Below are 144,179 nucleotides of genomic sequence, written 5' to 3' on the forward strand. Positions count from 1 at the left end.
GCAGGGTTAGCTACCGCTCTTTTGTCATAGATGTAAGGATGTAGTCAACTAATGTGAATTCTAACACTTGCACAATGTTTAAACTCACATTTCCTCCCCGCTCCCAACCCCTTTGTGTGATTGTGAGCCTATACTTTTCCACGACAAAAATCTCATAAAACTAGAAAAATGCAGCAATTCTCTGGTGGTATTTTAATGATTGGTTGGGGCGGTGTTCAGCCCTTCAAAATGATCAACATATAGCCCACCACAGACTGCTTTTAATGCTCAGGGCTCAGGGCCAGATCCCACAGACTGATAGCTCAACTGCTTATCTATCTATCTATGGCATCTGCTCCTATTCTGAGAAATGGTATGCCATTGTTCAGTAGTGAAACTATTTTATTATAGAAATAGCACGCCAAGCGCTGATAAGTTTCTGTGAACGAGTCTATAGGTACATGTGCATGCACTGAGGAGAGAGCATGAGAAAGATTTTGCTTTTTATAAATATTAAAATGTAATCTCATTAAAAAATTGGGTAACACTTTAGAATACTGTCCCATCATTAATGAATTACTACACAGGAACAAATGATTAATACACTATTAACACTGTAATAACTACTATTACCTAACAAGAAACTCTGATTAATGATTTAGTAAGTAATAGCACTCAGTTGAAACTGGTCGTTCACTATTAGCTAATCAATACCTACTATTTTTTTTTTTCATATATCCTGCAGAACTCCTAAGAGCTACTGTATACAGGTTCATAATTCATGTGAGATCATGCATAATGAATAATTAATTCTAAAAAGAAGATCATGGTAAACCACTAGTAATGACTCAAGTATTACCAAATCCTTCTAAAGGAACTACTAATTACTTTGATCAGTATTATAAAGTGAAAATCATCATAACTCCCTAATATTGACTGACATCATTGTAAGCTTTTGAGATATATGTAAGGTTCTGGATAATAATGTAATGACTCAAGTGTTACTACATCCTTCTGAAGAGACTAATTGGATCAGTATTCTAAAGTGAAGATCACAGTAACCAACTAGTAATGATTTAAGTGTTACCAAATCTAGCAAAATGAATTACTAACCAGGACCTTACAAAAACCTCAAAAGTTTACAATGTTTTCAGTCATTACTAGGGAGCAGGGCTGTGCACAGTGGTGTGGCCCGGTGGCTAGAGCCACTGCCCCTTTGTCCTCATCGGCTGAGTTGCCCCTCTCACCAATCCCCCCATCACCCCAGCTCAAAGCTGTCTGTTCCCACTCCGCTAAACATCCGCTGATTCCGCTAATCCACTCCATGTTTCCCGCCCGCTCCACAGCATCACTCACAATCTGTGTGCCGCTCTCTGGAGAGTGCACAGTCCCCGAAGATCGTTGCATTAACAGGTAGATGCATTACGATCCACATCAGTCAGTGGTTGATCCGCTGAATTGGTAATTAGTTGGTAGTTTTTTTTTGTTTTGTTTATTTTTTTTGTCGGTAATGACTCGGCCTTCTAAAAGTGTTGAACAAAATATCCATGTTCTTAGAATAAGAATGTCTAATCAAATTATTGTCCCTGATCAGCTCTAATATAGATAACACAAAATTTGCTGTTGTTGGCACACTTTGAAGGCAAAAAAAAAAGCCTTCACAAAAAAAGAAGACAGAGAAAGCAAGAGCGAAGGATGGCTGCTAAAGACAGTTCAACATTGCAAACATGAATACAAAGCTCCAGGTAGCCAGCAGGTAAATCATCATATAGAATATTTAGCAGTTTGTCACACTTTAATTCTTGTAATTAAGTATATTTCCCATTATAATCACATGTCTTGATACTAGTAATCTATAACACATCATATTTTATTAAAACCATATTAATAGTAGGCCTATAAATAGTTACAAATATAGTTTAAATGTTCTAAATTAGTTGTTTATTAGTATATAATATAGATTTATGCTGTAAAATAGTTAAGTACAATGAAAGTATCTATCCTATCCTATACTATCCTATCCTATCCAAATGAAAGTATTCCTATCATTTTAAATTATCAGAATGTATCTACGACAAAAGGTTCTAAAAATATGGCTTCTTATAAAAAATAATTAAAAAAAAAAGTGTTCCCGGCTCAGTTTGCCCCGGGTTTGGGGAAAGTTTACACGAGTCGAGTCAGTGGGTAAGATGCACCATCTGGGTGTAAAATGACCATCTGACCAAATCTGATTCAAACCCATGTGAAATAAATAATAATTTAAAAACTAATTTAATAATTTCCTTTTACAGATAGTCGTATTTAAAGTTAACTTTAACAACATAAAACCAACCAAATTAAGTTTAAATTTCAATATTTAATTGCTTGCATTTCTGAAAAAAAGAATGTTGAACTCCAAAGATGTAGTCTTCCTAGAAACAGATTAAACAGAGAGTTTGTTGGCCATTAGTGACTACAGGTGGAAAGATGTTTTTATTTATTTTTATTTATTTTCATAGCAATATCTGGCAACACTGCCAGAACTTAAACTGACAGTAATCAAAAGAGCCCACAGACATGTTATTGCTGACAGGATACCACATTCAGTAAGGCAAACGCAAACACACACACACACACACACACACACACACACACACACACACACACACACACACAAACACACACACACACAAAAAAAACACCATGATATTATCTGTCAGAAACATTATCAACACTATCAAAACAGTAGCATATTACACTAGTGCAGAGATCTGGTATGTTACATCAATGCTATTTCCTATTATAGTTACATTTTCACAAAGTCGTGCCAACAACATTCATATGGGTACTAGACAAAGTTATAGCAATGGTTATTAATGAAAACTATAACAGTAATAGGCCTATGTAACACGGAATGAATGATAAACAACTGATAAAATTATATACCCCTAACCTAAAGTAATGGTGCAATGTGATATAATTTAACAATGCTCATCCCTCCAAAACAGAGAAAACGTCTTTCACAAACATCTACATATCTGTCTCTTTTATAGTGTTTAGTGAATATATTGAGTGGGGTTATTATAGCACAATTCCCACACAGACCACACTAATTTTCAAACCCTGGTTCCAAAATACATAATCAAATGACAGTAAAAGTGTACAGTTGCCAAGATGCAGGGAGTGGATCAAGTTACCCACTGGCTCAACTTACCCCCTCTCCCCTACTTCCATCGAAAATGAGACAGAAGCAGGCTCAGAGAGTGAGGGAGAGCCCACTCTTATCAAAACAGCTACAATAAAGTCAATTATTATATTATCAATAGAATTTGATAATACATGAGTCATTACTAGTGGTTTACCATGACCTTCACTTGAGAATTAATTATACATTATGTATTATTCATATTAATTATGAACCTATATACAGTAGTCCTTAGTAGTTCTTAGGGAGGTATGAAAAAATAATAGTTACTGATTAGCTAATAGTGAACTACCACATTCGACTGAGCACTATTACCTACTAATTCATTAATCAGAGTTTCTTGTTAGTTACTAGAGTGCTAATATTGTGTTACTCATGTGTTCTTGTGTAGTTATTCATTAATGATGGATCAGTATTCTAAAGTGTTACCAAAATTTGAAGTAATTTGTCATTTATATCCTGTTTGTCATATTTATTTGCTTGATCAGTGTCTTTTTGATTCTTTTGCTGTTGTAGGCTGCAAAGGCCTTTGAAAAAACTGAAATAAAATCATATACAAAAAAAAAAAACAGGATTTTTAGAAATCTACAGTATAACCTTTAATAATATGCACTTATTAAGTTTACTTATGCTCCATGTCTATTAGTCATCATGAATCCATGACATAAGAAGTAGGAGAGAGAAATCTGTCCTCATCTGAATGACATCCTGCATCAAAATAGATCTTGGCCTTTTAGGAAAGACTGTGCATTTGTTACAAACTGCAGATGTATTATGAACTGTACATTATTAAAGAACCAAAATGCATGCATACATGCTTCAATTTTTATCATCTAGACCATCTTCTCTCTGATGGTAGGACCGGAAGTATTAACAGGAACAATATCTTTTCATCACTGTGTTGCTCATTTTACCCAGTGTCTCCGCCCACCTTCAAACAATATTTATGCAGTGTTTTGTCAGTCAGAGCTCACTGATTGTCTTCATGATGACCATCATCTCTCTGCTCCTGCTGGTCTCTCTGCTGCCACACCTGACCTTCACTGGTAAGAGACTCATTATAAAACAGCATTAATTACGATTGGTATGTGCTGATTAAGCCAACTGACAGCAGTATCTCTCTTTTTTGCTCTCTCTCTCAGCTCATGTGAATGTGGGTATAGTGAATGGCAAAGAAGCAAAACCCCACTCCAGACCTTACATGGTTTCTATTCAATTGAATAAGAAACATGTCTGTGGTGGATTCCTCATTTCTGATGAGTTTGTGTTGACTGCTGCACATTGCTGGAACGGGTGAGGGGGTTTTATCTAGTTACAATCATTTTGGCTGGCATAGTAACTGCAGTGCATTGTATAATAAAACTGAGCATCATTACTTTCTCTTTCAACAGATATAAGGCTCTGACGGTTGTGGTTGGTGCTCATGACTTAAGGAAAAGTAAGAATTCAGATCGTATTGGAGTGAAGTCCTACATCCCACATCCAAGCTATATGGCTAATTTTTCTTGGAATGACATCATGCTTTTGAGGGTAACAACCTCTGATACATTTAGTTGATCTCAACTTCACAAATGGCAGTATAATCAACTGCAGTTAAGTCTTATAAAAGATACTTAAATTAAATCTGTTTGTTAATAATGGTTGTTTTTGAATTACAGTTATGGGAAAAAGTCAATATAAACAACTATGTTGAATGGATTTCATTACCAAAGAAAGGAGACCATGTTGAGGCAAACACTCTCTGTAGTGTTGCGGGTTGGGGAAGACTGAAGACTGAAGGCCCAGAGAGTGATCGTCTAATGGAGGCAAACGTGTATATAATGAATAAAAGTGAATGTCACGAGAGGTGGAGAGAGAAGTTCTTAGAATCACAGATGATGTGCACGCGTGGCCATGGTGGATCCTGCCTTGTACGTACAAAAGATGATTCACACACTTACATAAATTTATGAACTGAGTTTCAACTGATACAATGTATGTCATTGACTATTTCTGTTTTATCTTAACAGTTTGATTCTGGGGGTCCTTTGGTTTGTGGACACACTGCAATTGGTGTCACAGCTTTTGGATATAAATTACTCTGCAATTCACCTGAGAAACCTAATGTGTATATTAAGATTTCACCATATGTTCCATGGATTAATGGCATAATTAGAAATGTGAAGTAAGTTTTTGAATTTTTCTGCATGACCTCTTTCAATAAAAGCATCACTTGGCAATCATAAATCATGAAGTGTCTTTATTGTCACACACACACACACACACACACACACACACACACACACACACACACTATTTCATGGTGGAGTATAAAGATAAGAATTATTTGCACTCTTCTAACTGACGATTTTTCCATCACCATTTCCCCTCAAATGCTGAAACGACTGTTGATACAATGCACAATGTTTCCGTGGCTGTCCAAAGCACATGGATATGAGACACGTGATCGGGTGTCAGTAAGCCAATTTCACAAGAATAAGAAATTACGTCACCGCTGGTAATGTTAGTTCTGTTACAGGTATGTTGTTATTATATTAGTATGGTCTTTTCTCAAATATCACTTCTTATCTTTTCTTTTTTTTGACTGTTTTACAAGTTGCTGTTTGTTACATCCCAGAACGTATTTGTTTTTCTCTCTCCCTCTCGCTTCCTGTACTTGTAAGTTTTTTTTTGTTAACTCTGATCAGAGGATGAGAGGGAGCTGCAGAAATTAAAGCAGCATTTTCCTCACTGAACAGTGTGATTGTGTGTGGAGGCTGTATGGTTTCGTTTCCTCCCCTAGAAGGGCTCATTTGTTGTTCATGAACTATTCTTTGTTGATTGGGTTCTCTTTAGTGAGATTGTGTTAGTCCTCCTGCCACCTCTACAACAAGAAATCCTGTTTTCTGTTTGTAAGTTCAGAAGTTAATGTAAGTTCTTTACATAATTTGTATTGCTAATTTGGGACAGAGTTATTTGGGGGGGGAGGGGCATTTTCTTTTTGGACTTGTTTTCTCCTGTTTATGTTAGTGAGGGAGTTAGTATATTTTGTTGTATTTTTCTTTTCTTTTGGCAGCTAGTTAGTTTCCCTTTTATCGGGTAGATAGGTTATGTTTGTTGTTTTGGCTTGAGCTCCCTCTCGAAGACTTTGAACCCTCCTGCATTTGTAAATGAGAGTTATATTGTTCATGATTTAAGTTGTATAGTGGGTTTTCTTTTTGAGTTTTTGGGGTAAGTGTTGATCCTCACTGCTGACACACACACACACACACACATACATAGCATCACAGCTTTTGAACCCAGAATTAATTGTTAGCCCCAAGTAAATAATGAAAAGTGTGAAACAAGAAACCCCAGGATTGCATATCGCCAAAGTGAAAATTTTTTAAATAAATAAGTGAGTGAGTAAATAAATACATATATGTATACATAATACATACAAGTCAAATTATGAATATAATATGAATATAAATATATAATTTATACATGAATATAATGTTACAGGTTTGGTGTTCATAAAAAAGCCAATTTTGTTGAACTTCACGTTTTCTCATCGCCTTCTATTTTATCTGTGAGTTTTAAGGTGCAAAGCACATTTTCATCATTCATTTTCATGCTCATAGTACATGCTTAATTATTATCGTCCAAAACCTCTGTGCCTTAAATTTGAGACCACAAAGATTAACAAGAACAAAAGGCTTCCTCATGCCACAAAATTTTTTTTAGGTCTGGCAGCTCAATGTCTCCGCCCCCTTTAAAGTATATTTGTACAGTGTTTTGTCAGTGAGAGCTCACTGATCGTCTTCATGATGACCATCATCTCTCTGCTCCTGCTGGCCACTCTGCTGCCACACCTGACCTTCACTGGTGAGACTGACCGAAGTACTGAATTGATTAATCTGCTGAAAATTAGAACTAAACAGCACTCTCTTGTTCTCAGCTCATGTGGATGTGGGTATAGTGAATGGCAGGGAAGCAAAACCCCACTCCAGACCTTACATGGTTTCTATTCAATTGAATGGGCAACACATCTGCGGTGGATTCCTCATTTCTGATCAGTGGGTCTTGACTGCTGCACATTGCTGGGACGGGTAAAAGTTCTGATTACTTTTACCTGAAACATTAAGTTAAAATCACTTTTGAAAGACACCTGCAGTACAACAATAGAATGTCTCATATGTCATTAATGAGCATCATGACTTAATACTGTAAATCAATTTTTCCAATACACTCTTTCAACAGATATGACATTCTGACGGTTGTTGTTGCTGCTCATGACTTAAGCAAAAGTAAGACTTTGAACCACATCAGCATAAAGAACTACATCCTGCATCCAGGCTACAAAATCGGTTCTTTGCAGAATGACATCATGCTTTTGATGGTAACCAACTGTGCTCATATTACTTGTTCAAACAATATCTGGTCAGGAAACAGATTGTGAATAACATTCTGTATGACTTTCTTTAGAAATTTCTTGCTGAAAAAATACAAGGGACTTACTTTCTAACCTATGGAAAATAACAAGTGCCTCTTTGAGTCTATTTCCTACATTATTTATTTATTTATTGCCCATTGTAGCAACAAAAAATTGGCAGAACCTCGGAAAATATAAAAACATAATTGAGAAATTTCTTGTGGTTTTTATATAAAACTGTCAAAAATCAAAAGTACAGGACACATACTTTAAGAGGCACATTAAAACATTTTTAATTCACCCTGGCTTTTGGGGCTTCTGTCCTAACCACAAGTACAGCAGTAAAATCAGACTTTAAAAAGATTATGTTTATTATTAATGGTTGTGCTTTTGAATTACAGCTATATAAAAAAAGTCAGATTAAACAACCATGTTGGACTGATATCATTGCCAAATGACAGCAAAAACATCAATGTGGATCCTCTCTTGAATTCTTTCATGAACCTTCTTTCAATAAACATATCACATGGGAAGCATCAATCAGTCGTAGTGTCCTCATTGTCACCACACATAACTACAGTATTACAAGGGACACATGACCAAAGTCATTTCACATTAGTTCACTTAGTTTCCATCTTAGTAATACACTCAATTTCCAGTCAACATCAAAAGGAAAAGGAATCAAAAAGGTATCATAAATTGTACTTATTATTTATTAATTATTATTTTTTTTAAATAAAATAAAATCAGACAGATCAAAATGAAATAAAACAAAACAAAATAAGCCCAGAAAACCCTCCAGGATTTAATTTGTGTAAAAAAAAAAAAATAAAAAAAAAAACTTCAATATAAAAATAAAGAGGGAGGAGGCTAATTAGTTGACCTAGAAGAAAAAGAAAAAAAAAAAGAAAAAAATAACACCTTGATTTCCTTTAAAGGTAAAGTAAAACACTTTTTTAGTTTAGTTTTAACAAATCGTTTTTAAGTTAAATATACTGGAAATATAAATATACTTCTCAGTTGTATCAAACATGCAAACCACCTTAAAAAAGACCAAGTAAGTGTTTCTCCAGTTGAGTAAGTGCTACAGTTATCCAGCTCACCTGCATGTGCTAACATAACCAGAGAGACCACCACTGCATCAACAACTGCAATTATTACTGCTTTTTAAACAAACGATAAAATAGGCTTAACGTTTCTAGACCAATCTTCGACCAAACCACAGGCTCTGCGTTTCAGCACAATGCTAACACCCTCAAAATGCAGCGATAATTGAGACCCTTTTAAAACCAAACATAACAACATTAAAAATGAACAGATCACTCACTATATTAACCTTATTCAAAAAAAAAAAAAGCAAAGCATTCTGGGACCTAAAACTTGATAGAATGGTATACAAATAAAATCAGTTTTCTGAATAACAAAAGCATAGTACACAAATAGTACAGACTATCATTATTATTAAAATAGTACTAGATTATTTTGATTATAATCAATTAATTGTTGTACATTAAGTAAAGTAAACTAAAAGTGTGAGTTAGGATGTAGACCAATACCGAGATCCAACCAAGTACAGGACGTCACTTTTCAGACATTTCAAGACCTGACAATCGGTTTGGTGCAATCCAACATCCATCATGTTCAGTTGATGAAAACAAGCACCGTCCAATGCCAACAGGGGGCAACACACTAATCAGACAAAACACAAGGAACGTGTCTGTTACTCTTTTTCAGTGTCACTAAGTGAAGTGTGAATCAGCCTTTAGAGATCTAACCACATTGACACCATGATTCAGTTTTTCAATTTTACAAAAAACAATAGGTGTGGATTACATCATACATGGGGGAGAATAGTCTACTCCCATTAAGACCACAAACATAAGACCTATCTTTTCCACTATAGTGCAAAATGAAAGCCACATCAAGGTGTGATAGAGGAAGTACGATCTCTATTAGGTAGCTAAACCAGCCCATTTTGCATTAAATACCACCATCAACACTGAGGAGATCTTCAGCACTCCAGAGAAACCTTCCAAGAACAGCATCATGATCATCTCCGTGCTTTTACTAGTCACCATGCTACCATATCTGACTGTTCCAGGTAGAAAAATAATGAGAATTAACTGACTTCTATTGCATTATGTATTTTACATTTATTATAACTATACAATTTTAATGTTCATTTTACGCGCTGTTTGCTCTATAAATTGATCTGAAAGAACATTTAGTAAAGTCTACTTCTCATTTAACCAACCTATACAAATTTTTCTTTTTCATCTGTGCAAGTGGGTATAGTAAATTTCACAGAAGCTAAACCTCATTCAAGACCCTACATGGTTTCAGTTCAAAGTAATGACAAACACAAATGTGGTGTATTTGAACAGTTTGTCATGACAGCTGCGCACTGCTTTGAAGAGTAAGTGTTTTTTTGTTGTTGTTTTTTTAAGGGGTTGGATTTTCACTGTGAGTCAAAAAGAGACCCATACTGCTGCAAGGGTCTTCACGTTGGAAATGACACATTCTATAATAGTATGCAAACAAATGGGTCCACGACTCCAGAAACCTCTAAAAAAAAATAATAATAAAAAAAGGATCCTTATTGGCATTGATGAACAGATCTACTAAAGAAGAACCTATCCACCGGAGGGGCTTTCCAGAGTCAGCGTCAGAGCAGATCTACTGGAGGGGCATTGGATCATCGGCGGGGGGGCACTGTCGTTTGATAAATATTTTTTGACGCATTGGCAACATCATAGTAGCATGGAAATCCAGACCTAAATCTGAAAGATCTATATAGAATGACAATGAACGATTTAGACTTGGGTTTTTATCTAAAAGAGGAACAGAAGACAGCGCTGAAATTTGCTGTTTTGCCGACCGGATACGGCAAGAGTCAGTTAGCTCCAATGATCTATATAGAATGACATTCTACCCTAGAATGTTAGCTCCAATGATCTATCTATATAGAATTGTGACGAGTGGGGCGGGGCCGAGAGCCGTGGGAACCGAGCGAGGCCGGTGGAATGATTGGGAAATGAGCGACACCTGCTCCACTCACCGGTCTCGAGTCCCACGGAGGAGATTGGGAGGATACAAAAGAGGAGCGACGACAGTGAAGGACGAGAGAGGACCAGGCCTGGGCTTTATTTTGTGTTTGGTTTTTGTTTGTGCGCGGCAGTCGACCGTGAGGGGCTGTCGCGCTCTGTTCTATCTTTATTTGGTTATTAAAGTTTTATTTGAATGTTCGCCGGTTCCCGCCTCGGAGGTTCTTAACATTCTACTTGGAGGTTCTTAACATAGAATGTCATTGTATAATTTTTTTATTTTTATTTTTACCTGTCTTGATTCCTAATACACAACAGATGACGATTGTTAGTTAAAACGTTCAGAATACGATTCCATATAAGGTTAGTATAGCCTAGTTCAGCACTTTGCGAATGGACAGCGACTCAAGTAGCACGTAGTAGCCTATTCTCTCTCGCGTTCTACAAGTTCAGTAGCCTACATTTTTGGGAAACGCGCGAGGAATTGCGGCTAATGTTTATAACCTGGCACGTAGAGAGCGCTTTTAAGAGCTAAGATAGGCTAGGCTACATCGTTATCGGGAAACCCGGCCCAGAACAGATAGCCTAAACAACAGAACAGGACAGAAAATAATAATATAAATATAATATAGGCTAAATAAAAAACATAAAATAGGCCTACAATAAATAGCAATATATATTTTTATACTTAAATAATTAACAAATTACGACGACAAAAATAAAACACTGAATCAGTTTGAAGCTTTGAAACACCGGCAAAAAAATGTCCCCATCAGACAAAGTTTTTTCGTATAGATGTTTCTAAAAACTTAAGGTTTTTTTTCTTCATAAAACGAGTTGGACATCATCACACAAATGTCTGCGTATTAAATCTTTTGGCGGTTGCCCGGAGCTAGCATTTTGCAGAAGAAGCGCCAGCTCGGCTCTCATAGACCGTGGTACTGGTGGTCGTGGCCGGAGTATCTAAGTCTGCTGATTGACGAGGCTGCGAAGGTCTAAACCATTTTCGTAAATCCATTTTTTTTTTTTTTTAGAAATTTTTTAAATTAGCTGCTAACAACTGTCTATAATATAGACGGACAAACTGTTCTTCAACTTGAAATGGATTTTGCACGCGTGCTGCAAATCAAATGTAACAAGTTTACTCGGCGACCAATAAGCATTCACCATGACGAAGCCTAGTAACGTGCCATGAACAACCAAAATTATGCATTTTCCCCATTCTTTTTATTTTATTTAATTTAAGTTACAGTTTGAACATTGAATATTAAAATAATAACTAAAAGGGATATTTTTTTTGGGGCCACGCCATGGCCCTTTAGGAGGGGCATCAATGTCCGCTAGGGGGGGCACGGCCCTCGAATGCCCCACCACAGCGCCGGCGCTGAACATTTCCATTGCACAAAAGGTTCATTAGATTATTAAAGTCTTCATACTAAGAACTGTTCACTGATGGGTTCTTTGGGGAACCAAAAATGGTTGAGCTTTGAGCATGAGCTAAAGCTTGTGGCTTTGCAATGGAAGCATCATAGCAAAGTATGTAAATACATTAACATGGTTTCAGATGCATATTGTTTTAGGTTAAGCCTAAAATGCTGAAGTAAATTTTGAACAGTCTTCATTTACCAGTAAAACATGAATGCATGTTTTCTTCCTCATCTTGACAGAGGAGAGAAGCTGACAGTTGTGGTTGGAGCTCATGATCTCACTCATGGTTCTCGTCACATGGATGTGAAGTTCTACCACATCCACCCTGGGTATGAGTCCAAAAGTCTGCTAAATGACATCATGCTACTTCAGGTAAATGACTCAGCAAGGTTTTACAGAGCAAACTGCATTAAGACAATTGTTTTCTTAACTGTACGCTAAACAAAATGTAGAGGAACAGAAAAGTATCATGAATGTCCTACTCCCTTGGGCTTTGTTCACATTGCACACAATGCTGATCTGATAATAAGGACTGACTGGTCAGTTCATTTTGCAAGTGATGAAATACTTAAATTCATTCAGTGCTGTCAGTATCTGGTGTACATTGTCTCCCACACTAACAAAGTGATTCAAAAGCTACTTGAAACCTGATTTTACTGTTCAGACTGAGACGCATTGTGAAGGGTCAGTGCAGCCCATCCTGGAACAGGAGCCCATCCTGGGCTTAACTTCGGAACAGGCACTGGAGAATTGGAAGCCCCCTCAGGGCTGGATGAGGAAACCAAGGACAAAGGAGGGCTGGACAGGACCAGCGGAGACGTCGGAGAGAGAAGAGGGGGCAGTTCAACCTCCAGTTCAGATTCCCAGTCTATAGGATACTCCTCATTATGGCACTTTTGGCACTCCATAGTCCGCTCACCCTCAGCCGCGATGCAGGGTCAGAGCTCCATTCCGCCATCACACCGTCCACAGCTCTCTCCCTTGCGGTGGTCACTGCAGCCGGCTCTCGCACCGAAGAGGACCATCTTCGGACGACAACACGTCATCCAGGTAGCTGGTGATGTTAGCTAGCAGAAGGAACTGTCTCATATGGTCCTCGAGAGAACGTCCTTCCTGCTCCAGCAGGAGGAGGAGGAATTCGGGGCAAAGGAGGGGATTCATGGACACAACACTACGGGAAAAAAAGGACTGAGGAAAACTGGAAAACAAACAGAGGGGAGACACGCAATTTAAACTTTTTTGGTCAGGTCTTCTGTCACACTACTGTGCCGGAAGGAACACAGAGTCGAGAATAATCGAGAGAATCTTTATTAATCCAACACGGGGTAAATCCAACATGGATCACAGGAGGAAGCCACACATACTGACTTGTAACTGGTAGAGTTTGTATACATTTTGAAAATGATCAGCATTAATGATTGAATTACTTGCTGTAGCTATATGAAAAGGTCAGTAAGGGCAAGGACGTCAACTGGATCTCCATACCAAAGAAAAATAAGGACATCAAGACCAAGGTCAAATGCAGTGTTGCAGGATGGGGGAAAAAAAACCCAGCGAGTGCTAAGCTTATGGAGGTGGATATCACCATCATTGATGCAAAACAATGTAAGAAGTACTGTATGTGCAGGTGGCTGCGGAGGATTTTGCCAGGTACAAAGAATGTTCTGGACAAATCAAAAATAGTGTGACAGTTTCATTTCATTCAAGGCCTGTAACTTTCATAACTTTTCTCAGGGGGATTCTGGAGGACCCTTGGTGTGCAATAATGTCGCAGTCGGTGTTGTTTCATTCAACGAGCTAAACAACTGTAACTCACCTACACGACCAAATGTCTACACCAAGATTTCCAAATTTCTAAGTTGGATAAAAGCTATTCTTGAAGGTGTGAAGCAAGAACTTGATTAATAAACATTTTATTTAAACAATGTAGTCTGTTCATCATATGTGTCATTTCATTATGAATTTATAAAAAAAAAATATGACTGATTTGTCAGATGTGACACTTTCCTGTGGAAAGATGGTTTTGTCCCTTCTCGGCAGCCTTGGTTTCCTGTGGGGGCCGAGCTCATTGCATGTGGTCAGAGACCCTGTAAGAAACAGTCTAGTTTGCAAAGACATCTTAAAAAAGAGAGCTCTCTCAGGCAGCTCTGCCCAAACTCACACCATTGGTTGAACCACTGTTGCTATGTTTTGGACTGCACTGACTTTCATTGTATGAAGAAAAAAAATCAACAACAACAACAACACAGTTTTCAAAACTGTGAACTAGTACTAGTACTTCAAAACTGTGTTACTAGTACCTCCTAGATCTCTATGAGTGTCCTTGCATTATTTGTTTTGCACAAATTGTAGCTCTTATTTGTATTGAATTTGTATTGTGAGTTGTTACTACCTTGAATAGCAATAATCATTAATACTTGAAATAGGTTTTGTTTAAAATGAATGAACATGGATGTAAAAGCGCTTTAGGATATATTTATAGTTCACTATTATAAACATTTGGATCTGATACTTGATATATTATTGTCGTGCGACTGAATCTTCTTGAGAACATGATTTGAACCAGTTGATATAAAGTGAAATGTTATTGATTGGAGATAATTCATGAGATAGACAGAATATGAATGTAATGAGCTTTTGGATTTCCTCTGGCCAACCCATAGGTCAGTTTTTTTTTTTGCCAGATTCATTCCAGTGATGCACATGGATCGGAAGTCACGCCCGACCTGGAGTTGAAGCCTTCTGGTTGAATTGGGATTGAATGTTCGCACTCTGAACCCCCGAAAGATTCCCAGCGTACGTTGGGTGGCGAGCCACGGACCCACGAGCATAAGTCCCATGAACCCACGAGCATAAGTCTATGCGCAGTCTCACTTTCCCTCCTTCACGGATTGTGTGGTAGGATCCACGAGCACTGGCATACTGATACTGTCACGACACTGATTTAACCAAAAAGAAAAAAAGGGCCCCAACGAGCAATAAGACTATTTTTGATCTACATTACAGAGTTGAAAGCAATACCCAGTGCTTGGTTGCTGGATGGGGTTCGACTAAACAGCACAAAGATGTCAATGACCTTTTGGCCTTGAATGTATCAACTGTTGACATTCACAACTGCAAGAAAGCATGGGAGAAATACAAAGAAAGCATCACAAAACTTCCACCAAAGATCATCTGTGCTGGAGGATATAAACAGAATGGAGGAGTGTGCTTGGTAATAAACATACAGGAAAGACTGGGGCAAGTTGTCACAATTTCTTAAGTGCATAAACTATAAGAGGTTTTGAGAAAATTGAGAAAGATAAAGTGTGACAACTAGCTCCAGACTCATCTTCATATAGAAAGGTTTTTTGTTTTGTTTTGTTTTGTTTTTGTTTTTTATTATGGATGTTCCATTGTTCTACTATTAAACCCCATCTTCACATATATTCTTGCAGGGTGATTCTGGGTCCCCTGGTGTGCGATTCAATGGCAGTGGGCATTGTCTCCTTCAGCACAAAGGGGTGTAAATATCCTGTTTTCCCGAATATCTTCACTGATATTTCAAAATATGCACAAGCAATTATGAAGAAAAAAGAAACTTAAGAGTTTTGTGTTCATAGCACTTGCAAATTATGCTTAAACATACAATGCTGACCAAATAAAATTGTTATGCTGAAGACTTGTGTCTGTATTTTCACAATGACCATTTCTGTGCATGCAGATTGTTGTTTTTGAGAAAAACTACCTCAAAATGTCCATGATTTTGTGTATATTTTGGGTTACAATAATAGTGCATTTATACAAGGACACAATAAATCAGGGATGGATAGTATATAATATACCTGAATTTGTGAATTTTGGTTTGATATAAACATTTCAAATGACATTTTCCATCACTCGGGTACAAAATGAGTCATTTCTCTTCCAGCAAAAAGGTCTGTAAAAGGAGGTGTTTAACATTCAAAAAAGGTTGATTGGGAATTGATTTTTTGATGATACTAAAATCTGGGAATCCAAATACAATATAAAATTTCTAATACGAATTTCTAGTGTATATATATATACAGACCCTTTGCTCAGTATTTAGTAGAAGCACTCTTTTGATCTAATACAGCCATGAGTCTTTTTGGGAAATATGCAACAAGTTTTTCACACCTGGATTTGGGGATCCTCTGCCATTCTTCCTTGCAGATCCTCTCCAGTACTGTCAGGTTGGATGGTAAACGTTGGTGGACAGCCATTTTCAGGTCTCTCCAGAGATGCTCAATTGGGTTTAAGTCAGGCTGCAATATAACAAAGAGTGAAAAATTTAAGGGGGTCTGAATACTTTCCATACCCACTGTATATATACCCACTGTATATACTGTATATATATATATATATATATATATATATATATATATATATATATATATATATATATATATATATATATAAAACAGAGAAAAATAGCAAATTCTGCATCTTGCGTCATCACTGAATGTCAGGATGTGTCTTGTGGTAGAGAGCTATATAAATGACTGTGGTGGTCGTAACAGCAGCGCGTTATGAAGATGAGTGCAGCGTATGGCCTGTTGCTCTCAGTGGCTTTGACGAGCTTGATACTGACTGGTTAGTAAAATCATGCTTAACTGATTATAAAATGATAACTGAACCGATTTCTTGTTATCTCAGACGTGGATCTTTATTTGCTTAGGCACATTTGGAGCTGATATCATCAATGGCAAAAAAGCCAAGAAGAACTCCATGCTGTACATGGCATCAGTGCAGATTGATGGAAAACACAACTGTGGAGGATTCCTGATCAACCCGAGCTATGTGCTCACAGCCGCACACTGCGATGAAAGGTAAAGCCAACTGTTAACCTGGAATATGTTTGGTATTCAACAAAACGGTTTACTAATATGCAATTATGTTCATGCTATGAATAAAGTGGTAACATGACTGTGATCCTGGGCACCCACAACATCAGTCCACAAGGAGCAAATCTGAAAAGATATACTGTGCAAAATAAACATAAGCACCCATCCTACAAAAATCTCAAAACTGGGAATGACATCATGCTTCTGAAGGTACAGTATTCATCAATAGATTTAAATATATTATAAAATGAAACAATATTATTATTAAATATAAATGTATAATTAAATACTTAAAATTTAATTTAGAATTTAATAATAAAACATACATTTATATTTACAGCAATTAGCAATTAGATTAAACAAACCATTAATGGTAATCAGACCACACTTTTCATATGTGAAATTTTAGCTGTCCAAGAAGCTGAAAACCGGCAAAGGTGTGAAAACCATCAAAATCCCGAGCAAGGACAAACCGCTTAAGTCAAAGACCAAGTGCCAGGTTGCAGGATGGGGTAAAACTGAACAGGAAAATGGAGTGAACGATCTGCTGGTGACAGATGTGTCACCTATCAACTCCTCCACCTGCCAGACAATGTGGAAAAAAGTGAAAGTGAATCTCCCCAACAACGTCCTGTGTGCTGGGGGTTACGAGACCAAAAGTGGTGCTTGCAAGGTACATCTAAAGCAATATTTTGAAGAAAGTTCCTATTCTGTGAGTCTATATTCTTCTGAATTCGATAAAAATGTGTCTGGAATCAATCTCAAATGCATTGTCATTGCAGGGTGATTCGGGTGGGCCGTTGGTGTGCAGTGGGACAGCAGTGGGAATTGTCTCTTTCAACATGGGACGTTGTGACTACCCAAATGTTCCCAATGTTTACACTGAAATTTCAAAATTCAGAGGCTGGATCAAAGAGGTGATCAAAGGAGGTGCTTGATGCCTATGAAAATGCATTGTTTTGTTGTGCAGTATGTCAAGATCAGCTTTTATGGTGTCTTGTGAATGCTAGCTGTCAAACCTTTCAATAAAATGGAGAAATGAACAAAAAAACACAATAAGCAATGACTTTGCATTTTTTCTTTCTAAAGCGCCACTTCAGAGAGGGCGAAACCAGTTAGGGGGCTGTTTAATTCTCAACCACTGCTAAAGTTCACCACCACCACCACATCCTAAGTTACACAACAAAAATTAACGTAGCACTGGGAAAATAAATGAGAAGACGCTTACATGCTTTTAAAAAAAAATGTATATTTTAAGCTTCATTTAAAAAGGCCTTGAGACACAAGCAATTGATTTATTGTTGTTGCATGAAGCAGCCCAGGTTGGGGGAAAAAAGAAAGAAAAAGAAAGAAAAAGAAAGAAAGAAATTCCTCCAAAATGAGCATCTGCCATCACATCAGTTACTCTACAACAGAAATTCTCATCGGGGTGATGATTTTTTGATCTTTGACTTTTTGATTTCTTGATCGATCTTTAAGATGTCCACAACCTACTTTTCAAATGAATCATAGAGATTGTGATCTTTTATGTCCTATAAATGTGTCCTATTTATTTCTGTATCTAAATATATCTGTGCAGCTTTCAGTTGGCAAGACATTTTTAAGACAGCACAATCAAGAATCACAGATGAATGAGAAAATAAAGAGTTTCTTCTTTCTGTGCGCGAGCTCCAAGATGGAGTGGAACTCAGACAAAGTAAGTATATTTTGGGCTTCAGGTGCATGCGTAAATGGTCAAACACACAAGAAAATATTTTAAAATGTGTTTAAAATCAGTTATGTCTTCGTGAATGTAAACAGTTGGGAGAAAATAAGAGATGTGTCAGTATATTAGACACGTGCATTAGGTCTTAAAGTGACAGTAGCCTAATAACCCTGCTGTTGTCTATATCATTAATGTTAATCAGAGAAAAGAACAACAACAACAACAACAACAACAACAACAACAACAAAAAAAAAGAGGGAGAGAGAAAATTGCTCAGTGCTCTTGACTGTATAATTTTGGAGCTTTAATAGAATTCAGTGCATATTTCATTCATACCGATTTTTTTGTTTGTTTGTTTTGTTACATTTGATTTCTTTATTATTTTTTTGTGGAATTTCTTACCTGAATACTATTGTTAGATATCCTTATCTGAAAAATTTAAAGCAATGTTTATATTATTTGTATCTCTTGTATTGATTTGTTCTATTGCTTGTCATTTGTGTCTTTGTTTTAACTGTTTATTTCCCCTCAATAAGCTTGAGAACTTTTTACTTTTATTAGTTATGCTAGTAGGGTATACTAGTTTTTACTGCTCAGTAACTTGCAAAACTGTCTGCAAAACCAACAGGAAATGCACAAAACCCAAAAACCCAGTATATTTCCAAGCACATACATGTTCTTTAATCAGCATGTTCTGATAAGATGACACGTGCGGCCACTGCAAAACTTTAAAAAAGAGTCAAGACATGCAGAAAAGTGTTGGGGGATATCTTGACATGAAAGCAGCATTGCTCTGTGGTAAAGCTGAAAAGTGTTACTAAGTAATGCTTTCATGTGGTTAGACTGACTCCAAGCATTATCTAGTCTTAACAAGCTTTAAACAATTAGTAGTTGTTAGCAAACACATTCACAAAGAAGAACTACATCCCTCAAAATATTTGACATGATTTATTTTACATTAGACAGAGCAACATGAGATTCTAAACTTTTGTGCCTATATAAAAAGGGTGAATTTTGAATGGATCAAAGAGAATACCAATCCAGTCACAGAGTCACAGGCACGTCTCTCGGTTTCATTAATACACTCAGTTTCAGGACTTTTCAAATCTCAAAGCCAAAGTATGTACTTCACCCACTCCTCCACAGCAGGAGAAGCAAATGCTATAGGCTCATATGGATTAATCATTAAAAGATCACAACCTCCATTCAAACACATGCAATCTTATTGCTATGAGTTGATTCCACTATATTAAACATTTGAAATCACATTGGAATATTTAAACCTGCTTTCGTGCAGCCGCTGATCCAGAGAGTGCAGCCCTCATGTTTGAAACAGCTACTTGACACAGTAGGTTACATTTCTGTGTTGCAAACATTAAATACTAATAACGAAAGTATTGGGGTAAAAGTTTATACTCCTTATATAACTGATGTTGCGGCAGCCGCATTCAAAATGAGAAACTGACCTTTGGAACTAATGACGCTTCAAATAAAGATTGTAGGCCTATATGTTACATTATGCCAGTAGGTAGCGACCAGTGACTGTTAAAATACATTTGATGTCTAATTCATTCAATCAAGAGATTCGATCAAAAACGATTGAATCAAGTTCATTCATTTCAAATCTTTTTTTTTTTTTTTTTTTACATATTTTTATTTTTAATAGGGTCATTTATAACCTTTTATACTCATTTATAACAATAAATAAAACAATTTGTAAGAAAACATAAGTGAATAAGCCTATATATTATTTTGTTTTTGTCTAATGTTTTGTTTTCAGGATCATGGGAGTACCGTGATCTCTCTAAAAATCAATTATCCAGAGTCATAGTTTAATAAATAATATCTGGTATTTACTACTGGTATATTTATAATGCATTACAATGTAAATAATCATTTTGCATATATTTATTGTGTATTAACAGAGATTTCTGAGATTGTGATGAACTGAGATGTCTTATAGAGATTATAAATGCAGCGTTCTTTGCTGGCATAATTTGCGTGCTCACGAATTGTAGACAATTGTAGACATTATGAAATATTCATTATGCATTTATTGTGTCATGACAGAGATTTGTGAGATTGTGATGAACTGCGATGTCTTTGGCATTCTGCCATGCCAAACCATGCACGCAGCAGCTGTTAAAAAGTTAAAAATAACAGTGTTCTGTGAATGTTGATGCTTTAATAACAAATATTTATCAGGAGCGTGTATGCTGGGATTTCAGAAATTTCGGGAGAAAAAAAGTAATGTAACTAGTAATGTAACTAATTACTAATTGCTTTTGAAATAAAGTAATCAGAACAGTAACGTGATTACTTTTAAAAGGAGTAATTAGTAATTTGATTAAATTTTCAAATGCCATAGACTCAAGAGCGGAAGAAACAGAAGAAAAAATTGAAGAACAAGAATAATAACACCAACAGATTCAAAAGGTGCTTATGCACCTTCGGTGCTTGGCCCCTAAAAATGATTAGAACATTTTTGTTATACTCAGGATAACGATTTAAAAATGTAGAAAACAGACTCTTTGTTTAAGAGGTACTTCAAAACAATAATAAAAAAAACCTTGGCCTACAGGGCTTCTGTACTAACCTCAAGAATAGCAGTATAATCAACTGTTGTTCAGTCTCATAAAAGATATCAATTATAAATTTCCCTATTAATAATGGTTGTGTTTTTTAATTACCGCTACAGGAAAATTTCAAACTAAACAACAACGTTAAATGGATTTCTTTACCAAAGAATGGAGAAGATGTTGAGGCAAACACCCTCTGTAGTGTTGCGGACTGGGGAAGACTGTGGACTGATGGCCCATTCAGCAATCGTCTAATGGAGGCAAACATGTATATAATGAATAACACTGAATGTTACAAGAGGTGGCCAGAGATCAACTACTCAACTACTAGTCTCACAGTGTCAGGACTGGACCTGTTGTCGTGTGTCAGTTCCTGTTTTTCCTTATTTGGTCTGTTTCCTGTCCTTGTTTAGTTTGATTATTAATTGATTCCCCACACCTGTGTTTTCTCTTTATCCTGGCTTTATATATTTCCCACTCTTTCAGTTCATTTTTGTAGGGTCTACCAGTTACAGTATGTCTTCCTCCTGTTCTCCATATTGGATTTACCCCTGTGCTGGATTAATAAAGACTCTTTCGATTATCCACAGCTCTGTGTTCCTTCTGGCACAGTAGTGTGACAGAAGACCTGACCTAAAACGGTGTAAATTGCGTGTCTACCCTTAATTTATTTTCTGGTTTTCCTCAGTCCTTTTTTTTTTCTGTAGTGTTGTGTATGGAGCTCCTTCTTTGCCCTGAGTAGCTCATCCTCCTGCTGGAGCAGGGGAGCAGATATCTCCGAGACCACATGAGACCGTTCACGCTCGTAGCTCACACCACATCACCAGCTACCCGGATGACGCGCTCTGTGCTTTCTATAAGGCAAGCCTAAATTGCATGCAGAGCGCCATCATCTGAGGAAGGTCCCTGAGAGAATTTCACCACCTTTTGTGGAGTGGATTCTGGTGAGGAAACAGATTGCCACTCACCATCTGCCCTGTGAATAATCTTGCCAGGGCCACTCCTGACCCAGAGGCCAGCCTACCATGGAACACCAAAAGGGCAGAAATGAGGAGGAGGATCTTACTGATTGGGAATCGGAACTGGAGGCCTCCGAGGCCCGGACTCCGCCTCGGCCCTTAGTCCCAGCAGCTCCACCTCGGCTCCTAGCTCCCTCAACTCCAACCATCAATCCATCAGCTCCACCAGGCTCCCTCGTCCCTCCGGCTCCACCTTGGTCGGGCATCGACCCGCCATCTCTGGACTCCTCTCCACTGGCTGCGCCTAGTCACTCTGTCCCACCAGCTCTGTTGGGCTCCTTCCACCCGCCAGATCCACCTTGGTCCTCAGTCGCTCTGGCTCCGCTGCGGATCTCTGGATCTCCACCTCCGCCTCAGTCGCCAGAGCCCTCGGCTCCACCCTGGCCCCCCGGATCCTTGGCATCCCCCTGGCTCGTTGGCTCTCCGCCTCGGGCTCCTCCTTCACCTACTCTGCCGCCATTGGTTGGCCCCCTGGAGTCGGCGGCCATTCCTCTTCTATGGCCCCTCCCACCGTTGGATCCACCTTGGGCCGCTGTTATGGCTGTTGCCTGGGTCCAGCTGGACTCCTCCTGTCTCCTTCCTGGCTCCTCCCGGGTGGTCTTTGTCCTCCACTGGAGCCTCCTTCCAAGCTCCCACCTATGTCTCCTATTGTTGCCTACAGTGCGAGGACACACCTTCCGGGAGGGGGGCGAAATGTCAGGATTGGACCTGTTGTCATCTGTAAGTTCCAGTTTTTCCTTATTTGGTCTGTTTCCTGTCCTTGTTTAGTTTGATTAATTGTTTCCTCGTTATCCAGGCTTTATGCCCCAGTCTTTCAGTTCAGTTTTGTTGGGTCTACCAGTTATGTACGTGTGTCTTCCTCCTGTTCTCCATGTTGGATTTACCGCTGTGTTGGATTAATAGAGACTCTTTCGATTATCCACAGCTCCCTGTTCCTTCCGGCAACAAAAGTTTTTGAACACAAAATGTGATTTAACCAAAGCTAGAGATAACAAGCTCAAGTTGAGCTTTGAGCATGAGCTTTGAGCTTGTGGCTTTGCAACGGAAGCATCATAGCATAGTATGTATATGCATTAACATGGTTTCAAACGCATATTGTTTTAAGTCAAGCCTAAAATGCTTAAGTAAATTTTGAAACGCATGTTTTCTTTCTCATCTTGACATAGGAGAGAAGCTGACAGCTGTGGTTGGAGCTCATGGTTACACTTTTGGTTCTCGCCACATGGATGTGAAGTTCTACCACATCCACCCTGGGAATGAGTCTAAAAGTCTGCTAAATGACATCATGCTACTTCAGGTAAATGACTCAGATGTTTTTTTGGTTTTGCAGATTAAACTGCAATGAAACAATTGTTTTCTTATCTGTAGCCAAAACAAAATTTTGAGGAACAGAAAAGAATCATGAATGTCCTACTCCCTTGGGCTTTGTTCACATTGCACACAATGCTGATTTGGATTCACATCTGATAATAAGGACTGACAGGTCAGTTCATTTTGCAAGTGATAAAATACTTTAATTCATTCAGTGCTGTTAGTATCTGATGTACATTGTCTCCCACACTAACAAAGTGATTTAAAAGCTACTTGAAACCTGATTTGACTGTTCAGACTGAGACACATTGTGGATTTGAATTGGATTTCACAACACATATGTGACTTGGATTGGGAATTTGCTAATTAGAATCTTTTGTTCTAATTACAAGATTTAATATCGGATATGCCACAAAATCAGATTTTTGTGTCAACAAAACCTTTTTGATTACTATGAATAATTTAGTATTTTCATGTTTCATGTAATTGTTTTAAGTATACATATGTAACAATTACAAAAATACTAACAAACCTAGTAATCCCATTATCCTCATAAATACCAAAAAAAACAAAAAAACAAAAACAAACGTTGGTCATCCAATTTGTATGCATTTTAAAAAATGATCAGCATTAATAATTTAATTACTTGCTGTAGTTACATGAAAAGGTCAATAAAAGCAAGAACGTCAACTGGATCTCCATACCAAAGAAAAATAAGGACATCAAGACCAAGGTCAAATGGAGTGTTGCAGGATGGGGGAAGAAAACCACCAAAGGTGCAGTGAGTGCTAAGCTTATGGAGGTGGACGTCACCATCATTAATGCAAAACAATGTAAGAAGTACTGGGGAAAAAAAACTACTCCATCTCACGCATGGTGTGTGCAGGTGGCTGCGGAGGATTTTGCCAGGTACAAAGCAACAGATCATAAATAGTATGACCGTTTTATCTCATTCATGGCCTGTAACTTTCATAACTTTTCTCAAGGGTATTCTGGAGGACCCTTGGTGTGCAATAATGTCGCAGTCAGTGTTGTTTCATTCAAAGAGCGAAACAACTGTAACTCACCCAAACTACCAAATGTCTACACCAAGATTTGCAAATTTTTAAGCTGGATAAAAGCTATTCTTGAAGGTGTGAAGCAAGAACTTGATTAATAAACATTTTATTTAAACAATGTAGTCTGTTGATCATATGTGTCATTTCATTATGAATTTATTGAAAATATTATGAGTGATTTGTCAGATGTGACACTTTTCTATGGAAAGATGGTTCCCTTTCAGTCGGTCACTCTCGACGCCACGTCGGTGACCGACGAAAATGGGATATCGCTTCGATAGACCAATCTACTTTGAGTGTAAACTAAACGAGCCAATGCACATTGGCATGCAATTATTGCATCCAGCTGCCGCTGATCACAGCGTGAGTATAATAAGGCAGCAGGTGCAATGCATACCAGCTTGTCGCTTCGGAGCTGAGCATTAGTATCGTTCTGCTCAACTGTGTCTGCTGTGAACTACGAGTTCAGCACGGTCTCGGAATCTTCGTGTGTTGGCGAGATGGCGCTTCATTGGTGGTCGTTCCAGCGTCGAGTGGATTACACACTTCAGGCTGCACTACCCCCTGTCGTGTTGCAAGTGGCCAATCCCCCTGTGCGCCTCAGCACTAAAAGAGCATTTCCTTAAGAGCAAATTTATCTAAAAGAGCTTCATGGGTGCGTCTTTGTAAAGACGACAGATCATCCTTATAAGGATGCCATTTCACCCGTGCGTTTCTGGGTGCGGTCATTACCTGGCAACGGGTGATGGTCACGATTGCTGCCTCACGTGTCTGGGCAAACACGCTGAGGTAGCTTTTGTGGATGAGTCATCTTCCTTCTGCGAGAAGATGACCATCTCGGAGCTGCGAACCAGGCTCCGTTTCCTTCAAAAAAGGGGGCGGAGTCCCATTGCCGCTGCCCCGATCTGGGGCTCGTTCTGGCAGCTGAGAGACGAGAACCACTTCCAGCAGTAGCACGGGCGGTTTGAGGATTACAGTGGTGGCAAACCCTGCAGGGAACCAACCCTCTGGGGACCATCACTCCTCTTGCATCTCCGATCCAGAGGAGTAACCCACTGAATGCTCTGGGCCCTCTTCAAAGAGCGTACCAGTGGTATCCAGTGGGCCTCCCCCCAACCAGATGTCGATCTCAGCATCGGAGGGAGAGCTGTCAGATGAAGATTCATGCTGTGGCGTTACTGCAGGTGCACCAGGCCAAGGCACTGAAGGACCTGCACAAGGGTGGTCACGATCCAGAAGTTCTGAAAGAACTCAGAACCGCCACTGGCCTTGTGCTCCGAGTGATGAGGGTCACCGTGCATTCTCTGGGTCGTGCGATGTCCACGCTTGTGGTCCAGGAGCGCCATCTCTGGCTGAGAATGAGGGACGCCGACAAAGATCAGTTCCTTAATGCCTGTGTCCTAGACCGGCATCTTCGGAGACGTGGTCGAGAACCTGGCCCAGCAGTTCTCGGCTGCACGGGAGCAGATTGAGGGAGTCCAACCTTCTGCCCGGCGGGCAGCTGCTGCCTCCACCCATCCACCAGTTGCAGCGCCCCAGCCTGCTCGTCGCCGAGGGCGGCCCCCTGTGTCCACCCCGCTCCCGTGCCGCATCTGCAGCAGCCTCCAGCAAGTGGCGCCGTAGAGCTGGGCGTAGGCAGGCCGCCCCACCAGTCCTGGCCCCGTCAAACCTGGCGGTGAGCGGAAGAGCAAGAGGCCCCGGGACGGGTAGCCCAGAGAGAGGTAGCCGCTTTCTGGGGGTGGTGAAAGCACCTCTCCCTTCCCTGGAGGAGGGCCGGGGGAGAATCTGGAAATCTCGACGAGAGAGCGGTTTTCTCTGTCTCTTGGTCCCAGGACAGAGAACGGCCAAACACCGGACCTCACTCATCCTCCTCCTTCGCCAGATGGCAGCAGCGGGCGGTTCGAGAGCTTCAACAAAGGCCCTACTCACGCACCCTCTGCCAACCCGTGGAACCAGTTGAGCCCTGCACCCCACACACGCACCACACTCAGGCCTGCTCACAAGCCGCCCGAGATGGGTCCCTGTGTTCCACCTCGCTGCCCCACTGCGGGTACGGCTGTGGTTCCGCTGGTCCCACTTGTACGGTTTCTAAGCGCCTGGTAAGCGCTACCCAGCAAGTCTCGCTGGCTTCTGTGGACCATCAGCCTCGGCTATGCGATTCAGTTCGCCCGGCATCCCCCCAAGTTCAGCGGTATCCGCTTCACTACAGTGAAAGCGTCCGATACCCCTGTTCTGCGGGAAGAGATCGCAGTCCTACTGGCGAAGGACGCGATAGAGCCGGTCCCTACAGCCGATATGATTAAACCGTTCCACACACCTTACACCATTCAACACAATAAAGCAGAAACGCAACGACCGATCTTGGATCTGCGAGTTTTGAACCGGGCCCTTCATCGGCTACCGTTCAAGATGTTGACGCAGAAACGCATCTTCGTGTGCGTCCGTCCCCAAGATTGGTTTGCAGCGATCGACCTGAAGGGCGCGTACTTTCATGTGTCGATCCTTCTGCGCCACAGACCTTTTCTGCGGTTTGCGTTCGAAGGACAGGCATATCAGTACAAGGTCCTGCCCTTCTGGCTGTCCCTGCCTCCCCCGTGTCTTCACGAAAGTCGCGGAGGTGGCTCTTGTTCCCCTCAGAGAGCAGGGTGTTCGCATTCTCAACTATCTAGATGATTGGCTGATACTAGCACAATCTCGGGATCAGTTGTGTGAGCACAAGGACCTGGTGCACCGGCACCTCAGCCTGTTGGGCCTTCGGGTCAACTGGGAAAAGAGCAAACTCTCGCCAACGCAGAGGATCTCTTTTCTTGGTATGGAGTTGGATTCGGTCGAAAAGACAGCACGCCTCACAGAGGAACGTGCACGGTCAGTGCTAGCCTGCTTAAATACATTCAAGGGCAGGACAGCGGTCCCTGGGGCATATGGCGGCCGCAGCGGCACTTACACCGCTCGGCCTGTTACACATGCAATACATATTACATACAAGCATGTGCTGGTCCGAACGGACAACACGGTGACCGTTGCGTACATCAACCGACAAGGTGGTCTGCGCTCCCGTCGCATGTCACAACTCGCCCGACAACTCCTCCTTTTGGAGTCGGAAGGTTCTGAGGTCACTTTGTGCCGTTCACATTCTGGGCCTGCTCAACCGTACAGCCGACGAGCTGTCTCGAGCAATGCTCCCGGGAGAATGGCGACTCCATCCCTGATGGTCCAGCTGATTTGGAGACGGTTCGGAGCCGCTCAGGTAGACCTGTTTGCTTCTCCAGAGACCGCTCACTGCCAGTTGTTCTCGGCATGGACGCACTGGCACACAGCTGGCCGCGGGGCCTACACAAGTATGCATTCCCCCAGTGAGCCTTCTTGCACAGACACTGTGCAAAGGCGGGGTAGGACGAGGAAGGATCTCCTGACTCAGAGACGGGGCACCATTTGGCACCCGCGTCCAGACCTTTGGAAACTCCATGTCTGGTCCCTGGACGGAGGTTCTAGGTGACCTGACCCAGGAGGTAGTGAACACCATCACTTCAGCAAGAGCACCGTCTACGAGACACGCTTACGCCTTGAAGTGGAACCTGTTCGTCGAGTGGTGTTCTTCTCGCCGAGAAGACCCCTGAAGATGCCCGATTGCGGTCGTGCTTTCCTTTCTGCAGCAAGGGCTGGAGCGAAGGCTGTCTCCCTCCACTCTCAAAGTCCAGGTTGCCCCTATTGCTGCATACCATGACCCCGTGAATGGGAAGTCTTTAGGTAAGCATGACCTCGTCATCAGGTTCCTTAGAGGGGCCAGGAGGTTAAATCCCCCCCCCTCCATACCCTCTTGGGACCTGACTCTGGTGCTGAAATCACTACAGCAGGGCCCATTCGAGCCTTTGCATTCAGTCGAGCCAAAGTTTCTTTCATTGAAAACTCTGCTCCTGCTTGCACTGGCCTCCATCAAGGGAGTAAGGGACCTGCACGCATTTTCGGTTGACGATTCGTGCCTAGAGTTTGGCCCGGCTGACTCCCAGGTAATCCTGAGGCCCCGGCCCAGCTACGTGCCCAAGGTTCCCACTACACCCTTCAAAGACCAAGTGGTGAACCTGCAAGCGCTGCCCCTGGAGGAGGCAGACCCAGCCCTAGCTTTGCTCTGTCCCATCCAAGCATGGAGATGCTAAGACCAGACGCAAAGCTTCAGGACCTCAGATCAGCTCTTTGTCTGTTACGGAGGCCGGCAGAAGGGGAATGCCGTCTCTAAGCAGAGGATGGCTCACTGGATTGTGGATGCCATAGCCCTGGCTTATCAGGCACAGGGTGTGCCCTGCCCATTCAGGTTGCGAGCTCACTCAACTAGAAGTGTTGCATCCTCCTGGGCGCTGGCTCATGGTGCCTCGGTGACAGATATTTGTACAGCTGTGGGCTGGACGACCCCTAACACGTTTGCTGGGTTCTATAGCCTTCGTGTGGAGCCGGCGTCCTCCTGTGTTCTCACCTCAAACGGGTAGTGGCACCGAGAGGCCCCGGTTAGTGTCGGCTTGCTAAAACTGCTCCAGAGTGTCCGTACTGTAGAACCTGTTGAGATCCTCCATCACCCTAGGCAGCTGGACGCGGCGGAACGTCCGGCGCCAGGCATTCATGATGAATCCGTAAGAACCATGGGAGGCTGGCTTGCATATTGAGACCTAAGCAGTACTCGTATGCGTATAGTCCATGGTATAGCCTTAGAACCCGTGTTTCCCCGGCAGACTTCTGCCTTTCCAAGAGGGTTTGAATCACCTCAAATTTCTCCATATACACCTAAACGGATGCTACATGTGTATTTGCTCCTGAGACCTCCTTCGGGAAGGATGGGGCTTCCGCAGCGTCCCTGTTCCAAGTGGAACGGGTACGTTTTCCCAGTGTTATCCAATCTCACCCAGTGAGGTAGTGCTTTGACAATGGTGAGTGGAACTACTTGTTCCGAACCCCAGCCTACACCTAATAGGGGCGCAGGCGGCTCGCAAAACGTCTACGTAACCGAGACGTTTTGTCCCTTCTCGGCAGGCTTGGTTTCCTGTGGGGGCCGAGCTCATTGCATGTGGTCAGAGACCCTGTGAGAAACGGTCTGGTTTGCAGAGACATTTTAAATTAAATTCTGATGCATATGCAAGGTTATGAGATTCACCACAGCCTCTCTTCATGTCATTGGTCAGGCAGCTCTGCCCAAAGTCACACCATTGGTTGAACCACTGTTGCTATGCCAAGCTGGTCAGGGTTTTCAAATCAAGTGTCCAATGTTTTGACAAACAAAGCAAAAGTGTATGTACCTTTCAGGAAAATCCACCTAAAAATGTATCATTTATAGAAATGAATGGAAAATTCACCCAATAAATGTCATTTATTGACCTTCGTGACTTTTTCCTTCTGTGGAAATTGTCTATACAATGGGGGCAGTCATGGCCTAATGTTTAGAGAGCCGGACTTGTAACCCAAAGGTTGCTGGTCACTTGGACTGCACTGATTTTCATTGTATGAAAGTTGTAAAAAAAAAAAAAAAAAAAAAAAAAAAAAAACAGTTTTCAAAAAAAAACCTTTTTTGTTCCACAGAGGAAATAAAGTTATACAGGTTTGGAACAACTTGAGGGTTAGTGCAAGATGACCGTTGTAATTTTTGTGTGAATTACCAGGAAACCACGTTTTAACATAATAACGTTCACATTTTACATTTAATTAACAGAAGAAACATCCAGGAAATGCTGTGGTTTTCTCTGAAGGGAGGCCTGCTCTTTTACTTTTAGTTTAAAAGTCAGTGACACATCTTCAATGTTCCAGTAGCACAATGACACGCTTCACTGCGATTCTGCTCACCACAGCTGTGACCACACTGCACATCACAGGAAGCTTCTTTCATTAGTAATCCTTAATCTTTACCCTTTGCAATTGTTCCATTAAAGGGGGCTATTGTTTGAGTTTATAGTTATTTCTGTCTTGTTTTTCTTAATAGTTGTGGTTGGAATTGACATGGGGGAAAAGGTTTCAAAAAATGTATGGCAATACATGGTCTCAGTGTAGAGCAATAAAAAAAATATGAAAGTGGCTGTTTTCTGATATCTCCTCAATATGTTCTTACAGCTGCACACTGTGCAAGGTAAGTTGTTCATTTTTTTGGAGCCATATTCATCACTGAATGAAATATCTAAGCTCTTGTTCCACCAAAGGAAAAAAAGTCATATGATTTTGGAATGAATAAATAATGATTGATAATTGAACAATTCAGGAAAATGTGAGTTTGACTCTCCTCTGTTTTATTTGATTCCAGTAAAGAGATGACTGTTGTTCTTGGCGACCATAACATTTCTCCACAGAAAAACCTAAAAAGATATGATGTGATTCACAAATTTAGACCAAAAACATTTAAAAATGTTGTAATGACATCATGCTTCTAAAGGTAAAGCAACACCTGTTTGGTTCTGATTACATTTTCTGAATAAGAACAAGACCAAACAGTTGCACATTTAATAACTAAGTATTTGCATTTACAGATTTCTAGGAAAGCAGTTTTGGAAGAAAAGGTGAAGACGGTGAAAATCCCACAACCACATTACAACGTTGAAAGCAATACACAGTGCTTGGTTGCTGGATGGGGTTTGACTAAACAGCGCAAAGATGTCAATTACCTTTTGGCCTTGAATGTACTGTATCAACTGTTGACATCCACAACTGCAAGAAAGCATGGAAGAAAAAACTAAAACAAAACAAAAAAAGCATCACAAAACTTCCACCAAACATCATCTGTGCTGGAGGATATAAACAGAATGGAGGAGTGTGCTTGGTAATAAACGTACATAAACTTAATGACGTTTTGAGACAATTGAGAAAGATAAAGTGTGACAACTAGCTCCAGTCTCATCTTCATATAAACAGTTTTTTTGATTAGGGACGTTCCATTGTTCTACTATTAATCCTCATCTTCACATATATTCTTGCAGCGTGATTCTGAAGGTTCACTGGTGTGCAATTCAATGGCAGTGGGCATCATCTCTTTCTGCAGAAATGGGTGTAAATATCCTGATGTACTGAATATCTTCACTGATATTTCAAAATATGCACATTGGATCAAAGCAATTATGAAGAAAGAAACTTAAGAGATTTGTGTTTACAGCACTTGCAAATTATGCTTAAACATCCAATACTGACGAAATAAAATTGTTTTGCTGATGACTTGTATTTTCACAATGACCATTTCTGTGCATGCAGATAGTATATAAGATACCCGTGACTGAATTTTGGTTTGATATCAACATTTGAAATTACATATTCCATCAGTAGGGTACAAAATGAGTCATTTCTCTTCCAGCAAAAAGGTCCGTAAAAGGCGGTGTATAACATTCAGAAAATGTTGATTGTTAAAACATTTTTCCTAATTGATTTTTTGATGATACTAAAATCTGGAAATCCAAATACAATTTAAAAATAAATATAAATATTTGTGCCCTGTTCAAATTGTGAATAAAAACAGAATGCAATGAAATGGAAGTTTAAAATTTCAATATTTTATTCAGAATACAACATAGATGACATATCAAATGTTTAAACTGAGAAAATGTATCATTTTAAGGGAAAAATAAGTTGATTTTAAATTTCATGGCATCAACACATTTTAGAAAAGTTGGGACAAGGCCATGTTTACCACTGTGTGGCATTCCCTCTTCTTTTTATATCAGTCTGCAAACGTCTGGGGACTGAGGAGACAAGTTGCTCAAGTTTAGGAATAGGAATGTTGTCCCATTCTTGTCCAATACAGGCTTCTAGTTGCTCAACTATCTTAGGTCTTCTTCGTCGCATCTTCCTCTTTATGATGCGCCAAATGTTTTCTATGGGTAAAAGATCTGGACTGCAGGCTGGCCATTTCAGCACCCGGATCCTTCTTCTATGCAGCCATGATGTTGTAATTGATTAAGTATGTGGTCATTGTCATGTTGAAAAATGCAAGGTCTTCCCTGAAAGAGACGATGTCTGGATGGGAGCATATGTTGTTCTAGAACTTGGATATACCTTTCAGTATTGATGGTGCCTTTCCAGATGTGTAAGCTGCCCATGCCACACGCACTCATGCAACCCCATACCATCAGAGATGCAGGCTTCTGAACTGAGCGCTGATAACAACTTGGGTTGTCCTTGTCCTCTTTAGTCCGGATGACATGGCGTCCCAGTTTTCCAAAAAGAACTTCAAATTTTGATTCGTCTGACCACAGAACAGTTTTCCACTTTGCCACAGTCCATTTTAAATGAGCCTCGGCCCAGAGAAAACACCTGCGCTTCTGGATCATGTTTAGACATCGCTTCTTTTTTTACCTATAGAGTTTTAGCCGGCAACGGCGAATGGCACGGTGGATTGTGTTCACCGATAATGTTTTCTGTAAGTATTCCTGAGCCCATGTTGTGATTTCCATTACAGTAGCATTCCTGTATGTGATGCAGTGCCGTCTAAGGACCCGAAGATCAATGGCATCCAGTATGGTTTTCCGGCCTTGACCCTTATGCACAGAGATTGTCCCAGATTCACTCAATCTTTGGATGATATTATGCACTGTAGATGATGATAATTTCAAACTCTTTGCAATATTTCTCTGAGAAACTCCTTTCTGATATTGCTTCACTATTTTTCACCGCAGCATTGGGGGAATTAGTGATCCTCTGCCCGTCTTGACTTCTGAGAGACACTGCCACTCTGAGAGGCTCTTTTTATACCCAATCATGTTGCCAATTGACCTAATAAGCTGGAAATTGGTCCTCCAGCTGTTCCTCATACTGTATGTACATTTAACTTTTCCGGCCTCTTATTGCTACCTGTCCCAACTTTTTTGGAATGTGTAGCTCTCATGAAATCCAAAATCAGCCAATATTTGGCATGACATTTCAAAATGTCTCACTTTCAACATTTGATATGTTATCTATATTCTATTGTGAATAAAATATGTTTATGAGATTTGTAAACAATTCCATTCCTTTTTTACTTACAATTTGTACAGTGTCCCAACTTTTTAGAATAGAGTTTGTACAAAAATATATAGGCTATAGGCTCATATGGATTAATCATTAAAAGATCGCGATCTCCATTCAAACACACACAATCTTATTGCTATGATGATGATTCCATTGGTATATTAAACATTTGAAATCACATTGGAATATTTAAACCTGCTTTCGTGCAGCCGCTGATCCTGAGAGAGCAGCACTCATGTTTGAAACAGCTACTGTACTTGACACAGTAGGTTACATTTCTGTGATCCATGCTTGATAGGAGAATGCAGAGACTCATGTGTGTGGGATGCGGGAGAATAAAATGATTCATGGACTCCCGTAAAATAGAAATATCTAAACATAAAATATCTAAAACAAATACATTGTTATTCATCTATTGCACAAAACCAACATGAACTATGTAGAATTGTAGAAATGTAGAAAACAATTCTATCTCTCTCTCAGCTCATGTGAATGGGTATAGTGAATGGCAAAGAAGCAAAACCCCACTCCAGACCTTACATGGTTTCTCTTCAGAAGTACTTTAAACATGTCTGTGGTGGATTCCTCATTTCTGATGAGATTGTCTTGACTGCTACTTCATTGACCAATTTAAACATATTTTGTAAATATAAGCAAATTTTGATTCAGTTGGGACAGAGGCAAAATAAAAGTGAAAAGGTTCTAAATTATCCAAATTAAACTGTTTTGAAACAGTTCACAGTAAGCAGGTGAATTGGTAATAGGTCAAGGTATCATGTTTGGGTATGAAGCAACATCTCAGACTTTGCAAGCAAAGCTGGATCACGGGTCAGCACTTTGTGCCAAAGTTCATGAGAAAAGTGTCAAACAAATCAAAACTAATCAAAAACAACTAAAATCTCTACATGCAAGAGAAAATAGGAACATGTGTTTGGTGGCTTCAAGCTGCAAGCCTTTTACATCATACATAAAGGAATTTGTAGAAACTTAATAAACCACAAAAAAAAAAAAAAAAAAAAAAAAAAAAAAAAGTTTCTAACCGAAAACTATAGATGATACAGTATACAACTCCCCATTAGTAGTTTTATACTGCCACCTGCTGGTGCAGTTGTGTAATTAGAAAACAACTTTTGTTATGTCGAGATCACGAGAAAACAAGAGGGAAATAAATGCATGCCGCAGAAAATTGCGTATAATACAGTGCGCATCACCTGCCTCAAGATCTTTTACTGTTCGCACTCCAACTGAGGCACACAAACAAACAGATAGTGCGTATTTATTCGCCACCTATATAAATCTACACGTATTTACCTATTTGCCACAAATATCTTATTCCTATCTTATAATAGAGCAGCGCCTCTGAGTCTGTTTACGCTCCAATATTGATGCACATAACAAAACAGAAAATGATGCTACACTGTTAGCTGCTTTTGGGGTAAAAAAGACAGAAATATGTATTGTGCCAAGAAGGTTGTCTGTTCGTTCACACAGGCACAAACTGATTGGCAGAACTGCCTTTTAACCGATTACCTCCATTGATCAAAGCATTCGGCATGGTCGTCTGTGAGTGACGTCACCTCCTAAAACAAACACGCCCCATAGTATAGTCCCGCTCCCTCACATTGATTGACAGCTTTCCGTGTAGACATCGAAAATTCAAATGCAAAAGGAATAGCAATTCCATTTGAGTTTTGGCAGGTTATGCATGCACGACGCAGAGAGAGGGGAAAAAAGACAATGTGGTAATTAGTATTGCTATTTAAATATGACATGCTTATAACTCATAAGACATGGGAAATGCAGTTGCAAATGGACTTTGCTTTTTCATTTGAAATGTGGCAGGCACTGTGCGTTCACGAAAGCGAAAATGCAAACGGTAATGCAAGATTTGCAATTGCATTTGGATTATGTCACAATTTATGCATACACGTGGAAAACGCAACGAACATGTTTTGAAAATAGTACAAAATATCCTTTCATAGATTAGACTTATTTAATGTGAAAGTGACGTGCCAGGTGTCGAAGTACGGTGACCCATACTCGGAATTAGTGCTCTGCATTTATCCCTTCAGTGCACACACACACAGCAGTGAACAGTGGGCAGCCAGTTGGGGGTTCAGTGCCTTGCTCAAGGGCACCTCAGTCTGTTTAGCAGAAAACACATCAGGCTCAGGCAAGTATAACCTAATAATCCTATCCAAATATTTCAAATGAAAGTACAAATGATCCACCAAACTATACAAATGACCCATCTACAACCCCAATTTGAGAAAAGTTGGGACGTTTTGAAAAATGCAATAAAATCACGAATCTATGATTTGTTCATTCTCTTTCATTTGTATTTAATTGACAAAAGTACAAAGAAAAGTTTTCCAATGTTTTCACTGACCATCTTAAATGTATTTTGTAAATATAAGCAAATTTTGATTCTGATGGCTGCAACACACTCTAAAAAAGTCGGGGCATTCAGAGCAACACGCATGCATGCATATCTTACATCTTGTATATTGTGGTTTTATATAATAGTTGATGCAGATGACAAGAAGTAACACAAATCATATCTTCTTACTATCAGTGTTACTGTACTTGACACCTCAAGCTGAGAATAAAAGACTTACACGCAGCTTACTGTCTCAGTGTCTCAGATTGTCTTCATGATGACCATCATCTCTCTGCTCCTGCTGGCCTCTCTGCTGCCACACCTGACCTTCACTAGTGAGACTCATTATATAACTGTGCATTATACTAACTGATATGTACTGAATAAGCTGACTAATAGTTCTTAGTCAATGCGAAATCCCAAAGAATTTATGTCGTTCACTGACTACCATTACATAATATTGTGAAAATATTCAGGGAATCAGAGAAATCTCAGTCTGTTTAAGGCAAGGTATAGGAAACCAAGGTAGGTGAATGAGCATGACCTTTGAGCCCTCAGGTGGCATTGCATAAGAAACCGTCATGCTGTGGTGTTAAATATAGCCACATGGGTTCAGGAGTACTTTGGAAAACTGCTGTCACTTAAAACAGTCTGCCACTGCATCAATAAATGCAACTTAAATCTCTGTTACTCTAGGTCTAGGAGAAAGCTACAGTATACATCAGTTATATGCAGCGATGCTGCTGGGTTCTCTGGGCCCAAACTCATCTCAGATAGTTAACAATACAACGGAAATGTGTGCTGTGCTCAGATGTGTCCACATTTCAACTTGTTTCTGGGAAAAATGGACGCATTCTCAGTACTAAAGATTAAAGGGACCATCCAGACTTTTATCAGCAACAGATGCAAAAGCAAACATCTGTCATGGCACAGGGATGCAGCAGAACAAATGGCATGGGTGACTGGCATATGTGCAGAGGTACCACTGACATGGAGGCATATATTGGAATTGTACAGAGACATATAATGCCATCAAGATAGCATCTTTCATGGGAAGTCCATATTAGATCAAGACAATGTCGGGTCTCATTCTGCATTTACTTTTGCACTTTACTTCAGTTTCGCTGCACAACGTCAAGTTGGCACTTACAACCTCTCAGATCTGGCAGTAAATGTTCAAATCCTAGCGCTTTGACTTTTGCTACTCCTTTTGAGGTATTCCTGTTGCAAAACTCACTTATGCAGATGTGAGAGCGCAGAGCTGGGGGCGGGGTTTTGGTGCAAATGAAGACATTTTATTGGTCAATGCCTACCAATGAACAACACCAGCCATCGCGACTTGCCAAGAAAGAAATTTGTGTTTTATGCATATGTATCAATTATTTGTAAAACACTGCAAACTATTTTCACTGTATATCCTTAGCTTTTACAGGATTTTAAGACACTAGATTAATCTTATCATTCAGGTATTATCTGGTAGACAAATAATGCAACGTCGAAATCAGTTGCGAACCAAACCATGCATACTGTAGAATTTCCAGTTAATGATGCAAATATGTGGTTTTCAGATCAATTCCCGACTGGGCCGATTTCTTTTGGGAATTGTGAAGCAGGTAAAATAAATGTTGACTTTGGTGATCTCATCATTCAAGGGCTACAAGTGGAAGAAAGCAGAAAAACCAAAAAGCAAGTGAAAGGGGAGAAGCGTTGCCGAACAAAGAAGAAACCTGGAACATCAGTACCATATGGACTTCAAATTGAGAACTGTAATAAAATTGATGCAGAAATAGGAAACTCTGAATAAAAGAATAATGAAATTGATAAAAGAGATGTCTGACTATAACAGGATCAGTCTGGAGCTGCAAACGTTAACAGATGACTTAGAAATCATTACAAATTAAAGCTCCAGCTAAAAGAAGATAATAGTTTCAAATGTATGTTTTTTGCTCACACCTATTATACCCCCATAGCTATAGTTTTTTTTTTTTTTTTTTTTTTTTTTGTGGTTTGAAGTTGTTATGTGCTATGCTGTGCAGAAGATGAAAAAAGAAGGTGTGACCTGTGTGGTTAACACAGGGCAGGCCATCAGCTATGCTTGCAAGGTGCTATTGATGATTTTTGTACCAGTGATGTGTGTGGGGGAGGGGGGTTATATGTAGATTGTATGCAAGAGCTATAAAAGGCCCAAGAGTATAGAGTTCAGGGCCGTACCCCGTGGTGAAGACTTCCTCGCTGTTATTTTCATATTTTTGATTGCTTATGAGTTATTGTCTATTAATAAAGCGAAGCCATTACAAATGGTGATGCGTTAAAACTTTATTAAATGAAGAGTCTCAGAGTAATTTATATATATGAGTAACATATTCTTCTGTAACTGAATATACCTACTAAGCCTTAAGAGGCTCGACCCAGCTGAGCAGGAGGAATCCAGGTCCTTTGGTCGCATAACCGAATCTCAAAGGTAAGGGCAATGGTTTTACAACTGCTATTGGGAATGAGGAAGGTACATTAGACAATATAAGGATTTACCTTGACCTAAAAACACAACAATAGACAAAAAACAAAAACAAACAAACAACAACAACAAAAAACTTGCAAGCACAACCATGCACACATACACGTGCACACCATTCACTCACAAATATTAATAAATCACACTCACTCAAACCACCTCTCTCTCCTTCTCTCTCACACACACACACACAGATTAATAATGTACATTATAAACAGGTGCAAGGTTTGTGTGGTTTAATTATTAATCTTTTTTCTTGTTGGTGTTATTCTTTTGTTAAAAATGAAGAATATAACTTAAAGGGATACTCCACCCCAAAATTAAAATTCTCATTAATCACTTACCCCCACACAGAAGAGCATACGTAGTTTGAGTTCAGCTCAAATTCTCAAAAATTGTTCTACGGTTATGTGGAGAGACATAGAGAAGACGAATTGTTGAATAAAGTCGTTATTTTTGTTTTCATCATGTACAAAAATCATTCTCGTTACTTCATAACATTACAGTTGAATTAGTGATGGCAGATGGAGTATTCTGACGATGCTTTTCATACTTTTCTGGACCTTGATAATGTATTTTATTTGGCAGTCTATGGGACAGTCACAAGCCTCCCGGTTTTCATCCAAAATATCTTAAATTGTGTGCCAAAGATGAATGAAGATTTTATGGGTTTGCAATGACATGGGGATAATTGATTAATGACAAAATGTCATTTTGGGGTGGAGTATCCCCTTAATGATGTGTTCATGTCCCATAAACCCACATAGCAAATGGACTTAGCCCAAATGTGGCCTCAGGCTGGCACTGCTGGCCTCCTGTTAAGGTGATGCCTGTTTGAAGAATGCCATTTGGTGGCATATAAACCATCTTATAAGAATTGTTTAACACTTTTATGGTTTTCTTCCATGTTTGAGGCATATTGAAACAGCTGTACCTAAATACTTTTCATGCTTTTATGTTGGACTAATTTCAGTTACATTTAAATCTCAGCTATGTAGGTTTAATTTGTATTTATTTATTTATTTTAGATTTTTATTGTATAAGATAAATAAATAAATAAGTTAGCCAGTGAAAACACTGGAAATTATTTCTTAGTACTTTAGTCAATGAAATAAAGGTTAACGAGAATGAAAAAAATAACATTCTTGATTTTATGGCATTTCACAATTGGGGTACATTATGCTTTGTCAGACAGCGTCACGTGTCAGTCACATACGCCACAATCCTCCGGCCACCAGACGTACCTGTGCATAAGATGCAATGTCACTCACCTCTACTGAGGATCTGAGCAGACACTCTGTGCTTTGATGGTACCTGGGAGGCTCTATGTTTACACTTTTAGGGGAGATTTAGGGACGTTTTTCTTCAGCATGTACTTTGAAATTGGACAACCTCCTTATAACTGCATTTAGGAGCATTCTGATGAACTTCTTAGCTTTTCTTAAAGGTATAGTTCACCCAAAAATGAAAATTCCATCATCATTTACTAACCCTAATGTCCTTCCAAACCTGTATAAGTTGCTTTCTTATGTTGAGCATAAAAGAACAGTTGGTGGTTCCCATTGACTTCCATAGTATGTTTTTCCTACTATGGAAGTCAATGGGAACCACCAACTGTTTGATTACCAGCAATCTAGAAAAATATCTTCTTTTATGTTCAATATAAGAAAGCAACTCATACAGGTTTGGAACGACATGAGGGTGAGTAAATGATGACCGAAATGTCATTTTTGGGTGAAATATCTCTTTAAGATTTTAGTGAATCTCACCACTGTTCAGAGGGCAGTTGTGGTTATCAGCTCATCTGTGGTTCCAGTTGTTTGATTGTAATGATCCACATCCATCTTGAATATGAAACCGCTCTGCTTTTACAATACAAACTATAATTAATTAAGAAACAATTGTAATGCAAATAAAAATGTAGGCCTATTAAAAATAAAAAATAAATAATTGTGCATTTACATTCTGTAAATTCTGATCATCAGAACATTACACATAATATTTAAAAGTATGATCTATATTTAAAAGAATATTTTTGTTTCAGTACGTTTAGCTCAGTCAACAGCATAATGTTGATCACAACATCATTCATTTCCACTTCCAAAAATTGGGGCCTATTTGTAAATGTTAAAATATGCGCCCTTTCAATATAGCTACAAGACAAATAAATACAAAAAGCCATTTCCATATTCTGACATCCAGAGCAACACACATGCATGCATATTTTACATCTTGTATATTGTGGTTTCATAAAATAGTTGATGCAGTTAACAAGAAGTAACACAAATAATATCATCTTACTATCAGTGTTAATGTACTTGACACCTCAAGCTGAGAAAACTGACTTACAGGAAGCTTAATGTCTCCACCCATCTTTATATTTATACAGTGTTTTGAGAACAAAAGCTTATTGATTGTGTAATGATGACCATCATCTCTCTGCTCCTGCTGGCCTCTCTGCTGCCACACCTGACCTTCACTGGTGAGACTGATTATAAAACAGTGCATTATACTAACTGGTATGTACTGAATAAGCTGACTAATAGTTCTATCTCTCTCTCAGCTCATGTGAATGTGGGTATAGTGAATGGCACAGAAGCAAAACCCCACTCCAGACCTTACATGGTTTCACTTCAGAAGTACTTTAAACATGTCTGTGGTGGATTCCTCATTTCTGACGAGTTTGTCTTGACTGCTGCACATTGCAAGTAAGACTGCAATTTAGTATGAACTGCAATAATCATAATAAACAATTAATAAACAAATAAAACCTTCAATAATGATGGCATTGTTCATTATACTAACAATATTTTCTTACACAGTAAGGAGGGACTAACAGCTGTGGTTGGTGCACATGACTTAAAAAAAGATAAAGGGTCCATCCACATTAGAGTGAAGTCCTACCACATTCATCCGGACTTTAACTTTCACACTTTGCTGAATGACATTATGCTTTTGAGGGTAACAGTAGTTCAATTGACTGTTATTAAAACAATTAATAGTGAGATAATATATGATTCGGCCTGTCTTTTAATGATGATAATGTTATTGCATTACAGTTAGAGAAAGAAGTCGAACAAAACAAGATTGTCAAGAGGATTTCCATACCAACTCAAGAGGGAGACATCGAAGCTGATTCTGTCTGCAGTGTTGCCGGCTGGGGAAGACTGGGTTTAAAAGGGAAAAAGAGCGATCTTCTCATGGAAGTAGATGTGAAGATCATGAATAACACAGAATGCAAAAATAAATGGAAAGACATCTACTCAGCCTCAAAGATGATGTGTGTCTACGGCCATGGAGGAAGCTGTAGTGTATGTAAAAACAATATCAGTTAGAGACCATCAGTAGTGAGAAGTATCACTTCAGTCATTGATCTGTGTTTCTTCACAGGGGGATTCAGGAGGTCCTTTAGTTTGTGGAGACACTGCAGTTGGTATCACTTCCTTTGGTGACCCAAAAGCCTGCAATAGTCGTACACGACCTGAAGTTTATGCAAAGATTTCAGCATATCTTCCATGGATCGACTCCATAATTGCAAATGTCAAGTGATTTTTGCAATGAAAAAGGGCGAAGTATTTGTTTGAATGTTTAATAAACAAATCATGTGTGAAGCATCAATATGTGTAAGTGGCCCTTATTGTTGCAGCCCTATGAAACAGTAGTAAGCTACTGAACAGAATTCAAGTAAGCAAAATTACTTTTGCCATTATAATACAAAATTCTTGATAATGATAGTTCATGATTATCAGCATGAAAACTAAAGTGAAATGTCCACATTATAAATGTTCTTCTGCCCACATTGGTGGTAACAAGTACTGTAGCCTATTTGGACACTTTCTAACACTTAAAGGAAATATAGAAACTCTTTGGTGACTTTTGAGCAAGAAGCTAGCGGTCTAATCAGATTGAATGATCTATGCTAAGCTAAGCTAAGCTACGCTACCTCCAGACCGGGGATCGGGTGAATGGGATGAATTAATGCACATTCACATTTAGTCTAGAACTACATCATGTTCACACAGCACACACAATGTCTCTGTACTCTGATTTCTCCCAGTATGGGGACAGGAGACTTGTCAGTCAATAAATGGGAGAACAAAGTAACTAGCGTTACTTTTTTGAAAAAGTAACTTGGATATTTTCTTGTAAATTAAAAAGTAATGCGTTACGTTACTAGTTACTTGAAAAAAGTTATGATTACGTAACTTGCGTTACTTGTAATGCGTTACCCCCAACACAGATACCTTAAAAGGGGTCATATGATGTGATTTCAAATTTTCCTTTCTATTTGGAGTGTTGCAAGCTCTTGGTGCATAAAGAAGATCTCTAAGGTTGCGGAGACTAAAGTCTCAAATCCAAAGAGATATTCTTTATAAAAGTTAAGACTCGTCCACACCCCCCTGAAACGGCTCGTTCTAACCAAGAGCCTGCTCTCTCTTCATGACAGTGTGGGGGGGGGGTGAATTTTTTTTATAACTCATCCATTTAAATTATATGAAGCCTTACATTTCTGCATGCCCTTAATTCGCTGTAGTGCAGACAAGATGCGCTGATGTGAAGCGCACTCTGAGAGAGTTCATGGATTTGAAGGCTGGTTTCGAATGACTGATTTATAGTTTGTGTGGATTATTTTATTATTCAAACCTACATGCTGTTAAATAAATGCAGGAATTCCCTCATTATGAACTTGAAAGCTGTGAGAATTATTAAACCGTATAGCTACACATAGTCCCCCGCCAAAATTTAGGACCTGATTAGCTAAATATTAACTCTATTATACAGAGATTTGTAAAATAAAATTCCACTACTTTTTCAAAACATTTTTTTTTTAGGCCTGGAAGTTGCTGTTTTAAAATTACATGGCATTTCCATGTTATGCATGACCTTACAGACCCTAAAAGCAACTGATGCACGCTCTTAATCACTTAAACTAGTTCACCAATGTGATTGCGCGAATGCTCCGTTACCTTTCCCTTCTGTAATCACATGCCGGATCTGTTACCCCACTTTGTTCTAGGACCTCGCAATTTACAAATTAAGCACTGGCCGTAGACTATGTCATGTGGAAGACAGCAAAGTGGACGTGAATGTATTTCATGGACAGAGCAAACAAGGCTTGCTGATCTAGATTTTGCTGATGATATCATACTACTAGCAGAGTCACGGGAGAAGCTACAGGAACTTACCACCCGCACCCACACTTAAGATCGGTTGTGGATCAAAAAAAAAAGTGATGCAAATGAGCGGGGAAGATGAAGATCTACTGATGCTAATCACCTCTGGCAACCACCCCCTCATAGGTACAGACCGGTTCCCATACTTAGGCAGAGGATGGCGACGCAGAGCCAAATGTAACCCAATGCTTTGGCAAAACAGCAATGTGTTCCATAGGATGTGTAACATCTGGATGTCACCCAGCATTAAAGGTGCTGTATGTAAGTTTTTGACTCTACTAAAGCATAAAAATACCATATGTTTGCAGATATTTAAGAAACATGCTAAGTTAACATACAGTACTTTTTTATCTGAAAAACAATGCTACAGTCAGTTCCGGTGCATTCCGGTCTGGAACGTCAGTCTTTGTTTTGGTTTGTGAAACCCACCCTCTGCAAGTTTACCCAATTGTATCTCGGCACCCCGGGTTGCCAATTGGTGGAAAACACAGCGCATTTCATTTCATTCATCGTCATGTGCACTGGTTCCTGTTGGTGTTGTCAATCTGGCAACCTGCGTGTGCTTCAAGTCTGATGAGGAGGTATGGGTTTACATCTCTGCCAAAATTCTGCGCGCAAAAGATCTTATTTTGAGCGAGCATGCACATTGACTTGTGCGCTGTGACGAGTGGGGCGGGGCCGAGAGCCGTGGGAACGGAGCGAGGCCGGTGGAGTGATTGGGAAATGAGCGACACCTGCTCCACTCACCGGTCTCGAGTCCCACGGAGGAGATCGGGAGGATACAAAAGAGGAGCGACGACAGTGAAGGACGAGAGAGGACCAGGCCTGGGCTTTATTTTGTGTTTGGTTTTTGTTTGTGCGCGGCAGTCACCGTGAGGGGCTGTCGCGCTGTTTTATGTTTATTTTGGTTATTAAAGGTTCATTTGAGTGTCCGCCGGTTCCCGCCTCCTTTCTTCCCATGATTATGGAGTTTTTATCGTTACACTGGTGCCGAAACCCGGGAGTGTAACAATATAAAAACTCCATAATAACTTCACAATCACGGGAAGAAGGAGGCGGGAACCGGCGAACACTCAAATAAAACTTTAATAATCAAATAAATACAAAACAGCGCGACTGCCGCGCACAAATAAAAACCAAACACAAAATAAAGCCCAGGCCTGGTCCTCTCTCGCCCTTCACTGTCGTCGCTCCTCTTTTATATCCTTCCGATCTCCTCCGTGGGACTCGAGACCGGTGAGTGGAGCAGGTGTCGCTCATTTCCCAATCACTCCACCGGCCTCGCTCCGTTCCCACGGCTCTCGGCCCCGGCCCACTCGTCACATGCGCATTTAAAATAAGTTTTTGGATTTGTGCAGACCTTCTCTTTTGCATGTGCAATGTCACTAGATTGATCATATTTTTCCCAAGCATATTTTACCAATTCCAAATGACATCAATCTTAATAACTACTATTAATCTTGTATTTAATCATTTATAATTGATATATAATTATTCACAAAGGCTGGAAGTGAAAAATGTCTTATATTCAGGTGTGCATAATTAAGCTGATTTTCTTTTACAGATAAAAATGAGCCAGAAAATTAAAAAAATACACAACAAAAAAAAAATAAATACACCCAAGCTATTTTACTCACACTGAGAGTCAAAAATTATTAAATCCCCATGAGAAATATTAAAAACTAATACAATACTAAATTGCTAACTTAATGCATTACAATTGGACAGCAAAATGCTTAGTGGGTCAGCAGGGTCAGTCAAAAACATGTGGAAAAGATGCATGTTAACTGCAAAATAATTAAGAATTAAGGTGAAAAAATTAGTCGTGAAATCACCAGGAACTAGTCTCCAGCGCCACCATTTCTGTCAGTGTTGTGGACTTGATTTTCATTGTTTTACCCCAGTCTTAGTTCCTGTTGTCCTTATTTTCTTATGTTTCCTGTTCCTGTCATCAGTTCTATTAGTTCCAGGTGTTTCCCATTTAGTTAGTTAGATCCCAGTTGTGTCCCATCAGTGTCTGTCTTTAAATAAATAGTGTCCTTTGTTCTTAGTTTGAGGTCCGCTGTTGTAAGTCATATGTCAAATATGATTTATCCGTTTGCATCTCCTTGTGAATTTAATTAAAATATCTTACTTCAATTCGCTCCTGGATCTCCTGGTTCCTTCCCCAAGCGAAGCGTGACAGTTCAGTGGACCTTACCCAAATACGATGGCTGAAGACAGCTCCAGCCCCAGAGCTCGCTCCAGTGTCGGCTCCAGCCCCAGAGCTCGCTCCAGTGTCGGCTCCAGCCCCAGAGCTCGCTCCAGTGTCGGCTCCAGCCCCAGAGCTCGCTCCAGTGTCGGCTCCAACCCCAGAGCTCGCTCCAGTGTCGGCTCCAGCCCCAGAGCTCGCTCCAGTGTCGGCTCCAACCCCAGAGCGCCCAAGAAGGGAGATAGTTTTCCCCAATAAATTTTTTTTGCGGGGGGACAGTATGGATCCTCCCAAGTCTCCTAATCCGCCATGGCACCCCAAATGGATACCGCTCTGGATGCCCACTGTGTATCCTGGGGTACCTCCAGAGCGCCCACCCCCCTCCCCATCTTGATGTTATGTGGCGTGAGGTCACGCCTTTTGGAGGGGGGCGTAATGTCAGTGTTGTGGACTTGATTTTCCTTGTTTTACCCCAGTCTTAGTTCCTATTGTCCTTATTTGTCAAATGTCATTTATCCATTTGTATCTCCTTGTGAATTTAATTAAAATATATTACTTCAATGATCTCCTGGTTCCCTCCCCAAGTGAAGTGTGACAATTTCCCAGACATGCAACCTACCTGGAGTCTCCAGAAGTACAAGGTGTCAGTTTATCAAAGACTTAGGTTAAGTATAGAACCCTAAAAAATGACCCCTGCTTAGTAAGAATCACATACTGAATTCTAGTAAAATACTTGAAGACTGATATAGGCTTTATAGACCGATAAGTTGAGAGTGACTCTTGAAGTACCAGCACCACATCCTCTTACCACTGATTGAAGAATTTCTTACAGAATCTGGCAGTAAGTTTTGGGAGTTTATTTTTAGTCCATCTGGAGATTTTATCTGTAGAAGATAACCTGCTTAATAATTATGTTTTTCACTTCCAGCCTTCATGAACAATTATATATTGGTTAAAAGTCATTAAATACAATATTAATAGTAGTTATTAAGACTGATGTATGGAATTGGTCAAATGTACTTGGAAAAAATATAATCAGAATATCAACTTGCATAATTATGCATGCACTGTATTTTTTCTCTTCTGCTGTCGAGGTAATGCAAGGAATGTTGTGGTTGGCTGTCAAGGCAGCCAATCAGAATTTAGCAGCCTCATCTCTGATTGGCTGGAATTATAGCATATTGTAAAGCTGGGTTGTGTTGACCAAGCAAGCCATCAGCATTTAGAGAGCACTAAGGGCGGGCATCAGGGGAGCAAATAAAATACTTTTTTCTTTGCAAGACAAACATTTTCTTCACAAAACTCCGATCACGCACGTGCAAAATACACTTTTGTGTGCTCAAAATATTATATTTTGCATGCAGAATTGTGGCAGAGATCTAACCCGATAAGGAGGTGCCGGGTGAAAAAAAACTCTCTCCAATATTTTGAATTTGGACTGCAATACCTAGTTCAACCACTCAGTGTCAATACTACATATAGCACCTTTAACACATCACTCGAGATCTGCCGCTATATGTCCATTGTGTTAGAAATGACAATCTATTCCTGTGAGACCTGGAAAAACACGGTGCGCACTGGCCACAAGCTGGACGTATTCCACCAGCCGTGTCTCAGATGCACTCTTTGTGTCACATACAATGACCATGTTACAAATGAAGAGATTCTACGCAGGGCTAAAACCCACAGACTTTTCTCCACTGTGTCTGAGCATCATATCAAACTGACAGGTCACATCCTGTGGCAGCCAGAACAACGCCTAGCAAACGTTGCACTGACATGGATGCCACCCAATGGCGAGGAACACCAATGAAGATGAAGGCGAGGAAGGCTAAATGAGACCTGGTGAAGTACATTCAAAAAGGATTTAAAGCAAGCTGGCATTAAATGGAAGAAGCTAAATTCCATGCAGCCAATCGCAACAACTGGAATTTGCTTGCTGCCCAATGTGCCCTGTAGCACAGACAGACCTAAGAGAGAGATACAGTAGAAGAGTGAGCTGGCAGAAATGCTGGATGGGCAAGATTTTTATCAAAGTTTTTCAACTTTAATGCTATGCCTATAGCTCCATAAATAAGCAGACAGACAGATAGATAGTTTCTCAGGATAAACTACTGACATAAAAAGCAAAAATCATCAACATTTCTGTCTTGCATTTGATGAAAAAAAGTAATATTTCCTCCCCACTCCCAACCCCTTTGTGTGATTGTGAACTTATGCTTTTCCACAACAGAAAAGCTAATAAAACTAGACAAATGCAGCAGTTCTCTGGTGGTATTTTAATGATTGGTTGGGGTGGTATTCGGCCCTTCAAAATTATCAACATACAGCCCACCACAGACTGCATGTAATGCAAATGTGTCTCTGGACCACAAAACCAGTCTTAAGTCGCTGGGGTATATTTTTAGCAATAGCCATAAAGTAATATGCTTGATTAGTAATATGCATTGATAAGAACTTCATTTGGACAACTTTAAAGGTGATTTTCTCAGTATTTAGATTTTTTGGCACTCTCATATTCCAGATTTTCAAATAGTCATATCTTGGACAAATATTGTCATAACAAACCATACATCAATGGAAAGCTTATTTATTCAGCTTTTAGATAATGTATAAATCTCAATTTGGAAAAATTGACACTAAAGACTGGTTTTGTGGTCCAGGGTGTTTAGTGCAGTTGTTGCTGCTAGTTAACGCTTATTGTGTTTACTGTGTGGAGACGTGCTGAGATCGCGTTTGGTCTCGTTCTGTATCATGTATCTTGTCAGTGTCTGCGCTTGCTTGGTCATTTGTTTTGGAGAAAATAAGAAAAGTGTGTCCAGCTGTATAAATGTAGTATTTTGGTAGACGGGTATATCTATATATATATAAGCTTAGTTTACCGCACCAGCAGTCGCGGCAGCCGTCACATGAAGAGTTAATTGTGTTAAGACCGAAGAGTGTAAAGACCATAAGATAAGTATAGTTTTTTATCTCTCTTCTTTCCTACTACTTGTTTCACGTCTGTTTCAGTTTTTATGACCATTTCTTTCTATGTTGATGTTTTTTAGCATGTGTGCTTAACAGTGTTATTTTTAGGATTACTGATAAACTACTGTCGTCTGATTTGTATTATTTGTTTGGTTATTTATTAGAATTGTAGTTAAATATATATATATATATATATACATATATAATTTTAAAATGTGTATGTATATGTATGTATGTGTGTTTGGTTGTACATACACAGTTGTTTGTGTGTGTGTGTGTGTGTGTGTGTGTGTGTGTGTGTGTTTGGCTTAGTGTTATTTTCATAATCATTATACATCATTATACTCTTATACCTTTAGTTTTTTAATATTTTTAATTGTTTTTAGATTTATTTTTTGTTTTTCATATAAATGTTAAGTTTTGAAATTTAGTTGTATGCATTTGTCATTTTTATCTAATTTCTTTATTTTGAAAATGTGTATAGGTAGTATTTTTAGTTTTAGTTCAGTTCTGTTACAGGTATGCTGTTACATTAGTATGGTCTTATCTCAAATATCACTTCTTACCTTTCCTTTTCTTTTTTTGACTGTTTTACAAGTTGCTGTTTGTTACATCCCAGAATGTATTTGGTTTTGTTCTCTCTCTCTCTCTCTCTCTCTCTCTCTCTCTCTCTCTCTCTCTCTCTCTCTCTCTCTCTCTCTCTCTCTCCCTCTCCCTCTACTTGTTAGTAATAGGCAATGGCCTCCATCTGTCATCCAACCCATTTTCACTCCCAAGGCGTAAAAAACTGAAGCATGGTCAAGCGCCTCTAGCGTCACTATGAAGACACCAAAGGTGCCCCTTGGCGTCACTATATCGAAGAACTAGGACCTACATTGCTTTCAGTGGGAAACTTTTGGCGTCAGCGCTCAGACACGAAGGGCATGAGATGTTTATCGCTATGAAATCAGTTCAAGAAGTCTCATTCAGCATCGCGATATTTGCCATCAGTTTACATGTGCCACAGGTTGGGTGATAGTCGTAAATACGCTCTTTTAATGCCTGTTATAAAATGTATTCTTTATTAATCAGATTAGCACCGTATATTTACTCACTGTATTATACGGTCATCCAAGGCTGTCTTTAAGTTTCATTGCATTTTACTAAATGAACACCTGCTAACTAGGGTGATTAAACTATATCTGTCACGTGACGTGCCATAGACCTTGGATCCACGACACTTACAATAGTAACAAATGAAATTTGAAGTTAAATCCCAGTAAACGAGACATTTACCATGTTTTGACCACAATAACTGTAGTTTTACTATGGTATAGTAATAGCATAATAATCACCAAACTAACTATGGTTGTACCACTGTAATGGTAGTGTTTTGATGTTCTTTTATATGACAGATATCATAGTAATAACAATAACATTTATAATAACAGTAATAGTAATAACAGTAATAGTAATAACATTTACTGTAGCCTACCATGCTTGTAATACCTTTTAATGTAAATCCAAAACATGTAAAAACAAACAAAAAATAAAACTTTTTTCCCATATTGCAGTTCATTCATATCAATTTATATCTTAAATGTTTTGCACACAGATCATTATTAATATTCTGTATATAATTATATTTTATTTTCTCTCCCCTTTTTTAGTTTTTTTTTTTTTTTTTTTTCAGCTGAAAAGACGTAAAGGAAGCTGTCAGCCCAGTCGTGTTTGTGGAGAGGTATTCCTTCAGAAATGGAGAAGACAGAAAGCTGCGGAGGCAGACATTTGCAGCGGTAAGTCTGTGTTAGTTTGACCCTTTTATCAAACATTCTAATTTGCATAGCATTTGTTGTTTCTTAAACTTTTGCACTGTCTAAATACCCACACTTGCCATCTTTGCTATTTTCCTGTATTTGGCCCAAGTGAGCATGAAGACTTGAACTTTTCATTACCTGATGGCAGTGGTTCCCAATCCTGGTCTTAGAGAACCCCCAACACGGCACGGTTTTGGTGTCTCTCTTATCTGACACACACATTTGAGGTCTTGGAGTCTTCACTAATGACTTGAATCAGGTGTGTTTGAATAGGGAGACATCAGGGGTTCTCCAGGACCAGGATTGGGAACCACTGCCTTATGGGACACACTCAGTGTTTATAGAGATTTAATTTTTTTTGTTTCAACATTGCATTTTAAAATTAACTTCTAAATGTCTGTTCAATAGTCCCTATTAAAGATGGCAATTTAATTTGTGGTGCTTCTAATTAAGTGATAAAAAGCAGTTGCAAATGATGTACAAAATAAATATACTTTTCTGTGCACAAATAAAATGTGCAACACTTTGTTTTACTACCAAATTATTCTTAATATCTAATTATTATTAATAATATTTCACAAACATTGGAAAGTATTTCGTGACCTCTCGTGAGATCTCGGCAAAAAGTCTCACAATTTATTCCAAAACATGATGCATGATGGGAGCGATATTGGAGATAGTGTGGGTTTAATGTGCATTAAAGGCACGGTGCTTTAGCATTATTAAGACTGGGGACAGTCTTGTGCATGGACTGTCAAGTACACATGCTTTCAAGTGGCTAAGACCGCAAGTGTAGGTATTTGGACAGGGTCAACCTCTTATGCCCATTAGTAAGAACCCTAAACACAGTCGCACATCAAAAAGTCTTAATAATTCAGTAATACAATTTAACACTCGTATGGTATTGTACAAGCCCCAGGACCATCTGATCTGACACTATCACAATATCAGTTGTGCTCTTCTTGGAAAGCAGTCAGATGCCCCACTCAGTCAGAAAGTTTATATTGTCCATTGGCTTCTTAATAAATAACTTCAAATAAGCCCCATCAGTTCATGTTCCAACTATACATAATATCTGTCTGCACCTCGTCATTTATTTTTCCATGAGTGGAAATGCTAGTTTGATGTTTCACGTGATATATCAAATCTTTGATTAATTTGTCAGAACCAGATTACACATGTAATTAGCATGTAATAATTATTAAACAATTTCATATGAATATAGCTTGCTATTAATGACTTGCTTTTAATAATGGATACATTATGGCTGCTTTTATGGTCTAAAAAAAACCCTAGCTAGAGGCGCTAGAGGCGCTTGACCATGCTTCAGTTTTTGACACCTTGGAAGTGAGAATGGGTTCTCTTTTGACCCCTAGGCAACTGCCTATGTCGCCTATACCACGGGCTGGCCATGGCCCTAATCCTCCTCCATAGCCTACTCGATAGCCTGGATTCCTATTGAATTTGGGATTTCAGGTTTATGGTGTCTATATCTCCTCTGAGGTCTTTCCATCTGTTCACGAAATGTCAGAGATTAAATATCTTAAAAGTAAGATAAATTGTTTATTCAATTTTATGGCAAAAGATTCCATTATCTTTCAAAGCGGAATAACTGAATTTATTTGGCATAAGTTTGTCATCTCTGCAATTCCCAAAATTCACTAGATTCACTAAATTCACCATTCCCAGCAGGGCCGGCCCGTGGCATAGGCGACATAAGCAGTTGCCTAGGGTGCAAAATGACTGGGGGATGCTGCAGGATTTTTTTTTTTTCCTCTTGTGACCAACATGCACCCCTACATCCATATATATTTTAAGCAAAATAATTTCTGACAGTTAACATAATTTTAGTAATAAAAATACCAAACATCTAAACAATTACAACAACATTACAATAAAATAAAATTGATATCAACGAAAAATCATAAGATTTGTCAATGTAATGTTGGACTAATTTTAACACTTTCTGCGTCATGAGGTAATACATTATAATACATTATCATTACAAATTAATTATGCATGGCGCACGCAGTTAAAATACCTGTAGTTTTGCAATTAATGTGCTCTTAAAGTATAATTTCTAAAACATTTTTTGAAAAAAAAAATTATCAGAAGCACAAGGAAGGAAGTGACGCAAAGAAGAGATACAGAATAAATTTCAATATAAAGGTAAAAATCACAAATTAACATACTGTACGATGAATTACCCCTTAATGTTTATATAGTATTTGGAAATAGCCTTTTTATAACATCTTAACTGGCAACATTGACACCGTGAAACTTTTTTGCTTGAGTTAACTGCTTATTTAATTTACTTTATTTTCTTACAATAAATTTAAGCTTCTGTAATGTTGTTTTAATATCAGTTGCATTACTGCTTGCTTTTAATTCACCAAAAGGTGTCTAAATTTATTTTGAAAAAGACCATGACTAGGACTATAATCTAGCATTCATAAAATTAAATAATCAAGTTTAAGTATGTAATTTTCCACTGTATGCACAAAATGGAAATGAAAGGTATGAATATGCTAATTAGATTAATTATATAGCAAGCAGGCTAACATCTTCACATAAATTACAAAATGTAACCTTTATTTTGTTGCCTTTGTTGTCTGTTAAACCATTTTAGGCATTTCATATTGGTCATATTTCTTTTTGTTGTAATACATACTTGTTACTGTAGGAATAGTTGTGGGAGTAGCTTATGTCTGGTCTCTTCAATAGGCTATTTTAACAGATTCAGTCATAAAATACCTACAAGGTGCTTCAACATCATCTCCATTTATTTATTATCACAATTTATTTACTACTTATTTGTGTTAATACTTATCAGTATTTAGGTTACTTTATATTATAGTAAAGTTTTGAATTTTTGAATTTTTTTAGATTTTTATTTATTTATTTATTTATTTTTTAGCGGGGGGTCAAGGGGGCGGAAATCTAAAATCTTGCCTAGGGCACCAACAGAGCCTGGGCTGGCCCAGATCCCCAGCTTCCTAAATTGGACGTCTAAAGAAACGTCCTCTCACATTCAATTGTTTTTTTCTTTCCCCAGTAAATTTCTTTACAAGTGCAAATGTTTGTATATTTCTATTATTATTAATTTCAACAACTGAGACATTAACTGTACATGTTTCACAAACATTTGATGAACAGGAAGTACCAAAATGTACTTTTCTAGAACTAAACCAACCGAACCATCCGTGGCCTGAAATATTAGACCACAAGGATTAACAAGAACAACATTTACTCATCGTTGTGCTGCTTTTCCCACAATCTGAAGAAAAAAGAAAAGAAAAGAAAAAAAAAAACCTTATGGGCAGCTTAATGTCTCCACCCATCCTTATATTTATACAGTGTTTTGTCAGTGAGAGCTTATTGATTGTCTTCATGATGACCATCATCTCTCTGCTCCTGCTGGCCTCTCTGCTGCCACACCTGACCTTCACTGGTAAGACTCTTTATATAACAGTGCATTATGTTGATTTTTAAGATTATTTCATTGGTATGTGCTGATTAAGCTGACTGACAGCAGTATCTTGAACGGCCAGCAAGCAGAACCCCACTCCTGACTATCAGGGGACGTAAACAATATACATAAAATTTCTCAACAGCAATTTTTTGAAGGGGACACAAATAATTCAGCAAAAATTGTACTTGTAAGGATATGTATACACAAAGGAAAGCCGTACTACTATTAATGCAGCAGGAGACCATGCCACATTAGACAACTTCAAGCTGTTGTGGTCGCACCGAGACAGCGCTCTGTCCGTTGTAGACATTACTATCTGGCACAGTGTTGCCAAGTCCAAGGCCGCTTTTCCTGTGGAATGGGGCTACTTTATCACTGTTGCCGCAGGATGTTTTTCATGTCTGCGCCGCAGGTTGAGCGACCCCAATAATGTTATTTTGGCACCCGGAATGTAATTTTTACTGGGGCACCCCCTCGAAACGGGGTTAGTTTGGGCTAGTTTTGTTGTGAACACCTGGCAACCCTTTCTGTCAAGCAGGTAACATTATTATTACTTACATAGCGGACTATCGAAAAATACATTGGTGTAAAATACATTGTGTATTAAAGAGAAAATAATTAGTTCATCCAACTTAATTTTTTAATAAAATAGCCATTGACAGCCTTACTTACTGGAGTTCCTTATTTATCTCTCTCACTGGACTTGTCTGTGTGTGTGTTTAGGTGTAGGTGATGTAAAAGAACAAAGCAGGCATTTGGACCAAACCACCAGATCGTCACAGTTGTTTTACTACTTACATAATTAAAGTATAAAACATTATTATTTACAATACACAGCATGATTTAATTACTATTTTAGGGAGGACAAACCTCTGATAGGGGGGACCTGTCCCCCCATCCCGTTTTTTAAGGTCATATGTAGCTTCATGGCTGTGCCCTCTGTAGCTTTGCCCACATTTACCAATAACTTTCACTACATCAATCACACGCTCCAAGACTTACCTCCTCTTACTAACCTGGTCACGATGAACAGTCATTTGCTTATCAGTCAGAAGAAGCTTCTGCACTTTCTCTAAGGATATTGCTTCTCTCATGTTCCTGTCCTCTCTAAAAGGCATGTTTCCAGGCCGGCATACCTCCTTTGACAAATGCACTGTCACTGCCTAAAGGTTTTGCAAATGCAAGACATACTGAGCAGAATAGGGAGTGATTACTTTCACTGTATGTCAGTCATTTCCTGTTTGTGCCATCTTTTCAGTGGAATACATCAGGAATGGCTCTTTCAGTTGTTTGAATTGGGTGATACTTAAAAAATAAATCAAAATCCTTAGACTGTGGGCTTTCACTGTCTCTATCATCTTTCCCTGAATCCCTCTCTCTCTCTCTCACTCTGCACATCTAGTTTCTCTGCAATATGAAATAAGCATGTTCTATAATTTATACTTATATTTATTGTGCAGCTATCAATTGTACGTCCCCATGATCACAGTCCTACTTCTGATGATCTTATAAATCATACAAGCACATATTGTTCGAAGAGTATAGCCTGCATGTTTAGTTTTGCTTATAGCTTAAACTTTACCTGAAGGTTCCTGCTCTGACTTAAAAGCTGAACTAACTGTCCACCCCTCTAGTTCAACAGCAGGAGCACTTGCAGTACTAGTGCTACTGTTGCTTCGTTCATCATCCTTTCAAAATAAATAAATAAATAAACATTGTAGACTAGGCTACATATTGTAGGCTAGAAATGGAAAATCAAAATTTCTGGTCAAATCTGGCACAAGAAATACTGTTTCCCCATCTGTAAAACAGTGTGCAAGTTTGTCATTAAGATGTTGCAACATGCTCTTTTAAAACCTCTATCATAATATATATTTATTTTATTTTATTTTATTAGAATAGATTTATCTATTGCAAGTCGCTAATTGGTGTTGATTAAGCTGACTGACAGCAGTATCTCTCTCTCAGCTCATGTGAATGTAGGTATAGTGAATGGCAAAAAAGCAAAACCCCACTCCAGACCTTACATTGTTTCTATTCAGAAAAATGGACATCATAACTGCTGTGGATTCCTCATGTCTGATGAGTTTGTCTTGACTGCTGCATATTACTCAAGGGCCTTGCTCAAGGGCACCTCAGCCGGCAATACCACGACTGAGGTGCCATTGAGCAAGTCACCGAACCCCCAACTGCTCCCCGAGCGCCGCAGCATAAACAACTGCCCACTGCTCTGGGTGTGTGTACACCGTATGTGTGTGCACTTTGGATGGGTTAAATGCAGAGTACGAATTCTGAGTTTGAGTCACCATACTTGGCTGTATGTCACGTCACTTTGTCACACTGTCAAAAGAAGTTAGACTTTTGTTTAGCCTAAACTGCAATACTGATCGATTACTGATATTGATTATTTATGATTGAGTTTTTAGATGAATTGACAGTAGTACGGTTTACAAAGTTTTGTCATCAAATCAGTATAATTAAAATGCTCTTCAAAAGAGCACATAAAACTCTGAAAAATGTTCATTAAGGCTTTCTTTAAACAGAAATGAAATACTGACAGCTGTGGTTGGTGCACATGACCTTAAAAATATGACTGAGGGGTCTGTCCGCATCAGAGTGAAGTCCTACCACCAGCATCCTGACTATAGCAGTGATACGAGACTGCATGACATTATGCTTTTGAGGGTTAAGAAGGAAATATTCTCAAGGAGGCACTTCAAAAAAAAAAAAAAAAAAAAACTGCATAAACAGAAGCAATATAATAATCAATGGTTTAATTTTATGGAGGGTGATTTATTTTATTACTATTTTTTTATTATTACAGCTACAGGAAAAGGTCCAACTAAGCCCAAATGCTGAACCGATATCATTAATGAATAAAAAATACATCAAACCAGGTACTGCCTGTAGTGTTGCTGGCTGGGAAAAACTGAAGTTTAAAGGCTCAGCGAGTGATCATTTAATGGAGGCAAACATGGAGATATTGAAAATCACACTATGTAAAAATAAATGGAAAGGAAGATAGAAGTTTTCAGTCTCAATGATGATGTGTGTATGTACAAAACATAATTCACAGACTCTGTTAATTTATGAACAGGTTTCACTGAGTTTAAACTGATATATGTTTTAAGTCATGTGTTGATCTGTGTTTCTTAACAGGGGGATTCAGGAGGTTCTTTGGTTTGTGGAAAAACTGCAGATAGCATTACTTCTTTTGCTGATTATAATGTCTTTAATTCACCTGAGCATCCTACTGTGTATACTAAGATTTCAGCAAATGGAAATCAAATCTCAAATGGATTTGCAAAATAATGATAATAATAATAATAAATTTAGCTGCAAGCAGCAATTCCGGGCCCAAGCACTCCAACGGCAAATTGAGGAGCTAAGCATGGCATGAAGCATCACACCAAATGCAACAATGAGCAATTACAGCAATTTTAGCATGATTGTAATTGAAATGGCTGAAAAATCATATATACAACCAGTAGTAATATGATTAAATGGCTCATCACTTTTGACCAACAGGTGGCGCTGTAATCAAATCATTTTGGTGTGTTCTGTTTGAGGTGACAATGGCACACATAAATTTTGGTGTCAATATGCCAAAGCATTGCAGAGATACAGGCTGAAGTGTCATTTTGGCATCATGCCTCAAATTCGTCCCTGTGGTATCCGAAAACGATTTTGCCTATCAACACAAAATCCATTACTTTTTGTCAGCACAGTCTGAAGATCATCTGACTCGATTTTGGTGAAAATCAGGCCAACGGTTGAGGAGGAGTTCGAAAAAGTAGGTTTTCAACATAAATCAAAATGGCGGACAGGAAGTTCAGCTTACTCTGGTATATTTGGTATCTATGTTGTCGGCATAAGCCAGGGAATATTTTGAGACCAGTTTCATTGCAATAGGCTAATGCAGTAAAAAGTTATTAGCATTTTTATAAGTGTAATAATTAATGGTTAATGATTGGTTTATTACTCTTGAACAATAGGGGGCGCTGTTACCAAATTGATGTGGCATGGTCAGTGTGAGGTGACAATGGCACATAAAAAGTTTGGTGCAAATATGTCAAAACTTTGCAGAGATACAGCCTCAGATGCATTTTGGCATCTTTCGAAACAAATTCGTTAATGCGCTAAACAAAAACCGTTTGTATATTGGCACAAAATCCATAACATTTTGCCAGCTTGGTCTGAAGATAATCTAAGTCAAATTTGGTGAAAATCGGACTAACGGTCTAGGGGGAGTTCGAAAAAGTAGGTTTTCAACATTAATCAAAATGGCGGACAGGAAGTTTGGCCAATTTTGCCATAATTGCTATTAATGTTCTCGGCATGACCCAAAGAATATACGGAGACCACTTTCAAAATGGCCTACACATAAAATGGCTGACATGGGAAAATTGGATATCATTTGACTCGACATGACCCTCCAAATCTAAAGAGACCAGTTTTGTGATTTTTGGACAAACCATTCAGAAGTTACAAGCAAAAATATGTATTTTTCATATCTCCTGACCACTACGTGGCACTGTATCAAAACACTGCAGTTAGTCTCAGGTCATGCTTGTTATAACACACACCAAGATTGGTCTCAATATACCAAACCGTGCCGAGATATAGCTTTTTAATTATAGCTCACATGCTTTTTTGCATGCTTTTCGTCAAATTTGTTCACGTGTCATTCGAGAACGGTTAGATGAATCAACTTGATTTCCATAACTTTCTGCCAACATGTCTGAAGATGATCTGAACCAATTTTTGTGAAAATCGGACTAACCGTCTAGGACGAGTTCGAAAATGTAGGTTTTTCGAATAATTGAAAATAGTGAAAAAACTAAACCTTGCGATTTTTGAATTTTGGGGTTCATTCTACTTGGCATGAGCCAAGGATTCAGAGGATTTTCATTTTCTGGCTTACAGTTCAAAAGTTATTAGCATAAAAATATTGAAAATTTGGACAAGTGGTGGAGTTAGAGAGTTGGAGTTAGAGACTTCAAATTTGCTATGGTTCATGTTGAGAATGTCCTTTATCAGTGTGCCAAATTTCACAACTTTTCCGGCAAGCGGTTCTATGGGCTGCCATAGACTTTTGGTGGAAGAAACAGAAGAAAAAACGGTAGAAGAAGAAGAATAACGCCAACAGATACAATAGGTGCTTTAGTAATAGATGATTACAGTATTAGATGACGGACACATCCAAGTCATTTCACATGAGCAAGTATGGCTCATATCGTGCCTACTTGACTAGGCAAAAAGTGAAATCCTCAAAACCGATTAGATAAACATATCAAAAAAGATTTATAAACTTAGCTTTCAAAGCATTTTTCTTCTTCTTCTTCTTCTTTTTTCTTGCATTTATTGGTCCTTAAATGATTTGTTGAAGAACTGAACTAGAACTATGCTTATGCATCGCACCTCAATCTTCTGTTGCTAATTCCAAAACATATAACTATAATGGTTGGTAGAGACAATGACATGCAGTTAGAACAGAGAGAGAGAGTGAGAGAGAGAGAGAGAGAGAGAGTGCTTAAGCATGTGGGAATGATCTGAATTTGCATGGATTGACAGTATTACTAATAGTGAAGCCATATGTTTAACTACTTCAGAAACAGCAATGTTACCACTTCTCTTCTGAGAAGGCCTGATTCTCGCCAGCTATAGAAGATCATTTTTGCCATATACTATGTCATGCGGAAGACACCAAGTGGACATGAATGTATTTCATGGACAGAGCAAACAAGGCTTGCTGATCTAGATTTTGCTTATGATATCATACTACTAGCAGAGTCACGGGAGAAGCTACAGGAACTTACCACCCGGTAGGAAAGATTCGCACTTAAGATCGGTCTGTGGATCAACATAAAAAAAATACAAATAAAAAAAAACAACAAGTGATACAAATTAGTGGGGAAGATGAAGATCTACTGATGCCAATCACCTCTGGCAACCACCCACTTATAGATACAGACCGGTTCACATACTTGGGCACAGGATGGCGACGCAGAGCCAGATGTAACCCAATGCATCGGCAAAGCAGCCAATGAGTTCCATAGGATGTGTAACATCTGGATGTCACCCAGCATTAAAGGTGCTGTATGTAAGTATTTGACTTTACTAAAGCATAAAAATACCATAATATGTTTGCAGATATTTAAAAAACACAGCATTCCAGTTTGTGGAAAACACAGCACATTTCATTTAATTCATTGTCATGTGCACTGTTGGTGTCTTCAATGTGGCAACCGACCTGTGCATAAAGTCTGAGGTGGAGGGGCCGGGGTAGAAAAAAAAACCCTCTCCAATATTTTGAATTTGGACTGCAATACCTAGTTCAACCTTCGGTGTCAATCCTACATATAGACCTTTAACACATCACTTGAGATCTGCCGCTTTGTGTCCATTGTGTTAGCAATGGCAATCTATTTCTGCGAGACCTGGAAAAACACGGTGCTTACTGGCCACAAGCTGGACATATTCCACCAGCGGTGTCTCAGATGCATTCTACGTGTCACATACAATGACCATGTTACAAATGAAGAGATGCAATGCAGGGCTAAAATCCACAGACTTTTCTCCACTGTGTCTGAGCGTCGTACCAAACTGGCAGAACACGTCCTGTAGCAACCAGAACAACACCTAGCCAAATTTGCACTGAAATGGACTACTGTACTATTGCAATGCTCTCTTGGCAGGTCTTCCAGCCAGTTCTATAAAACCTTTACAATTAATCCAGAACGCAGCAGCATGATTAATTTTTAATGAGCCAAAAAGAATACACATCACACCTCTGTTTATCAATTTGCACTGGCTACCAATAGCTGCTCGCATAAAATTCAAGGCATTGATGTTTGCCTACAAAACCACCACTGGCTCTGCACTCATTTACCTAAATGTATTACTTCAGACTTATGTGCCCTCTAGAAGCTTGCATTCTGCATGTGAACGTCGCTTGATTGTGCCATCCCAAAGAAGCACAAAGTCATTTTTACAGACTTTTAAATTAAATGTTCCCTCCTGGTGGAATGACCTGCCCAACTCAATCCGAGCAGCTGAGTCCTTAGCCATCTTCAAGAATCAGCTTAAAACCCATCTCTTCCATCTTTATTTGACCCTCTAACTTTAGCACTCACTATTCTACACTATTCTATTCTAAAATAAATAAATAAATAAATAAATACCTTTCTAATCTTTTTGCATTCTATTTTCTTTTCATTTATTATACAATTATAAAAAAGACCTGTAACACTAGCTTGCTCTATTCTTTTCCTATTCTATCTGTTTTATTTTTATTTATTATATTATTTTAAAGCTCTTGCTACGTGTACTGCGTTTAAGCTAACTGAGACGTGTTATAGCACTTATATATATCATTGCTCTGTTGTTGTTTTTGATTGCTTCCATTGTCCTCATTTGTAAGTTGCTTTGGATAAAAGCGTTTGCTAAATGACTAAATGTAAATGTAAATGGATGCCACCCAATGGATGCCGAAGGCGAGGAAGGCCAAAGAAGACCTGGCGAAGTACATTAAATGGATGTAGCATCTGGACCAATCAGACACACATTTTTTTTAGTTATATTTAACAAATACTCTGTAACATTCCTCATTTAACAAACCAACTATGAGGGTCTATGGACCCTTTCCCCGAAATGCATCTAACACCTCAGAAAGGCAGAACAGGCCCTGGTTCCATAGCAACCAATGCTGATATCACTGGTTTTATTGCCCAAAGGAATGCGGGCAGAGCACAACTCACAATTCATTTAACCTTAGGAAAGACACACAATGGCCATAAAAATGGACTCTCCGCTAATTAGTTCAAAGAAAAACCTTACTTTGAATGAACACACATTATCCAAAGCGACTTACAAATGCCAGTATAACCTGATGAGGAGAGGAGTAACGTGAGCTTTTTTTTGGCTCATTGAAGACAACCCTCGCTGCTGCATTCTGGACCAGTTGTAGAGGCTTGATAGTACATGCAGGAAGGCCTGCCAGAAGAGCATTACAGTAGTCCAGCCTGGAGAGAACAAGGGCTTGGACAAGAAGTTGGGTGGCTTGCTCTGACAGGAAGGGTCTAACCTTCCTAATGTTGTATAAGGCAAATCTGCAGGACCAGGTCATTGTAGCAATGTGGTCTTTGAAGCTTAACTGATGATCGATCACAACTCCTAGGTTTCTGGCTGTCCTGGAAGGAGTTATGGTTGACGAACCCAGCTGTACAGAGTAGTTGTGATGAAATGATGGGTTAGCTGGAACCACCAGCAGTTCTGCCTTAGTAAGGTTGAGCTGAAGGTGATAGTCATTCATCCAGCTAGAAATGTCACTCAGACAGGCTGCAATGTGAGCAGCTACCTTCGGATCATCTGGTTGGAATGAGAAGTAGAGTTGAGTGTAATCAGCATAGAAGTGATATGAAAAGCCATGCTTCTGGATGACAGATCCTAATGACGTCATGTAGCTGGAGAAAAAAAGTACTGAGCCTTGAGGAACCCCAGTAGCAAGAAGTTGTGACTTAGAAACGTCACCCCTCCAAGACACCCTGAAGGATCTATCTAAGAGGTAGGACTTAAACCACAGGAGTGTGGTTCCAGAGATGCCCATCTTTCTGAGGGTGGGCAGTAGAATCTGGTGATTAACTGTGTCAAAAGCAGCAGACAGATCTAGCGAGATGAGTACTTAGGATTTGGAAGCTGCTCTTGCCAGTCGCGGGGCTTCAGTAACCAAGAACAGGGCAGTCTCAGTTGAGTGAGGTGTCAATCAGTCTGACAGTATCGCCATTCCTTCACATTACCATAGAGACAAAGGCACAGCTGTGCCTTGAGCTTCCTTTAACTTGGGACCCTGCCTTAAAGTAAGGAAGTGCATGATGACAAAAGGTTAATGTCTCAGAAACCTGGGCTGCCTGATTTGATCATCTTAGAAATATCATCCTTTTTTACCTCAAAATGTAAAACACAATGTACATAACTTTTTCAGTTCATATATTATTACATTGGAACCTAGATTTAACATTTTATTAATTTGTACTCCCACATATGCTTATGATAGATCCACTCATTCATGTAACCTTACATATACCATGTTTGGTGTCTATAAATTTGTCTTCTGATGATCTATTTGAGAGTGTATATTATATGTTTATACCGACACTCAAAAAAAATGTTTCGGTCTAAATGTATATTTTATGTAATTCAGTTACATAATTTTCCATCCATTTAGATTACATCATTTTAACATAAACAAATCAATAAACTTAGGGTGCTTTCACATCTCTAGTTCGGTTCATTTGGTCCGAACCAAGGGCAAACAATTATACATTGTAGCATTTTTCAGCTTTTTTGGTTCTTTTCACACCACACTGATTGCTTTGGTCCAAACCAGTTGAAAAACCAAAATGCAGTCACATGACAACATCCGCATCACTCATTGGCCATGACGTATTTCCTAAACTGCTTTTCGATTGGTCAAAATTTACGTGCGGGAAAATTCCAACATAAGAGGAAAAGCCAGCAAACAACACGGAGACAACACAGCTATGGAGAGACGACTGCGCGGGCTGGTTTTGTCCCTGGCCATAATCTATTACATTGTTTGTATACACGACAATATGCAAACAATACATTTCTATAATGAAGCGCGGATGCGGCTTGAAAACAACGTTCTAATGCACTGCAAATGGCGAGCGGGCATCGCTCGTAACTTCAAGCGGAGGCGTGCATTAATCCATGAGCTGCCATGCTAAAGTGCAAACTGTCAACAAACACTTCCTCATCCCATAATGCACAGCGCAGCTGACTACGGCAGCTGGTTTAGTCCAAAAATTATCAGTACTTTTTTGCAGTTGGGTCTGTTCGAGGTCGGATCACGTTCTCACCACAAACGTACCACTCCAGAGTTCGTTTGAAAGCGTACCGAGACCACCTCTTCAAGCAGGTCTCGGTACGCTTGTTTGGTCCGCCTTTGGTGCGTACCCGAGTGCGATTACTGCTTTCACACCTGCCAAAATGAACCGCACCAAAGGGGGAAACAAACTCTGGTACGATTTAACCAAACTAAATGAGGCAGGTGTGAAAGCACCCTTAATGTGATTAACATGCATCAGTCATACGTGAATGAAACCGGTAAGTTTTATTTAATAGTTTATAGCAAAATCCCCACACTGCTCAGTGTTCATGTGTTTCCACACTACAGAGTGTTAACATCGCATTGAAGCAGTGCTGGAGTTAAGAAGATAATTATGTGATGATTGACCATTAATGATGAACAGCTGTTGTTAACAAGCAGAATCACTGAAGGAAAGAGAATAACAAGAACTACAATTGACTGCAGCCACAGACGAAGATGAAATAGACTGAAATATAGAAGACTTTAACTCGCTCAAGATTGGATTAAACAACTCCTAAAACAGCTTTACCAGCTTATAATTATTAGCCAGACTGACTTTATTTCTGTCAGACTTCTAGAAAAGCTTTGAAATGAACTCTAGAATTAACAGAGGTTTAGATGTTATATTGTTTCATTTGAAATCACCATCAAGGAGATCAGTGGTTCCTTTTGTTGGGAACCTGACTCTTTATTTTATGATGTTAATGGTATGCTGGTTGTTTTAACTATGTGTTTATTAAAAAAAAAAAAAAAAAAAACATTTTGCTTAGCCAGCAAAACCAAGAAAAAAAAAGTTGCGGGAGGATTATCCACCAACCTCATTTGAAGTAAAATTTCTGATTAAATGGGGGTTGTATTGCTTTAGTATTGTTTATAGCTTTGGATCAAGCAATATTTTAAATATAAGATAACATGAAGAGTTTACAAAGCACTTTGTGGACAAAAAGTTTTCATCTGCAAAATACAAAGACCACAGACATCAAGAATCAGCATATGAATCTTGATAATGGTCACAGTCAACAAAATGCTTAATGCTGCAGTGCTGAAGCATTTTGTTGACTCACCATTTTTGAGATTCATATGATGATTCTTGATGTCTGTGGTCTTTAAGTTGCTACAGATGAAAACTTTTTGTGCCCAAAGTGAATTTGTAACTTATTTAAATTATTTTTTATAGTACTATTAGAGCTGAAGCTATAAACAATGCTAAAGCAATACAACATCCTTTTAATCAGAAATTGGACTTTAAACGAGGTCAGTGTATCATCTGTTCATTTTGCTGACTAAGCACATGTTTAATAAACACATAGTTAAAACAACCAGCGTAACATTAATGCCAAAGACTCAAGGGTCAAGAGCCTAATGCTGGGTACACACCAAAAGATTTTTTAACATCTTATAAGATTTTCAAGATGTGATAGACCACAAACATGAGAATAAAAAATCCTAGATTTAACCGTTTTGCTCCTATAGTGTGTGGTGTGCCATGATGTGACAAAGACATGCACTCCCCCCCCCATCAGGATTTCTAAACGTAAATATTAAACATGTTGAATATTTACGATTGGCGATCGGAGCAGCTCCGATGTTCTTCCGATCAGGTTCGGACACTCTTAACACACCTCACACCAAGGGAAAATCTGATAAAATAATCTGTAGAACCATCAAGATAATCGGGAAAATCAGCCCAATTATCTTTTGGTGTGTACCCAGCATTACAAAAGGAAACACTGATCTCCTTGATGGTGATTTCAAATAAAACAATGTAACACCTAAAAGTCTGACAAAAATAAAGTCAGTCTGTCTAGTAATGAGAAGCTGGTAAAGCTGTTTTAGGAGTTGTTTAATCAGATCTTGAGAGAGTTAAAGTCTTCTATATGTCAGTCGATTTCATCTTCGTCTGTGGCTGCAGTCAGTTGTAGTTCTTGTGTTTCTCTTTCCTTCAGTGATTCTGCTTGTTAACAGCAGATGTTCATCATTAATGGTCAATCATCACATAATTATCTTCTTAACTCCAGCACTGCTTCAATGTTACTTTAACACTCTGTAGTGTGGAAACACATGAACACTGAGTACTTGAACACTGAGGCTCTCGTCGGCACTGCGGGGAGCTTAATGCTTGCGGCACTGAATGGGTACACCGGTAGTCAGACGGAAAGGCCAAGGATGCTTGACCGGAAGGGCTCTTGCAGCCTTTGACGAGAGTTTAATATTCACGCACAGACGGGTAAGCGACGCAGTTAGTTGAAGGAAGACATTCACTCGACCGGGAAAGCTCTTGCAGCATCTGACGGGATTTAAATACTCACAGCATCAGACGGGTAACGCCGGTAGTTTATCAGAAAAGGCAAGGTTTGCTCGACCGGGAGGCTCTCGCGGCATCTGATGGGAATTCAATACTCACTGTATCAGATGGGTGAGTCTTGCCGGTAGTTGAAGAAATATGAGACCCGTCACGGAAACCAGTGACACAAGTCGGCAGCACAACTTTCGAGCAAAATAAGAAAGAAGCGTTTTTTTTTTTTAAATCGGCTTGTTTTTCGGAGATTCTAGCACGCAGTAGGGGCGTGTCATTGTCTGTGTGTATTTCCATACTGGATAAGGCGGCTTTTGTTTCTTTTGTTATTGCCCCCGCCCTCCAAGGGAAGCGAGGCTAATTATTATGCAGCGCTCTGGCCGGTGAAAATGTTTTGAAGTACTTCTTCGACAAGCCGGATGCTTATGAACAAGCGCTCACTGATTCTGAAGACGATCTGAGCGACGATGAAGGCGGCATAATAAGACTGAATAATATCCCTAATCTACAACTGAGCGAAGATGAAGACGAGGAAGAATGTATCGGACTGGCGTCAGACAAGTTGGACCGTAAGATATCAGAGGCTATATCGATAGTAACATTTGATGGGGATAAAGACAGAGAAATAGGGAAAATCCGTAACTTTGACTGTAAATGCTACACGAGGAGAAAAGAGAACTCTCTGCATGGGAGACAGTCCTGTAGCCAGAAGCTTTCTCCAGACATTATGTACAACATATGGCTGGATTCTTTAGCTGCGGAAAAAGAGTGGCAGGACACGCGAATTATTGGACATTTAGAGGCAAACAGATGCACAGTGCAAACTTCGGAGATGGTTACATCCACAAAGAAGACCCCGACAAAGAGAACGTGTGCCCGAACGACTTATTTCATTGGAGGCAACGAGATCTGCAAGAATACTTTTCTGTTTCTTATGGGGTGAGTTCCATAAACATCAAAGTTTGTCGTTTTGTGTTAAAAATTAAAAATGATTGCCAGATTTTAAAGGAGTGTCTTGCAACGTTATCTACAATGCACAAGTTCAAATAGAGTTTTGACAAAAAAAGGTTTTATAAAAAGATATTATATATATTTCAGCCTCTAAATCATTTTTATAAAAGTCAAAAAAGATAAATTACTGACATTTACAATGCACATTATCCTTTATTATTAATAGTATACGGTCCGATTTTTCCCGTTGCGTCTGTCATTGTTATGCAACCATGCAGCTTTACAGGGGGTATGGCTTATCTAAATGAGATGTAAATGAGCCCTATTGTCACTCCCAGCAGGTGAGAACAGGTGAGAACTGCACAATCTTTAGAGGCCATTTTCTCCCTTTTGAGCTTTTTTGAGTGCCTACCTTCAAATAGCCATAACTTCTCCAAATATTATCAGATTTCCATGTGTTACACATCGTTGAAAAGCTTGGAGACTACACTTTCAGAATATTTGAATAACTCAAAATGCCCCAGAACCGACTTGTGTCCCTACTTTCCGTGATTGGTCACATATTTACTCCGCTGGGAGCACTTTTGCAGCACCTGACAGGGAGTTCAATACTCAGAGCAATTTGAATTGTCTAAAGGGGATGCTATGAGGATTACTTTGCGTAGTTGTTTAGCAAATCCAATAAGATGCTTCCGATAACGTCAGAAATCTTGGTTCGGCTTGCATTCGAAGTTAAGCGTACGACAAAATAAAATTTCCTGTGTCAGTGCACCCCAAATAAGTGCCATGAATCTGGATGCATGGGCATAGCTTGAAAGCTGAGGTGATGTCGACTTTTGCCAGCCAAGAGTTTAAGACTTTTTTTTTTCTTTTTTTTTCTCTCCTCTCTCTCCATATTGATTGCATGATCATTGTTCTACGGTTGGGAGAGAGAATTCATCAAGAGTAATCAAGGTGATTATGCTTGGAAACAACAAATTATATGGAGCTGACAGATTGATTAAGAGTTTCTTATCCCAGAGTTTTCAGATTAACCACTCCAATGGGCTAATGAGAAATCGAGAAGGCGGGGCTTCAAAAATGCTGATCATAAACCCCCTTTTTTTGTTTTAATTCATGCCACCTATGGGGGAAAGCTGAACAGATTATTTCAGTGAAATAGCTGAAACATAATGAAAAATGGCAACATTTGATGTCACGTTCAAGGACTTATGATTGCTGTAGCATGCCTGTCGTAAAGAATTGTCCAGATATTAAAGATTGTGTACATTTGAATTAAATGTTTAGCCAAACGAGGACTAGATTGTACAGTGACATGTAGAAACTATTGTTGGGACATTGGTGCCCTTTGAAGGCTTTTGATATAATGAGCATGTACATTATATTGTTAGCGATGCATTATTTTAAGTTTGTTCCATGGAACAGTATAATTAATCGCTTTTCGTACTTCACTTAAACCGATCACCATTGTCTCATTGCTATAATAAAGCAATGGTTGTGGTAAACCCCCATACTGTATAAAAATATTATGTGCCTATAATTGTTAATCATTTAGGTACATGGTTGGTTTAATTTTCTCGCAAATCAATCTTTCTATCCGTTATCTGAGTGAAGTGTAATTTAAAATACAAGAAAAAATGCTAGCGGAATTTTTTTTTCTCCCCTTCCTCCTTCTCTCTCTCTACGCCATTGGGACATCAATAAATATGAAATAACGTCAAGATCCTTGTGTCACGACGTCGTTTAGCAACTTCAGCGACCAACGACAACTTTTTAGCAATTTACCTAAAAATTATTTGCAACATGGACTGTGCCACTAGCGCAAGGGCTTGTTGCCCGGCTGCATACAACGCTGCGGCCGGAAGAGCCGCGGTAAAAAGGTTGAGTCGAAGCGGGAAGCCAGTGGGGCTTTCCTGCGGTGGGATCGGGGCGCGGCCCAGGCTCGTTGGAAGGCTGCCACTACGACCCAGTGCTTAGGGACAGCCGGGTCTTGTGCGCCGCGGGGCAATGGAGCGAGGCGAGTTTGGGGCCTTGCGATCTTTGCTCGATATATTGGCCGCCCTGCTGTTATTGATTTAGGAGTGAGGTTGGCTGATTGCTGGGAGACGAATAATTTAGACCGTATGGATCCGCTTGTTTACCTTCACGAGGACTGAGCGTAGGTAATAATCAGCGTTTACCTCGGACTTAAATACGGTCAACTTCCAGATGGAGGAATTGTAGGCACAGCCGAAGATAAGCGGATGCCGGGGAAAATTGGAAGTGACCGTATAGAGGAAAAATTGGAAGTGACCATCGGTAGAGGCGAAGTCGCAGAGAGCGCGTGGCTAGCTGAGCAGACAGCAGTGGCCGCAAAGAAGCCCGGAGCTCTGTGGCTGTGTCTGTCAAAGAAGGAGCGATCTTGGGGCCGGCATATTGGCCGGAGAACCGAAAGAGTCTGACACGAAATGGCAAAAGGTGCAAACCGAATGCTGATAAACCGTCAATGGATAGAGGTAAGTCAGCTGTATTTATACTGTGTTATTGATTACTTGATTGTGGTCCACTGGTGTTGATTAGGCTAAGTATCTGACACTCCTCCCGAACCTTGTTAATAATACAACATTTAAACACACATGCCTGTAGTTTTCAAGCAAATCTAAAGATTTTACCTGGTTTTGGTGTGTTTGAGTGGGGTTGGAGCTAAACTCTGCAGGATGGCAGCCCTCCAGGAGCAGGGTTAGCTACCGCTGTTTTGTCATAGTTGTAAAGATGTAGTCAACTAATGTGAATTTTAGCATTTTCACAATGTTTAAACTCACATTTCCTGCATGCTCCCAACCCCTTTGTGTGATTGTGAGCCTATGATTTACCACGACAGAAAAGCAAATAAGACTAGAAAAATACAGCAGTTCTCTGGGGGAATTTTAATGATTGGTTGGGGCGATATTCAGCCCTTCAAAATTCTCAACATACAGCCCACCACAGCTTGTAATGCAAATATTATTACGTCAGAGCCGGGGCTCAGGGCCAGATACCACAGACTGATAGCTCAGCTCCTCATCTAGCTATCTATGGCATCTGGTCCTATTCTGAGAAATGGTATGCCATGTTTCAGTAGCGAAACTATTTTATTGAAGAAATAGCATGGCAAGTGCTGATAAGTTTTTGTGAACAAGTCTATGGGTACATGTGCATGCATTGAGGAGAGAGTATGGCAAAGATTTTGCTTTTTATAAATAATAAAAGGTAATCTCATTATTATTATTAAGTAATTTGTCATTTATATCCTGTTTGTCATAATTATTTGCTTAATCAGTGTCTTTTTGATTACTTTGTTGTGGCAGGCTGCAAAGGTCTTTGAAATAGAAAATAAAATCATAGAAAAAAAAGAATTTTAGAAAGCTGTACAGTATAACTTTTCATAATATGCACTGATTAAGTTTACTTATCGCTCCATGTCTATTAGTCATCATGACTCCATGACATAAGAAGTAGGAGAGAGTAATTTGTCCTCATCAGAATGAACATCCTGCATCAAAATAGATCTTGGCCTTTTAGGAAAGACTGTGCATTTGTTACAAACTGCAGATGTATTATGAACTGTACATTATTAAAGAACCAAAATGCATGCATACATGCTTACATTTTTATCATCTAGGCTATCTTTTCTCTGAAGGTAGGACCAGAAGTATTAACAGGAACAATATCTTTTCATCACTGTGTTGCTTATTTTGCAAGAAAAACACGACATACCTGTAGGCGAAACCCAGTGTCTCCGCCCACCTTCAAACTATATTTATACAGTGTTTTGTCAGTCAGAGCTCACTGATTGTCTTCATGATGACCATCATCTCTCTCCTCCTGCTGGTCTCTCTGCTGCCACACATGACCTTCTCTGGTAAGAGACTCATTATAAACCACATTAATTATGAAAGGTATGTGCTGATTAAGCTGACTGACAGCAGTCTCTCTCTCTCTTTCTCTCTCTCTCAGCTCATGTGAATGTGGGTATAGTGAATGGCACAGAAGCAAAAGCCCACTCCAGACCTTACATGGTTTCTATTCAATCGAATAGAAAACATGTCTGTGGTGGATTCCTCATTTCTGATGAGTTTGTGTTGACTGCTGCACATTGCTGGAACGGGTGAGGGTTTGTTTCCAATTAAAAACAATTTTGCCTGCAATGTTAACTCAATTCATTGTAATAAAAAAACTGAGCATCATGACTTTACCTTTTAACAGATCTGAGACTCTGACGGTTGTGGTTGGTGCTCATGACTTAAGGAAAAGTAAGAATTCAGATCATATTGGAGTGAAGTCCTACATCCCACATCCAAGCTATATGGTTCATTTTCATTGGAATGACATCATGCTTTTGAGGGTAACAACCTGTGATACATTTAGTTGTTCTCAACTTCACAAATGGCAATATAATCAACCCCAGTTAAGTCTTATAAAATAAAATTTAATTAAATATGTTTGTTAATAATGGTTGTTTTTGAATTACAGTTACAGAAAAAGGTAAACATAAACAACTATGTTGAATGGATTTCATTACCAAAGAATGGAGACCATGTTGAGGCAAACACTCTCTGTAGTGTTGCGGGTTGGGGAAGACTGAAGACTGAAGGCCCATTGAGCGATCGTCTAATGGAGGCAAACGTGCATGTAATGAATAAAATAGAATGTTACAAGAGGTGGGGAGAGGAGTTCTCAGTAACACAGATGATGTGCACGCGTGGCCATGGTGGATCCTGCCGTGTACGTACAAAAGATGATTCACACACTTACATTAATTTATGAACTGAGTTTCAACTGATACAATGTATGTCATTGACTATTTCTCTTTTATCTTAACAGTTTGATTCTGGGGGTCCTTTGATTTGTGGACACACTGCAATTGGTGTCACAGCTTTTGGAGATGACTTACTCTGCAATTCACCTGAGAAACCTAATGTGTATATTAAGATTTCACCATATATTCTATGGATTAACGGCATAATTAGAAATGTGAAGTGAGTGAAGTTTTTGAATTTTTCTGCATGACCTCTTTCAATAAAAGCATCACTTGGCAATCATAAATCATGAAGTGTCTTCATTGTCACACACACACACACAATATTTCATGTGGGGGGGAGGGGGGGTCAGTGTCAGTGTTGTTGATTGGATGAATGCAGCACGTGATCAGTTTATATAACAGCATTGTGCATCCTCATAATCTATATTGCTGCCATCAAGTTTTTCCTAAACTGCCTTCTTAGTGGAGTATAAAGACAAAAATTAGTTGCACTCTTCTAATTGACGCTTTTTCCAACACCATTTGACATTCCTTCACCATTTCCCCTAAAATACTGAAACGACTGTTGATACAATGCACAATGTTTCTGCGGCTGTCCAAAGCACATGGATATGAGACACACGATCGGGGGTCAGTTAGCCAATTTCACAAGAATAAGAAATTACGTCACCGCTGGTAGTGTTAGTTCCATTACAGGTATGCTGTTATTACATTAGTATGGTCTTTTCTCAAATATCACTTCTAACCTTTTCTTTTTTTTTTTGACTGTTTTACAAGTTGCTGTTTGTTACGTCCCAGAACGTATTTGTTTTTGTCCTCTTTCTCTCTCTCTCTCACGCTTCCTGTACTTGTAAGTAAAAGGCAATGGCCTCCATCTGTCACCAATGATTGGTTGTTAACTCTGATCAGAGGATGAGAGGGAACAGCAGAAATTAAAGCAGCATTTTCACCACTGAACAGTGTGATTGTGTCACTTCCTCCCCTAGAAGGGCTCATTTGTTGTTCATGAACTATACTTTGTTGATTGGGTTCTCTTTAGTGAGATTGTGTTAGTCCTCCTGCCACCTCTACAACAAGAAATCCTGTTTTCTGTTTGTAAGTTCATAAATTAATGTAAGTTCTTTACATAATTTGTACTGCTAATTTGGGATGGAGTTATTGGTGGGACTGGACTTTCTGGACTTGTTTTCTCCAGTTTATGTTAGTGAGGGAGTTAGTATATTTTGATCTATTTTTCTTTTCTTTTGGTAGCTAGTTAGTTTCCCTTTTTATCAGGTAGATAGGTTATGTTTGTTGTTTTGGCCTGAGCTCCCTCTCGAAGACTTTGAACCCTCCTGCATTTGAAAATGAGAGTTATATTGTTCTTGATTTAAGTTGTATAGTGGGTTTTCTTTTTGAGTTTTTGGGGGTTAAGTGTTGATCCTCACAGCTGACACACACACACACACACACACACACACACACACATATACATAGCATCACAGCTTTTGAACCCAGAATTAATTGTTAGCCCCAAGTAAATAGTGAGGAGTGTGATACAAGAAAACCCAGGATTGTGTTTCCCCGGGGTTTAGAGCAGCCCAGAGTGAACATTTTTTAAATAAATAAGTGAGTAAATAGATACATACAGTATTTGTATACATAATACATACAAGTCAAATTATGAATATAATTTATACATGGAAATAATGTTACAGGTTTGATGTTCATAAAAAGCCAATTTTGTTGAACTTAACGTTTTCTCATCGCCTTCTATTTTATCTGTGAGTTTTAAGGTGCAAAGAACATTTTTCATTATTCATTTTCATGCTCATATTACATGCTTAGTTCTTATCGTCCAAAACCTCTGTGGCTTAATTTGAGACCGCAAAGATTAACAAGAACAAAAGGCTTCCTCATGCCACAAGATTTTTCTCACCCCTTTAAACTCAACTCCTCCCCCCCTTAAAAAAGTATATTTATACAGTGTTTTGTCAGTGAGAGCTCACTGATTGTCTTCATGATGACCATCATCTCTCTGCTCCTGCTGGCCTCTCTGCTGCCACACCTGACCTTCACTGGTGAGATTGACCGAAGTACTGAATTGATTAATCTGCTGAAAATTAGAACTAAACAGCACTCTCTTGTTCTCAGCTCATGTGGATGTGGGTATAGTGAACGGCAGGGAAGCAAAACCCCACTCCAGACCTTACATGGTTTCTATTCAGTTGAATGAGAAAGACAACTGCGGTGGATTCCTCATTTCTGATCAGTGGGTCTTGACTGCTGCACATTGCTGGAACAGGTAAAAGTTCTGATTACTTTTAACTGAAACATTAAGTTAAAATCACTTTTGACGGACAAAACATCTGCAGTGCAACTACACAATGTCTCATATGCGATAAATGAGCATCATGACTTTATGAATAAATTTTTTCAATACACTCTTTCAACAGATATGACATTCTGACGGTTGTTGTTGGTGCTCATGACTTAAGCAAAAGTAAGACTTTGAACCGCATCAGCGTAAAGAACTGCATCCAGGCTACAAAATCGTTTCTTTGCAGAATGACATCATGCTTTTGATGGTAACCAACTGTGCTCATATTACTTGTTCAAACAATATCTGGTCAGGAAACAGATTTTGAATAACATTATGTATGACTTTCTTTTGAAATTTCTTGCTGAAAAAAAAAAAAACAATACAAGGGACTTACTTTCTAAACTATGGAAAATAACAAGTGCCTCTTTAAGTCTATTTCCTACATTATTTATTTATTTATTGCCCATTGTAGCAACAAAAATTACCAAAACCTCTCGTGGTATATATAACTTTCGGGTCCACCGTAATTTGGAAATTTCTTGTCCCCTCGTGTTTATATAAACTTTCGTCCAAATTCAAAAGTGATAGGAACGTGTTAAGGGCTACCATGGAAACATTTTTGCCGGTCACCTTGGCTTACACGGGGCTTCTGTCCTAACCACAAGTACAGCAGTTCTGCCTCAGCTGAAATTCAACCTAAAAAAAGATTATGTTTTTTATTAATGGTTGTGCTTTTGAATTACAGCTATATAAAAAAGTCAGACTAAACAACAATGTTGGACTAATATCTGTCACGGTGTCTGTTCTGTGTCTCCCTGGGTGGCCACTAGAGGTCTCACTTCCCCTTATCGTCACCCCACTTTAGAACTGCATTTCCCATAGTCTTGTCTGTTTCTTCACTGCTCATTGCACTCAGCTGTCCGTGGTTATCAATCATTGCACTCAGCCAATTCCCCGTTAGCATTGTCTATTCTCTGTGTTTAAATACCCCGGTTGTTCTGTCATTGTGACGGAGTCCTTGTTGAATGTCACCCTGTGTTTTCCTGGTTCCCTGGTTTCTCGTGTTTCTGGATGTGTGTTTATGTTTCTTGTTTTGGACGGATTACCTGGATGTTGACCTTTGCCTGGATGTTTTCTGATTTTGGATTGCCTCAATAAAACACTGCACTTGGATCTACCTGTCTGTGTGCGTGTCGTGACAATATCATTGCCAAAGAAAAGCAAAGGCATCAATGTGAATACTCTCTGTAGTGTTGCGGGCTGGGGAAGACTGTCGACTAATGGCTTACTGAGCGATCGGCTAATGGAGGCATACGTGACTATATTAAATCATGTACAGTGTCAACGTAAATGGGGACACATCTACTCGGCCTTACAGATGATCTGTGCATATGGCGGTGGTGGATCCTGTAAAGTATGTACAAAAACAAAACGATTCACAGACTTTATGATAATGTATGAACTGATTTTACTAGTGATGCGCTGATCTGTGTTTCTTAACAGGGAGATTCAGGAGGTCCTTTGGTTTGTGGAGACACTGCAGTTGGTACATCTTTTGGAAGAAAGAAACTCTGTAATTCACCTGAGCAGCCTAATGTGTATACTAAGATTTCAGCATATCTTCCATGGATCCACCAAAACATTAGAAATGTTAAGTAACTTCATGAAAAAAAAGGAAGATTTTTTTTTCTTGAATTCTTTCATGAACCTTCTTTCAATAAACATTTCACATGGGAAGCATCAATCAGTCGTAGTGTCCTCTTTGTCACCACACATAACTACAGTATTACAAGGGACACACGTCCAAAGTCATTTCACATTAGTTCACTTAGTTTCCATCTTAGTAATACACTCAATTTCCAGTCAACATCAAAAGGAAAAGGAATCAAAAAGGTATCATAAACTGTGCTGTTTTTAACTTAAAAAAAATTAAAATAAAATAAAATCAGACAGATCAAAATAAAATAAATTAAAACAAAATAAGCCTGGAAAACCCTCCAGGATTTAACTTGTAAAAAAAAAAAAAAAAAAAAACAATTATGTAAAATCTTCATCATTTAAAAAAAAATATAAAAATAAAGAAGGCGGCGGCTAATTAGTTGACCTTACTTAAAAAAAGAAGAAGATTTCCTTTAAAAGTAAAGTAAAACACTTTTTTAGTTTAGTTTTAACAAATTTGTTTTTAAGTTAAATATACTGTGTGTCCGTCTATTCAAACAGCTCAACTTTAAGTTGTAAGGTGACTAATGTAAGGTTTTCGGAAACTTCTCAGTTGTATCAAACATACAAACCACCTTAAAAAGACCAAGTAAGTGTTTCTCCAGTTGAGTAAGTGCTACAGTTATCCAGCTCACATGCATGTGCTAACATAACCAGAGAGACCACCACTGCATCAACAACTGCAATTATTACTGCTTTTTAAACAAAGCAGTGAATAGTCTTAACGTTTCTAGACCAATCTTCGACCAAACCACAGGCTCTGCTCTCCAGCACAATGCTAACACCCTCAAAATGCAGCGATAACAGAGACCCTTTTAAAACCAAACATAACAACATTAAAAATGAACAGATCACTCACTATATTAACCTTATGCAAAAACATAAAACAACTCTTCATTTCAACAATTCAAGTCATGGCCTAGTGGTTAGAGAGTTTGACTCCTAACCCTAAGGTTGTGGGTTTGAGTCTCGGGCCGGCAATACCACGATTGAGGTGTCCTTGAGCAAGGCACCGAACCCCCAACTGCTCCCCGGGCGCCGCAGCATAAATTGCTGCCCACTGCTCCGGGTGTGTGTTCAGGGTGCGTGTGTGTGTTCACTGCTGTGTGTGTGCACTATGGATGGGTGAAATGCAGAGCATGAATTCTGAGTATGGGTCACCATACTTGGCTGTATGTCACATCACTTTCACTTCACATTCACTCCTAGATTCTGAAGCAAAGCATTCTGGGAACTACAAATTAATAGAATTGTATACAAATCAAATCAGTTTTCTGAGTAACAAAAGCATAGTACACAAATAGTACAGACTATTGTTATTATTAAAATAGTACTAGATTATTATGATTATAATCAATAAATTGTTGTACAATAAGTAAAGTAAACTAAAAGTGTGAGTTAGGACGTAGACCAATACCGAGATCCAACCAAGTACAGGACGTCACTTCTTAGACATTTCAAGACCTGACAAACGGTTTGGTGCAATCCAACATCCATCATGTTCAGTTGATGAAAACAAGCGCCGTCCAATGCCAACAGACAAAACACAACGAACGTGTCTGTTACTCTTTTTCAGTGTCACTAAGTGAAGTGTGAATCAGCCTTTAGAGATCTAACCACATTGACACCGTGATTCAGTTTTTCAATTTTACAAGAAACAATAGGTGTGGATTACATCATACATGGGGGAGAATAGTCTACTCCCATTAGGACCACAAACATAAGACCTATCTTTTCCACTTCAGTGCAAAATGAAAGCCACATCAAGGTGTGATAGAGGAAGTACGATCTCTATTGGTTAGCTAAACCAGCCCATTTTGCATTAAATACCACCATCATCACTGAGGAGATATTCAGGACTCCAGAGAATCCTTCCAAGAACAGCATCATGATCATCTCCGTGCTTTTGCTAGTCACCTTGCTACCATATCTGACTGTTCCAGGTAGAAAAATAATGAGAATTAACTGACTTCTATTGCATTATGTCTTTTACATTTAACACAACTATGCAATTTTAATGTTCATTTTATGCACTGTTTGCTCTATAAGGTGATCTGAAATAACATTTAGTAAAGTCTACTTCTCAATTAACCAACTTATACTATTTTTTCTCTTTTCTTTCTTAGCATCTGTGCAAGTGGGTATAGTAAACGGCACAGAAGCTAAACCTCATTCAAGACCCTACATGGTTTCAATTCAAAGTAATAACAAACACAAATGCGGTGGCTTCCTTGTATCTGAACAGTTTGTCATGACGGCTGCGCACTGCTTTAAAGAGTAAGTGTTTTTTGGATTTTCACTGTGAGTCAAAGAGAGACCCATTATGCTGCAAAAAGGTCTTCACTTTGCAAATAACACATGCTATAATAGTACGCGAACAAATGGGTCCAAAACTCCTAAAATCTAAAAAAAAAAGGATCCTTACTGGCATTGATGGATGTATGAACAACCTTTAATATATGGAACATTTTCATTGCACAAAAGATTAGATTAGATTAGATTAGATTAGATTAGATTAGGTTAGATTAGATTATTAAAAAGTCTTCACACTAAGAAAAAAATGTCTCTTTTAAGAACTGTTCACTGAAGGGTTCTTTGGGGAACCAAAATGGCTCTTCAGATGCCTCACTTTTGAAACCTTTAGAGTTTAGGGAGTCTTAACAAAAGTGTTTGAACACAAAATGTGCTTTAACTTAAACCAAAGCTAGAGTTAACAAGCTAAAGTTGAGCTTTGAGCATGAGATAAAGCTTGTGGCTTTGCAATGGGAGCATCATAGCAAAGTATGTAAATACATTAACATGGTTTCAAATGCATATTGTTTTAGGTCAAGCCTAAAACGCTAAAGTAAATTTTGAACAGTCTTCATTTACCAGTAAAACATGAATGCATGTTTTCTTGCTCATCTTGACAGAGGAGAGAAGCTGACAGCTGTGGTTGGAGCTCATGATCTCACTCATGATTCTCGCCACATGGATGTGAAGTTCTACCACATCCACCCTGGGTATGAGTCCAAAAGTCTGCTAAATGACATCATGCTAATTCAGGTAAATGACTCAGCTAGGTTTTACAGAGCAAACTGCAATAAAACAATTGTTTTCTTAACTGTACGCTAAAAAATATGTAAAGGAACAGAAAAGTATCATGGATGTCCTACTCCCTTGGGCTTTGTTCACATTGCACACAATGCTGATTTGGTTTCACATCTGATAATAAGGGCTGACTGGTCAGTTCATTTTGCAAGTGATGAAATACTTTAATTCATTCAATGCTGTCAGTATCTGGTGTACATTGTCTCCCACACTAACAAAGTGATTCAAAAGCTACTTGAAACCTGATTTGACTGTTCAGACCGAGACGCATTGTGGATTTGAATTTGAATTGGATTTCACAACACATATGTGACTTGGATTGGGAATGTGGTAATTAGAATCTTTTGTTCTAATTACAAAATTTAAGACTTAATAAGATTTTGGCATCAACAAAACCTGATCTGTTCCTATATGCTGCAAACTGAACAATAATTGCAATATTTAATTACTATGAATCATTTAGTATTTTCATATTTCATGTAATTGTTTTAAAGTATACATATGTAACGTTGACAAAAATACTAGCATACCTAGTAATCCCATTATCCTTATAAATACAAAAAAAAAAAGTAGACATTTTGAAAATGATCATCATTAATGATTGAATTACTTGCCGTAGCTACATGAAAAGGTCAATAAGAGCAAGATCGTCAACTGGATCTCCATACCAAAGAAAAATAAGGACATCAAGACCAAGGTCAAATGCAGTGTTGCAGGATGGGGGAAAAAAAACACCAAAGGTGCAGCGAGTGCTAAGCTTATGGAGGTGGATGTCACCATCATTGATGCAAAACAATGTAAGAAGTCCTGGGAAAAAATGTACTCCATCTCACGTATGGTGTGTGCAGGTGGCCGCGGAGGATTTTGCCAGGTACATAGAATGTTCTGGACAAATCAAAAATAGTGTGACAGTTTCATTTCATTCAAGGCCTGTAACTTTCTTAACTTTTCTCAGGGGGATTCAGGAGGACCCTTGGTGTGCAATAATGTCGCAGTCGGTGTTGTTTCATTCAACGAGCTAAACAACTGTAACTCACCTAAACTACCAAATGTCTACACCAAGATTTCCAAATTTCTAAGTTGGATAAAAGCTATTCTTGAAGGTGTGAAGCAAGAACTTTAATAATTAATAAACATTTTATTTAAACAATGTGGTCTGTTGATCATATGTGTTGTTTCATTATGAATTTATTGAAAAAAATATGACTGATTTGTCAGATGTGACACTTTCCAGTGGAAAGATGGTTTTGTCCCTTCTCGGCAGCCTTGGTTTCCTGTGGGGGCTGAGCTCATTGCATTTGGTCAGAGACCCTGTAAGAAACAGTCTAGTTTGCAGAGACATCTTAAAAAAGAGAGCTCTCTCAGGCAGCTCGGCCCAAACACACACCATTGGTTGAACCACTGTTGCTATGCCAAGCTGGTCAGGGTTTTCAAAGCAAGTGAGCAATGTTTTGACAAACAGAGTCAAAGTGTGTGTACATTTCAGGAAAATCCACCTAAAAATGTACCATTTATAGAAATTAATGGTAAATTCACCCAATAAATGTCATCATTTCCTGACCCTCATGACTTTTTCATTCTGTGGAAATTGTCTGTACAATGGATGACAGGGGCAGTCGTGGCCTTATTGTTAGAGAGCCGGACTTGTAACCTGAAGGTCACTTCAACTTTTTTCAATGTCAGAGGGGTCCAATGTTGTTTTGGGCTATACTGACTTTCATTGTATGGAAAAAAAAACAACAACAACAAAGTTTTCAAAATATCTAATTTTGTGTTCCAAAGAAGAAATAAAGTTATACAGGTTTGGAACGACTTGAGGGTTAGTAAAAGATGACAATTTTCATTTTTGGGTGAATTACCAGGAAACCACGTTTTAACATAATAACATTCACATTTTACATTTAATTAACAGAAGAAACATCCAGGAAATGCTGTGGTTTGCTCTAAAGGGAGGCCTGCCCTTTTACTTTGAGTAGTTTAAAAGTCAGTGACACATCTTCAATGTTCCAGTAGCACAATGACACACTTCACTGCGATTCTGCTCACCACAGCTGTGACCACACTGCACATCACAGGTAGCTTCTTTCATTAGTAATCCTTAATCTTAAATGCCATTAAAGGGGGCTATTGTTTGAGTTTATATTTATTTCTGTCTTGTTTTTCTTAATAGTTGTGGTTGGAGTTGAGATAATCAACGGGGGAAAAGTTTCAAAAAATTCCTTGCAATACATGGTCTCAGTGCAGAACAATAAAAAACATTTTTGTGGAGGATTTCTGATATCTCCTCAGTATGTTCTTACAGCTGCACACTGTGCAAGGTAAGTTGTTCTTTTTTTTTTTTTTGGAGCCATATTCATCACTGATTGAAATATCTAAGCTCTTGTTCCATCGAGGAAAAAAAAAAAGAAAAAAAATCATATGACTTTGGAATGAGTAAATAATAATTGATGATTGAACAATTCAGGAAAATGTGAGTTTGACTCCCCCTCTGTTTTATTTGATTCCAGTAAAGAGATGACTGTTGTTCTTGGCGACCATGATATTTCTCCACAGAAAAATCTAAAAAGATATGATGTGATTCACAAATTTATACCAAAAACATTCAAAAATGTTGAGATGGGTAATGACATCATGCTTCTAAAGGTAAAGCAACACCTGTTGGGTTGTAATTACATTTTCACAAGAACAAGAAGACCAAACAATTGCACATTTAATAACTAACTATTTGCATTTTCAGATTTCTAGTAAAGCAGTTTTGGGAGAAAAGGTGAAGACGGTGAAAATCCCAGATCTACATTACAGAGTTGAAAGCAATACCCAGTGCTTGGTTGCTGGATGGGGTTCGACTAAACAGCACAAAGATGTCAATTACCTTTTGGCCTTGAATGTATCAACTGTTGACATCCACAACTGCAAGAAAGCATGGAAGAAAAAACCAAAACAAAAAAAAAGCATCACAAAACTTCCACCAAACATCATCTGTGCTGGAGGATATAAACAGAATGGAGGAGTGTGCTTGGTAATAAACATACAGGAAAGACTGGGGCAAGTTGTCACCATTTCTTAAGTGCATAAACTATAAAAGGTTTTGAGAAAATTGAGAAAGATAAAGTGTGACAACTAGCTCCAGTCTCATCTTCATATAAACATAGTTTGTTTTTGTTTTTTTGATTAGGGACGTTCCATTGTTCTACTATTAAACCCGATCTTCACATATATTCTTGCAGGGTGATTCTGGAGGTCCGCTGGTATGCAATTCAATGGCAGTGGGCATTGTGTCTTTCTGCAGAATCTGTAAATATCCTGATGTACCGAATATCTTCACTGATATTTCAAAATATGCACATTGGATCAAAGCAATTAAGAAGAAAAAAGAAACTTAAGAGTTTTGCGTTCACAGCACTTGCAAATCATCCTTAAACATACAATGCTGACCAAATAAAATTGTTTTGCTGAAGACTTGTGTCTGTATTTTCACAATGACCATTTCTGTGCATGCAGATTGTTGTTTTTGAGAAAAACTACCTCAAAATGTCCATGATTTTGTGTATATTAAGAGTTACAATAATAGTGCATTTATACAAGGACACAATAAATCAGGGATGGATAGTATAAAATGAGTAATTTCTCTTCCAGCAAAATGGTCCATAAAAGTAGGTGTTTAACATTCAGAAAAGATTGATTGTGAACATTTTTTTCCTTATTGATTTCTTGATGATATGAAAATTTGGGAATCCAAATACAATTAAAACTCACATTTATTTTCTAGTACGATATATATATATATATATATATATATATATAATATATGTGTGTGTGTGTGTGTGTGTGTAGGGCTGTGCAATATAACAAAAATATATATATATATATACACAGCTCTTGTTTTTGCCCCCATTTTTCAAAGATCTAAGACTTTTTCTATGTACACAAAAGGCCTATTTTTCACAAATCTGTCTAAATCTGTGTTAGTGAGCACTTCTCCTTTACCGAGACAATCCATCCACCTCACAGGTGTGGCATATCAAGATGCTGATTAGACAGCATGATTATCTTAGGCTGGCCACAATAAAAGGTCACTCTAAAACAGGTGTGCCCAACCCTGCTCCTGGCGATCGACTGTCCTGCAAAGTTCAGCTCCAACCCTAATCAAACACACCTGAAGCAACTAATTAAGGTCTTCAGGCTCACTTAAAAATTTAAAGGCAGGTGTATTTGATTAGGGTTGAAGCTAAACAATGCAGGACAGTCCATCGCCACAAGCAAGGCTCGAAACCACAACCCCCAAATGTGCAGTTTCATCACACAGCACAATGCCACAAATGTCGCAAGTTTTAGGGAGCATGCAATTGGCATGCTGACTGCAGGAATGTCCACCGGAGCTGTTACCTGTGAATTGAATGTTCATTTCTCTACCATAAGCCGTCTCCAAAGGCCTTTCAGAGAATTTGCCAGTACATCCAGCCGGCCTCACAACCGCAGACCACGTGTAATCACACCAGCCCAGGTCCTCCACATCCAGCATCTTCACCTCTAAGATCACCCGGACAGCTGCTGCAACAATCGGTTTGCATAACCAAAGAATTTCTGCACAAACTGTCAGAAACCGTCTCAGGGCATGTATTGGTCTCGACCTGACTGCAGTTTGTCATCGGAACCGACTTGAGTGGGCAAATGCTTACATTCGATGGCGTCTGGCACTTTTGAGAGGTGTTCTCTTCGCGGATGAATCCCAGTTTTCACTGTACAGGGCAGACGGCAGACAGCGTGTATGGCTTCATGTGGGTGAGCGGTTTGCTGATGTCAGCGTTGTGGATGGAGTGGCCCATGTTGCCGGTGTGTTTATGGTATGGGCAAGCATATATTATGGACAGTGAACACAGGTGCATTTTATTGATGGCATTTTGAATGCACAGAGATACCGTGACGAGATCCTGAAGCCCATTGTTGTGGCATTCATCCACGACCATCACCTCATGTTGCATCATGTTAATGCACGGCCCCATGTTGCAAGGATCTGTACACAATTCCTGGAAGCTGAAAACATACCAGTTCTTGCATGGCCAGCATACTCACCGGATATGTCACACATTTTGCATGTTTGGGATGCTCTGGATTGGCGTAAATGACATCGTGTTCCAGTTCCTGCCAATATCCAGCAACTTCACACAGCCATTGAAGAGGAATGGACCAACATTCCACAAGCCACAATCAACAACCTGATAAACTCTGTGCGAAGGAGATGTGTTGCACTGCATGAGGCAAATGGTGGTAACACCAGATACTGACTGGTTTTCATACCCCCTGGACCCCCCAATACAGAAAAAGTGCACATTTTAGAATGACCTTTTATTGTGGCCAGCCTAAGGCACACTTGTGCAATAATCATGCTGTCTAATCAGCATCTTGATATGCCACACCTGTGAGGTGGCTGGATTATCTCGGCAAAGGAGTAGTACTCACTAACACAGATTTAGACAGATTTGTGAACAGTATTTGAGAGAAATGGGCATTTTGTGTACACAGAAAAAGTCTTAGATCTTTGAGTTCAGCTCATTAAAAATGGGGGCAATAACAAAAGTGTTGAGTTTATAAATTTGTTCAGTATATATATATATATATATATATATATATATATATATATATATATATATATATATATATATATATATAGTCTACACATAAAAAAAACACACACATATATACATATACATAAAAATATAAATATACACAGACATACATATACATATACAGGTGCATCTCAATAAATTAGAATGTCGTGGAAAAGTTCATTTATTTCAGTAATTCAACTCAAATTGTGAAACTCGTGTATTAAATTCAGTGCACACAGACTGTAGTTTACATCTTTGGTTCTTCTAATTGTGATAATTTGATCTCAACAAATTAGAATACTTCATAAGACCAATAAAAAATAAATAAATAAATAAATAAATAAAAAGAAAATCATTTTTAGTGAATTGTTGGCCTTCTGGAAAGTATGTTAATTTACTGTACATGTACTCAATACCTAGTAGGGACTCCTTTTGCTTTAATTACTGCCTCAGTTCGGCATGGCATGGATTTGATCAGTTCGTGGCACTGCTGAGGTGGTATGGAAGCACAGGTTTCTTTGACAGTGGCCTTCAGCACATCTGCATTTTGTGGGCTCTTGTTTCTCATTTTCCTCTTGACAATACTCCATAGATTATCTATGGTGTTCAGGTCTGGTGAGTTTGCTGGACAGTCAAGCACACCAACACCATGGTCATTTAACCAACTTTTGGTGCTTTTGGCAGTGTGGACAGCTGCCAAATCCTGCTGGAAAATCAAATCAGCATCTTCAAAAAAGCTGGTCAGCAGAAGGAAGAATGAAGTGCTCCAAAATTTCTTTGTTAACAGGTGCAATGACTTTGATTTTCAAAAAACACAATGGACCAACACCAGCAGATGACATTGCACCCCAAATCATCACAGACTGTGGAAACTTAACTCTGAACTTCAAGCAACTTGGGCTATGAGCTTCTCCACCCTTCCTTCAGACTCTAGGACCTTGGTTTCTAAATGAAATACAAAACTTGCTCTCATATGAAAAGAGGACTTTGGACCACTGTCCAGTTCTTCTTCTTCTTAGCCCAGGTAAGACGCCTCTGACATTGTCTGTGGTTCAGGAGTGGCTTAACAAGAGGAATACGACAACAGTAGCCAAATTCCTTGACACGTCTGTGTGTGGTGGCTCTCGATGCCTCGACCCCAGCCTCAGTCCATTCCTTGTGAAGTTCACTCAAATTCTTGAATCGATTTTGCTTGACAATCCTCATAAGGCTGCTGTTCTCTCGGTTGGTTGTGCATCTTTTTCTTCCACACTTTTTCCTTCCACTCAACTTTCTGTTAACATGCTTGGATACAGCACTCTGTGAACAGCCAGCTTCTTTGGCAATGAATGTTTGTGGCTTAACCTCCTTGTGAAGGGTGTCAATGATTCTCTTTTGGACAACTGTCAGATCAGCAGTCTTCCCCATGATTGTGTAGCCTAGTGAACCAAACTGAGAGACCATTTTGAAGGCTCAGGAAATCTTTGCAGGTGTTTTGAGTTGATCAGCTGATTGGCAGGTCACCATATTCTAAATTGTTGAGATTGGTGGGTTTTTGTTAAATGTGAGCCAAAATCATCACAATTATAACAACTTAAACTACATCAGTCTGTGTGCATTGAATTTATTTAATACACAAGTTTTACAATTTGAGTTGAATTACTGAAATAAATGAACTTTTCCATGACATTCTAATTTATTGAGATGTACCTGTATATACAGTACACACACACATATATATATATATATATATATATAGTGACAGGGTCACAAATTTCGCCTGTCATAACTTAAAACTGTAAAGAAGGTCAAGACCACAAAGGGGCAGGCCATCATATAAAGCAGTGATGAAGACATTTGATGCGTTTAAAAGCAACTTTTAATTTTTGGGTGATATTTAACAAACATATACATTAGTTTCACAACAAAAAAACAAAGGATTTGTTCCAATCTGGGACACCCTATTCATAAAAAGCGCCACATCCGTTTGTGGTACATGTTCTGTGCCATATAAAATCTACCAAATTCACTGCCAATTCATTTATCTACTGTATATTGAAAATAAGCCATGACATTGCTGCCAAAGAAATTAGACTGCACCTGAAAGACATCAGTTTTACCAAGATATGTCGGAGAAGATCTTGCGTCATCACTGAATGTCACGATGTGTCTTGTGGTAGAGAGCTATATAAATGACTGTGGTGGTCGTACCAGCAGCGCATTATGAAGATGAGTGCAGCGTATGGCCTGTTGCTCTCAGTGGCTTTGACGAGCTTGATACTGACTGGTTAGTAAAATCATGCTTAACTGATTATAAAATGATAACTGAACCGATTTCTTGTTATCTCAGACGTGGATCTTTATTTGCTTAGGCACATTTGGAGCTGATATCATCAATGGCAAAAAAGCCAAGAAGAACTCCATGCTGTACATGGCATCAGTGCAGATTGATGGAAAACACAAATGTGGAGGATTCCTAATCAACCCGAGCTATGTGCTCACAGCCGCACACTGCGATAAAAGGTAAAGCCAACTGTTAACCTGGAATATGTTTGGTGTTCAACAAAACGGTTTAACTAATATGCAATTATGTTCATGCTATGAATAAAGTGGTAACATGACTGTGATCCTGGGCACCCACAACATCAGTCCACAAGGAGCAAATCTGAAAAGATATACTGTGCAAAATAAACATAAGCACCCATCCTACAAAAATGTCAAAACTGGGAATGACATCATGCTTCTGAAGGTACAGTATTCATCAATAAATTTAAATATATTATAAAATGAAATAATATTATTATTAAATATAAATGTATAATTAAATACTTAAAATTTAATTTAGAATTTAATAATAAAACATACATTTACATTTGAATTATAAATTAAGCAATTAGATTAAACAAACCATTAATGGTAATCAGACCACACTTTTCATATGTGAAATTTTAGCTGTCCAAGAAGCTGAAAACTGGCAAAGGTGTGAAAACCATCAAAATGGCAAAAAGCAAGGACAAACCGCTGAAGTCAAAGACCAAGTGCCAGATTGCAGGATGGGGTCAAACTGAACAGGAAAATGTGGTGAACGATCTGCTGGTGACAGATGTGTCACCTATCAACTCCTCCACCTGCCAGACAATGTGGAAAAAAGTCAACGTGAATCTCCCCAACAACGTCCTGTGTGCTGGGGGTTATGAGACCAAAAGTGGTGCTTGCCAGGTAAGTCTAAAGCAATATTTTGGAGAAAGTTCCTATTCTGTGAGTCTGTATTCTTCTGACCTCAATAAAAATGTGTCTGGAATCAATCTCAAATGCATTGTCATTGCAGGGTGATTCGGGCGGACCGTTGGTGTGCAGTGGGACAGCAGTGGGAATTGTTTCTTTCAACTTGGGACGCTGTGACTACCCAAATGTTCCCAATGTTTACACTGAAATTTCAAAATTCAGAGGCTGGATCAATGAGGTGATCAAAGGAGGTGCTTGATGCCTATGAAAATGCATTGTTTTGTTGTGCGGTATGTCAAGATCAGCTTTTATGGTGTCTTGTGAATGCTAGCTGTCAAACATTTCAATAAAATGGAGAAATGAACAACAAAACACAATAAGCAATGACTTTGCATTTTTTCTTTCTAAAGCGCCACTTCAGAGAGAGTGAAACCAGTTAGGGGGCTGTTTAATTCTCAACCACTGCTAAAGTTCACCACCACCACCACATCCTAAGTTACACAACAAAAATTAACGTAGCACTGGGAAAATAAATGAGAAGACACTTACATGCTTTTTTTTTTTTTTAAATGTGTATTTTAAGCTTCATTTAAAAAGGTCTTAAGACACAAGCAATTGATTTGTTGTTGTTGCATGAAGCAGCCCAGGCTGGGAAAATAAATAAATAAATTCCTCCAGAAAGAGCATCTGCCATCACATCAGTTACTCTACAATAAAAGTTCTCATTGTGGGTGACGGTTTTCTATCTTGATCGATCTTTAAGACGTCCACAACCTACTTTTCAAATGAATCATAGAGATTGTGATCTTTTATGTCCTATAAATGTGTCCTGTTTAATTCCGTATCTAAATATATCTGTGCAGCTTTCAGTTGGCAAGACATTTTTAAGACAGCACAATCAAGAATCATAGATGAATGAGAAAATAAAGAGTTTCTTCTTTCTGTGCGCGAGCTCCGAGACGGAGTGGAACTCGGACATGCAAAGTATATTTTGGGCTTCAGGTGCATGCGTAAATGTTCAAACACACAGGAAAATATTTTAAAATGTGTTTAAAATTGGTCATGTATTCTTGAATGTTAACAGTTGGGAGAAAATAAGAGATGTGTCAGTATATTAGACACGTGCATTAGGTCTTAAAGTGACAGTAGCCTAATAACCCTGCTGTTGTCTATATCATTAATGTTAATCAGACAACAACAACAACAACAACAAAAAAGAGAGAAAATTGCTCAGTGCTCTTGACTGTATAATTTTGGAGCTTTTATAGAATTCAGTGTATATTTCATTCATACAGATTTTTTTGTTTGTTTGTTTTGTTACATTTGATTTCTTTATTAATTTTTTTTGTGGAATTTCTTACCTGAATATTATTGTTAGATATCCTTATCTGAAAAATGTAAAGCAATGTTAATATTATTTGTATCTCTTGTATTGATTTGTTCTATTGCTTGTCATTTGTGTCTTTGTTTTAACTGTTTATTTGCCCTCAATAAGCTTGAGAACTTTTTACTTTTATTAGTTATGCTAGTAGGGTATACTAGTTTTTACTGCTCAGTAACTTGCAGAACTGTCTGCAAAACCAACAGGAAATGCACAAAACCCAAAAACCCAGTATGTTTCCAAGCACATACATGTTCTTTAATCAGCATGTTCTGATAAGATGACACGTGCAGCCACTGCAAAACTTTCAAAATGAGTCAAGACATGCAGAAAAGTGTTGGGGGTTATCTTGACATGAAAGCAGCATTGCTCTGTGGTAAAGCTGAAAAGTGTTACTAAGTAATGCTTTCATGTGGTTAGACTGACTCCAAGCATTATCTAGTCTTAACAATCTTTAAACAATTAGTAGTTGTTAGCAAACACATTCACGCAGAAGAACTAAATCCCTCAACATATTTGACATTATTTATTTTACATTAGACAGAGCAACATGGGATTCTAAACGTTACAAAACTCAGTTGCAGTCCTTTTGTGCCTATATAAAAAGGGTGAATTTTGGATGGATCAAAGAGAAGATCAATGCCAAAACAGAACATTTCCAGAAAGAGATTTCTCAAATAAATAAAAGAGCGGAATAACAATATACATATAGAACGCACTTATATTATGATCTTCAAATTACTCAACGCTTTACAAATGTATTTTTCTGTAACCAAAGAGAAAAAATTGGGTTTGTACCATTACTAACCTCATAATGATTCAAATTTTTGTTCCACAAGATGGAATTTAGTCTGTGACATATATGCAGGAGAAAAGCTTCTCAAAGTGTGTTAGTCTTCTCATCCACTGAAATATTTCGAGAGCATCTTATACTAACTTTAAAGTTCTAAATGCTCATTTTGTGAGGTCTTTAACATATTTGAGGCCTTGTTTGGTGTAGTCACTAACTGTAGAAGGGGCGACCGATAGGGCATGGATAGACTTCTGGACCCCTGAGTGAAAAAAATGGAGCGATTACAAAACAACATTAAAGTCATACTGTATAATGTACATATTACATGTGAGGTAAAAACTAATTATATATAAGCATCTCCACCAAATACACTTTTACCTGAGTTCCATGCATCCAGTGGTGAGAACTCAATTTTGGGTGTGGCAGGAAGCTAAAATATTTTATCAAAAAAATAATAATAATAATAAGGCACATTATGACAAACTGACTTGAAACAACACAGTACTACACAGACACCACCATGAGAAGTATTCTGGTCAGCATTACACATCAGCTGCAGAATTACACATTCAAAAGTTTGAGTTATCTTTGTAAATGAATATAGAGTATGGTTTGGTTGATGACTTCAGTGCTGTCATCTAGCTTTCTTTAAATACCAGTCACAGAGTCACAGCCTCTACTTTCGCTTTCATTAATACTCTCAGCTTCAGGACTTTTCATACCTCAAAGCCAAAGTACTTCACCCACTCCTCCACAGCAGGTGGGATGGCAGCTTTAGCTCGACCCAAGGTGACAGACCCCTCTTTGCCATCTCCAAGAAGTCCTGAATCATATGCGACATATATAGCGCCCCCTGCAATTGTCACTTTTGTCGCAAACCTGAAACATACATCAACACAAATTCAGTCACTTAAAATCAAAAAGCCACATTGAGATAAACAGCAATTATTTACAAACCACTAGGGTTATTATGACACAAACAAAATGATCATTTTAATTAAACTCAGAACCAAAACAAAAAGCCAATACTTCATATTTACGTCACACAGCTTAAGTTCTTGCTATTCTTACTAGCAAACTAGCTCCCCTTAATCTACCATGAAGATAGCTACTCAAATACATGCTAATTTAATTTACAACTAATATAAGAATTATAAAGCTATACAAAATATAATAATGCACAAATATGTCATTCAGCATAACTCCCAAGCCCAAACAGACTGTGTAAAGCTAACTGCTAATTAGCACCATATGCAACAACGCAAAAACACTTACTTGACTAAAGGCAAAATCTTGGCAGCCATGGTCCTAACAGCAATAGTATGCTACTAAGCACGAAACTGTGAAATAAAACTCTACTTTACAATAGATATTTTGCCCTGACTTGACAGCGAACTCCACTGACAAGGGCATTTGCGCTTGCAGAATGAACTGGAAGCAATAAAGTTCGTTTTGAATTCAATAAGATATGACTTCACTATCCGCACGTTCGACAAAATAAACCTCGGGGATATATATATATAGTGTATGTGTTATATGTAGTTTTAAAAATTCAATATAATTAAAAGTAGACGATTGCAAGTGTTACTTTAATAGAATATTGATATTACTTATTCTATGAAAGTAATACCAATTCTAATAACTCACTGACCTTGCTGTCAGTATTTGTTTCAGTATCATCAAAGTCCAAGTCTAAGTATTCTATAGTCTTTGGTATTATTAATTAATTGTAGTAATCAATAAAAAGACTTAATTTAATGTAATACTATGATTGAGTAAACAGGATCTCTCTTTAAAGGAGCATTGCGTAGGTTCTGAAATTTCTAACCGTTACTGACACCAGTGGCCGTTAGAGGAGCTGCAGCCAGTCTCATGCTCGTTCTCAGTGCACACGCTCTCTCTTTTTCCCACACTAGATACGTTTTTTTTTTTTTTTTATTTTTTTTTTACTTACGAGGAGTGTCCGTGGGTGTCTGAATTGTGCTGCCGAAGGCTGGTCGCTTCTTTCCATCCACAGAGTCCATCTGAAAACACTATTGCCGCTGCTTACTATAATAGCTGGCGTGCCGTACGGTTGTAAGCCCAAGTAGACGAGAACGCGCATGACGTCACATTTTGTGAATTTTCGCGCCAATTCGGGCCCGACTCCTCCACACACAATTGAGCCTACAGGCTGATAGAGGCAACCGTGGTGGACAGTCGAGGTGTCATTCTTTTTTTTACATCATGGTTGGCTCATACATGTACAAATGAAAACTCTATCTTAAAGATTTTTTTAAGTAAAAACCTCCACATAGCTCCTTTAAATAAAATACCAAGTCACTCAGCCACTCGATAGTTTAACCAAATGACGTTAAGTCAACGTTAGTTATTGAAAATTATATTGAAAATTAATCTAATAACCTTGACTTCTGGTTTTTATTTCCTAGCCATCATGTCATTGTGACACACACACAGGACAGAAAAATCCCAACCTTATTAAACCTCTTTTTTTTATTTTTTTAGACCAATACCGGGTCCAACCAAGTACAGGACGCCCCCTTGACATTTCAAGACCTGGGCAAACGGTTTGGTGAATCCAACATCCATCATGTTCAGTTGATGAAAACAAGCCGCCCACGCCAACAGACAAAACACAACTAACGGTTCGTTACTCTTTCAGTAGTCACTCATAAGTGAATCAGCCTTAGAGATCTAACCACATTGACACCGTGATTCAGTTTTTCAATTTTACAAGAAACAATAGGTGTGGATTACATCATACATGGGGGAGAATAGTCTACTCCCATTATGACCACAAACATAAGACCTATCTTTTCCACTTCAGTGCAAAATGAAAGCCACATCAAGGTGTGATAGAGGAAGTACGATCTCTATTGGTTAGCTAAACCAGCCCATTTTGCATTAAATACCACCCATCATCACTTCTGAGTGAGATATTCCAGGACCTTAGAGAATCCCAAGAACAGCATCATGATCATCTCCGCATATCACCCTATACCATATCTGACTGTTCCAGAAAATAATGAGAATTCAACTGACTTCTATTGCATTATGTCTTTACATTTAACACAACTATGCAATTTTAATGTTCATTTTATGCACTGTTTGTTTTATAAGGTGATCTGAATAACATTTAGTAAAGTCCACTTCAATTAACCAACTTATACTATTTTTCTTTTTTTTCTTAGCATCTGTGCAAGTGGGTATAGTAAAAGCACAGAAGCAAACCTCATTCAAGACCCCCCATGGTTTAATTCAAAGTAATAACAAACACAAATGCGTGGCTTCCTTGTATCTGAACATTTTCAAGGGCGAGACTGCTTTAAAGAGTAAGGTTTTTGGGTTTTCACTGTGGGGTCAAAGAGAGACCCATTATGCTGCAAAAAAAGGGCTTCACTGCAAATAACACATGCTATAATAGTACGCGAACAAATGGGTCCAAAACTCCTAAAAATCTAAAAAAAAAAAGGATCCTTACTGGCAATTGATGGATGTGAGAATACAACCCTTTTAAATATAATACACAAGTTACATACACTACCTGCCACAAACACAATTAGATTAGATTAGATTAGATTAGGGTTAGATTAGAATTATTAAAAGTCTTCACACTAAGAACAAAATGTCTCCTTGTAAGAACTGTTCACTGAAGGGTTCTTGGGGGGAACCAACATGGCTCTTCAGATGCCTCACTTTTAAACCGTCGAGCTGAGGAGTCCTTAACACAAAGTTGTTTGAAAACCAAAATGTCCGCTTCTTAACTTAAACCAAAACTATAGTTAATAAGCTAAACCTCTGGCGCAACAGGTGCCAAAAGCGGCCCCCTTTGAGCATGAGATAACAGTCTTGTGGCTTTGCATATGGGAGCATCATAGCAAAGCATGTAGGCGCGTACTATTCAACAGTGGTGTGTTCAACTTCATAGTTAGTTTTAGGTCAAGCCTAACACAGCCATATACAAGTACTCTTGTTATGAACACTACTTCACACTTAGACCAGTAAACACCATGAAAGGCATGTTTGCACTTCTCCAACTTGACAGTGAGTAGAGAGTTCAAACCTGCGATATGCCGGGGTCGGAGCGCATGATCGTCACTCATGATTCTCCCGCACACCACGCAAGTGATTGCTAGTTCATGCCCAATCCACCCTGGCATGGAGTCCAAAAAAAGTCTGCTTACGCGTGAACATTCCAATGCTAACTATACAGAGTAACAGCGTATAACTCAAGCATACCAAGGTTTTTATCAGAGATCACTACTGCAATAAAAACAATTGGTTTTCCCGCTTTTGATCTGTAATCGCTTACAAACATATGTAAAGTAAACAGAAAAGTATCATGGATGTCCTACTCCCTTTAGGGCACTTTGTGGTCCATACTTGCAATTACTACCGCTGATTTGGTTTCACATCTGTATGAGAAAGGGGCTGTATGGTCAGTTCAATCTAGTGGTGGCTATAGACTGAAATACTTTAACTCATTATCAATGCTGTCCGGTGATCTGGGTGGACAGTGGTCACGCCCACACCGAACAAAGTGATTCACAAGGATCACTTGACAACTTGCATTGGACCGGTTTCAGGACCGAGACGCATTTTGTATGGAGGTTGAATTGGAATTTGGAGTCTCACATAACACAGAGGTGCGTGATGGGGGACGGGGTCAATGAGTAAGCTTTCGGGCTAATTACAAATCATGAAGACTTAATAAGTAGTTTGGCATCAACAAAAACCTGCGCGGATTTGTTTCACTAATATGCACACGCAAACTGAACACATTAGCAATACGAGAGTGGACTAGGAAGCATTTTAGTATTTTCATAGGGGCATGGAATGGTTTGGAAGTAGACATGGTGTTATGTTGACTAGACAACAGACTCGACAATACCGAGTAACTCCATGATCCCTTTATAAATACAAAAAAAAAAGTAGACATTTTGAAAATGATCATCATTAATGATTGAATTACACGCCGGAGCTACATGAAAAGGTCCATAAGAGAGCAAGATCGTCAACTGGACTTCCATACCAAAGAAAAATAAGGACATGCGGGCATCAAGGTCAAAGGGCAGTGTTGCAGGATGGGGGAAAAAAATACCAAAGGTGCAGCGAACTGGGCTAAGCTTATGGAGGTGGATGTCACCATCATTGATGCAAAAACAATGTAAGAAGTCCTGGGAAAAATGTACCCATCGACCACTCGTGATGGTGTGAAGGTGGCTCGCCGCGGAGGATTTTGCCAGGTACAAAGAATGGTGGCTGGACAAATCAAAATAGTGTGACAGTTTCATTTCCTCATTCAAGGCCTGTAACTTTCTTTAACTGTTTCTCAGAGGGGGATTCCCAGGGAGGACCCCGTTGGTGTGCAATAATGTCGCAGTCGGTGTTGTTTCATTCAACGAAGCGAAACAACTGTAACTCACCTAAACTACCAAGGGCTGACAACACCAAGCTTGGCCAAGGGCGAAGGGTCATACAAGACGGAGCGGGAGGAGAGGCGAAGCAAGAACGTGAAGAGGAAGGAAACAATGGTAGTGTGACAACAAGGGGGGCGGGGAGCATATGGGGGGGGTCAGTATGAATTTATTGGAAAAACAGAAGGGGTGGGACAGAGGGGACACTTTCCCCAGGGGAAAGAGGGGGTTTGGTCCCTCGCGCAGCCGTGGGGGGCCTGGGGGGGCTGAGCGCCTGCCGGCAGCTGGGGCAGCACGACCCTGTAAGAACCGTCTAGGGGCAGAGACATCGTAAAAAGAGAGCTCCTCAGGGCAGCTCGGCCCAAAACCCCACCTTGGTTGAACCACTGTTTCTATGCCAAGCTGGTCAGGGTTTTCAAAGCAAGTGAGCAATGTTTTGACAAACAGAGTCAAAGTGTGGTACATTTCAGGAAAAATCCACCCTAAAATGTAACCCTTTATAGAAATAATGGTAAATTCACCCAATAAATGTCATCATTTCCCGACCTCATGACTTTTTCAATTCCTGGAAATTGTCTGTACAATGGATGACGGGGCAGTCGTGGCCTATTGTTTGAGACCGGACTTGTAACCTGAAGGTCCCCTTCAACTTTTTTCAAGTCAGAGGGGTCCAATGTTGTTTTGGGCTATACTGACTTTCATTGTATGGAAAAAAAAACAACAACAACAAAGTTTTCAAAATATCTAATTTTGTGTTCCAAAGAAGAAATAAAGTTATACAGGTTTGGAACGACTTGAGGTAGTAAAAGATGACAATTTTCATTTTGGGTGAATTACCAGAAACCACGTTTAACAAATAACAATTCACATTTTACATTTAATTAACAGAAAAACATCCAGGAAATGCGTGGTTTTGCTCTAAGGGAGGCCTGCCCTTTTACTTGAGTAGTTTAAAAATCAGTGACACATCCCCAATGTTCCAAATAGCACAATGAACACTTCACTGCGATTCTGCTCACCACAGCTGTGACCACACTGCACATCACAGGTACTTCTAATTAGTAATGTACAATCTTAAATGCCATAAAAGGGGGGTATTGTTTTCGTTTGATATTGGTGCTGTCGTGTTGTTTCTATATGGGGTGTGGGAGGGGGGATACTGAACGGAGGAAAACTTCACGGGAAAATTCTGGCAATCATGGGTCTCATGTGCATGTCACAAATAAAACATTTTTGTGGAGGTGAGTTTTCGGCTAGGCTTCCGCACGTATTTTGCTTAGCTGGCACCACTGGGGCAAGGTAAAGTTTCGTATTTCGTCGCTTTGTGACTGTACTTATTGGAGCCATATTCATCACTGATTTAAGAGCTAAGCTCATTCTGTCCCTCGAAGGAGAAAACAACAACAGAAACAATCATTATTGACTTGGAATGCATTAAAGAAATATGGATCTGATTGAAAATCTCAGGTCGGGGACAATTGAGTCTGGACCACTCCCACCCAATTGTTTTATTGATTCCAGTAACGACAATGACGTGTGTTCGCATTGTGCGACCATGATAGTCCTCCACAGTCAAAAGCTAAAAAGAGTCAGGATGTGACTTGTCACAAACTTTCATAACGCAAAAGCAACATTCAACAACTTGGGACGTATGGGTAATAGACAGAAGGCTGTCGTAGTGAAGGTAGAACGCAACACCTGTTGTTGGTTTGATGTGTCGCTACGTTGTTCACAAGCAATCAATGCATACGTCCAGAACAGATCATGCACTTTCTAATAAACTTCAACTGAATGATTGCATTTTTCCTGCAGATGATTCACATGGCAAAACGTGCTGTCCATTGTTTGGGGAAGGAAACACAGTGTGAAGACGTGGTAGAAAATCCCCAGATCTTTACTATAGCAGAGTTTGTCAAGCAATACCCATTGCAGTGGCTTGTTGCATGAGTGGGGTTCGGACTAATCAGCACAAGATCGTACATTTACCTTCTTTGTTCGCGGTGTAATATCAACTGTTGACATAGCCACACTGCAGAAAGCATTGCTGCAAGAAAAAATCCAAAACCAAAAAAAAGCAGCACAGTAAATCTTACACACGCACAAGATCAGCTGTGCTGATAGGGACGATAGTAAACAAACAGAGGGTGAAGTTTTTGCTTGGTGAATTAACAGCTAACAATACAGTCGACAAGACTGGGGCCGAGGTGAGTCACCAAGGTGCTTAAAGTGCATATAACGGATAACTAGGTTTGAGCTTTTGAGGCTAGATAAAGTGGTGCGAGAAGAAAATAGATACAAGAAAAGTGAAAAAAACTAGCTACGTAGCTCCAGTCTCATCTTCATATGAAACAATAGTTTGTTTTGGTTTTTTTGATTAGGAGACGTTCCATTTGTTCTAGCTATGAAACCCGATCTCACATAATATTCCTTGCAGGGTGATTTCTGGAGTCCGCTGGTATGACAATTCAAGGGCAGTGGGCATTGGGTCATCTTTCTGGCAGACTCGGTAATATCCTGACGTACGGAGTGATGCCACAAAGGCTGCACATGATAATGTCAACAGTCTGCACATTGTTGGATCAAAGCAAATGAAAAGTGAAAAGTATCGTAGGAGTGTTGGGCGTTGCACCAGCACGCTCGCAAATCATCCTTAAACATACAAGGCGACCAAATAAAATTGTTTTGCTGTTACAGACATGGAGTCTGGTATTTGTCCACATGACCAGTTCTGGGGGCATGCAGAGTTGTTGTGGTGGTGAACAAGACTAGCGCGTTAAAAGGACATCATGTTGCTCATGATTTTTGTTATAATTGAAGAGTGAACAATAATAGTGCAATTACACTACACAGGACTAACACATAAATCCAGTGAGATGGATAGAAAAAATTGGTTAATTTTCATCTTCTCCACACAAAAGAGGCCATCAAGCATAGTGGTGTTTAAACATTTCCGCTAAAGACATTTATTGTGAACATTTTTTTTTTTCCTTATTGATTTCTTTGATGATATGAAAATTTTGGGAATCCAAATGCACATTAAAACTCACATTTATTTTTCTACAGTACCTGATATATATATCTATATATATATATATATATATATGTATGTTGTGTGTGTGTTGTGTGTGTGTGTGTGTGTGTGTGTATAATATATATATATATATATATATATATATACACAGCTCTTGTTTTAGTCCCGGACACCCCCATTTTCAAAGTGCTAAGACTTTTCTATGTACACAAAAAAGGCCTATGTTTGTTCACAAATCTGTCTAAAATCTGTGTTAGTGGCACTTCTCCTTTACCGAGACAATCCATCCACCTCACAGTTGTGGCATATCAAGAGCGCTGATTAACAGCATGATTATCGGAGGCGGGGCCACATAAAAGGTCACTCTAAAAACGAGGGTGGCCCAAATCCCTGCTCCATTGGCGATCGCACTGTCCTGCAAAGTTCAGCTCCAACCCTAATCAAACACACTTCAAGCAATCTCAATTATGAAGGTCTTCAGGCTCACTTTAAAATTAAAAGGCAGGTGTGTTTGATTAGGGTGGAAGCTAACATGCAGGTACCACGTCGATCGCCAGAGGCCAGGGTTGGGCACCCCTGCTCTAAAATGTGCAGTTTCATCACACAGCACAATGCCACAAATGTCGCAAGTTTTAGGGAGCATGCAATTGGCATGCTGACTGCAGGAAGATCCATCCCCAGGACCTGTTACCTGTGGTAATTGAATGTTCAGTTTCTCTCTACCATAAGCCGTCTCCAAAGGCCTTTCAGAGGAGTTTGGCCAGTACAATCCCAGTCCCGGCCTCACAACCTCCCCTCGACTCCAAAAAAAAGACCGCGCCGACCACGTGGTAATCGACACCAGCCCAGGTCCCTCCACATCCAGCATCTTCAACTCTAAGATCCACCCACGGACAGCTGCGCTGCATGACAATCGGTCTTTGCATAACCAAAGAATTTCTTGCTGCACAAACTGTCATAAACCGTCTCACTGGCCAGGTGTATTGTGTCTCGACCAGTGAACTGCAGTTTGTCAGCCGGAACCGACGTGAGTGGGCAAATGCTTACCATTCGATGGCGTCTGTGTCAGCTTTCGCTGAGGTGTCGTCATACTTCACGCAGGATGTCATTCTCCGGTCTACCACTGTGATAGGTCAATCGGCAACAGCCTGTTGGCGCTTGCATAGTTGCGTGAGCGGTTATGCTGAGGGCAGCGTTGTGGTCATGGAGTTGTCCTCTGTTGCCTGCGTGGTTTCTTGAGGGGAGGGCCAAGCAGAGTATTACATGGCGCAACAGTGAACACAGGTGCATTTTATTGATGGCAGTTTGGATGCCCAGAGATACGTGAGACCTACTGGTCCTTGTATATGCCCGTGGGGTGGGGTCAATCGCATACACAGACCCTGACCAGCACGCTCCATGTTGCAAGTCATGTGAAGGGCACGGTCTGCCCATGTAGACAGGATCTGCTACACAATGCGGGGAGCGGATAATCATAACCGGTGCTTGCATGGCCAGCATCCACGCAACGGATATGGTAAACACATTGTGCATGTGTGGGATCGCTCGGGATTGAGCGTAAATGTACAGGCGGGGCGCCAGGTTCCTTGCACTCTCCCGCAACTTCACACAGCATTGACGAGGAATGGTGACCAACATGGCCACATCGCCACAATCAACAAAACGAGAAAACTCTGATGCGAAGTACTGAAGATTGTGTGTTGCACTGCAGGAGGCAAATCGGTGGTACCAACCCCGATTCTGACTGGTTTGCATACCCCCCTGGACCTGGACCCCCCACAGAAAAAAAAGCTGCACATGTTAGAGAAGGAACCTGTTATTGTTGTGGCCAGCTAAGGCATCCCTTGCTCGCAAGAATCAGGCGGGCCAATCAGGCATCTGCAGATGCCACATCCTGTGAGGTGGCTTTAGTTATCTCCTGCCAAAGGAGTACGTACTCCACGAACACAGATTTAGACAGAGTTAGTGAGACAGGATTTGAGAGAAATGGGGCACTTTTGTGTACACCCGAAAACGAGGCTGATGATGCTTGGAGTTAAGCGTCAACATTAAAAATGGGCACAATGAACAAAATAGTTGAGTTTGTATAACTCTTTGTTTCAAGGTATAAATATTTTATTATAGCTGATACATATAGATCGGTAGATATATATATCCTTACGAAGATATAGACATCTATTAGTAATACACATCCACCAGCACACACAACCCATGAACATATACATACTTATACGTATAGGAAGTAATATAACTATACACAGAGCAGTCCAGATACATATACAGGTGCATCCGTCAAGAACATTAGAATGTCGTGGAAAAGTTCATTTATTTCAAGTAATTCAACTCAAATTCGTTGAACGCGTGTTAATAATTTCAGGGCACACAGACGGAGTTTACCTCGTTGGGTCTGCTAATTGTGATAATTGGAGCTCAACAAGCTATAATACTTTCATAAGACCAATAAAAAAAAAAATTTTAAATTTAAAATAAATAAATAAATAAAAAAGAAAATCATGGTTAGAGAATGTGGGCCTTCGGGAAAGTATGGTAATTTACGGGACAATGTACTCAATCCCGAGCTAGGGGACCCGTTTGCTGTAATGTAACTGTACGGCCTCAGTGTCGGCAGGGCATGGACTTTGATTCATGTTCCGCTGGCAACTGCTGATTCTGACCCGGTCGGTCTGGACGCACAGCGCTGCTTTGCCAGTGGCCTTCAGCCCATCTTGCATTTGGGTGGGCGCGTGTTTTTGCATTCTGCCCGGGTTCCTCTGGAAGCATACTCAATAGATTATCTATGGTGTGTCAGGTCTGGTGAAGTTGCTGGACAGTCCAGCCACAACCCAAACCATGGTTATTACACCAACTTGCTGTTGCATATTTGGCTCAGTGGATCACACTGCCAAATCCTGCTGGAAAAATCAAACAAGCCATCTTCAAAAAAAAGCTGGTTCAGCACGAAGGAAGACATAAGATTGCCGCTCCAAAGTAGCGTGGGGAACAGGGGCAATGACTTTGATTTCAAAAAAAACACAACATGGACCAACACCAGCAGATGACATGGCAACCCCCAAAGCAGCACAGACTGTGGAAACTGAACGCTGAACGTCAAGCCCCAACTTTGGGCTATGAGCCTGCGCCACCCTTCCTTCAGACTCTAGGTGACCTTGGTTCTAAATGAAATACAAAACTTGCTCTCATGATGAAAAGAGGACTTTGGACCACTGTCCCAGTTCTCTTCTTCTTATCCCAGGTAAGACGCCTCTAGAACATTGTCTGTGGTTCAGGAGTGGCTTAAACAAGAGGAATACGACAACATTACGCCAAATTCCTTGACACGTCTGTGGTGGTGGCTCTCGATGCCTCGACCCCCAGCCCTCAGTCATTCCTTGTGAAGTTCACTCAAATTCGTGAATTGTTTTGCGATGACAATCCTCATAAAGGCTGCTGTTCTCTCGGTTTGGTTTGTGCAATCGTTTTTCTTAACCACACTTTTTTCTCTTCCACTCAACTTTCTGGTTAACATAGCGTGGATACAGCACTCTGTTAACAGCCAGGCTTCTTGGCAAAATGAATGTTGGTGGCTTAACCTCCTTGTGAAGGTGTCATTGATTCTCTTTTGGACAACTGTCAGATCAGCATCTTCCCCATGATTGTTGTAGCCTAGTGAACCAAAACTGAGAGACGCAGTCTATTGAAGGCTCAGGAAAATATTTGCAGGCTGTTTTGAGTTGCATCAGCCGTAGACTGGCAGGTCACCATTATTCTAAAAGTGTTGGATTGGTGGGTTTTGTAAATGTGAGCCAAAATCATCACAATTATATCAACTTAAAAACTACATCAGTCTGGGTGCAATTGAATTTATTAATACCAACAAGTTTTACAATTTTTGAGTTGAATTACCGAAATAAACGAACCTTTTCCATGACATTCTAATTTATTGAGATGTACCTGTATATACAGTACACACACACATATATATATATATATATATAGTGACAGGGTCACAAATTTCGCCTGTCATAACTTAAAACTGTAAAGGAGAGGGTCAAGGACCGTCACAAAGGGGCAGGCCATCATATAAAGCAGTGATGAAGACATTTGATTGCGTTTAAAAAGCAACTTTTAATTTTACTTTTTGGGGATATTAACCAAACATATACATTAGTTTCACAACAAAAAACACAAAGGAGTTGTTCCAATCTGGGACACCCTATTCATAAAAAGCGCCACATCCGTTGTGGTGACATGTTCTGTGCCATATAAAATCTACCAAATTCACTGCCAATTCATTTATCTCACTGTATATTGAAAATAAGCCATGACATTGCTGCCAAAAGAAATTAGACTGCACCTGAAAGACATCAGTTTTACCAAGATATGTCGGAGAAGATCTTGCGTCATCACTGAATGTCACGATGTGTCTTGTGGTAGAGAGCTATATAAATGACTGTGGTGGTCGTACCAGCAGGCATTATGAAGATGAGTGCAGCGTATGGCCTGTTGCTCTCAGTGGCTTGACGAGCTTGATACTGGACGGGTTGTAAAATCATGCTTAACTGATTATAAAATGATAACTGAACCCGATTTCTTGTTATCTCAGACGTGGGATCTTTATTGCTTAGGCACATTTGGAGCTGATATCATCAATGGCAAAAAAGCCAAGAAGAACTCCATGCTGTACATGGCATCAGTGCAGATTGATGGAAAACACAAATGTGGAGGATTCCTAATCAACCCGAGCTATGTGCTCACAGCGCGCACACTGCGATAAAAGGTAAAGCCAAACTGTTAACCTGGAATATGTTTGGTGTTCAACAAAACGGTTTACTAATATGCAATTATGTTCATGCTATGAATAAAAGTGGTAACATGACTGTGATCCTGGGCACCCACAAACATCAGTCCACAAGGAGCAAATCTGAAAAGATATACTGTGCAAAATAAACATAAGCACCCATCCTACAAAAATCTCAAAACTGGGAATGACATCATTGCTTCTGAAGGACAGTATTTCATCAATAAATTTAAAATATTAGAAAATGAATAATAATATTATTATTAAATATAAATGTATAATTAAATACTTAAAATTTATTTTAGAATTTTAATAATAAAACATACATTTACATTTGAATTATAAAATTAAGCAATTAGATTAAACAAAACCATTAATGGTAATCAGACCACACTTTTCATATGTGAAATTTTTAGCTGTCCAAGAAGCTGAAAACTGGCAAAGGTGTGAAAAACCATCAAAAATGGCAAAAAGCAAGGAACAAACCCGCTGAAGTCAAAGACCAAGTGCCAGATTGCAGGATGGGGTCAAACTGAAGCAGGAAAAAGTGTGGTGAACGATCTGCTGGTTGACAGATGTGTCCACCTCTCAACTCCTCCACCTGCCAGACAATGTGGAAAAAAGTCAACGTGAATCCTCCCCCAACAACGTCCTGTGTGCTGGGGGTTATGAGACCAAAAGTGGTGCTTGCCAGGTAAGTCTAAAGCAATATTTTGGAGAGAAAGTTCCTATTCTGTGAGTCTGTATTCTTCTGACCTCAATAAAAATGTGTCCTGGAATCAATCTCAAATGCATTGTCACATTGCAGGGTGATTCGGGCGGACCGTTGGTGTGCAGTGGGCCAGCAGTGGGAATTGTTTCTTTCAACTTGGGACGCTGTGACTACCCAAATGTTCCCAATGTTTACACTGAAATTTCAAAATCAGAGGCTGGATCAATGAGGTGATCAAAGGAGGTGCTTGATGCCTATGAAAAATGCATTGTTTTGTTGTGCGGTATGTCAAGATCAGCTTTTATGGTGTCTTGTGAATGCTAGCTGTCAAACATTTCAATAAAATGGAGAAATGAACAACAAAACACAATAAGCAATGACTTTGCATTTTTTCTTTCTAAAGCGCCACTTCAGAGAGAGTGAAACCAGTTAGGGGGCTGTTTAATTCTCAACCACTGCTAAGTTCACCACCACCACCACATCCTAAGTTACACAACAAAAATTAACGTAGCACTGGGAAAATAAATGAGAAGACACTTACATGCTTTTTTTTTTTTTTTAAATGTGTATTTTAAGCTTCATTTAAAAAGGTCTTAAGACACAAGCAATTGATTTGTTGTTGTTGCATGAAGCAGCCCAGGCTGGGAAAATAAATAAATAAATTCCTCCAGAAAGAGCATCTGCCATCACATCAGTTACTCTACAATAAAGTTCTCATTGTGGGTGACGGTTTTCTATCTTGATCGATCTTTAAGACGTCCACAACCTACTTTTCAAATGAATCCTAGAGATTGTGATCTTTATGTCCTATAAATGTGTCCTTTTTAATTCCGTATCTAAATATATCTGTGCAGCTTTCAGTTGGCAAGACATTTTTAAGACCAGCACAATCAAGAATCATAGATGAATGAGAAAATAAAGAGTTTCTTCTTTCTGTGCGCGAGCTCCGAGACGGAGTGGAACTCGGACATGCAAAGTATATTTTGGGCTTCAGGTGCATGCGTAAATGTTCAAACACACAGGAAAATATTTTAAAATGTGTTTAAAATTGGTCATGTATTCTTGAATGTTAACAGTTGGGAGAAAATAAGAGATGTGTCAGTATATTAGACACGTGCATTAGGTCTTAAAGTGACAGTAGCCTAATAACCCTGCTGTTGTCTATATCATTAATGTTAATCAGACAACAACAACAACAACAACAACAAAAGAGAGAAAATTGCTCAGTGCTCTTGACTGTATAATTTGGAGCGTTTATAGAATTCAGTGTATATTTCATTCATACAGATTTTTTTGTTTGTTTGTTTTGTTACATTTGATTTCTTTATTAATTTTTTTGTTGGAATTTCTTACCTGAATATTATTGTTAGATATCCTTATCTGAAAAATGTAGAGCAATGTTTATATTATTTGTATCTCTTGTATTGATTTGTTCTATTGCTTGTCATTTGTGTCTTTGTTTTAACTGTTTATTTGCCCTCAATAAGCTTGAGAACTTTTATACTTTTATTAGTTATGCTAGTAGGGTATACTAGTTTTTACTGCTCAGTAACTTGCAGAACTGTCTGCAAAAACCAACAGGAAATGCACAAAACCCAAAAACCCAGTATGTTTCCAAGCACATACATGTTCTTTAATCAGCATGTTCTGATAAGATGACACGTGCAGCCACTGCAAAACTTTTCAAAATGAGCCAAGACATGCAGAAAAGTGTTGGGGGTTATCTTGACATGAAAGCAGCATTGCTCTGTGGTAAAGCTGAAAAGTGTTACTAAGTAATGCTTTCATGTGGTTAGACTGACTCCAAGCATTATCTAGTCTTAACAATCTTTAAACAATTAGTAGTTGTTAGCAAACACATTCACGCAGAAGAACTAAATCCCTCAACATATTTGACATTATTTATTTTACATTAGACAGAGCAACATGGGATTCTAAACGTTACAAAAAAACTCAGTTGCAGTCCTTTTGTGCCTATATAAAAAAAGGGGTGAATTTTGGATGGATCAAAGAGAAGATCAATGCCAAAACAGAACATTTCCAGAAAGAGATTTATCAAATAAATAAAAGAGCGGAATAACAATATACATATAGAACGCACTTATATTATGATCTTCAAATTACTCAACGCTTTACAAATGTATTTTTCTGTAACCAAAGAGAAAAAATGGGTTTGTACCATTACTAACCTCATAATGATTCAAATTTTTGTTCCACAAGATGGAATTTAGTCTGTGACATATACGCAGGAGAAAAGCTTCTCAAAGTGTGTTAGTCTTCTCATCCACTGAAATATTTCGAGAGCATCTTATACTAACTTTAAAGTTCTAAATGCTCATTTTGTGAGGTCTTTAACATATTTGAGGCCTTGTTTGGTGTAGTCACTAACTGTAGAAGGGGCGACCGATAGGGCATGGATAGACTTCTGGACCCCTGAGTGAAAAAAAATGGAGCGATTACAAAACAAACATTAAAGTCATACTGTATAATGTACATATTACATGTGAGGTAAAAACTAATTATATATAAGCATCTCCACCAAAATACACTTTTTTACCTGAGTTCCATGCATCCAGTGGTGAGAACTCAATTTTGGGTGTGGCAGGAAGCTAAAATATTTTATCAAAAAAAATAATAATAATAATAAGGCACATTATGACAAACTGACTTGAAACAACACAGTACTACACAGACACCACCATGAGAAGTATTCTGGTCAGCATTACACATCAGCTGCAGAATTACACATTCAAAAGTTTGAGTTATCTTTGTAAATGAATATAGAGTATGGTTTGGTTGATGACTTCAGTGCTGTCATCTAGCTTTCTTTAAATACCAGTCACAGAGTCACAGCCTCTACTTTCGCTTTCATTAATACTCTCAGCTTCAGGACTTTTCATACCTCAAAGCCAAAGTACTTTCACCCACTCCTCCACAGCAGGTGGGATGGCAGCTTTAGCTCGACCCAAGGTGACAGACCCCTCTTTGCCATCTCCAAGAAGTCCTGAATCATATGCGACATATATAGCGCCCCCTGCAATTGTCACTTTTGTCGCAAACCTGAAACATACATCAACACAAATTCAGTCACTTAAAATCAAAAGGCCACATTGAGATAAACAGCAATTATTTACAAACCACTAGGGTTATTATGACACAAACAAAATGATCATTTTAATTAAACTCAGAACCAAAACAAAAAGCCAATACTTCATATTTACGTCACACAGCTTAAGTTCTTGCTATTCTTACTAGCAAACTAGCTCCCCTTAATCTACCATGAAGATAGCTACTCAAATACATGCTAATTTAATTTACAACTAATATAAGAATTATAAAGCTATACAAAATATAATAATGCACAAATATGTCATTCAGCATAACTCCCAAGCCCAAACAGACACTTGTAAGCTAACTGCTAATTAGCACCATATGCAACAACGCAAAAACACTTACTTGACTAAAGGCAAAATCTTGGCAGCCATGGTCCTAACAGCAATAGTATGCTACTAAGCACGAAACTGTGAAATAAAACTCTACTTTACAATAGATATTTTGCCCTGACTTGACAGCGAACTCCACTGACAAGGGCATTTGCGCTTGCAGAATGAACTGGAAGCAATAAAGTTCGTTTTGAATTCAATAAGATATGACTTCACTATCCGCACGTTCGACAAAATAAACCTCGGGGATATATATATATATAATGTATGTGTTATATGTAGTTTTAAAAATTCAATATAATTAAAAGTAGACGATTGCAAGTGTTACTTTAATAGAATATTGATATTACTTATTCTATGAAAGTAATACCAATTCTAATAACTCACTGACCTTGCTGTCAGTATTTGTTTCAGTATCATCAAAGTCCAAGTCTAAGTATTCTATAGTCTTTGGTATTATTAATTAATTGTAGTAATCAATAAAAATACTTAATTTAATGTAATACTATGATTGAGTAAACAGGATCTCTCTTTAAAGGAGCATTTGCGTAGGTTCTGAAATTTCTAACCGTTACTGACACCAGTGGCCGTTAGAGGAACTGCAGCCAGTCTCATGCTCGTTCTCAGTGCGCACGCTCTCTCTTTTTGCCACACTAGACACGTTTTTTTTTTTTTTTTTTTTTTTTTTTTTTTACTTACGAGGAGTGTCCGTGGGTGTCTGAATTGTGCTGCCGGAGGCTGGTAGACACTACACAACCACATAACACATCCAAAAAAACAAAAATAAACATGGCCGTGGGAAGTAGGGGTGCTGCATGTGCTGCAGCACCCCCGTTGGAAAATGCAGACATTACAGCACTCTCTGACAGATGCAAAAAAATAAAAATACATAAACGTATTAAAACATTTCTTAAATCCTCCTGTTTGTTATTAACCTAAGAAGTATATGAACGAGGAGGTTTTGAGCACAACTAAATAATTATTGACCCTTTCGCACGTACGTACGATCACACCGGTGTGATCAGTCTAGGCTGGTCCCAGTGCATGACGTGATCAACTGCTAAATTCAAATGTGCTTTCACTAGTTGGCTGGCGCTTAGCCAGAGAGAGGCGCGTTCAGAGAATAGGTTCAGAGCTGTCATATATCACAACTTTTCAGTGTTTTCAACCACATAATGTTTATTTTAGGTTTCAGACATATTAGTACTAAAAAAACAATACATTTAGAGTTTGTAAAATACACACTGATGTCAAAGGAAGAGGCAATAATAATCCTTTCCATTATAATTAGACACGTTGTTTTATTCATATCAGATACACATGTGTAAGTAACTTTAAAGTTTACTATATTCTTCTCCCAGTTCACCAGCCACTTACTTTTATGTATATCGGGAGAAGTGGATGAATTCACGTGTTGTAAATCCAACAGATCCGATTCTCTGAACTGCGTCTGCGGCACAAACTAAGATGCCGTCGCGCATACAGCTCAACTAACGCGATCGTTATAAAGGTGTTTTAAAAAACACTTCCACTTGCATATATTTGACAATCGGAATATCAGATATTTCATGCCATATCTAACAAATTTGTGAATATTTTGAATAAAAAAAAAAATGACATAAAAGCAGATCATCATTCATTCAGCTCTGTTGTTGTTGCGGTTTGTCACGTGACAAGCAATGACGCGTCACCATGGAAACCATAAAGTGACACATTCTAAATAACGGTCGCCTTAAAACTCGCCCTGGGAGGTCAGCCAGAATGCATCATTGTCAACTGACCTCACGTTGAACGTCAAGGCGAAGACGTTGCAACAGTGAAGGTATAAAAATAATAATTAAAAAAAACGTGAAGGTATCTAGATATCATAATGGCACAGAAAAGAATTTTGGATTTTTTTTGGTACACCAGCTTCTAAAAAGAGCACGACGGAAGTTTTATGTTCTTATTAGCTGTGTTCTGTGAGTGTGTGTCTGCGCCCTGAAAGAGCCATAAGTATAAATAACGTAGGCTTATATGTGCTGTTAAAAATATTTGCTTTTGTGGATGTTCTTGTCCGCTGTGCGCGACAACCTTTTGGAGCTGTTTAAACTATCTTGGCTATTTGTACGTGTCTGCTATGTGCAACGGAGTCTGGTTACAAGATTGGTATAAATATGTTTAATTCTTATTAGTGTGTGTTTACTTTGTTATTAGACTTAGACATTATTAAGAGGTGTCCACCTGACACGCTAAAAATGCACCTCCCACTACAGCACCCCCAACCCTTGATGAAAATGACTAATTTTTATTGCCGCTGCTTACTATAATAGCTGGCGTGCCGTACGGTTGTAAGCCCAAGTAGACGAGAACGCGCATGACGTCACATTTTGTGAATTTTCGCGCCAATTCGGGCCTGACTCCTCCACACACAATTGAGCCCACAGGCTGATAGAGGCAACCGTGGTGGACAGTCGAGGTGTCATTATTTTTTTTACATGATGGTTGGCTTATACATGTACAAATGAAAACTCTATCTTAAAGATTTTTTTAAGTAAAAAACCTCCACATAGCTCCTTTAAATAAAATACCAAGTCACTCAGCCACTCGATAGTTTAAACCAAATGACGTTAAGTCAACGTTAGTTATTGAAAATTATATTGAAAATTAATCTAATAACCTTGACTTCTGGTTTTTATTTCCTAGCCATCATGTCATTGTGACACACACACAGGACAGAAAAATCCCAACCTTATTAAAACATATTTTGAAATAAAATGATAAATTGTTAATCCTCTTTTTTTTATTTTATTTTTTTTATTTCCAGAATTACACATAAAGTAATACAGTAAATACAAATATTTAACAAATAATATTCTAAAGGATTACAAATCATCATAAGACATGAAGAACATTAAAGGTAACATTCATATCAATGAAATTAACGAACATTCGATTCACACATTAAAAAAAAAAAAACACACACATGCATACACACACACAAAAAAAAAACATAACGGAAAGGGGTATACCTATATAATTAAAATAAAGAAGAGAAATTTAATTCTTTGATAATATCCATAGTTCTTAATGCTTTGCGGTTTGAAAGTCCTTTCAGTGTTTCAAAGTAAATCTTCATGTCATCCTTTAAATGGTAGATGTTGGGTATCCTTTCAGACCATTTACATTTATGTATGTAAAACTTACCAAGTAATAAAATAAGATTTAACACAAAAATGTGACTTTTATAAAAATAATTCCACTCAACATATTAAAAAAAACATCCTTTTTCTCTATGCAAATATTAATTCCACTCAACATATTAAATAAATATTCCACATCAATCCAAAAAAAAAAAAAACTCACATACATGCATTCAAAGAAAATATGTAAAATAAATTGTTAATACTCAGTGTGTATGTATCACTCCCAAGATTGCGTCACATAAATCCCTATACGGCTCCGCCTTTTTCACACACATCATCCGGTTCTGCTGGTTCTGTTGTTGATCAGTTCAACTTCATATTTCTATAGCTGTGCCTCTTGATCTTCCACAGAATTCCTCAAATGAATCTTTTTGCCAAGTTCCTGTTGCTGTGCAGCATAAGCGTCGCTTTTATTGCGGTTCGATGGAGCTCTCCGTCATTTAATGAAGGTGAGTACGACCAATTTCTGTTAATCCACGTGTGCTTTAATAAAAAATAATATGCATATATCCTGTAATACCACATTAAAGGCATGCAAGACCAACAATTATTCAAACCATACTTAAAATAATATCTAAAATAACCAACTACTTCAAAAACATTCCAAAAACAAGTCCACTACCTAGTTTATGAATTAAACGTTAAATTCTATGCTTACATTGCATCACTTTAATAGGTGCAAGAGAATGGGTGAGTGTGTTTATGAGTGTGACCTGAACTCTATGAACTGCTCCATTCATAATAGTTTTAATATAGAGTTGATTATTGCACTTCATCTCCTATTAAGGTCATTGAAAATTGATTTTCTGCATTTGGCAATGTGATAGATAATCCTTGATGTCTAACATTTGATGGTCATAAACATCAACCACATATATTTGCTCATGTATGCATAAATACTGAATACCATTGCCAAAAACCCCACCAAGAATCAGTCAAGGCTTTAATTTATCAGGCCACAATGGCTTTTATGCAATTAAGGATGTGTGACAAGCAAAGTGAGCATCTCTGCCCTGCAGTAGTTGTACTACAGATCTTGTTTTAACCTCAGAATAATTACTGTTACCACAGAGCCTTTGTTGTAGTACAAAGAGGCTATTGGAGAAGTTTAATACAACTTTCTACCCACAATGGATGTGACTAATGGGAAAAGGCCATACATAAACTCTTTTAATAAACTGTGACAACCCTAGAAAGCTTAAAAAGCAGGATTTGTCATTTGACCTTTATGAACATTAAATACACCATTTAGCATTATGAGACACATTTATGCAATAACCAGGCTGTCTTTTATACAATGTCTAAACTGGGCGTAGTCTCACAAGGCCAGACGTTCAGTCTAACAGCAGAAGTTCTGGACTCCATAGCAGCTTTCATTCGAAGGCTACCTGAATGACATGTAAAGCAATGTTCGTTTAGTGGCATGAAAATGAAGGCGGTGTCATTGCAATATCTAAATTGGCGTGCAAACTACAAGCCATTCAAGAACATTGCCTTTAGTCGTCAAGAGTCTATGCAGTGAACTTCACATAGCCTACTTTTGAAAATCCAGCTTTAGTCGATCTTACAAGCACTCATTGTTACAGTTTTAAACACAATGGCTTTCTTCCTCCACAAGTAGTCACAACGGCTTTGTTTCCAGGGCAGACCATTAAAGAGACACACATCTCTTCAACCAATCAAATGACGACTTTCGTCATTTCGCTTTTTGTTTGCCTGATGCATCTTATCCAGCATTCTATTGTTTTTCTACATTAACGTGCTAGACATGTTTTGACCAATGCGCTCAATATTTTGGGCATGATACAGCATTCTAAAAATGTGGTGCTCAACTCGAGACCTTTCTTCCCCATTCTGGGCGAATGGCCTCATAGTCCACATCATACTATGAACTGTGTCTTTTTTAGAGTCCTTGAAAGGTGCCAGGGTGCTGGTGACCGATGTACTGGCATCGGTGAGCAGTTGGCGTATCACTATGCCCGTTTAGGAGCCCAACTCGTTATCACAGCGAGGAGAGGAAATGTCCTAGAACAAGTCAGTTGGGTTTTCTTCTTTCATTCATCATCTACATGATTCAAGGATATATGACTGCTTCATCTTAATTCAGGTTGTGAGCAAGTGCTTGGAAATGGGGGCTCAAAGGGCATTGTTCATCCCTGCGGACATGGCAAACCCCTCCGATGCTGACTATGTGGTGCAGTACGCCATCGAACAGCTTGGGGGTCTGGATTACCTGGTTCTGAACCACATCGGGCCCAGTCCATACAGTGCTAGAGGTGCCGAATCACAATGAACTTCATAAAGCACAGGTGCCGAATCACGATGGCTGCTAAAGGATGCACGAATCACAATGACACACATTATGTACACCTCATTTTGACATCTTTATTCACATTTTTGGCTGAACTATACCTGCTATTATTCACATTTTTGGCTGAACTATACCTGCTAGTTTTGATGCCATATAGTGTAAAACTAACAAATATATGTAACTGACGAATCATTCATTCATTCTCCTATAGGTGAATTTTCTCAGTTATGCAGAGATGACGCAAAAAGCTTTGCCAACCCTTGAAAAGAGTAAAGGGTCAATAGTTGTTGTTTCCTCCCTGCTAGGTGATTCAAATCTGACACCTTTCTCACAATTGTTGCTTGTTTAACCAACAAACAGATGCTGGAATAACGCCCAACTGTTTTCCACAGGAAAAATATGTGGCCCCTTTGCTTTGCCGTATGCCGCAACTAAGTTTGCACTGAACGGTTTCTTTGGAGGCCTCCAGCATGAGCTAGCAATGCAAAAAAGCAATGTGTCCATAACCATCTGCACACTGGGCGTGATCGACACAGCGCCATGGAGAAAATCAAGTAAGAACAAGCTAGCATCAAGATCTTTGGTTCTCTATGCTGATGAATGCAATGCAAATTTACAATCAGTTAACAGTGGACTCAGTTTCTGCTAATGAAAAGCTTTGACACAAAGAAATGAACAGCAAGTCTAAAAAAATATGTTTTAAAGTTTAAGTTTTTGTCTAGTGGTGCTAGCTCAGCACTAGTTACTAAAGAACGTATTGGCAGAAAAAGTCTAATTTGTGGTCATAAATAGCACTTATGCAACTCAAACATTCCATATCACTCATGATTGCACAAGTTGCAGATAAAAGGCTCATTCTTCATATCTCTGATGTGCTTAATGCAGAGATTACATCAACATAACCGCCTACCCTGCACATGAAGCCGCCTGGCACATAATCGAAGCTGGAGCATCTCGCCAGTCTGAGGCCTTTTACCCCTGGTACACATTCTACACCTGTCTCTTCAAGGATTGGTTCCCATACTTGAGGGACCAGACAATTCAGAACTCCTACACATATGATCCACAAGTTAATAAGGAACCAGTTACTGGAAGCTGACAGTTTCATGGGAATGTGTTGAGCAGAGCATTAGCTGGTGCTCATGAGGGTGTTGAGAGTTCTTCTCCCTGTTATTGAAGACCAAAAATAAAGCTTTATAATGAAACAACATTCAACCCGCTGTGAAACATTTTATGATTAAGGAGCACTTTATCAAGAAGATTTGCTGATGTGAAGATTTAAAGAGTTTAAACACTTTGTAGGGCTATTTTATGTCTGTTCACAAACGACATGCACTTTGTTTAGGCTGAAACTGTTTGCAAAGTGTGTTAAAACCATATTTCATGTTCTTATTCGGGATGTGTAGACTAAACTACCTCTGTGAAACACTCTGAACTTACCTCATGTCTTCTTATCGGTGACTTGCGCTAGCCATATTTCTACACAACCTGTTGTCAGACTCAACAATAAAGATGTTCCAATAAAAGCTTGCCGCTTGAGTTTAATTGCTGATAAAATCTAACATTCAGAGCGTACAGCATTAGATAATGAGAGGTTTTAAGACATTTTGGTGTTTTGGAGACAGAATCGCGTCTGTTGAAGTCAAGCGCTGTCTGCGTTGTAGCACTGAAGGAATTATGCAAATCAGGTACCTGAAGAACACAAAATCTGTGCTGATTTACAAACTACTATCACACTTTTTAGTGTATAATCATAACCCTGAGTTAAGTTAAACCTCTAAAGAATATTGCTATTTGCACCAAACGGAATACATTTGGATGTTGTAACACAATATGTCCGGAAGAGGGCAGCGGTCTCTTGATAATAGCGACAACAAAGCTCCCCTTTCACCGTCTCAAAAGTTTGACCGGTAGGTGGTTTGATTGTATGACCGCCAAGATTAGGACTTTTCTCTTCTGAGTGAGTCCTTCATTAGAGAGAGATTCCACATTAATTCCCTGCAGTTATCATGGGTGGGTCATAATATATCGAATTCACAGAAGAGCTACATGAACTGAAATTACACCAGGCAGGCTGTATCAATTCTCATGTACTTTATTGGATTTAAGAGGGGAAATCCAAGTCAGAACCTCCTCCTGCTTAACATGCACTGCCTTACGCATTACGCATACACTATCTCTTTTTACTCACACTTTCCCCTTCTCTCTTAGACACACACCCACACATGCCCGCATACACTATTATGATGGGGCCTCCAGGGGGAAGGAACGGCCAGTCTGGCTGGGATAGCAGCCAGGAACACCTGCAACAGATTAGAGCTCCTAATGCTGAGCAATAAATCCCCCACCCTCTCCAGCATCACCATAAACATGAACTGAACTATCTATCTATCTATCTATCTATCTATCTATCTATCTATCTATCTATCTATCTATCTATCTATCTATCTATCTATCTACAATGGCTGCATCATTATTCGAACATTAAGTATGAAAACACCAAATCAAAGCCAAAACCTGGATCTTTTAGGCAATATAGAACAATGATGCCCAATGTTCCCAATTAGCAGAATCTAGAAAAATAACCACTGTTATTCTGGACCCAGATTTCCTGTTCACTGCATGTGAGACAGTACTAGTCAAGCGATGAAATGCTGGAGGGGGTGTTTGCAGTTAGATGAAAAGGGTGTGTTAGCCCACCCTCTAGCCTCCTAACCTCCCTCTCTCCATGCTTTTCAAAAAGCACACAATGGTTGACACCTGTGTCCTTTCAAAGCGGCCACTGTTATTGTTTACACACTCAGCAGAGGGGAGGAAGAGGCCACAAGAGCTGTGAAGTGGACCAAAGTCGCAGCCCTTTACCTCCCTCCTTCTAATTAGGACGTTTCACCCAGACCCAAACACACTAGGTCTGGGTGGGTGAGTGTGAGTGTGCCTCATTTCTGCACTAGGAGCAATTAAAGTTATGATCTATCTATCTATCTATCTATCTATCTATCTATCTATCTATCTATCTATCTATCTATCTATGTGTATAATACTGTGTATTCATAGCTATTCTTTATCTATCTGGACAGATGTAGCAATGACTTATTTGTAAAATAATTGTTGTAATGAGTCTTTACAAAGAATCATTTGATCCAGTTCACAAAAACATTCTGAATGAGGCATTAATTGTCTATTTTTAGTGAATCAGTTCATCTAGTTTACAAAACACTTTACAGATTTGAGGTGTTCTGGGTGAGTTTCTGGGCGGTGATTGTGCTTCAATGGATGTGACGAACAACGAAACAATATATGGATACATGAGTATTTTTTTTGGCTGTCTGTTGGCTTGTATTTGTTGTAATGTATTGATTAAATAATTAGGGGGCATCTGCTGTGAGTCTGAATGTGTTTGTGGGCATTATTTCGACATGTTTTCTCCCTGTTTCTGAGCTTAATGAAGACCCATGAACAAATATGCATCTTTTTGTACCCTAGCCCTTCTCTTTCCCTCCTGTTTTGGGGGGCACATGGGTGGCAGGGTGGGGGTTAGATGAATTCTTCTTTCTCTCCCTGTCTCTTTTTCTCCATAAAGGAGAAAGACCAATTAACAAAGGATAAGAAGTGAACCGTAAATACCCTCAACAAGGCCCAGCAAGAACAAGAACTGGCTTTCTCTCTTTATCTCTCTCTCTTTTCCCCCCATCTCCTATCCCCTCCACCTTTCACAAAGGGAAGGCTCGGAGCTTACAAAGTGCCAATTAACACTGAATGTTTGGCCCTTGTGCTTCCCTCCCGGAGCCGCTGACAGCGATGGTGTTTGGGTTAATACCGAAGGCCTGCAAAGAATTATAATTCTCCTCCTTCCAACCCTCCCTCTCCTCCCATCCTCAATCCCTTTATTTTGTTTCCAGTGGGGTGGTTTTACAGTTCAATGCACGTTCAAAGAGTGATATAAGATGACTTCAAAGAATTTTGTTTGGAGCAGAAGAGAGGGGAAGGGTAGGGGTTGCCATTGCGGTGGGGTGATTGGTTAAAGAACAGCTATCTAAAAAAATAAATAAAATAAGACAACTGAGGCTTCCTTTAGTTAGGTGTTTGGTAAGCATTTTGGATTTGAACACAACCCAGTCACTAAGGGGGTGAACTGACTAACAGATGTCCAGCGTAAACCAAGATGTTAACGATAACTATGAAGATAAGTTTTAAAAATCATTTTAATTCAAGAGAAGAGTCTACAACTCAACCACTATATATATATATATATATATATATATATATAGATTAAACAAAGTAACATTGAGCACCCTAGCAACCACCAGCAATAATGGCAAATACATAAAGCACTCACATGCTCAGTAGCACATACCTACTGGATGTTTCAGTGGGCGTCACCATGCTGGTTTGGGTCGTTTTGTTGATCGTATAGCAGTGACACGGCTGTTTCTCTTCTTTGCCTGGTCTCATAAATCAGCAGGCTAAATAAAAGAGAGGGCAAATGGGGTTAAACCCTTGAACATGCCCATGTCTCCAGTCTGGACATCCTTCACAGTCAATGTGGGATCAGTTGATCATCAATGAAGATCACAGTATAAAAGGAAATGTGACCTTCAATTAACCTTGTCTAGTCTTGGTTCTAAACGCATGCCATTTTTTGCTGTTGACAGTGAACTGCAGAGTCTGTACTTGTGGTGATCATGACCAAAATGATAAGACAATTACTTTAGGTTAGACTTTATCAGGTGAATATATATTGTACAACACCAAAAACTGTAGGACTTTCCAATGAGATACTCATTTAAAATATTAAACTTAAAAGCTTCTGCTCAGTGAATACATGTAAACATCTCATTATATACTCTATATTTTTAACATATGACAAGGACAACTAGGTCTTCAGTGCTGGCTTCAAAGAAACAAAATGTGCATTTTCCCCTCCTCTTGCATCTGTTTTTGTGCCGGGGGGAATTTCCCAAGTGTGTGTTGTGTTGTGTGAAGCACTGTGTCGGCCTGTCTGGGGCCTGGCTGACCTCTTCAGGAAGGTGAGGAGAAGACAGAAAGAGGCTGAGAGAAAGACAAACCTACAGACAGAGAAAGAGTTTGGTCGAAAAGTGTTGTTTGGTGCAGTGAATCATGAGACATAAAAGGGTGATGTGAAGGTCAAGCAGAGAAGAAAGAGCTCATGAAGAAGATTGTGAAGAATAGGTCAATAATTTACATTTATTCACTTTATACATAACTAATGTATCAAAGTATTCTAAATATTTTATATCTGGAATAGTTATACATAGCTTAATCTTCACATATGACTTAGAGGCAAACAAAGAGATGGTCGGTTGAAGACAGCGTGTCACATCACACAGCGCAAGAGCGCACCAATGGAAATGATTAATGGAAATATTCAACATCTGGGAGCGATTGCCCCAGAAGACGAATTTCAAAGTGTATGCAAACGACAGCATAAAAAGCAATTGCACATGATCTATCAATTTGGTATCTTATTCACATCTTGTTCCGTGACTTCTGACCGCATGTATTCATACATTTATGCATTAAGTCACTGTGACCCACACACACACACACACACTCAAACCTGTTGTTTTCCTAAAGATGACCCTGAAATTGTTTAGACTGCAGTGGATCCACTGCCATTGTCTTTGGACTTGTACAAAGAGCAGCTGTGAACTGATTTATGATGATTTGCGAGATAATGTGAACTTTGTGGGAGTAAAACCTTAAACAAAAAACAGCAGAACAGACAATATATAAGTTAAGCTTATATATTAACAAGTTGTTGATTACCACCTAAAAATAATCGAGGGAGAAAGGCATTGCAAAATTATAGCAACATCACTTAAACATAATATGTGTTACCATGGAATAATGTCATAAAAAAAGCTTACTGAGATTTTAATGCTGATGTTTCCATAAATATCCAAATTTTTTCAAAGATTTTAAGATTGCCCCTACTGATGAGCATAACAAAACATTAAAAAGCACTTCCATGCTTCTTATAGAGATAGTGTACACAAAAACAGATTTACACAACAATGTACTAACAACAGAAAGGATTTTCCATTGCGTTTTTGAAAAGTTTTGCATACAGATGACAATGTTGTCAAAATGATCACCGTTATGTGGAAATTAATAAAACGCTGTATTATGCATGCCAGACCAGAAGTTAGCAATGTCAGTTTGTAAGGAAACACTACATGCATACAACATGTTATACACACTCGCATGATGCCACCGTTTCCACAAATTTGCATTTTTGTAGTCAACATGGAGATGATAACAGTATCATTTTCAAAACCTTGTGCATTCTGACCCCCAAAACAGCATAAAACGTTTTCCATTAGTTGAAAATGGTGTTGTGTAAATGCTCCCTCAGTGTGTGTTCAGTGAGCATCAGTGTTGTTTGGTTACCAATGTTCTTCAAAATATCTCTTATGTTTCATGGTAGAAAGAAAGTCCTATGAGTTTGGATCGACAGGGATGACATATTTATGTAGGCCAAAATCCAGAAATGAGCATTTTTGCATTTCCAGTTCCATTGTCTTGAAATCAATAGGTTTTTTCGAATGGGTTTGTGGTTAAATGCTTAAAACAAGGTTTGTGCTTCACACAAGCTCAAGATATTTTCATGTTTTATTCTACGACACAAAATACATCAGTAATAACCCCTTATGGGTCATATGAAATGAACCTAAAGTGCTGCAAATAACCATTCCAGAACATAAACAATCTGATCACCAACTTGTTTACCAATGATATGACCTATATACACTCCATCTCAGCTGTGGCTTTGATGGCGGCACAGTAGCAGGGTAATCTCTCTACACAGTAGCTACTGTTCCGCTCCATCCACCCCCTCTCTATGCCCCAATCTCCCCCACCTCTGGTCTCCCCTTCACAGCTTGCTGTGACCCATCTTGCACCTCCCGGAGTCCACAACAGACGCTTGGTGTGTGAAGAGGGTCAGGAGTTCAGTGCGCGACTCCGTCCGTCCCCCCTCTCTGTACAGTGAGCTCTCACAAGGTTTATAATTGTCTGCTGTTGGCATCCAGGGAAGGTTCAAGCGCAGTGCAGTGTTGGAGAGAGAGAGAGATGTGTCTTATTAAACAGTCACTGATTAGATGCAGCTAATTGACAGGGCCTTGTTTTTACTCTCCTTTTCCCAGCTATAGCTTCCTTCCTTCCTTCCTTCCTGACAGACATACACACACCTCCCTCTGTTCAGTGTGTCCTTGTTATTCATCCTCTCTTCCCAGAATATGAACATTCACATGGAGCTGCTGAACGCTCTATAGGTAATTAATTAAGGTGTATCTTTATTTGTTGGTTGGTTGTCAATTGGTTTGTCAAATTTAAATGTCCACCTGTAACCATCATCTATATGAAGACTTAAGATGTAAAAACCTCCAAGTCTGTCTGAGATTTTGTCTTTTAAATGAGGAGTTTTTTAAGAAGTTTATATGTATATATATTTTTATATATAATTTATTTAAGGTGGCAGACATTAATTTAATGTAAATATTTTCATAAAGTTATCTGAAATAATTTTACAAATGAATAAATTATTATTATTATATATTTTAGCATTTATTTTGTGAAGATTTATATATATGGAAATTCAATAAATAAAATGTAAACAAAAAATAATTTAAAATTCATTTAGCTTTCAGGTATTTGAAGGAGCAAACAATGACATTTGAAATTCTAAATTTAATGTCAATATTTTCAAGTTATCTGAAAAAAAAAAAAAATTTTAAAGAAAAAATATTATTATTTTGTGAACATATTCTTATTTGGATATTTAATAAATAAAAATTAAACAAACAAAAAAAATAAAAAAAATATTACAAACATGACATTTGAAATTTTACATTTAATGTCAACATTTTCATAAAGCTTTCTGAAAAAATATGATGGACTTTTTGTAATATGTCGAAATTATTGGTCATATTATAGCGAATTATTGCACATATTGTAGAGAAATATGTCAAATCAGTTGAGAAACAATTAATTCTATGTACTGTACATATCAGGAAAAAATAAACAATTAATTTGTTATTTGTCAAAAAAGTCAAAATTAGTTAAGTAATATTTTTGTTTTGTTACAATACATTTGACTTCCTGTCATTTAAATTGAACGTCTTATGGGACATGGCCAATTTATTTTAAATTACAACATCTCTGGGTAAAATCTTGGCATAATTGGGATTGATATTGACATTAGAGAGAAGACAGGAAAAGTGTGGTGTGGTTGTTGTTCTGAAATGTATAAAAATGTGATATGTTAGTCTTAAAAAAAAAAGTGAAAAGTAAAATAGTATTGGCCTACAACTTCAAAGACAGAAATATAAGTGAAAAAAATAAATAAAACTACATCCATAAGGAATTCTCAAACTTATTAGGTGAACCGTTTTTATCCTGCCATCTACCTAACTGAATCAGGAAATGAAAGAATGCCATGGTTCAATTCTAATCCATAGGCAACGTGTCATTAGTGTCTTGCTAAAACCTTAAAAAGTGGGTGCACATGCTTCAAAAAACGAGAGCGGTAAGTGTAAAAATACAAGAGAGAGAAGTGCAACAGCAGTACAGCAGATGTGGCTGGAGTGCAGCCAAATTTACCCTCTCTGTAGTCCATAACTCTCATCTCAGGAGAACGCTGAGGAGACAATAAGAGCGAACCAAAGGATCAGAGAGAAAGCGCAAGTGTTTCATCTTCTTCCATACTTGTACCGTCACCCGAGCGTGTCCTGATGAACTCGTTGTTGATAAAAGTCGCATATATTTCTTAGAGCAACCTTATTCACAGACAAAACTGTCGCTGTTGAGTCACTGGCTTTCGGCATGACCTAGTTTTCAAGCGAGCATTTGGTTCGGACTGATTACCAAATCAATAAATCAACCAAAGAATGAGTTTCCACATTTTACGCTTTCAGATGAACGGCAAGGAGATGACAAAATTGGGCAGCTGCCATGTTTCTGATGTGGACTTTCTCAGGCGAGTGTTTGGTCTTTGGAGAGCGGCTGTGAACATCCGTCTGCAGATGGCCAACACATTGCATTCCAGACAGGCCCTTCTGTCTGGACTGGACCAGGAATGGCACAAATCCGGCTTCATGGCTCTCCAGGGCCACATGGAACTGTATCTCCCTCTTAAGCAACACCCGCAAGATCTTGTGTGCGTCAAAGCGCAGTTTTTCCATCAGCACTAGAACAGGTCCGTGAACATCAGGTTGCACCTTCTTGGTGCATGTGAGCATATGCTTCATCATGTTGCCTAAAAAAACAACAGTCACATGGTCATAAAATATTGTAACATAAAAACACCACTCTTGGCATGTACTTGTTGAAAGATGCGGTGATGGCTAGCAGATGACCTCTATGAGTAAGGCTCAGCTGTGCAACCAAGAGATCATAGTATATGTTTTGGCTAGTAAGACTTTGTCTAACCAAAATATGACCTTTTGAAAGTTGTTAGGAAGAGGTCCATCAGCCAAATCAATCCTTCAATACTCCTCCTTGGTTAAATTTAAATGAACAGATTGCTCCAAAAGAATGTGCAGGGCCCCAAACCCTTCACTAGCCACTATCCTGAGCTGAGACGTCAAAGATGGAGACAAATTAATCCATTTCACACTCTAAAGAGCCCTGGAAAAAGAAATCAGACACTGATAAAGTATCTACTGCCGTGTAATGAAATATTAGTACAGCTGAAAAAAAAAAAAAAAAAAAAAAAAAAAAAAAAAATATATATATATATATATATATATATATATATATATATATATATATATATATATATACAGTTCCTCAACTTCAATTGAATTTAAACTGAGTTTGCAAAAAATTAAAATGAACTAAAATTCAAGGAACTTCTCATGACTGTAATTTAATAAGCCAGCCAGCCAGACAGACAGACACATAGATAGATAGATGGAAGGATGGATGGATGGATGGTTGGATGGGGATTCATTGTTTTAAGATGGGCTTTAGATCAGGAAAAACAATGGCTGATAGTTGGCCTATAATTTGTCTTTGAAGACATATTGGATTTTTGCCATGTATATGCTGAGAACTTTCACAGTATTTCAGCCAGTTTACATGAAAAGACACTGGGAACTTGAGATTTGCCAGTCAGAGTCACAATTTGCTCAATTCGTTCCAGATTATATTCCTGTTGACACTGCCTCATCTCGGTCCAAATGCTCTAACGATGAGACCATTTGAAGAAAAAGAGATCATTATTACATGTGCCATATTCTTTCAGATGGTTCGTTGAGATGGAGATGGTTCCAAGCAGCATCTGCACGGCTCAAACAGACCAGATGTGCCTCTGGCTCCATGGCCAAGTCTTTAAGCAGCAGCGAACCATGCCTGCTGCCTCCCTGGGGTGCCTGGAATAAAAGCACAACTGTTAACAGGTAGCCCCCTCTATTCCTGATGCCCCTTATAGACTGCACATATGAACAGACGGAATTGTTGAGGTCTGCCGAAACAAACAAAGAAGCAGATGAGAAGAATCGCCAGCTTCTTGTCAAAAAGATTCACTCAATCCTTCTACTCCAGACGTAGACTCCCCCAGCCCAGCCCCCTCAACTTTGACAAAGGCAAGACAGAAAGTTATTTTCATAACCTCTTTTTAATGCAAATAAAACTCCCGGGGAAAAGGATCTGGGCCAAATTTGTCTTTTACACCAACAGAGATCGCCGAAGGGGATCACTGGGATTGGAATGTTTGACTCCCATCCTCCCAAAGATCAAGGGGGGTCTTAAGCTACTCAACCAGAACTGTAAGGATTATTGGCTTTTTACAAGGAGGCCACTTGTGTTATCTGAAAGACTGAGCTCGTTAGCTTCCTTTTCTGCTCTCAAGTCCAAAAAGCCACACTTTCCAAGCCTTCTGAGAGAACTTGGGTCACTGATGTGATGTTTTATGATTTATTAAAAATGCATTTAAAAAGCATTCATAAAACGATGACTTGAATACACCTCTTATATAATAAACATTCTTTTAAAGTTGGCATGAAATTCAAATCCACTCTTCACCCATCTATTTTGTAAATGCATGTTATCCATCTTATTGTTAATGATTCATCCATGTATGTTTCCTTTTTTATGTTTAATCAAAATGTCAAAACTCAATCTTTCAGTGAAGTCGTTTAACTTCGATCATTTAGTTTGTTTAAGTCCCTCCCCTTCACAATCGACTGCAAGCTCACATTCTTTTTTTTAGTGTAACACCCACTCTTCAAATTCCAATTTCCAGCTGATGGACAAAACCAATTTCCCATTCTACACTCTTAAAAATAAAGTTTTTTTTTTATTGGCAGACAACTTTTATTATCCTTCGTTTTCTTTATCACAGACAATCTTTTACGTCACTGACCTGCTAAACAAAAATGAACATAGGGAATTTTTTAAATACAGACCATTGAAACAAACTTTTCATACTCCATCATGACACTTTAATTTTTGGGGGGAGAACTAGCACTTATAAATACAGCACTGCTAAGAGATAATGAGCAATTTTGTTGCCTTTCAAACGCATTCCAGCTTGAGAACAAAAAGTGTCATGAAATCCAAAAGCCAAGAGGAAGCTCAGTTTAGTGTTGAAAGAACACAAGTCATCATTCAACTGCCCGTGTTTTCAAAGAAAAGGCCTTTGAAAAACACGCTAGAAGCTAGTGAAAGACATGCCATACCGTTACAACACCAAACAGTGCTTAGGCTCGCCACCTTGGTTGCTGGCAGTCGGCCTTTTATCGACTATACACACCTGCTGATGCAGAACATGTATTTTATAACTCAAAAGGAGATGACACAGCAGCTTAAAAACAAAAAGCGCAAAAACAACTGTATAGAAAGTGAACAGACATGAAAATACATGCGTAATGAATGTCTTTCACCTCTGATGGCCAGTCATGCATTTCTGTTTTGAGAAGCCATGCCAGTGAGAGGCCAGTTTATATGCGTTGTTTTTCCTTTCCATCATTTTTTTGTTTTGGTTTCCTCCTCCCAAGCTGCAAGTCTTTAGTCAGAGTCTTGCTTTGACAGGTGAAGATCAACTGGAGCCGTCACTATTGGCAACCATGTGGGACTGCAGGGAAAAGGTCAGAGCGGGGTCACCGGAGGCTCAGTCATTCTATACCTTTTCAATAATAGTCCCCACCCCCACCAGGTCAAAGGTCCCACATAACATACCTTACCCAAAGTTCTCCAGTTAGCCCTGGATCACAATGTTAGAGGGGATTAAAGAAATGCATGCTGGTCTTTTTTTATTATTATTATTTATCCATCATTACTGAGTGGGAGGTTGTTTTGTGGCAGATAAAGCTGTATAACTTTATTGAGCTGGTGTTTAAAATGCACTTAAGTGCTTAAGAAATTATTTGTGATAATCCAGAAGATACAAAATGGAAAATACAGTAAATTAAAATGGATTCTGACACTATTTTAATAATATCAACAAATGGAAACTTTGAAAGGAAAAAACAACAAATTTGAGGCAATTTCCAGAGGAATTACAATGAAGCCCATTCCACCTGTCAAAGATGAAAAATTTCATTGGAAAAAGTAAAGTATACTTAACAAGGCTGTACTAAACACTGGCAATTTAGCGGCAATTAACATTTAATGCCTAGCACATGGGTTTTTAGCAACCACTTTCTTCATTTACTCACTTTCACAATGCACACTTTACTTCAGTCTGAATTGTTAGGAACTGCATTTTGGATTTTATAAACTCTGGTGACACTTATTGAACGTGTATAATGTAAAGAATCACATCCAAACCAGCCTAATCATATAGTGCTTCTTTAAGACTGATTGGTTGATTAATTAATATTGGCAATACCTAACTGAACTCACAAGCTAGAATATAATACTATAAATACATTATAATACATTACAATTGAACTGAATTGGGAAAACAACAACAACAACAACAACTATGATTTCAAGTATAAAGTCATTACATTGTGGGAATGAATTCTACTTCAATATCGCAATTTTGACATTATTCTCACAATAATATAACTTTAATCTTGTAATTCTACAACTTTATTCTCAAAAAAGGTCTATTATGAGATTATTTTAACATTATGACTTTCAACAAACCTTGATTTTAACTTGGCCCTAAAACATGGCCTTCATAAATTAGAGATTGTGTTTATGTCAAAAACTAGATTCAAGACACGACAGCAGACAACTTGCATTTCAGTAAACCTGAATTCGACCAACGCTACAAACTTTCCATCAAGGCACAATATGGGAAAGGTGTTAAAGGGGGGCTTCACAACCCAAGAAATCCCACCATCTGTGCTTTCCTTATACCAAACTCTCCACCTCCCCCAATCGAAGTGCTTTTCAATAAGTGTCCTGGAATTCCACTTGAGGGACAGACACAGATAATTGGTCGCAGATTTTTATTGGCAGGATACAAAGGGATCCTCCCCAACGCAGCTGTCCCATTCACACCCTGCATACGACCTCCTATGCATCTTCTCCCCCACAGGGTCTACACAAACTAGGCCTCGAACAAGGCCCCTTTCATTGGCATAATGAAGGCCTCGGATGCATCCTGACCCTGACCCTCAGACCCTTCCTCTACGACCACACGGATCTATCAACTCCAGCGAAATGCCCTAAGCTACTATTTGTCCACCCTTTGATATTGTGAGAGCCATCAATTAGAGATCCCAGGGTGCGCTTTGGAGATGCACCTGTTGGATGAGTTGCAATTCGATCTATGACTGTTGGTGACGAGGGTCGTGTTGACTTGATTATATTTGCAGTGGAAGCATGACTTCTTTGATGAAAAGAGACCTCCTGCAACTTTTGTAACCTTTGGAATGCTGCTGTCTGTTTTTCTCGTAGAACTCTTATCCAGATACTTGACATCAATTTTGAGGTCATCTAGAACACACCAAGAGCTGAGTGGCCATCTGCTGGATTAGTTGATTGATAGGACAAAGAAGACATCAAAATCAAGAATCTGTTAAATTATGTTAAATCTTTCAATTAGAAAATGCTATTTAGCAAGTAATTCATACTATAGATACTAATCTAACATGAGCTGTAATATGTGACATTGCAAAGGTTTTTCGGGTTTTTTTTTGGTTTTTTTTAAAGAAAATATTCAATTACACAGTAACATGGTTTTGAGGGTTTAAAGTGTGGAAAAGTGGAAAAGTCCGGTGAAAGACCTGTGATATTTGATTCCAGTAGGAATCTGCGCAATCAAGAATTTTGGTTAAGGGTAATACATTCCCCCACACAGATTTCGCATCGGCTTTAAGTTTTTCATGCAAAATGTGAAACATTGACCAACCGAATGCTGCTTGGTTTAAAAGTCACTTCTGTATGAGTGGTGATTCAAGCAATAGACCTTTTTGCCCGCAAAGTTGCATTGAAAATTCGCTAAGGTGAACAGAATTTTTTCGAACATTTATCTAACGTATTCACAATAGTACTATGTACTATTTACTAAACTTTTTAGTAACTGCTGACACTACAAAAGCATACAATTCTCATTATTTATATTAAATAATTGTCTGAGAAAATAGCGGACAACAACAACAGTTGCTAAGGCAGGATTTGTCCGTAATGTCTTTTAGAGCAGGGTTTAGTTAAATCACCTTTAGTAACCTCTTTTTTTTTAATGTAAGAGCAAAGATGGCCATTTGTAACTTTAATGTGCAAGTCTTCCTGCGTCATGTGCTTCAAGTTATTTTACTTGTACTAAAACAGTCTGTTATGCTGTTATATATTGCAAACTGGTATTTGTTATCATCTTATTTTATTATTTTATTCATAAACACTGGTTTGTAGAGCAAAAAGTTTTACCATTTATTGCACTTTGTTATTTACCTATTGTGGCCAATAAATCAAAAATCTCCTACATTTAGGGGGTGTTTACACCATTTTCTACTAAAAGCAGAAAACATTTTATATGTTTTGGCCATCCATTCACACAACAATGGTATTTTGGGGGCCTGAAAATGCAATAAAAAAAAAAAAAGGTTTCAAATTGCAAGTTTTTGAAAACGATACCTTTATCGTCTCCGCGTAAACTACGAAACTGTGAATTTGCGAAAATAGAGACTTCATGCGTATGCGTAACGTGTTCAGTCTATAGTGATGTGCACAGGCGCATAGTGTTTTTTTTTTTTTTTAGTTTTTTGTTTTTTTTTACAAAGTGACATCGCCAACTACTGGCCTGGCATGAATAATACAGCACTTTCAGTTGTTTTCACAGATATGCATGAACGGGAATCATTTTGACAAAATTGTTGACTGTATGCGAAACTTTTCAAAAACGCAAAAGAGAAACTTTTACTTTTTTACTACAACGCTGTTGTGTAAACATACCCTTAAAGAAAACAGATTGCTTTGGCAATGGAAAATAAGATGAAAAGAGAACAGGATTTCAATTCTGTATGTTCTTCACCCATTTGTTCACTATATGGCTTGAAAGTAAAAGCACAGTGGTTGACCGAAGCAGTGCCTTATTCAAAACCCTATGACTGAAGTATGATTTGTATCGCTATGAAGTACAATCTAATCGACAGGTGATCTGATTGGACCACAAAAGATTCTAGCACAGCTAGAGCAATTTGAAATCATTGGATGCATGATCTGTTTATATAAAAATAAAAGCAGAAGGCATTAATCTGTCAATGTCATTGCTTGACATCCAAACCCATTTTTTTTTTTTTTTTTTTTTTAAATGCTCAAAAATCATACTGTGAGGAATTAGTTGGGGGCAGTGGGGGACACTCTGCCTCTGGAAACAGTTGAAAGGAAGGTAACACGTTTTCAGAGAGACTGTTTCCTGTGCTTTCTCCTGGCTCTACCTTAATGGATCACATGTGTTGAAATGATGTATTGCACAGAGAAACAAAGCGTCTCAAAACTATGCAGGGACTACAAATGGCAGAAAAGATCCCTCTTTGTGAAACTCATGAAGACAATGAGTAGAATTTTAGGGGGAAATATAAGATGGAAAGTGATTGTTATACCAGTCACAGAGAGTCTTGCCGTGTGCAGTGATGGTAGATCTCTTATGCAGCCTGACTAGGCTGTCTCAAGAGACTTTCGAGAGGCCAGAGGTCAACCACCCCTTTCCTGACGTGCCATATGTTAAAGGAATTTGCCAGTGCATTGTGGGAGTTAGACCCCCACAACTTTAAAATTACTAACACATACAGCCCCATGCCTTCCCAGCCAATCTCTCTTTTCTGCCAAAAAAAAAACAAAAAAAACACTTCTTTATAGTCGCCCAGATCTCAGCTGCTCTGAACAGCTTAATTATTACTGGCTGTGAATACTAATACCAGTACTAATATTAGTATCAATATTAATATAAAAGTGTTTCATTTATATTATAATAGATAGAATTTATATAATTGATTTATAAAATAAAATGAGAGGTTTAAAAAATCCACTTAATAAAACTAATATTAATAAAATAATATTTACATATTAACAATTAATAATTATTAATAAACTAATATACATAATATATTTTATACATAATTAAAAATTTTATTTATATATATTTTACAATGAATAAATTATATTTTAATAATTCATGATGTTTAATATATTTATCTTAGTCCATTTCTATGTAAATATGTACATAGCATATTCCCAAAAAATATGAATAGAATGTTTCCATTATTCAGAGACATGCAGAAAGTAAATGAGAAAGTGAAGTTAGATCCAGTAAAAGAGTAGAGAAGACTTCAGCCATAGTGGGTCTTTTGTTTCTGTTACTGTCCCCTCCCCCTTCCTGTTTTTCAGAGAAACTCTCTGACAAGCCTAATTAACTGTTATTAGTAATCATACCCTCTCGTTATAGGTGGTGGCTGTCGGTTACGCTAGTCAGCCTGAGAGGCGGAGGCCGGGAAGCTAATACAGACGTGGTGGTTGTGCTGCTAATAAGATAAATCACAGAGAAATTACATGGTAATATGTTGTTACTCAAGACAAGGCAAGTTTAGCAGTAAACTAGATTAACTGGAAAACAACATAGGCTGCTCCCCTCAAAACGTCCTTTTACAAATTGCCATAAAATATTTTGAAATGACGTAAACCAGCCAAGCTGATATATGTCTGTCAGCCAGCATGTGAGAAACAAACCTGTGGAGGTTGAAGACCAACCAATTCACGTTAAGATTCAGGACGGCTATTAACAAAGACATGCCAGGCCATAATTTAAAATAATTTTCCATTTCGAAAGTGTCAACAGCCTTGAAAACAGCCTAAGATGGGAGAAGTGGTGAATGGGATCATCAAGCCCCCTGACGGGCAATTAGACGGGCCTTGAAGCAACAGTGGGTAGTGAGAATCTTATGCCACAGATGGTACAAGTCAGCTGCTCTTGGTCCTCATGGACACAGTGGTATGCAAACTCAAACAAATGAAGGTATGTTCTTCACATTCTGCCCAGCGTTTACCCGCACGGACGCATGACCACACACACCTTATGAAGTCATGCTTGGCCAACACCTACAGACACAAGTTCTTTTGTCTCTGAAACACAAAGCCTGCCTGTGCATGTCTGGGAACAACAGTGCGAGGATGGTCAAAACAGAGTCCCTCAGTCGGAAGTGAGCCATGGACTCAACGTACACTAAAAACATACCTAATGGTATAAACATGAACAGCTTTGTGGAAAAAGGGTGTAAGATTTATTCTCACACTTACTCAAGTTCCTGTACAACCTACTGTATTTACAGTGCAATAAATCCAGTAAAAGCACATATTTTACAGAATATGAGGTGTAGCTCTGGGTATTTGCATTATCAGAAATTACATTTAGTATGTATATTCAAACTGCATTTATAGCACACTGTGACCACACTGCAAACAGTTACCCAGGACACAAGAATGAAACCTTGTCGCTTTAAATTTGGAATTGCTTTTCCAAAAGCTTTTTTTTTTTTGTATATTTTTTTTTTTTTTCAAATTACACATTTTTAACATTTATAACACCAATGATGTTAAAAAAAATTAATTATAATCTGTTAATAACTTATCAGTTATTTATTTTGGTTTTCTTTTTAACATACTAAAGATTTTACAATTATACGGAGCCCCGCACATGACATGCAAGAAAAAATAAATTGTGCACATGATTTACTAATTCGTTCCCTCGGTGTACTAAAACGTGCACACGATTAGCATTTGATTCCCTCGATTTGCTAAATTGTGCGCACAATTTACTTATTGGTTCCCTCGATTTATAAATTGTGTGCACAATTTAGCAAATCGAGGGAACGAATTAATAAATCGTGCACACGATTTAACATACTATTTTTTCCTGCATGCCATGTGTGGGGCCCCATACAATAATAATAATAAAAAATAAAAATAATAAAATAAAATAATTAATTTAAAAGATACAACAAATCATGAAACAAAATAAAAACACAATACAATAATGTTACTATTTAGGGTTCACATACTAAAAGGCTTTACAATTATGATTCCAAGAAAGAAAAAACAAACACACACACACACACACACAAAAAAACAAAAAAAAACAAAGCTCAAAACAAAAACTATGAAACAACTAAAAAAATATTGCTTCTTTTTTCTCATTCACCTGACAATGTGAGCATTATAGACCAAAGCTACATTTCTTGAAAATAATTTTGTGGACTGATTATGTAAGCAGAGGAATAATGAGCGTGTGTGGCAAAAAATGCTTTAAAGGCCAAAAATTTGAGGCTGGATTTACGACGTGCCACCAGAGGGATTAACTCGCTGTCGCTCATGTTTATTTATTCAGATGTTTGTTTTGGTTCAAGGCTTTTTTTTTTTCTTTTTTTTTTTTTTTTGCGCGAATGTGCTGTGTGATGGATTTAAAGCGTGTGAAGACAGTACAGATTTCAACATCTTCACTCCGCCGGGACGCAGACGGAGGGAAACGATGATGAAGATTTCAGATTATGCAGACTCAGTGATTCACTTCAGGGCCTTGTCTTGTAACTGAATGAGCAACTGGGCAGCAGATTGGCTCTCCTGGGGGTGCCGGCATGTTTCAAATTATTGCATGGGTGTGGGGAGGATTTTATTTGTCTATCAGGTGGTATTGGGGGTGAACCCTTAAATCTGACAAATTGCTGAAAATTGCAGACATGCACTCATTCCTGTTTGGACGCTCTTGGCACATCTGGTTGTGATCTTGGCACAAAGGCTCTTCTCCAGAAGCCCTCCTAAGCCCCACCTTCCTCCACAGCTTATTGCCATACCCCCCCACTCCACCCTTGAGAGAAGAAAGAAGATGCTCTCCGTTTTCTCACCATTTTGAGGTGGGGGTTTCGCGCCTCTCCGATGTGATGTTTGCAGATGTTCCACATTGAGCATTCCTCTTCATTCTTCTCAGCTTGTGAGCAGTGGGCTTTAATTGAGAACTTTGGCAATGACTGAAGCTCTGGAACACCGCTGCACATTTCAAAGGGTCGCTGAATCTGGCAGCTGTAAACAAAGCAGATAAAAAGATACATTTTCATGTGCTGGGCCCATGCACAAATGATTAATTGCCTATTTCAAAAGCACCAAGTTGGGGGGCTCAGAATGTTTTGCATGGCCCATTGGGTATTAGGCTTTACCGAATGTGCTAGTTTACTTAATTTCCTGCGCTCCTATAGCTCGTAAACTGTAGCTTTTAAGAGTGAACTACCCTTATTCATAGATAATGATTTTTTGCAGTTGGAATTAAACAAAGAGGTTTAATAGTGGTTTCGTAGGGTTTTTCTTAAGTTTCCATGGAGACAGTTTAAGTTTAATAGACTGTTCTTTCAAGTAACTGAAAAAACCACCTAGCCACAGCAATTTATATGGTGGTACTTTATAGTACTTGTATTTTTTTTGGGGGACAAAACATAGTTTGACAAGATTCCAAACAAATACACAATATTAAATGAGATGTATATTATTAACATAATCCATTAGATAAATCCAATTGCAATTTTTGTATTCATTAAATAACATCAATTAAATTAGATGTATTCTATTATAATCTACCAGAGCTCTTGTCTAATAACACCAGGAGCCAAAGAGACTGATATGCAGGTCTCTTCCAGCTTCACATTGCTAAATCTTTCGAACATAGCTGCTGAGTTCCTGAGCTCTCAAATTCCTTCTTTCTCAGTTTCCTGCCCTGGAACCAGCTGACCCCCTAACAGACCCCACCAACAACCCCCTCCCGACTGAGGCCGTTTGAAAAATGATGATGTCACCACTGCTCTGTTTTCCTTAATTTTTGCACTTCCATTGTTTTTAAATATTAACAGGTGCTGCAGGGTCCTTTTCCCAGCCGCCTCGGCTCCTATCACATCTGCTTCAGTTTGGACTGTCCCTTTGTGTATTTGTTAACATTTGGCCCTTGCTTTGTTGCCTTAGCATTTAGAACAGATTTTTTTTATTTTTGTTATGGGTGGGGGGGATAGATAGATAGATAGATAGATAGATAGATAGATAGATAGATAGATAGATAGATAGATAGATAGATAGATAGATAGATAGATAGATAGATAGATAGATAGATAGATAGATAGATAGATAGATAGGAGTATGTTTTTGATTAATTTCCATTTAATGGGAGGCCATATCTGTGGAAGCCACTATAGAATGATCATACTGTTGTAAAATGCAACTAATAAACTTTGGAAACCATGTTAGGGGGCTTGAATCATTCTGCTTTAATTTAAAAGTGCAGAATTCAACAAGTGCCGAAAAGACACAAAGCTCCAAAACTGCTGGACGGATCCCAAGGGGGCTTTACAAGCCAGTAAAGACATATAAGGCATTAACTAGAATTGTTATGAATGCTTTGCTCTGCAGCTGTGCCCTAGCATTACACAAAGCAGAAAGAACAAGATACGAATTTCCAGTCACATCGTAGGATGGAGCACATAGCTGTAACAAAAGCAATTCTGTTCTCTGAAAAAGCCGTGCCCACACCCACCCCATCCCTCAAGGTCCACCCTACACCTGCTGCATGCAGTGAGGGCAAAGAACAGCTGGGGGCACGTTGGATGTGCGTGTGTGCAAATGCATGTGTTTGTGCTGATGTATGTGCATGTGTTACGCTTTACGTGTACGTTTTTCTGTTATTGCACGTAGACATGCCTGTGTGGAGATTGGCATGGAGCGCTTTCTGTCGCCACAGAGGCTTTGGTCAGATGGATTCTTCTCATACAGAGAGATATGGAAAAAATGTGTTGCGAGTGAGAGATTACATGGCTCCTAGAAGCTTCTCCGTCCAACAGCATCTCAAATCCAATGGTGCCATGATGGTGCTGTTTAGGCCCCTTTAGTCTGTAGAAATGTAATGCATTGTTGCTATAACATGCATCAAATTTGGTCATTGAATTCATCAATGGATAAGAGCGCTCAAGTCTGTTTTTGTGCACAGAAATATGTGCATGAGACCAAGGATTACTTGTTGAAATAGCAATGGATCAACTCAAAGACAACACTGGCTTGATTTGTAATCACTGCCATTTGAATGAAGGGCCTGAGCAGCTGTCTGTTAGAACAGCTGCTTGTGCAAAACATTTTTTTACCGAAACAGAAAAGAAACTGGACAAAGTTAAAACCTTGTTAAAAGTTGGACAAAGTTAAAAACAGTGATGCAGTTTTACTTTTGTGGTGTTAAACTGTATGCATTTATCGTAGCACATTGCATTTAGTGGATATTTGAAATCCATTAATAAGAACTTTGATTAATCTGATCAAATCTAATGTAATTTGTATTTTTAATAAAGGAAAAGTGATAATTTTAACAATATTTTGTATACTATATATAACAAGCAAATAATATTTATTAAATAATATATAATATAAATAATGTGTATGTATGTATACATATGTTTTTAGTTCTTAAAAAAAAAAAATCTTTATTTGATTGCAGATCCCACTTGGGTGGATATTTTTCATCTAATGAAAATCCTTTTAAGTTATGACTAAAATGTCCAAATAGTTTTTGGACCCACTATACATTTGCTGTTAGACTCTGGCCTTACTACAGACTGCACTGTGTGAATGACCATTGTAGAATATAGGACGCTGGCCAAAGACGACATATGTTGTCAAATCCTTTAAATGTGTATAATTGTGTATGTGCATGCTAGTGTGTGCGGGATTTTTTTTTTTTTTTTTCGTCTTTTTTCCTACACGCCCTTCTCTGATATGTAGGAATTAGCGAACATTGCTTAACTACAAACCAACCGTAATCAAAGTGCCAGATCCTTAAAAAGACAGCTGTTGTCATGTGCTTTAATTCACAGCTATCTCCCTTTGTCAAGCAAAGCTGGACACAGTTGTCTGGTAGAGACAGCTAGAGAACAGGGGTTAACAGAGTTCTCTCAGTGAAATGGTCTTTCACACATCCATGCCACATGCCCACCAGTCACAAAAATCAGAGGTAAGTTCCATTTCATCTTTCTGCCATTCGCTTTGGGCCAAGCAATGCCATTACTCATGTCATTTGATACTTACTGACCCTTAAAGTGAACCCTCGGTTGTTAAAAGTACTACAGTAAAGCTGGTTTGCCTGGTGCTGTTTTGTGGTTTTAAGCCTCAAATGTCTCTATTATGCATTTTTAAGTTTAGACAACATACTAATTTTGATTGTTTGTAGAGGAATCTGAAAGATGCCATAGTCAGACACTGGAGTTTCTTTGCCATCTGCTTTTTAAGAGTTTATGTTGTTTAGAGTTTATGTTGTTTCCTGTGATCTAAGTCATAACCTTACTGATTTATGACCAGTAATGTGAAATTATAAGCAGATAAAAAAAAATAATAGCTTCTTTACACAGGAATATTACTATAATTAAAGATTTTAAGAAAGTAAAAAGAAAAAAAAAGTAAAATACTATATATATATATATATATATATATATATATATATATATATATAATCATTTTTCTTTTTTTATATATTTTCACAATTGATGTACAAATAGCCAATAAACATTTAGAGTTATATCATGTTATAGGAATATTTTAACCCCCAAATTCTGTTATCTTACATGGTCGCTCTTTTCAATATAATGAAATGACAACTAAAGCTGTCAGGCCTCATTCAGATTTGTGAACTATATGTTCTTTTGTGTCCAACTTTTTCAATGAATCAGTTTACAAAACTGGTCTAAATTATTTGTTCACAAATCAAATGGTTTTTGAATGGTCAAATGGTTTTTGAATAACATGATGACAAGTAAATTATGGCAATGTTATTTTTTGGGTGAACTACAAAAATACATTTTGCAACATCAAAGGCTACAAAAGTCTACAGTTATAAGTCACAGAAGAGCAGTTTGTCCATTTTCAAGCATCGTGAATGGAGGAGCGACACAGCTGCCATCCAATGAGATGATGCTGATCAGGGTGTAAAACTGCATTTCAGGTAATTGAAAAATCATTGGTAGAGGCCAAAATTCTCAAAAGATTACTAGTAAGCTCAAGGCGATGTGGCCTTTGTTGCACTCTACTGAACATATTGTGTTCCCAAGGCTTGAGCTTGGACTGGCTGGACTTGGAGGTTTGATTTCAGATTTATTTGGTCATAGAATGCTCCCACAGCTGAGAGGTTTGAAACGAGAGCCTGAGCAGGTGTTGTTGTGGGAGGGAGAGAGAGAGAGCGGGAGAACTTTGGGAGTTTTCATTGCTTCTCTCTCGCATTCTTCCCTTCTCACATCAGTTATTGTGCGGTGTACTTCTGCAAAAATGTTTGAAAAGACAATATGCATCTCTTTTTCAGTCATTTTCGCAATTCCAAATGCATCAAATAGGTGGACATTTTTAGAATTGTTACTACTTTTAGCGGTTATTTCAGTCAGCATTCTAATTGACCATGGTAACAAATGTTACACAGTACATTATGAGACTATGCTCTATGTTTACATGCACCCAAATAATCCGTTAGCAACTGGATTGATAATCCTTCATGTAAACACTTGAATCCAAGTTAAATTTCAATAGGATAGACCTGAAGTAATCCAATCAATAGGAAATAACTAAGCATGTAAATGCTTGAATTCATATGTCGTTTGACATATTTGTCAGCTTTCCTTTTAGGTTCATCATCATGGCAAAACAGTAGCTCCAGTGACATTATAGCAGTGGTTTTCTCCGGTTCTGAATTCAGTGACTGGGCTCCAATTGATGTGAATCAGATTGTTGAGGGTTCATATAAACAAAACTTTCAGAATCTGAAATCAGATTGGTTTCATTCAATTTTGTTAGAAAACATTGGAAAATTGATTGTAAAGCTCCATACAACGACAGTCAGTGGGGTCCGATGACAATTTGGACCTCACTGACATTCATTGTAAGGACAAAAATGGTTCTGCAAAATATTTTCAAGAGACCTCACATCCTATGCCATCAAAGACTGTCTACAAATAGGACACATATCAGACCACACCTACTAGCAAGTTGCTTGAACTTACACCAAAACTTGTTTGAGTTAGATAAAACATCTTGAGCTGAGTCACTTTGAAATGTTTTACGCTGTATATGTTCCTGTTAACTGGAAACCTTACGTTCAACAACAAAGTCTCTTGGATTCACCTATTGTCAGGTATGGATGGCAGCAGCTCAACGTTGATCCCACAGATTGCCTTTGCTTAAGCTTATCCTTTCTTAGTGAGGAGATCTAAGGCTTCTCTTCATTATGCCTTTGTTTACTTCCACTATCTTTCTTCACCAAACTGAGAAGACCCCATGACCCTGAATCTAAGGTTACTTGTGTGTTTATCTTTTTAAAAAGGACTGAGCTTGACACTATGTCAACAGCATCTCTTGAGTAGAAGGAAATAGCTCCAAGGAGCAGTAAGAAAATAAGCATTTTGTGTTTGCAAACAAATTAGGCGTAAATTCTTAATATCTTCAGTCTATCAAATCTATTGAGTCCAACAATGTCAGTTCACAGAAACTCTTTCCAAATGCAACTACTTTTTCCAATGCAATTAAATGTACCTCAAGTACAATCATTACAAATTAATACCGAACAGCTCTCAAGAGAGAAAGCAATCCACTTAGGGCCCACAAAGACCTTCTCCTTTCGTACCCCCTAGAGTTCAGTTGGGCATCAATCAAGGCAGTTAAGTGGGATCCTTGAGCAGAGATGGTATCAGTGGCAGCCTCTTACAGGCACACACTTCTGTCCCTGTTATCTATGGTGATTGCGCTGAGTCTCTGTCACCAGTGAAGCAAATCTCTCATCTCTGACTCAAATTCACTACTAAGAAAAGTTTAATTTTAGCTCGGCAGTGTGGGTAAACACATTTTAAGCCCTCATTTCTCACTGTTGAACTTAAGGACACTTTACTTAACTGCTGTGGATGGCTAGACTAGGGCTTGTAAAGAAGCAAAAGCTTGATTATTTGTATACTATTATAGTATTTATTAATATTTATTAATATTTTTTAATTTTACATTTTTTTTCATTTTGTTTTATTTTGTGGTATGTTTTTGTCATTTTTATTAGTTTTTTTATTTCTATGTACATTAGTTTTATTTTTTAGTTCAGTTTTAATAATTTTAGTACTTATTTTATTTCAGTTAGCTGCCAAGGCAACAGTTCAAGTTTTTGTTAAGTTTAAGATTTTTTATCTAACATTTATAAACTGTTTTTATAGTTTTTGTTTTTGTTAACAATAACAGCACTGGTAGAAAACCACTGGGCAAGACCTGTCAGTGGCCCAATATTCCAGTGCCCACCATACCAAAATGTGATGGGCCTAATAACAAAAACAAGCAGCACGGTGTGGAGCTGCTCCCACAGAGTAAGCACCTTAATGAGGACCATATGGAGCTGCCCAGACATACAGTCAGTGGAAACCCAATTCCTCTTCCTTTTTTTTCTTCCCTTGCTTACTCTCCTTTAGTCACTTCCCTGCTTCTCTGTCTCTCACTCTTGCGTCCACCTTTGAATTTACAGCATGAATAAAACTTCAGGTGATTGTTTTTGTAAAGCTGAAGTGTGTCGCTTTTTTCGCTGTTAAAAACCTTCTCCTATCCTAAGTTAATATGCAGAGACAACTGAAAGTTTCTAAGTTCTTTCCCCCGAGGAGTCAAAAAACATTCGGTGGCATTACATAAACATTGTTTGAACATTCCGACCAGCCTGACAACAGCAACAACAGCTCAACAAATGGCATGAGATTGAGGTGTCGTCCAGCTGTTTCTTTAAACAATGACAGATGAGGGGAGTCTTTGGGAAACCTGTTTGGAAACAATCATTATTTCCACTATTCAGTTCAGCTTTTTTCCATTTCACTTCTTTTTCTTAACTTATGCTAGGAGTTCTGGGCTTTTAGCAAATGACTAAAACTTTTAGCAAATCTCTTCTCTTCTCTTCATCTCACTCTCTGTCAAAAAAAATGTAGGCTAGTCTCTTTATTTCTAGTTTCTCAAATGGAGACTCTCTGTCCCCTCTCACTGGCCTGGCATTCAGTCCTGCCATGAAGCGGATGGCTAATTTTACCAGACTGACCTCATTCCACTATTGTATAAGAACAAGTGAGTCAGTGTCAGGAGAAATGTACTGGCTTATCCCTTCGTTTCCGTTCCATTCTCTTCTCTCTTTTTCTTTCTTTTTTACCTGATTCATCTCTGTAACTGACTCACTCCCTTCTTGTTTCGGCCAGAGGAATATGTATATTCGCCGGGTCATGCAATGTAATATGCTCACAAATGTGGGGGAAAGAAAGAACCCTTTCTCTGTCCATCAGCCTTGTCAAGTCGTCTACTGGCATGAGGTGCTTGTAAGGGGCTCACTGATCCATCCACCTGAGTGAATGAGGTATTTGCTTCAGTGGCCAGATTCTGAATGATGCCTCTGTAGTATCAATACCTCTATAGACCTGAGACAGGAATGACTTTATGGGTGCAGCCAGCTTTCCAGTAGTAGTATTTAGGTAATTACTATTACCATTGACTACATTAATGCACATATTGTTGTGCAGGAGAATGAAATATAGTTTTAAGTCAAGTAATCAACAAATGTGCGATGATACAAGGACACAGTATGATTATATATCTATATATTAATAGAAATTATATAATATCAATGCCTTTTATTATATATGTTTTAAGACAACAATGTGTGTGTGTGTGTGTGTATATATATATATATATATATATATATATATATATATATATATAATATATATATATATACAAATATTATGTATATAAATGAATGTGTACATTTTGTGTTTACTCCAAGGTTACAGTCTCCATGGATCCACAAAATCATTTTGAATGGTAAGCAATATCTTGTTCTTTTCCCATAACCACAGTGTAACCTCATATCTCAAAGCACTTTAGTACAAACATGATCAAACCATCAACCAGCTCAAAGTAGTTCAGCAAACCATGATATTAGACTAGAGGATTAGCATCCTGAAGGCCATCATAAAATTTAAATCCTCCAGGCAAGGCCGAACTATTTTCACTTTAGTTTTCCTCTGCTTATTACATCCATTAGAATAAGCTTTGTAGACTTTCAGATGCCCAAAGAGATGCAATTTATGACAGTTTGTTCCCATGTTTGTTTTGGCACGGTCAATTTAACACTTTATGTCTCTGTCAAAAATGCCTTTTCATGCAACCTAAAAATGTTCCTTCATAGACGGAATCGTTCATTCTTTATGTGCAATACTTTTGCACTGCATAACTCATATAAAGACGTGACTGAACACTTGTCAGCACTCATGGAAAGGGCTGGCGAATAGAAGCTCCTCCCATGCGATGCTTTTCAGCACTTTTCCTTTGAATGACAGTGTGGCTGGGGAAGGGAATGAAAAAGTTGTGTGATTTCTCGCAGCCCCAACGGCGATGAGCAGCAGTTGGAGAACTGCAATCAAACTGAATGGATTGGCATGGGGAGAAGCGGCACTCTCAACCTGGCTAAGCGGCAGCTTTGGAACTGGATTTGTCTTTTAGTGGTTTCTATGTGCCTGTTACTCCGACCAGGTAAATCGTTTTATTCGTATTCATCGCTTGTATTTGCATGCACCCATCCCGGAGAGAGAGCTGCTGGGCAAACTTTAACGTTACCCTGTCGTTTTGGAGTGAAGTTGTTCAATTAAAATCTCAAAAAGTGTTATAAAACTTTTAACGTACTACTTAATGCATTAACGTACTGTTCATTTACTACGCATTTAGTTCTTCTGTAGGCCAAAGCTGTGCTGCTAGCTCGCTAGCAAATTAGCACCGTGTTTACAAAAAGATTTAAATCTAGTATATTTCTTTAAAAGATTGTAGTGATAACTATGCATTATACTTACATTCTGAAATTATGTTTGAAGTTAATACTCACTATTTGCCGTTATGACTTGAGTTTAGTAAGAGATTTTATTAGTTTGGCAAAACTTTCTCTAACCTGACTAACGTTAGCTTCTCTCTGCGTCGCTGTTTGAAGCTGTTTACTTCGAAAGCTCGTGACTGTTGAAGAAGAAAGCGGGAATTAAAACGTAATAAATAATCAGTTGTGTGAACTAAATGTAAATGATTTTGTATAGTTAAAAAAATAGTAAAGACTTCGCTGCGTGCTCTGAATATTATTGAAAATATTTTTTTCAACAGATTGATAATTTTTTTTTGTTAATTAAATCATTATTCTGTAACAGTATGCATAGTGAATGTTTTAATTTTGTAATTAATATTTAAAAGTAGTCATATATATAAAGTTAAATAATATGACACTGCTAAATGAGTATAAATCCATTTTAAACTCCTCTTGTTTTAAACAGTTTAGGTATTGTTTACAATTCCGTATGATAACCCACAAATTCACCAAATACCTTTACTCCAGCTGATCTGAACTATTAACATTTTTCATAACATGTCACTAATCACATACTGGCAGACCACTATTTTACCATGTTTTTACCATGAGCAATACATGTGTCCCACAAATATGTCTTTTAGGCTTAGTCAAAAACTTAATCAAAAACAAAAAACATTTCCACAGAGTTGTAATATAGAACAGTTTATGAAAAATAGTATGTTATTCTAAAAAAAAGTCCATATTAATCCCATATTATTATTATCATCAACTAAGTATTAAATAACTTAATTTATTTACATGTTTCATTTTTACATGTGCTTGCAAAATTCAGTCACATTTGTTATTGTTGGGCCTGTGTTCAAAACAGTTCAAAGTCATCATATCCAATGAAGCAGTAACTATTTTCACACTTCTGTTAGACCGTAACCATAAAACAACTTAACTAACAGGAATCCAGACAAGGAATGTTTTCTTGGTTTGGAATAGCAATCAGCAGCTTGTAGTGATCTTTTCAGATGCCATGCTGACTCGAGTGCAACCAATGAATGTGTCAGAATGACAAAATACAGCAGTTGTGTAGCTGTTAAACCGGTTTAGTAGCTAGAAACAATCTAAGCTAAAGCTAAGAACTTTAATTATGAACATCTCCATCACCAACCAACCATCAAATAGTGGTTCTCTCACAGTTTTAAATGCATCTCATTAATGCCTAATTCTTCTTGATTCTCAACAGTGTGCTGCCAAAAATGTCGAATTCAGCGCTGTAATGCAGAGTACGTGGCCTCATTCTCACCCTCCGGTGGCTTGCAAGAGGAGGTGCTTCCAGATGTGGACTACTGCATCGCTCTGAGGGCCTACTCGTTGTGTACGCGCCGCACAGCTCATGGATGTAGAGGTGACTTGGTGTACCACTCTGCTGTGTTCCGCATTAAAGAGCTTTTTGCACAGCACAACTGCTCCAGTGATGGCCCAACGTCGTCGGCCAAAGCACCCAGCACTTCCAAGCCGCCAGTGGTGGACGTCTGCAACTATGAAAGCAGGGTGCTCGCCTTGGGCCCGGCGGCCCAACAGAAAAAGTACGGACATTGTGGATTATTCGGAGATCCTCACTTGCGGACTTTTCGGGATGAGTTCCAGACATGTAGGGTTGAAGGGGCCTGGCCACTCATTCACAACCGATACCTTTCAGTTCAAGTCACAAATGTGCCGGTGGTTGAAGGCTCCAGTGCTACAGCAACCAACAAGGTTAGTTGTACAAACTGCATGTTAACTTAGTGTAAGTGTGACCTGTTCCAAACTGTACTGGTCCCTTTAGTAAAGCAGAGTAACCATGATACTCATGCTTGTTTTGAAGCCTTGCCATCAGTGCAAGTTGTTCCAAACCTATAAGACTTAGTTTTTTTCTTCTGCAGAGCACAGATGAAGAATTTTTCAACTTTTTGTCTATACAATGAGTCAATGGTGTCCAAATCCAACATTTTAATTAGGGGTGCATGATAAATATCGGCCGATATTTATCGTGCACCCCTAATTTTAATCCCATGACTTCATAAAGACAAAAACTCAGACATTTAAAAACATATATATATATCTTGTATGTTTCACAGAAGAAAATTGGTTTTGGACCCCATTAACTTTCATTGTGTGGAAAAAAAATTCTTCAAAATATAGGCTATTTATTTGTTCTTTGCAGAAGAATGAAAGTCACAGGTTTGAATGACATTTTCTGGTGAACTTTTTCTTTGATACTATATAAAACTGTTTGGCAAAGTATATGAATTTATATTATATAATATTAAAATAGATTACTATATAAATGTAACTGAAACTAAGGATTTTGGGGAAAAATGGGCCATGTTTTATGTTCTCGCATGGTCCAAAGAAACCATTCAAACCAAAAGCTTGAGAGAGACAGACAGTCAGCCCAAACAATGATGTCATTAGGGGGACATATTTTTTGTCTTCTATTAAGGGATCTGGATTTAGACTGTTGAGCCATGGCGACAATGCAGGACCGTAAGACTATAATAAAATCCCCCAGCTGTTTCACAAAGAGTGCGGGAGACACAAAAAGAAGGAATGGAAAATAAATCATTCAGACTGTAGTTACGGACAGGTTGGTTTCTGGAAGGTTACCAGACATGAAGTATGACTGTAACATGGAATGACAATGTCTGTGCATTTTTTTCAAAGGAGGGAAAGTAATATAACACCTGAGGACATAAAACTCAGGGGGCCACTGAGTTTTAAAAATACTTGTTTAAGGATCTTTAAAGATTTCTCATTAATTTATCATTTGGTCCAAGAAGAGCTCATGATATGTTTCTAAACTGACACAAAACGTTGCATCAGTGCTTTATCTTTAGCTTTAAATGTAGTGGACGTGCTTGGATAAACATGTAGAATATGACCTAATTTTACTGACAGTTGATGGTTTTCAGCTCCATGA

General features: G+C 38.6%; 11 protein-coding genes and 3 pseudogenes across 12 annotated transcripts in view; 12 read left to right on the forward strand and 2 right to left on the reverse strand.

The window, feature by feature from the left end:
* The first annotated feature begins 4,121 nt into the window (after nt 1-4,121).
* On the forward strand, nt 4,122-5,389 carry LOC109083308 (granzyme A-like). Its single transcript, XM_019098111.2, has 5 exons — nt 4,122-4,209; nt 4,306-4,456; nt 4,555-4,693; nt 4,822-5,073; nt 5,173-5,389. The coding sequence occupies exons 1-5, from the start codon at nt 4,149-4,151 to the stop codon at nt 5,329-5,331; spliced, it is 762 nt and encodes a 253-aa protein (XP_018953656.2). The 5' UTR covers nt 4,122-4,148; the 3' UTR covers nt 5,332-5,389.
* A 1,531-nt stretch (nt 5,390-6,920) lies between these two features.
* LOC109046961 (cathepsin G-like) lies at nt 6,921-75,182 on the forward strand. Its single transcript, XM_042712451.1, has 5 exons — nt 6,921-7,009; nt 7,083-7,233; nt 7,385-7,523; nt 74,967-75,017; nt 75,168-75,182. The coding sequence occupies exons 1-5, from the start codon at nt 6,949-6,951 to the stop codon at nt 75,180-75,182; spliced, it is 417 nt and encodes a 138-aa protein (XP_042568385.1). The 5' UTR covers nt 6,921-6,948.
* LOC109046642 (granzyme B-like) lies at nt 16,483-17,931 on the forward strand. The gene is made up of 5 exons (XM_042711889.1): nt 16,483-16,621; nt 16,707-16,857; nt 16,944-17,082; nt 17,282-17,545; nt 17,655-17,931. Exons 1-5 carry the CDS (start codon nt 16,558-16,560, stop codon nt 17,808-17,810), a joined length of 774 nt encoding a protein of 257 aa, XP_042567823.1. The 5' UTR covers nt 16,483-16,557; the 3' UTR covers nt 17,811-17,931.
* LOC109046960 lies at nt 23,375-24,659 on the forward strand (annotated as a pseudogene).
* On the forward strand, nt 37,911-42,015 carry LOC109046959 (mast cell protease 4-like). The gene is made up of 6 exons (XM_042711893.1): nt 37,911-38,346; nt 40,787-40,879; nt 40,961-41,105; nt 41,220-41,358; nt 41,457-41,708; nt 41,788-42,015. Exons 2-6 carry the CDS (start codon nt 40,819-40,821, stop codon nt 41,944-41,946), a joined length of 756 nt encoding a protein of 251 aa, XP_042567827.1. The 5' UTR covers nt 37,911-38,346; nt 40,787-40,818; the 3' UTR covers nt 41,947-42,015.
* LOC109046643 (mast cell protease 1A-like) lies at nt 53,863-72,203 on the forward strand. 2 transcript variants are annotated; one of them, XM_042711885.1, is made up of 5 exons: nt 53,863-53,979; nt 71,115-71,265; nt 71,364-71,502; nt 71,631-71,882; nt 71,982-72,203. In XM_042711885.1, the coding sequence occupies exons 1-5, from the start codon at nt 53,919-53,921 to the stop codon at nt 72,138-72,140; spliced, it is 762 nt and encodes a 253-aa protein (XP_042567819.1). In that variant the 5' UTR covers nt 53,863-53,918; the 3' UTR covers nt 72,141-72,203. The 2 variants fall into 2 exon arrangements, with proteins under 2 accessions (XP_042567819.1, XP_042567820.1); XM_042711886.1 differs by lacking the exon at nt 53,863-53,979 and adding an exon at nt 70,894-71,019.
* Nucleotides 75,183-77,723: 2,541 nt separating the features above from the next.
* LOC109099389 (granzyme B-like) lies at nt 77,724-80,180 on the forward strand. The gene is made up of 5 exons (XM_042711892.1): nt 77,724-77,883; nt 78,067-78,217; nt 78,853-78,985; nt 79,650-79,901; nt 79,986-80,180. Exons 1-5 carry the CDS (start codon nt 77,829-77,831, stop codon nt 80,151-80,153), a joined length of 759 nt encoding a protein of 252 aa, XP_042567826.1. The 5' UTR covers nt 77,724-77,828; the 3' UTR covers nt 80,154-80,180.
* Nucleotides 80,181-80,827: 647 nt separating this feature from the next.
* On the forward strand, nt 80,828-82,487 carry LOC109047095 (trypsin-like). Its single transcript, XM_042711887.1, has 5 exons — nt 80,828-81,105; nt 81,201-81,348; nt 81,538-81,673; nt 81,768-82,049; nt 82,258-82,487. Exons 1-5 carry the CDS (start codon nt 81,048-81,050, stop codon nt 82,411-82,413), a joined length of 780 nt encoding a protein of 259 aa, XP_042567821.1. The 5' UTR covers nt 80,828-81,047; the 3' UTR covers nt 82,414-82,487.
* A 4,280-nt stretch (nt 82,488-86,767) lies between these two features.
* On the forward strand, nt 86,768-88,220 carry LOC109059652 (kallikrein-7-like). Its single transcript, XM_042711888.1, has 5 exons — nt 86,768-86,905; nt 86,991-87,141; nt 87,229-87,367; nt 87,571-87,837; nt 87,947-88,220. The coding sequence occupies exons 1-5, from the start codon at nt 86,842-86,844 to the stop codon at nt 88,100-88,102; spliced, it is 777 nt and encodes a 258-aa protein (XP_042567822.1). The 5' UTR covers nt 86,768-86,841; the 3' UTR covers nt 88,103-88,220.
* A 1,515-nt stretch (nt 88,221-89,735) lies between these two features.
* On the reverse strand, nt 89,736-91,466 carry LOC122134014 (MICOS complex subunit MIC13). The gene is made up of 4 exons (XM_019064407.2): nt 91,293-91,466; nt 90,740-90,896; nt 90,396-90,447; nt 89,736-90,276 (listed from the first exon to the last, which is right to left on the reverse strand). Exons 1-4 carry the CDS (start codon nt 91,319-91,321, stop codon nt 90,179-90,181), a joined length of 336 nt encoding a protein of 111 aa, XP_018919952.1. The 5' UTR covers nt 91,322-91,466; the 3' UTR covers nt 89,736-90,178.
* Nucleotides 91,467-102,883: 11,417 nt separating this feature from the next.
* On the forward strand, nt 102,884-104,226 carry LOC109046934 (annotated as a pseudogene).
* Nucleotides 104,227-105,969: 1,743 nt separating this feature from the next.
* Nucleotides 105,970-107,613, reverse strand: LOC109046640 (MICOS complex subunit MIC13). The gene is given in 5 exon segments (XM_042711904.1): nt 105,970-106,408; nt 106,533-106,584; nt 106,878-106,895; nt 106,897-107,035; nt 107,432-107,613. Coding segments are annotated over 5 exon segments (336 nt in total). The 5' UTR covers nt 107,461-107,613; the 3' UTR covers nt 105,970-106,310.
* A 3,121-nt stretch (nt 107,614-110,734) lies between these two features.
* On the forward strand, nt 110,735-114,434 carry LOC109047094 (annotated as a pseudogene).
* A 26,309-nt stretch (nt 114,435-140,743) lies between these two features.
* LOC109046637 (repulsive guidance molecule B-like) overlaps nt 140,744-144,179 on the forward strand; it is a 5,949-nt gene continuing 2,513 nt past the window's right edge. The window contains exons 1-2 of the mRNA XM_042711890.1: nt 140,744-140,913; nt 142,464-142,975. Coding sequence (XP_042567824.1) covers nt 140,820-140,913; nt 142,464-142,975 — 606 coding nt within the window. The 5' untranslated portion in view covers nt 140,744-140,819. The remainder of the gene's footprint in view (nt 140,914-142,463; nt 142,976-144,179) is intronic.

The sequence above is a fragment of the Cyprinus carpio genome, chromosome A22 (genome assembly GCF_018340385.1).
Source record: "Cyprinus carpio isolate SPL01 chromosome A22, ASM1834038v1, whole genome shotgun sequence".
NCBI classification, from domain to species: Eukaryota; Metazoa; Chordata; class Actinopteri; order Cypriniformes; family Cyprinidae; genus Cyprinus; species Cyprinus carpio.

Coding starts and splice junctions, on each gene's coding strand:
- LOC109083308 (XM_019098111.2), top strand. CDS start 4,149: ATGATGACCATCATCTCTCTGCTCCTGCTGGTCTCTCTGCTGCCACAC. Junction 4,210..4,305: donor GCCACACCTGACCTTCACTG/GTAAGAGACTCA, acceptor TCTCTCTCTCAG/CTCATGTGAATGTGGGTATA. Junction 4,694..4,821: donor ATGACATCATGCTTTTGAGG/GTAACAACCTCT, acceptor TTTGAATTACAG/TTATGGGAAAAAGTCAATAT.
- LOC109099389 (XM_042711892.1), top strand. CDS start 77,829: ATGATCATCTCCGTGCTTTTGCTAGTCACCTTGCTACCATATCTGACT. Junction 78,986..79,649: donor ATGACATCATGCTAATTCAG/GTAAATGACTCA, acceptor TACTTGCCGTAG/CTACATGAAAAGGTCAATAA. Junction 79,902..79,985: donor GCCGCGGAGGATTTTGCCAG/GTACATAGAATG, acceptor AACTTTTCTCAG/GGGGATTCAGGAGGACCCTT.
- LOC109046961 (XM_042712451.1), top strand. CDS start 6,949: ATGATGACCATCATCTCTCTGCTCCTGCTGGCCACTCTGCTGCCACAC. Junction 7,234..7,384: donor GCTGCACATTGCTGGGACGG/GTAAAAGTTCTG, acceptor CTCTTTCAACAG/ATATGACATTCTGACGGTTG. Junction 7,524..74,966: donor ATGACATCATGCTTTTGATG/GTAACCAACTGT, acceptor TTTGAATTACAG/CTATATAAAAAAGTCAGACT.
- LOC109059652 (XM_042711888.1), top strand. CDS start 86,842: ATGAAGATGAGTGCAGCGTATGGCCTGTTGCTCTCAGTGGCTTTGACG. Junction 87,142..87,228: donor GCCGCACACTGCGATAAAAG/GTAAAGCCAACT, acceptor CTATGAATAAAG/TGGTAACATGACTGTGATCC. Junction 87,838..87,946: donor CCAAAAGTGGTGCTTGCCAG/GTAAGTCTAAAG, acceptor TTGTCATTGCAG/GGTGATTCGGGCGGACCGTT.
- LOC109046642 (XM_042711889.1), top strand. CDS start 16,558: ATGAAGATGAGTGCAGCGTATGGCCTGTTGCTCTCAGTGGCTTTGACG. Junction 16,622..16,706: donor GACGAGCTTGATACTGACTG/GTTAGTAAAATC, acceptor TTATTTGCTTAG/GCACATTTGGAGCTGATATC. Junction 17,083..17,281: donor ATGACATCATGCTTCTGAAG/GTACAGTATTCA, acceptor GTGAAATTTTAG/CTGTCCAAGAAGCTGAAAAC.
- LOC122134014 (XM_019064407.2), bottom strand. CDS start 91,321: ATGGCTGCCAAGATTTTGCCTTTAGTCAA. Junction 90,448..90,739: donor TGAAGTACTTTGGCTTTGAG/GTATGAAAAGTC, acceptor AAAATATTTTAG/CTTCCTGCCACACCCAAAAT. Junction 90,277..90,395: donor ACTGGATGCATGGAACTCAG/GTAAAAGTGTAT, acceptor TTTTTCACTCAG/GGGTCCAGAAGTCTATCCAT.
- LOC109046959 (XM_042711893.1), top strand. CDS start 40,819: ATGATGACCATCATCTCTCTGCTCCTGCTGGCCTCTCTGCTGCCACAC. Junction 40,880..40,960: donor GCCACACCTGACCTTCACTG/GTGAGACTGATT, acceptor TCTCTCTCTCAG/CTCATGTGAATGTGGGTATA. Junction 41,359..41,456: donor ATGACATTATGCTTTTGAGG/GTAACAGTAGTT, acceptor ATTGCATTACAG/TTAGAGAAAGAAGTCGAACA.
- LOC109046643 (XM_042711885.1), top strand. CDS start 53,919: ATGATGACCATCATCTCTCTGCTCCTGCTGGCCTCTCTGCTGCCACAC. Junction 53,980..71,114: donor GCCACACCTGACCTTCACTG/GTAAGACTCTTT, acceptor TCTCTCTCTCAG/CTCATGTGAATGTGGGTATA. Junction 71,883..71,981: donor GCCATGGTGGATCCTGCCGT/GTACGTACAAAA, acceptor TTATCTTAACAG/TTTGATTCTGGGGGTCCTTT.
- LOC109047095 (XM_042711887.1), top strand. CDS start 81,048: ATGACACACTTCACTGCGATTCTGCTCACCACAGCTGTGACCACACTG. Junction 81,349..81,537: donor ACAGCTGCACACTGTGCAAG/GTAAGTTGTTCT, acceptor ATTTGATTCCAG/TAAAGAGATGACTGTTGTTC. Junction 81,674..81,767: donor ATGACATCATGCTTCTAAAG/GTAAAGCAACAC, acceptor TTGCATTTTCAG/ATTTCTAGTAAAGCAGTTTT.